The sequence below is a fragment of the Urtica dioica genome, chromosome 11, assembly GCF_054948205.1.
Source record: "Urtica dioica subsp. dioica isolate 48M chromosome 11, U.dioica_male_clone48M_v1_H2, whole genome shotgun sequence".
NCBI classification, from domain to species: Eukaryota; Viridiplantae; Streptophyta; class Magnoliopsida; order Rosales; family Urticaceae; genus Urtica; species Urtica dioica.
In genome coordinates, this window is record NC_142766.1 from 13,364,936 (window position 1) to 13,504,763 (window position 139,828).

General features: G+C 36.2%; 17 protein-coding genes, 1 non-coding gene and 1 pseudogene across 30 annotated transcripts in view; 11 read left to right on the top strand and 8 right to left on the bottom strand.

The window, feature by feature from the left end:
• Positions 1–7,351: 7,351 nt before the first annotated feature.
• LOC149381385 (rhodanese-like domain-containing protein 6) lies at positions 7,352–10,962 on the bottom strand. Of its 3 annotated transcripts, none has more exons than XM_089602162.1 (9): positions 10,677–10,962; positions 10,415–10,576; positions 10,223–10,329; positions 9,753–9,950; positions 9,322–9,403; positions 9,110–9,192; positions 8,861–8,993; positions 8,543–8,711; positions 7,352–8,313 (listed from the first exon to the last, which is right to left on the bottom strand). In XM_089602162.1, exons 1-9 carry the CDS (start codon positions 10,851–10,853, stop codon positions 7,562–7,564), a joined length of 1,863 nt encoding a protein of 620 aa, XP_089458288.1. In that variant the 5' UTR covers positions 10,854–10,962; the 3' UTR covers positions 7,352–7,561. The 3 variants fall into 3 exon arrangements, with proteins under 3 accessions (XP_089458288.1, XP_089458287.1, XP_089458290.1); XM_089602161.1 differs by having other exon boundaries at positions 7,352–8,316; XM_089602164.1 differs by having other exon boundaries at positions 8,067–8,316; positions 8,538–8,711.
• A 1,785-nt stretch (positions 10,963–12,747) lies between these two features.
• On the bottom strand, positions 12,748–16,990 carry LOC149381386 (importin subunit alpha-4). The gene is made up of 10 exons (XM_089630715.1): positions 16,593–16,990; positions 15,673–15,769; positions 15,490–15,581; positions 15,241–15,372; positions 14,656–14,841; positions 14,347–14,510; positions 14,142–14,220; positions 13,684–13,812; positions 13,480–13,607; positions 12,748–13,400 (listed from the first exon to the last, which is right to left on the bottom strand). Exons 1-10 carry the CDS (start codon positions 16,809–16,811, stop codon positions 13,019–13,021), a joined length of 1,608 nt encoding a protein of 535 aa, XP_089486841.1. The 5' UTR covers positions 16,812–16,990; the 3' UTR covers positions 12,748–13,018.
• A 3,808-nt stretch (positions 16,991–20,798) lies between these two features.
• Positions 20,799–25,813, top strand: LOC149381387 (Metallopeptidase M24 family protein). Its single transcript, XM_089629751.1, has 14 exons — positions 20,799–21,145; positions 22,105–22,179; positions 22,258–22,521; positions 22,601–22,693; positions 22,805–23,011; positions 23,120–23,223; positions 23,438–23,504; positions 23,597–23,704; positions 23,803–23,895; positions 24,687–24,777; positions 24,886–24,956; positions 25,112–25,167; positions 25,310–25,370; positions 25,478–25,813. Exons 1-14 carry the CDS (start codon positions 21,098–21,100, stop codon positions 25,592–25,594), a joined length of 1,455 nt encoding a protein of 484 aa, XP_089485877.1. The 5' UTR covers positions 20,799–21,097; the 3' UTR covers positions 25,595–25,813.
• Positions 25,814–31,274: 5,461 nt separating this feature from the next.
• On the top strand, positions 31,275–32,172 carry LOC149381388 (plant/protein (Protein of unknown function, DUF538)). Its single transcript, XM_089601738.1, has one exon. It carries the CDS (start codon positions 31,401–31,403, stop codon positions 31,965–31,967), a length of 567 nt encoding a protein of 188 aa, XP_089457864.1. The 5' UTR covers positions 31,275–31,400; the 3' UTR covers positions 31,968–32,172.
• Positions 32,173–35,222: 3,050 nt separating this feature from the next.
• LOC149381389 (agenet domain-containing protein) lies at positions 35,223–37,611 on the bottom strand. Of its 2 annotated transcripts, XM_089600901.1 has the most exons (3): positions 37,068–37,611; positions 36,197–36,619; positions 35,223–35,525 (listed from the first exon to the last, which is right to left on the bottom strand). In XM_089600901.1, the coding sequence occupies exons 1-3, from the start codon at positions 37,536–37,538 to the stop codon at positions 35,511–35,513; spliced, it is 909 nt and encodes a 302-aa protein (XP_089457027.1). In that variant the 5' UTR covers positions 37,539–37,611; the 3' UTR covers positions 35,223–35,510. The 2 variants fall into 2 exon arrangements, with proteins under 2 accessions (XP_089457027.1, XP_089457028.1); XM_089600902.1 differs by lacking the exon at positions 35,223–35,525 and having other exon boundaries at positions 36,185–36,619.
• Positions 37,612–40,465: 2,854 nt separating this feature from the next.
• Positions 40,466–44,810, top strand: LOC149381390 (pentatricopeptide repeat-containing protein At1g31430 pseudogene; annotated as a pseudogene). Of its 5 annotated transcripts, none has more exons than XR_016301957.1 (3): positions 40,466–40,571; positions 40,989–43,740; positions 43,945–44,810. The product of XR_016301957.1 is annotated as a pentatricopeptide repeat-containing protein At1g31430 pseudogene, transcript variant X2 (transcript). The 5 variants fall into 5 exon arrangements; XR_016301959.1 differs by lacking the exon at positions 40,466–40,571 and having other exon boundaries at positions 40,916–43,358; positions 43,563–43,740; XR_016301960.1 differs by lacking the exon at positions 40,466–40,571 and having other exon boundaries at positions 40,916–43,314; positions 43,563–43,740.
• On the top strand, positions 43,301–44,618 carry LOC149381391 (rhodanese-like domain protein). The gene is made up of 2 exons (XM_089601344.1): positions 43,301–43,314; positions 44,018–44,618. The coding sequence occupies exons 1-2, from the start codon at positions 43,301–43,303 to the stop codon at positions 44,616–44,618; spliced, it is 615 nt and encodes a 204-aa protein (XP_089457470.1).
• Positions 44,811–49,425: 4,615 nt separating the features above from the next.
• LOC149381392 (protein RTF1 homolog) lies at positions 49,426–52,064 on the top strand. 4 transcript variants are annotated; one of them, XM_089601175.1, is made up of 3 exons: positions 49,426–49,942; positions 50,098–50,164; positions 50,266–52,064. In XM_089601175.1, the coding sequence occupies exons 2-3, from the start codon at positions 50,104–50,106 to the stop codon at positions 51,909–51,911; spliced, it is 1,707 nt and encodes a 568-aa protein (XP_089457301.1). In that variant the 5' UTR covers positions 49,426–49,942; positions 50,098–50,103; the 3' UTR covers positions 51,912–52,064. The 4 variants fall into 4 exon arrangements, with proteins under 4 accessions (XP_089457301.1, XP_089457300.1, XP_089457302.1 ...); XM_089601174.1 differs by having other exon boundaries at positions 49,426–50,164; XM_089601176.1 differs by lacking the exon at positions 50,098–50,164 and having other exon boundaries at positions 50,224–52,064.
• Positions 52,065–52,205: 141 nt separating this feature from the next.
• On the bottom strand, positions 52,206–55,951 carry LOC149381393 (alkaline/neutral invertase A, mitochondrial-like). The gene is made up of 6 exons (XM_089601173.1): positions 54,942–55,951; positions 54,311–54,470; positions 53,949–54,160; positions 53,329–53,822; positions 53,194–53,242; positions 52,206–52,849 (listed from the first exon to the last, which is right to left on the bottom strand). Exons 1-6 carry the CDS (start codon positions 55,689–55,691, stop codon positions 52,523–52,525), a joined length of 1,992 nt encoding a protein of 663 aa, XP_089457299.1. The 5' UTR covers positions 55,692–55,951; the 3' UTR covers positions 52,206–52,522.
• A 6,508-nt stretch (positions 55,952–62,459) lies between these two features.
• On the bottom strand, positions 62,460–65,452 carry ZIP4 (Clathrin adaptor complexes medium subunit family protein). Its single transcript, XM_089630318.1, has 8 exons — positions 65,265–65,452; positions 65,039–65,126; positions 64,701–64,811; positions 64,512–64,601; positions 63,833–64,083; positions 63,344–63,553; positions 63,047–63,254; positions 62,460–62,954 (listed from the first exon to the last, which is right to left on the bottom strand). Exons 1-8 carry the CDS (start codon positions 65,297–65,299, stop codon positions 62,709–62,711), a joined length of 1,239 nt encoding a protein of 412 aa, XP_089486444.1. The 5' UTR covers positions 65,300–65,452; the 3' UTR covers positions 62,460–62,708.
• A 2,669-nt stretch (positions 65,453–68,121) lies between these two features.
• On the top strand, positions 68,122–73,344 carry LOC149381395 (histone acetyltransferase HAC1-like). 2 transcript variants are annotated; one of them, XM_089630316.1, is made up of 12 exons: positions 68,122–68,307; positions 68,860–69,140; positions 69,224–69,472; positions 69,672–69,800; positions 69,890–70,090; positions 70,169–70,311; positions 70,408–70,645; positions 70,772–70,911; positions 71,229–71,307; positions 71,421–71,810; positions 72,553–72,770; positions 72,859–73,344. In XM_089630316.1, exons 2-12 carry the CDS (start codon positions 68,874–68,876, stop codon positions 72,986–72,988), a joined length of 2,184 nt encoding a protein of 727 aa, XP_089486442.1. In that variant the 5' UTR covers positions 68,122–68,307; positions 68,860–68,873; the 3' UTR covers positions 72,989–73,344. The 2 variants fall into 2 exon arrangements, with proteins under 2 accessions (XP_089486442.1, XP_089486443.1); XM_089630317.1 differs by having other exon boundaries at positions 72,592–72,770.
• A 1,684-nt stretch (positions 73,345–75,028) lies between these two features.
• Positions 75,029–77,129, bottom strand: LOC149381396 (golgi apparatus membrane protein-like protein ECHIDNA protein). Its single transcript, XM_089629788.1, has 6 exons — positions 76,935–77,129; positions 76,235–76,291; positions 75,945–76,148; positions 75,789–75,848; positions 75,477–75,603; positions 75,029–75,365 (listed from the first exon to the last, which is right to left on the bottom strand). Exons 1-6 carry the CDS (start codon positions 76,947–76,949, stop codon positions 75,277–75,279), a joined length of 552 nt encoding a protein of 183 aa, XP_089485914.1. The 5' UTR covers positions 76,950–77,129; the 3' UTR covers positions 75,029–75,276.
• A 527-nt stretch (positions 77,130–77,656) lies between these two features.
• On the top strand, positions 77,657–80,380 carry CRB (chloroplast RNA binding protein). The gene is made up of 10 exons (XM_089601690.1): positions 77,657–77,961; positions 78,075–78,209; positions 78,283–78,369; positions 78,444–78,534; positions 78,651–78,705; positions 78,791–78,851; positions 78,940–79,161; positions 79,646–79,762; positions 79,841–79,930; positions 80,040–80,380. Exons 1-10 carry the CDS (start codon positions 77,836–77,838, stop codon positions 80,214–80,216), a joined length of 1,161 nt encoding a protein of 386 aa, XP_089457816.1. The 5' UTR covers positions 77,657–77,835; the 3' UTR covers positions 80,217–80,380.
• Positions 80,381–98,595: 18,215 nt separating this feature from the next.
• On the top strand, positions 98,596–101,250 carry LOC149381398 (galactinol synthase 2-like). Its single transcript, XM_089630277.1, has 4 exons — positions 98,596–99,042; positions 99,755–100,075; positions 100,165–100,299; positions 100,753–101,250. Exons 1-4 carry the CDS (start codon positions 98,725–98,727, stop codon positions 100,990–100,992), a joined length of 1,014 nt encoding a protein of 337 aa, XP_089486403.1. The 5' UTR covers positions 98,596–98,724; the 3' UTR covers positions 100,993–101,250.
• A 1,507-nt stretch (positions 101,251–102,757) lies between these two features.
• TRNAI-AAU (transfer RNA isoleucine (anticodon AAU)) lies at positions 102,758–102,831 on the top strand. Its single transcript has one exon. It is a non-coding gene; the product is annotated as a tRNA-Ile (tRNA).
• Positions 102,832–102,874: 43 nt separating this feature from the next.
• Positions 102,875–105,247, top strand: ABCI20 (non-intrinsic ABC protein 9). The gene is made up of 7 exons (XM_089601674.1): positions 102,875–103,238; positions 103,325–103,458; positions 103,578–103,697; positions 103,870–103,965; positions 104,041–104,193; positions 104,278–104,355; positions 104,452–105,247. Exons 1-7 carry the CDS (start codon positions 103,058–103,060, stop codon positions 104,677–104,679), a joined length of 990 nt encoding a protein of 329 aa, XP_089457800.1. The 5' UTR covers positions 102,875–103,057; the 3' UTR covers positions 104,680–105,247.
• Positions 105,248–105,668: 421 nt separating this feature from the next.
• On the bottom strand, positions 105,669–110,134 carry LOC149381401 (ADP-ribosylation factor 2-like). The gene is made up of 9 exons (XM_089601345.1): positions 110,083–110,134; positions 109,906–109,994; positions 108,603–108,703; positions 108,429–108,508; positions 108,244–108,314; positions 106,458–106,577; positions 106,254–106,372; positions 106,090–106,171; positions 105,669–106,007 (listed from the first exon to the last, which is right to left on the bottom strand). The coding sequence occupies exons 1-9, from the start codon at positions 110,132–110,134 to the stop codon at positions 106,002–106,004; spliced, it is 720 nt and encodes a 239-aa protein (XP_089457471.1). The 3' UTR covers positions 105,669–106,001.
• A 24,914-nt stretch (positions 110,135–135,048) lies between these two features.
• Positions 135,049–137,546, top strand: LOC149381402 (uncharacterized). Its single transcript, XM_089601625.1, has 4 exons — positions 135,049–135,198; positions 135,274–135,340; positions 136,161–136,283; positions 136,390–137,546. Exon 4 carries the CDS (start codon positions 136,464–136,466, stop codon positions 137,217–137,219), a length of 756 nt encoding a protein of 251 aa, XP_089457751.1. The 5' UTR covers positions 135,049–135,198; positions 135,274–135,340; positions 136,161–136,283; positions 136,390–136,463; the 3' UTR covers positions 137,220–137,546.
• A 100-nt stretch (positions 137,547–137,646) lies between these two features.
• UMAMIT25 (nodulin MtN21 /EamA-like transporter family protein) overlaps positions 137,647–139,828 on the bottom strand; it is a 6,117-nt gene continuing 3,935 nt past the window's right edge. Inside the window, exons 5-7 of the mRNA XM_089601624.1 lie at positions 139,349–139,507; positions 138,555–138,706; positions 137,647–138,139 (exon numbers count right to left, since the gene is read on the bottom strand). Of these exons, the coding sequence (XP_089457750.1) occupies positions 137,962–138,139; positions 138,555–138,706; positions 139,349–139,507 (489 nt within the window). The 3' untranslated portion in view covers positions 137,647–137,961. The remainder of the gene's footprint in view (positions 138,140–138,554; positions 138,707–139,348; positions 139,508–139,828) is intronic.

The following is a 139,828-nucleotide window of genomic DNA, read 5'->3' on the forward strand; positions in this document are numbered from 1 at the left end:
GAATAAGTTAAACTCTGATGGTACACTAGCTAGAAGAAAAGCAAGATTGGTTGCCAAGGGGTTCACACAAAAAGAGGGAGTTGACTTTTTACATACCTTTTCTCCTGTTGCAAAACTTGCCTCAGTTAAATTGTTGTTAAGTATTGCTTCTTCTCAAAAGTGGTTTTTATCACAATTAGACATAAGTAATGCTTTCTTAAATGGAGATTTATTTGAGGAAGTGTACATGGAGTTGCCTTTGGGTTATAATGTGCAGGGGGTGCAAAGCAATTCACATGGAAAGTTGGTATGTAGATTACACAAATCCATTTATGGATTGAAACAAGCTTCAAGGCAATGGAACTTGAAGTTCACAGAGGCAGTTCAGAAAAATGGGTTTGTCCAATCCAAATCTGATTACTCAGTTTATACAAAAGGACATGGTTCTACATTTGTGGTCATTTTATTATATGTTGATGACATTATCATTTCTGGTCCTAATCAGTCTGTTATTTCTGATGTTAAGAGTTTTCTTAGCTCGGTTTTTAGATTGAAAGATTTAGGCACTCTAAAATATTTTTTGGGATTAGAAGTTGCTCGGTCGGATGCAGGGATTGGTTTCATATTCAAGAATTCAAGAACTTGAGAACGCGAGCCGCAAGAGATGAATGATTCGAGATGATACATGACACATTTTTAGCTAGCATACCTTGATTGAACCTTTTCAATATCTTAAAATTTGTTTCCCATTCACCCTTTACTTTACACAAGTCAACACACAAACGTCAGTGAATTTATGGGTTCAAGTTTAACTAGGTTCCATTTTGCAACCATATTTTAGTTATTTACAAAAATAATATAGATATATTACTGCAATCTTCACAGGATCTAATGCCCTATTATAATTCTGTAAAAAAAATGTGCTATTATAACAAATAAATAAAATTCAGGAACAAATAATTCAAATAGATAGCATACTACCGAAATAATTTAAATAAATAACATACTACCTAAATTTATGTAAGTGAACCTGAATGGCAATACTGCTACCATGGGTCCATGACCGTACTCCATGTTTCGCAATCTGACTGGGTCAGTACCAAATCATGTGGTAGAGAGGTATGGTTCACAATCACAATTAATTCCACTACCAAGTTATATGGGTCGAGCGTAAGGACTTTCAAAGGAAAATAAGGATTCACTGAAGTCTACATTATTTCTATAACATAGATAATAAAAAGAATTTTTCTCAAACTTTCATCCAGAGATCGTCACGTGACTTCGTCAGGCGACGACACGTGGCTGTCTTTAATTTTTTTTTTTTTTTCGGTTTTTAATTTTTTTTCTCTCCCATCAATATATTTTGTATAATTTTTTTATGTATATTATAATCATAATTACTAATACTATATCAATAATATGCATTGTTTTGAGTATATATTACTATATATATATTCTTGAAAAAATATGTGGTATTAATATTACACGTAGATTTTATATGTTATTGTTTGATATATAATACACTTTTGCAATTTAATATAACAATATATATTATTAATATAAATATAAGAAACATTTCTTACTTTCTATTTCTCTATATCTTTTTCTTTTAAATTCTTTTATCAAAATTTAACTTCAAATTTTATTTACCTAAAATTTTTTTTGTCCATAATACTTCTAAAAAATCTGACAGATAGGAAAACATACAATATTTTGAAAAACTTTGAATCATAAAAGAGTTTTTTCTCTACTTTTTGTTACTTTTTAAAAATCATTGACAACGAGTTTGCTAAATTTAATTTAATAAAATTAAAAGTCTTCAATTTACTCTATTTTTCTTATTTTTATTTTTTATTTCTTATTTAAAAACAATAATAATTTTGTTGACTCCGTCGTTGAAACTAGTAACATTAGAAATTACATTGGCCAACTCATCTTGCTACTTTTAATGCATCCATGTGCCTCTAAATTTAAATTCTAATTCTAATTCTAATATTTTAATACTTTTTAAATAGTTATCTAATGCGTCAAAAGTGTAACATTTTGACGGAGGAAAAATTGCTCAACGTTACATATGAATTTAAGTGAAATAATACATTTCTATCTTCGGTTTTTCAAAATATCAAGTTTATTTCCGCGGTTTACTATTTATAATATAATTTTACCTTAAAATTCATTTGTGTGATAAATATGTTCTTTAATTTGAATTTTTCTCGACCGTGACTCTTAACATTTAGAAAATATATATATATATAATTTAACCCTCACTTAACATTTTTTTTTAAATAGAAAAACTCACTTATAACAATTTGATTAAAAAAATTATAATAATAAAAAAATATCTCTCTCATCCAAATGACGTTTCCAATTCATTTTCGGAAGTTGTGGATTATCCACATTTTATTTTTCTCGATTATTTCTTCTATGCAAATTCGATAGGTTAAAAAAATGCACATAAATTAAACATTAATGATAATTATCAGTAATATCGGCGCGATCAGCAGCGGTGACGTGACAGCTTGTTATTGATCTTCAAAAAAGTGAGTACCACTCCCTGTGTCACACCGATGACCGCACGGACAATTATCAATGCTCTAAAACAAATGAGTACTATCACATTGACATCAGAAAATAAAGATCACAATAATAATAATAATAATAAAATTGCATAACAGAGAGTTGATTCAAAGATGGGACTTTATCACAAGTTTCATTGATCCGGCAACTCCAATGAAATGAACCAAACTACTTCTCCGTTGTAATAAAAAGATGAAAATCAGCACCAAAAGTTATTCGTTTTTTTTTCTTTTATAGACTGATTAGAAATGAAATCATTGTTAATCCTCACGTATGCATTTGAAATGCAACTGAGACATGTACGTTTCCAAATTTTCCGTGAGTTAAGAACATTTGGTGAGCGATTAAAATGTTAAATAAACGAGACTAAAATTGAGTTTTCGAAAAAAAATTTAGAAATCGAAATTAAGAAAAAGCCAATATATATAGCATATAAATAAATTTGAAAATATACATTTGTTATAAATACCAAATGCGACATTTTAAAAGCAAAAAATACAAACCTAGCCAAGGATTTAAATCCCGCAGGAATCATCCGGTTCTCATCTGGGAACCGGGTTCCGGACACTATTCGGCACGGTTCAATACAAAACCGTGTAATTCACTGGTAACCGTTGGGAACCGGATGGGATTCGGCCTTGATCTCGGTTCGTGAAAACCGGCCCGGTCTAGTATATTTTTTTCCTAAAAATCGGAATATAAAAGGAGATCCCGGACCAAACATAACCATTCACGCCGAGAATAAAGTTTAAGCTTCTAGTCTTCGCGCAAGAGAAATCTCACACCAACTCGCCACTTCCCGCCGACAACTTGAAGATTCATGCAGCCAGACGAGCAAATCTCCTTCATTCCCGGTGAGACATGCGAGAACTTCTGGGATCCCAATCAATTTCTGACACATTTCACTGTAAAAGTACATCTGAATTTTTTTTTTTTTAAATTTCTTATGGATTTTTGAGTTTTTGTTAGTTTTTGTTTTTTCATGTTTAGTAACATCAATATGATTTTGATTTCGAATTCTTGATATTTGTAATCTGAAATTAGGTTTTTGAATTGTGTGGTTGATTTTGTTGAAATTAATTATGGATTTGTCATGGTTAAACTTAATTTATTTGTTTTAAACATGATTATGAGCTAATGTTATTCAAATTCGAATGTGTGCGTATGTTTATGTGATATATATTTTTGAAATTTTATATGAATTTTTAATAGGTGATATGGATTGTTGAAATTAAATTTAGAATATGTGTATGTTTATGTGACATGGAATTTTGAATTTTCATATGAATTTTGAATATATGATATAGATTGTGGAAATTAAATTTAGAATATGTGTATATTTATGTGATATGGAATTTTGAAATTTCATATGAATTTTGAATATGTTATATGGATTGTAGAAATTTGTTATGGATTGTTGAAATTAAATTTAGAATATATGTATACGAATTTGTTGAAATTTTTTATGGATTATTTTAAATCTTATGAATATTTATGTTTGTGACTAGTTTGTAGAGTAGACTTGAAGAATGGCGGCACCCGACCCAGCAATGAAGTATTGCACGCCTGTTCCGGGAAAAGTAAGTGCAAACACGTGCAACTTTTGCAGTCATATAATGGGAGGAGGGGGGATCACGAGAGTAAAAAATCATCTTCCAGATTTGGACTCTCAGAAGTACGTTAAAATATGTGATAAAGTTCCTCTTGAGGTGATGGAGGAGATGTGAGATTTAATCCTCGGTAATGTTGAGAAGAATAAGCATAAACATACATTGGACGAAACCCTTCGTAGGACCTTCAACAAAAAACCCTTTCACATTGACTCTGATGAAATGGATCCTAAATACGAAGCAGGACTCCTAGCAACGATGAAGAGGTCGCGGCAAGATGCAGCTCGGTCAGAGTAGGAATCTCGGTTCCAATCGGGTCCGGGGGAGGGGGGGGGGGGGGGATCTTCACCCGCGGCTCCCTCGTTATGTAAGTCTCTCAGTGTGAGGCAACCGAGAATGGAAGAGATGGTGGACCCAAAGAAGAAGACGTGGCTCGGAAGAGCTATTACCAAATTCATTGTTCACTAGCACGTGCCAGCGAGGGTCAACAGTCATGAATTCAAAAACATGATTGTGATGGCTATTACCAAATTCATCGTTCACCAGCATGTACCGCAACAATATTTGATACGACATCGGTAACGATATTTGATTCCTTGAACTTAATCTTTCAATTAAATTCATTATATGTGTATATATATACATATATCATTTTCCCCCTATTAAACCACATATTGGCTAAAGACAAAGTAACAAAATCAATAAATTAAAATAAGAACGTCACGATAGGTTGTCAAATCTGTGATCTAATCGAATTTAAATATTTTCAAACATTTACTTTATGAGCGATACTCTGACACCCTTTACAAACAAATCACAAACACAATCGAGTGACCAAGAAATTCAATCACTTTTTTTCCTTCAAATTGAGTTGATAAAAATTAACACGTACAAAATAACTTCAAGAGCAAAGATATTTAAATTAAACCATCATTTCATGCAAAAAGCTACGAACATCAAATTATTATTCACAAGAAAGAAAGAAAGAAAAAAATTAAAAAAAAAAAAGATCTTCTAGCAAACAAACAGCTAAAGTTGGCAAGACAGTGACTAGAAAGAAACCCCACTTCACGATCCCCCGCTAAATCAATTTAACATATTAAATAAATGAACAGAACACAATAACGAATCGAAACAAAGATCCACTCCACGCGCGCGAGCCACGCGCTCGATTCATTGGCGACTCGCATCGGATTCTCCACTAGCGAAGAACTCTAACAAAATCAGAGACGTATGATCAGTGAGTTTCAGACGGTACATCCGCAGAAGAGGAAGAAGAAGCAGAACATGGACACCAAAGCGACGGACTCAACGGCCGTGATTAGCTTCCAAACGACGTCGTCGACGATCGACACTGTCAGAGTTTCCCAATCCCGGAGAATCGATTGCCGGTCCCAACTAGATCTTCCTCCGCCGAGGATGTACGATCCCACCGCTTCCGGCCACCGGAATATCGCCGTCGATCTCGTCCACCACCACCCAGCCATCTCTCTCTCACTCTTCGTTGCTAGTTGGTCTGTTGTTTAGCTGGTAAGAGCCTATGAGCAAGGGCTTTGTTTTGTATATATATTATATATAATGACGATTTTTTGCTCGGCTAAGGATTGTGAAGTTATAGAGTGCGACCGAGTCTATGTTTATACTGTTTTTTTTTTAATTTATGGGAGTGATCTTGAGCGTTGGTTAGTTAAGCTGTTTCTTAGTGTACGGTTGAGAATGAGGGGAGTGACAGCTGGTTATCATTCGAGACTTTTTTTAGCGGCCTATGCCTAAAATTTAGGAGCTCTTTAGTTTCGAATGAGACAAAGCTGGTTTAATTGAACAAGGAAAATAATAACGACAAACTTCGGGGTATTTGAAATTTATAATTTTTGGAGGGAGATTTATAATGGACTACTATTATAACCAAAGATTAAAATACCGATATCGCTATCGATACCATACCGATATCGCTATCGATATCGAAATTCTGATTTTATTGATACATCGATTATCGATGAATATCTAATAATAATTTCAATACCGACTACCGATGATATCGATTACCGATCAATATATCGATAAATATCTTATAACAAAATATAATTTAAAAAAATAATATATATATATTCAAAAGCTTCGTTTTTTATTTTACATATAAATATATACAAATAAGTATTGTCATATATATTATAATATATAAATAAGAAAATATTGATAATACTGAGTAAAATCAATAAGTAAAAGATATAAAGAATAAGAAATAATAAATAAATAAATAAAATAATGAATTGTTTATTTTTTTTATTAAAAAAATTCAAATTCAGATGATATTTTGTCGATATTTTGAATTTTTTAACTACTAAAAGATATCATCAATATTTTAACGATATTTATACAACGATATAATTGATATTTTACTAATATTCTTCAAAAAACGATATATCATCGAGATATATGACATATTTTGAACCACTGAGATGTGATATTTAATTGAATCAGAAACAAAATACTTTCCACTAAAATGCCTAAACAGCAAACAGAAGAGGAGAAAATAGGAGACAATTTCCCTTGTTCTCCTCGAACCTCAAAATTCAAATTCATTGACTCACACCTGTCGAGCAAGTATAAGTCAATTATGTGTCTAGTGACTCTATAGTATATTATAATTTGAAAGTCTCTACTTTTTCACCAATTATTAAATATCACGATTATGTCCAGAAAAACAGTTAAATGTCGCAGGGACCTTCAGCCAAATATGAAATTATGAATGAACCCTATAAAACTCTGGTGCATTATCATGCACATAAATATAATAATTTTAAAATGTTACACAGCAAGAATTAACTCTTGAGGTTTATTACACAGAAGCATAGATTTGCCTATCACATGTGTTAAGCTTCGTATTAGACTAAAAACAAACAGTTCGTAAGATTTATAAATGTGACAAAGAACTTTAAATAGAAACGCCTCATGGAAGAAAACAAGGACTTGAAGTAATTTCCAACATTATGCAAATTCCATCATTAATATTTGTTAATTCGTTACCTTGCTGGTTAATTATCAGGGGATATCATATGGTTTTCATTTACCAGTCTATAATTAAAATCTCGATTCAAGATAGCTTATTCCAAATAAATAACGCACTCGTGCGTTTATAACAAATAAAAAATTAATAATAAAACAAGACAAAATTAAGTGCTGATATAGAAAGAGAAAGAAAAAAAAAATCGAAACTAAAACAATTCTATTCTGTTTCTAGTCTTTTTACTCCATTCATAGGACGTTACACTTCCTATAACTAAATCCAATGGATGACAAAATTTGTCATAAATTATGAAAAGGAGATTTGGTGTCTAATGAACTCAACCTTTACGATTTGAGAAAATTCATAAACTAAGGTTCACAGGCTCTCTCTAATAAAGAAAATGGTGAAGAAATTCTCTTATCTGGTCAATGTACGGAGACCGGGTCGGGATTATATGGCCACAGTCATGTTGTATTTGAACTGAGCAACCATCATCGAACAGCGAAGCCAGTTCGATACTCTCTCGGTTCACAATCTGCCTGTCGTTACCATGCTCGCTGCCAAATATGTGTAGCGACGGGCATCCGATCAAACCGTCACGGAGCTCCGGTAATTCCAGAGCGAACCCGGAACACAAAATAGCAAATCTGAAATCCACTTGACCCTTCAGAGTCCCTAATCGAGCACACACCGCGGAAGCCATTGCAGCTCCCTGTGAGAATCCCAAGACTCCGTCGAACGGACCTTGTTGAGAAAACACACCTTTCAAGTACGCCAGAGATTCTTCAAACCCGTCAGTCTGGGTACGGTACTGAGAGGCGTCGAAGGGACGGTCGGCGATTTTCCAGTCCGTTTCACTGTTTGGGCCGAGATTCGAGCCCACTAACCACGCAAACTTTTTCTTGCATTGCTGAGGTGGCGGAGGAGGAGGTCCTTCTTGTGATGAAGGCGATGTATGATCCGTCGGACTCGGGTGGTAAATGAAGGATAGTTCATGCGGTGCGTCAACGAAGATAAATTCGGCTATGTTCTTGAGTTTCTTGGCCAACGATGCGGTTCTACCTTTGAAACTAGACGCGTTCTGTCGAAACCCGTGCAAGCACAAGATTTTGAGTTTCTTCTGATGTCCGATTCCTACAGCTACTACAAGGCCAGTGGATATTGAAAAATGAGAAACTCTAGAAATTTCAATATATCTCCAACTCTTAAAGCGCAGTATGATTGGCACGTAGTTTTGTTTTTCTGATTTTGTGGCAAAAGTTTAAGGAGAACTAAACACAAGCTGTTTAAGAACTTACAACAGACCGTCAAGAACAAATGCGTATGTGTATGTAAATTTAATTTTGTTAAATATAGATACAGACCTTACCCTGTCTCTCAGGTATTTGAGGTATGAGTTTTGTATCTGGGGTGATATTTGTGACATCCCTTTGAGCTGAACTTTCATCTGATCTGCTGTTTTTTACTGTTTTTATCGACCCCTCATCTTTGCCGTGTTTCTTGCATAACTCACAGACAACACATGCTGAGCTCTTCTCCTGCGGGCCGATGTGAAAAAGAATCCATGCAAGACCATATCATAAATCGAGGCAAACTAAATCATTAAGACGATAGAGCTAAGAAGACAGAGGCGCACAAAAGATATGTCAAACTATTAAACCTGACTAGCGACACCAGTGTGACATACCTGGCAACTATAGCAAACCAAAACCAGCATTCTACAATGAGTACAGCGGAGACGCGGAGAATAATCGTCAAAGGGCAAGCTACAAGTAAGACAGGTACCCAATACATCCGTTCCCGAACTCCCAACTGATATCCTACAATCATATTACCGTGAGCAGTTTAAAGTGCATCAATTCAATGGTTCACAATTCGGGACGATGTGTGGTTCTTCTCCATCAACAAAACTGATGACCTAACAAAATAACCATACCTGTGATCGAAAACAAAGTTCTTTCCTTTGAAAAAACCACCATCGGGAAACTGCTCCATGTAACGCTGTATTCCGCCAAATAACTGAAACGAGCCAATAATAACACTCTGAGCATAGGCACTCATTATATTATCCTTGGGAGATGTTTCGATAGTAGAGTTGAAATTGACAACGAGTGGACTGAGAAAGTAGCTTCTAGAAAGCAGTAACACCTGAAACACATTTTCAAAACCAGACCCTTTCGACCTGATGTACGCTGATGCCATCTCGCACCTGATTCCTCCAGTGCAATACCTTCAACACAACTCAATAAACAGCTTTTAATGAGCAGGTCCAATAAGGAACTATTACATAATCAGCTTATTTAATTATTTGAGGTGTAGTCAGCAAACTGAAGTAGCATGATTTTGGAAGAGCTTGTGCATTGTAATTTTAAAATGGCACTACAAGTTTACTCTTAAGCACTGGATTTCTTTATGAATTCAGAATTGGAACACTTTTAAAGTTGATACACAAGAAACGACAAATTCCTTACAGCGCTGCAGATAAATTCTCAATAGTATTTGGAAAGCATGCTTCACAATGTTGACATAAAACAACAAAACTACATAAATGAGAGTGTCTATAACAATTTACAACTTACATCAGTACATTCTTCCCCTGCAACTCATCGGCATTATCATCAATCCACGACGGAAGATCACTGTACTGTCTGACACACGGATCTAAAGTTGGCACATTTGGCACATCAAACTTTCCAATTCTCGTCTCATACAAATTCCTTGCATCCAACAAAACAAGTGGCTTGTCATCCGTAGATGTCTCCCCATCCGAACTTTTTTCCTGGGAAAAGACACAATTACTCTATACAATCATAATCCCTACTATTTATTTAAAATTATTGGAGTACTTGTTCTAACAAGCGCAACTAAAAGATCAACTTCTTAGTGTTTTTTAAGCCGGACAAAGCTGCTTACAGCCTTGAACAAAAGCCAGTATAAGCTCTACTATATACCATCATTTCTTCGAAGCAAATTACCATTTTCATCTCATTAAGCTCAATATTTCTATTTTTTTTTTCTTCTTAAATAAAGATAAGGACTAGTTTTCCAACCTGCTTTCTGAAGAACAGAGTGAAACTCCAAAGCAGAAAGATGCTTCCCTGCATCTGAAATCTCCGGTGGCTCGAGCAGAGGATTGGAATGCAAGGTAACCAATTCCTGAGAAGCAAAAACCACGATGAAGTTTTCGAGACACCTCAAACTATACCAACCAACCAATTAAGCACTGGAAATCAAACTATACCTTGACGATGCGAATGGAGAGCGAAGTGAAGCCGCATTCTGTGGCGACCTTGTTGTCCGACGGAGGAGAACAAGTCGCGAGCTTGAAATCGGTGCCGTCGAACAAGCTGTTGGTCGCGACCTCCGCAATGTGCTTCTTCAACGAGCTCAGCTTCCCTCCAACCTGACCAAAGCGATTCCTAACACGATCAGAAACCTAGAAATCCTCAAACCATAATTATACACACATATATATAGAGAGATAGAGAGAGAGAGAGAGATACAGTGACGTTGACGCCGAGAGGAGAGAGTCGAACACGGCCGAGAAGGTGGAGTGAGTTGCAGTTGGAGTGGTAGAATGAGAAGAGGTCGTCGAGATCGGGGATTTGGGCGTATTTGTAGTATAGCAAAACTCCGTCTTCTTCTTCTTCATCGTTTCTTTGGTTTGGTTCAACCTCCATTGTTGAGAGACTTGAGACTTCTCTGTATTCTTCTTCCTCTTCGAGTGAATTCAAAGCCCTAAACGCTCGACGTTTTGCTTACTCCATTTCATAAACTTAGCTTATTTTTGTTTGCTTAAATTTAAGGGTAAATTAGGAAAATATCAATTTAAACGTTTAATATCGCTAAATAATCAATATTTGATAAATTTTAGTTAAATAGTCATTTTTATGTATTTACAGACATAAATGTTAGATAAATAACCACGTCACGTCATTTTTACGACTATTTATCTTAGATTTACCAAACGTCGACTATTTAGCAATGTCAAACATTCAACTTGGCTATTTTTCTAATTTTTTGTAAATTTAAACATCATATTTTCCAATCTAAAATAAGCATATCTCTTTTCGTCAGAAAATAAAATACCAAAAATTATAATTTTTTTGACAACTAACAAAAATGAAGAAGCATGATTCAGATTTCGAAGGTCAACCGGAAGAACAAGACTTTGAAAGATGCCTTAAAAAAAAAAGCTATGTAATATATACGATACATATGTACGTATTACATTGAAACCTCGAACTGAACTCTTGATCAAACTTCGAATGTAACGGTGATGTTAAAAAGAATAATAATCCTATTTGCTCCAATTTTTTCGTTAATAGAATTGCGCTAATCAAGTGACATTTTTCATGCTCTAATTTGGAATGTATTTATAAATGCGCCTCTCGAAAGAGATGTGGTCGGTAGTTAAAAATTGCTCATCCAAATCTCGTCAAACATCTTTACGGTCCAGCCCAATTAAAAAAGTGCGTAAGCATATATGATATTCATGCAGTAATATTGTCGTTTATTAAAAAAAAAAAAATAACAGGCATATCTTATTTGAGAATTATTTATAACTGTGCCACTCAAATGAGATGGGACAGATAATTATAATTGCCTCACTTGTACGACACTTATGAAGACAAAGTTTATAACATCTTTACATATGCGCCGAACGGACGGGATAAGGAGAGGTTATTACAACTGTGCCACCCATATTACATTTTTATTGAACTTGTTTGACTCGTACTTGCAACTTAAATTTATGGGATAAGATATGTCATAAGTTGTTTCTTTAACAAATGACAACTGAAACGTGCGGGAGTGACGTGCTTAGTTGTTTGTGAACTATTTACATATACATCACATGAATGAGATATGCTTGAACTCCTCTCTAACATGGTCAATGCATGGCCCTTTGTACATGCCCGTACCTATACACATACCCATGTAACTCATAATGGCCCTACGTCGGTCCACAGATATAATTTTCATGGGAAATTTGAGAAAGGCTATTAGATAGGATGTTTGAAAACCATTCTAGGTTTTATCCATACAAGGAAAACCATATTTTTTACAATAAAGTAAGACAAAAGTACCTTTGTTATATGGAGTGATATAAGCCTCGAGTGTTAGTCTCTATGAGAAGTTAAAGTTGTTTTCAAGATCTCTAGTCTTGTTAAGAGTGTTTGGGTAAGTTCAAGAAAGACCAAAACTGTTGAAGAAATTACATATAAAGAAAATTGTTAAAGAAAGACCAATATAATTCTACAAATACTCCTGAGTCGTCTTAAAACGTGGCTTTTGGACTTAACTAACATCCTATGCCTTTCTCAAGTTTCCCGTGGTCATACTAGTATGCCACATCTCAAATCATCATTATACATAAAAAAAAAAAAATAAAAAAAAAAAAATAAAAAAAAATCATCATTATACATGATTGCTGTCGAAACCTCAGCAATGGCAATACCCTAATTTTTTTTTTTTTTTTTTTTTTTTCTCAAGATGTTGAGATTGCGACGTTTATAGAAAGATAAGACAGATAAGGAATGCAGAAATATATATCACACATATATAAACCGTAGCTTTGACGCAAAAAGCGAATAGGGTATTTTCCTATTTCAATATATGTTCTGAGAAGAGAGAATCAGCAAAAGTAAATAATATGAGCAAAAATAAAAATGATAATTGCAGACTTTATAATAATTAAAAAAAATAAAAATAAATAAAAATAAAAAAACAAATTCCATAGACCAGCAGCAGCCTATGTGCCATTAACAAAAACCCTGGCCCCTGACAACAGAACATGTGAAGAAAAGAAAAGTTTGGTATAAAAGAAATAAAAATAAAGAAGTCTTCACCCGAAATTGAAACCACCAGGTGGAAGGGTGGTATTGGTTCCAAAGAGATAGTCTTGTTGTTGCTGGTTGGGTTCGGCGGCCTGAACGGTCTCTTCTTCTTCATCTTCTTCAGCCCAATATCGCTCCAAGATCCTGACAGCCTTCTCGTAGATCTCATGGTTATCGTGGGTCTGAAGAGACTCGATCTTATCCAAACCCTCGCATTCCTCGACTTGCTGGGCGTAGATATTGACTCCTCCGTTCAGTCCCATTTCTTTGTCGGCTTCGCCCACTTTCAGGATATTCTCGAGTCCCTCCAGGCACACCGTTATGATCCTCGGGTCAGGGCAGGACAGAAGATCACACAGCGGAACGATGCTTCCTTGGGCAACCAAGAATCTGCATAAAGGATGTGGAATCATATGCGATTTCAATCGATCTAGAGGAGAGACTAATTAAGGGGACGTTCAAATCGTACTGTAGTTGTTCGTGAGAGCCTCCGGAAGTGGCGTTTGAGATTGCCCAAGCGGCCTCTTTTTTTATGTCAAACTCTGCGTTCTTGAGAAGCTGTACGAGCGGTAGAATGAGGTTTGCTTCGATTACCGCCTGCCAACCAGAATCCAAGAGATCGATAAACAAAATTGGTTTAGTTTTATGCAAACTTATGTAGAGGATTAATTACCTGTATCTGAGCTTTGTTTCCGGCGGTAATGTTTGAGATTGTCCAACAAGCTTCCTTCTTTATGCTCTTCTTGTGATTTTGTGTGAGGAGTTGATAGAGGCATGGCAGCACTTTGTTATCAATCACAAACTGCCCAAGTAAAGAGCGGTTATCAAACTGCCAATTATACATGCAAGGTGCAAAGAGAGGGACGAGGAGTGTACCTATTGGTACCCTCACTCTAAATACAACAAGATCAAGGAACAAACTCCAATCCGATTTCATTTTCCGAAAAGGAGCTCCAATTAGATATCATTTTGTTTCTTAACTTCACACCCCAACTTAACCAAAACATCATGGAATATGTGCTTATTCTTTAATCATTGGCATTGGTCATCTCAGACAAAGTACAAGTATCATCACTAATAACAGGACACTACTATAAATCTGTGAAAATTAGATTAGAGAGTAATTGGTACCTGAGTCTGAGCATCGTCACCAGTGACAATGTTCCCCACTGTCCGAAGAGCAGGAACAAGAACCGTAGCTGATTGATGCCTTGTAAACCAAAAGATAAGATTCTTCAATAGAAAATAGACAGCAATAACCCACAACTATATTGGTAGAGTTCATCTTCCAATTCAATGACGTGGAATAGGAAGTTCATGCTTTAAGGAAACTTACATCAGAAGTTCCACGAGGCGTGGACAAACACCTGAGTCAAGCACAGCCTGAATTTTTTCATTTGGGCCGTCTGAAAGGTATGAGAGGGCCCAGCAAGCATCCGTCAGAACTTCTTCATCATTCAGATGAGCGAGCTGCCGCAGAACTGGCAAGGCAGGTTTCACCTACGTGAAACAGGAAGAAAAATAACATGACTGGCCGGTTTAATTTAAATGATCAATTACAGAATGCTTGCACGTGATACAAGCCAATGCCACCACATTCTTCAGCTTCAAGGTTCCAAACTAAAAAAAGAATATAGGATCTAACCTGTTCGAATGCAGTTGGAGGCTTGCCTCGACAGAAGTTAGATAAAGTCCATGTAGCATTCCTCAGCATGGATAACTTTGAAAGCTCATTCAACTGAGCTAGTAAAGGCACAAGAGCTCCGTGACTGAGAACAAAATCCCTACAATTAGGCGAATCACCAGCAACATTACCCAAAGCCCATACAGCCTGTTCAACATGATAATAAAGAGAACAGTCAGAAATTCTTACTATTTTTAGTAGACTTTTCATGACTCGAATTCACAAACTATTTAGGTGAGAGAGAAGGTGCTCACTACTGAGCTAAGCTAAACTCTTTTGTCAGTAAAGGGATCGGGAATCATATCAAGAATTACAAATACAAGCAGGATAGTTAAGCCCAAGGCCAGACAAGGCTTCCAGTTAAGTGAGACGAGGAGCACAATGATCAAAGGAAAATCAGAACTTGTAACACTTGAGACTACAGGGACTAAACAAGATAAATGACAACAGTATTCCGAAGTAAGACGTGATAATCTTTAACTAATGCATGATCAGCAATAGAAGATAGCTCTTCATCAGAGACTAGTGTAAGAGTCGAATCCAAACCTGTTCTCTGACATCATCACTACCGGCGCTAAGGAGTTGAACAAACATGGGAACAGCACCCTGGTCAATCACAGTTCGGGTATGCTCCGACGTTCCAGATGCCACATTGGTTAGAGCCCAAGCAGCCTCAAACTGCAGAAATGAAAGTTACACCTTAAATACAAAGAGACTTGGTGATTGATAGGAGGGAAATAAAAATAAAAATAAAATAAAAAAAGGTTCAAGAAAAAAAAAAGTGAAACCCTGCACCTGAAGTTGTGGAAATTCCTGTTTCCCTAGAAACTCGACAAAACGAGGCACGACACCAGCTTTAATAACCTCATCAATGGGAGGGCTGCGCTCTAAACAGAACAGAAACGAAATTCAATATAAAAGAGTTATGTTTTTTTTTTATTATTCTTTAGACGCAGAAATTAGAAACTAATTCTGTACCAATTGATAATAGCTTCCTAAACTGAGTAGTTGCCTCCAACTGTGCAGCGGAATCCTCAGACCATACTCCTTGAACCATTGCAGGAATACTTTCCAGCTGTAGAATTTGATGTAAAGAAAAAAGTGACCCGGGGTAATTAAATATTTCAAGTTTCTATAAATAAATAAGTAATAATATATAAAATAAAATAAAATAAACGCTCAGTGTGTATTTTTGCTATGCGGTTAACAGATCGACAAAATGATATATCAAGCCTGAAACCGACATTATGACCCAAAAAGAAGCATCTGAAATTATTATCAAACTAGCATTTGGACTTGGGAATATTAAAAAGTTTTTAAGGAGTTTTCAAAAATGACATCCAGAGCATGTGTAACTTCAATTAAGCATGCAATTAATTCCAGAAAGTTGCAAGCACTAAGGATCCTTGAATTAAACCAAAAGGTAAAAGTACAATCAGGAACAGAGCACACAAACTTGCAGATCCAGAGTCATCAACCTTCATGCGTCGCTATAAATCGTAGATCAATCATACCGCCATAAATTCTTAATCAATACACAAAATTTAAAAGTAACAGTTATTTTTTATTCTAGCCACACTCAGATCCTTAAACCAGTTGTCTCTTAACTCGTATCCACAAGTAAATCCAAACTTGACAAAAATAATTCACCGCGTAAATTCCATTTCAAATGGATATATTATGAGGTATAGCCCTATATTTCCTCTCCTAAAATCATGGATGTACCATTTATCTGAACAAAAATTCATAACATAAATAAAACAATTAAAAATGATAAAGTATTTCAACGCCCTAAACATCAACGAATTCATGTATAGAGACCAAATCATCAAATAGACACCGAGATTCGAAACCCTAATTGAACAATCGAAGAGCACAGAAAAGATGAAGAAACGTACTCTCTTCTCCAAAACCGCAGCGTTCTGAGCTCCATCGAGCATTTGTTGCTGAGGGAGAGTGAGACCTTCTCTTCTCTTCTTCTGAAGATTATCTTCGCGCTTGTTCTTTCTGATCTCGAACAGATTGTCTTCTCTCCGACGCCGAGCCTCATCGCCGTCAACGCCAGTCTTGTACGACTTCTTCCGCGCCTCCGTACGAGTGCTCGGTCGCAGAGACATTTTCGCTCTTGTCTGCTCTGTCTCTTCTTCCTCTTATCTTGGATTCGCCCTCTAAAGTGTTCGACGAAATGACTGAATTGAAAAAGGAAGAGAAAAATGGTGAGAGAGAAGAGAAATGTGCAAAAGGCGGGTTTGGGATCTTTTTTTGCCTCAGCTCATCTGCTAATTAGGTCATCTTTTCTTAAAGTAATATTAGTTTATTACATATTCCATGAAGAATATTATTAGTTTGTTACTATTATCTTTTTTTTAATCAAATATTATTAGTTTATCACTTACTATCTTTTTAGTTTTTATTTTATTTTGTTTTACTCAAAATAAATTGTATTAAAATATATTATTCTTTCTATTCCATTTTTAACCAATGATATATGGATGGTGAGTGTGTTGAAAATCGTCACTTTTAAATGCATGTGTTTTTAAAAAATGGATTAAAATACAAATATAAATATGTGTTTAATTCGTTAGTTAACGTGGATAAGTTTAATTGTCATTCTAATTCTAAAATTGACAAGTTCTAATTTTGTTCTATATTCTTGATTAGGTGAGATATGTGTCTTTTGTTTTGTTCCTATTAAGACTGAGTTGAAATAAGAAAATAATGGTCATTTGGTGGAACGTCGGTTTTAATAAGGAACATGGCAATACTGTCATTGCACGATAGGAGGGGAATATAAATGACTTTCTCATGAAGGAAAAAAAAATCGAAAATATATATACACGAATCCCCTAAATTTTAGTTAAATATTATATTTATACTCTGTATTTCAAATATATCACAATTATACCTTTAGTCATGTAGAGACAGAGTCAGTCAAAGAAGCTAATTAGAGAGGGCTAGTTAAAAAAATAAAAATTATATATTCTAAAAATGCTAAAATTAAAACTTCTTATGTGAACCATATTTGAGGTGGGACTTAAGCTCCTCCCAGGCCCTAAAGGGTTCGATCTTGGTAATACGAGATAAGTCCGATCATATAATACGATACGCGATTACCCATCAATTATTCTGTCTAAACTGGTCGGATAATAGATCTATCGGATAACACCCACTCAAAATAAATTAACGAGTAAAAAATAAATACATGTCAACATTTAAACGGACGTGTGTAAGTGTTACATGACCCATTAATCAGGTAACCTATTAGAATAAAATAAAAATCTTAACTTAGATACATGTCTATTGTTTAAATATTTTTGTTCTTGTAATTAATGAATTTCAAGTTGTTTTAGTATTCTCACTTCAAATTGTAGTATCACTTTGAATTTGTACTTTTTTAATTGATATTAGAATTATTGAGTGATTAGATTTGTGGTAGCGTGTACATGATTTTCACACTCACTACTTAAGACTTAAGATGTTTATGAAAATGGGTTAATATGTACGGATTTAAGGACAATTTTCTCTATGGTCATCAAATCGCGATTGATCGGATTTTTTCATCAATCATAATGGGTTTTTTGAAAAAACTTTATGTGCGTTGGATTTATTATGGGTTATATATCCTTCTCTTTGTCGAAAGAATGTACAAAATGAACCATCAATTGTACTTAGGATTAGATTCGTTTCGAACTAAGTCCGATGTACACCCCATTTTTTTTTTTGAAGAAAAGTGGGCGGCACCACGAGAAAATAACATAAACACCTTCACGTATGACGGATGAAAACCGTGGTTACAATGAGACAACATCATTAAGAACACCACGGATGGCACGAGGCAGGACACACCCCGACCAACGAGCCTCCGTATTAACAAGAAGAGCATATTTAGCCAAGTTATGAGCAACCATGTTACAAGAGCGGGGAAGAAAAGTAAAAGTAGCATCCAAGAAAGTATACGAGCTAACCTTGATGTCTTCCACTATAGTGCCAAGCTCCGTATGAGGGATGTCTCTTCCCTTAATCGCATTAACCACCCGGAGGCAATCGGAGTGCACCACCACCCGTCCGAGCCCGAGAACGGTTGAGTCCCCCCGGGTAGTTTTTTTGAACGAGAAACCCAACCGGAGAGAGGGATGACACCTCTAAACATGGAGCTGTTATCGCTGCTTCTTCAGAAAGATTATGACGTCTTTAGCAAGATCTAGCCCTCTAAGTATGGCCGTCGCCTCCGCAAGCTCCGGTGAAAGCCCGAGAGATTTAGCCGCGATCTCCGAAGCCAAAACCATCCCCCAGTGGTCTCGAATCACACACCCGGAGCCATAGCGCCCGCCCGTCGCATCAACCGCCGCGTCCACACTAATAGCCCACACCCCGGGGTTCGGGGGAGGCCATACCGAGACCGACCCCTTGCTGCCATCCCTTTTCCGGGGCTTGTTCGCCTCTCTATAGGCCTCAAGAAAGCCTCCGACCCATCCCACGAGAGCCTCGGGAGACCACTTAGTGGTACCGGAAAGAACCTTGTTTCTATGGTTTCATATCTCCCACATCAAGACAATAAAAAATTCAAAGTTACTAACCTCGATGGCTTCCGAAATTTTAATGAAGATTCCCACCACATCCTCCCCTTGGTTGTCTTTAATGACCTCGTCGAGACTCGTGAGCGCCCATACTTTTTTCACCCATCTACAATCCCACATAGCATGGTGAACCATTTTCGGTCCTCCATGACATAATGGGCATCGGGCATTGTTGGCTACTTTGCGCCGATGAAGGAGAGACATCACCGGGATCCATCATTTGCAAACTCTCCAAATAAAGAGTTTAACCTTCGGGGGGGCCGAGAGCTTCCAAAGTCCGTTCCACCACGTCGCCGAAGACGAGGGGTTAGACGGACCCGATCTCGCCAAAGAAATACACGCTCGCCAATAGCCACTCCTCACTAAATATTCGCCATCATCGGAAAAGTGCCAACAGAGAACATCGCCCGTCCCTCCTCTACTTTCCGGAATCGCATCCGCATCCTCTCTCCCGAACATGTCTCGGACCAAGGCTTCATTCAACTTCCCGTCGTGGTTTTTGAGCTCCGACACGCGCATATCATTGGGGATAAAGGGGGGGGGGGGGGTCAATGAGCGAGAAGTTAGAAGATCGGGGGATCCACTTATCCTTCGCAACAAACACCGATTCACCATCTCCCACTCTCCATCTCGATCCCTCAAGAATCACTTATTTACCCCACACTAGGCCGCGTCATAGGTTAGAGCCATACGAGGGACACGAGGCCTCAAGAAGGTTGCCATTCGGGTAGTAGCTCTCTCGTAAAACCCTATCAATGAGGCTGCTCCGCCGACGGATAAGACGCCACACACACTTGGCGACAAGGGCTTGATTAAATTTCTCCAAGTCGCGGAAACCAAGCCCCCCTCGCTCTTATGTCTAGTGAGCTCCTCCCATTTGCACCAATGGATTTTCCGTTCCTCCCCGCTATTGCCCCACCAAAATTTGGCCACCGCTTTGTGGATAGCGGAGATAAGAGTTCTGGGGAGCCGGAAGCAACTCGCCGCGTAGCTCGGAATCGCTTGAAGAACCGACTTTATAAGCACCTCGCGCCCCGCTTGCGAGAACCAAATCCCTCTCCACGCTTGAAGTTTGGCCCAAACTTGCTCTCGGATAAACGTGAAGACCTCCACTCTCCTCTTGCCGGTGAGCGTGGGTAGACCAAGGTAGCGAATGTGGCAATCCGTGATAGACACCCCGAGATTCGAAGCGATATCGAGCTTAGTCTCTTCCGTCACGTCCTTCCCGAAACTAATATCGGATTTAGAGAAATTAACAAGTTGTCCGGAGGCCGCATCATAGGTTTCAAGGCAGCCCCTAATAACCTCACTCTCCTCCACACAAGCACGGCAGTGAAGAGTAAATGAGAGACCCGAAAATCCCTTCGGCCGAACCGAACTCCGGTGATGTCACCCCTTCCTTCCCCATCTTTGAGATGTACACCTCATTCTAAGATGCTATTCTCATGTAATCATGGGTGTTTCGCCCTTAATCTAATGGATTGCTCGTAGCAATTTTCAAAATAAATAAATAAATAAATAAAATACGTCAAAATTCCTAATTCACTCTCCTTATACATTGGGTTTTCGCGGTTATACACCATTTCCGGTCTAAACTCGTCAGCTTATAACAATACGAACAAAGATTCAAGAGCACCGACCGGTTATAATCTTTAAAATACAAATCTAACTCGAAATTCTTGAGGCTCAAGGAACAAGGGACGATTCAGTCATTTCAAACTCACTGTTCTATCAAGTCATAAACCCTAAAACCCATTGATAAATCATCTGGGTCCTTGCGTGGAACGACCTTCTGGAGTAATTGCGCCTTTGACTAGACGCCAAAAATGCAGATTCTTCTTAGAAAGCTTTCGCAGAGAGCTTGTCTCAGGCAGGTACGTATGCGAATCAAGTTTGAACGAATACTCGGTCTGTACTGACGTGGTTTTGGTTTGATTGGTTTCAGCACGAGTTATGAAGTGATTACGTATCTCTCAGTTGTTCTAAAGAGTATAGCTTGTTTGTGATTAATTTTTTTTAAAAAAATTCATGTGAAGCGTATTTTATGTTCTTGAGTTTAATCTATCTGATACTTATTTTTTTTAGCTTTTTTGGTAATTGTGTGGTCGTATTCACATGACTGAAATTCGGTTATTGGTACTAGAGATCTGACTAATTCAGGCAAAGACTGTCTCACACAATCCCGTACTGGTTTCATCAATATCATATCTGTCACAATCAGGCTTTTTGAGCTCTCAACCAATTTTCATTTCCTTCACGTCGATTACTCGTTCCATGTTTTTAGTCTCATCAAGAACCCAGATGGGTTCATTTTGAACGTGATGATGAGAGATTATGTGCAAAGAAAATGACTTGAAAAAAGATCGAGCTTGTGCTGTGTTGGAGGTAGAATTTGTCCTGATATAGTTGCCTGTAACAAGTTTTACTTCCACATTGTGCCTTATGATTACTCAAGAGGAATAATTGTCCCTTTGGGATAGATTTTTTTGTTTGTTCAATCGTTATTGGCTAGAAAATTTAGTCAATGGGTTTACAGACCACTATCGCTCAGAAGTCAGAAAATTTCGAAATATTCGGGATGACTGATTATTTATTTGTACGTTTATACAAAAGAAGAAGAAAAAAGGAAGCCTATGTCTCAGTCTCAGATGTGCAGTTCCTTATCTCCATTTCTAAAAGTCTAAGTGCTTCAATATAGGAAATGGTTACAGCCGTGGCTCTACAATGTGTTACTTTCTCCATATTTTAACAATGTGAATATGCTATAATTAGATCGTACAAAATTCTCATAGCCACTCATAAACTAAATATTATTTTGGATTTAACTGTACAGGCTACTGGACGTTGTACATATTCTACCAAGAAGATCATCGATATCGGCCAACCAAGTCCCACATCTCACCCAGAGGTTGTGCAATTTTCAACCAATTTCTTGTACAATATTAATTATATATATTTAATAACAGTGGTTCTAATTCCTTTCCAGTTACTGAGAGAAGGCGAGATCACACCGGGTATAAGCTCGGAAGAATATGCGTTGAGAAGGAAAAAATTTCTGGAGCTTCTCCCGGAGAAGAGCTTGGCCATCCTCGCGGCCGCTCCCGTGAAAATGATGACCGACGTTGTGCCTTACACGTTCCGTCAAGATGCCGATTATTCGTACATCACCGGCTGCCAACAGCCCGGCGGCGTGGCGGTTCTCAGCCACGACTTTGGTCTATGCATGTTCATGCCTGAACCAAGTACCAATGTACACACGCCGTTTGACTTGACTTTGGCTTTTCTCGTGTAAATATACATTTTTTTTTTTTTTTTTTGTTCTTGTTTAGGACATTACTTGGCAAGGGAAAACTGCCGGAGTTGATGAGGCGTCGGAGATATTCGCTGCTGATAGAGCATACCCGATTCGTAAGTTAAAAGAGGTGAGTGGAATCTAGAAAGTATCATCAACTTGAATAAAGAAAGGAAGAAACTATTGGAGTGGGATTTGTTGTGTATTGTGTTTATTTCGTGTTCAACGTCACTGACTGCAGATTTTGCCTGAAATGATAAGGAGCTCGTTCTCGTTGTTCCACAATATGCAAACAGCCTCGCCATTGTACATGAGTTTGGAGCCCTTTGAAACAGCCTCTTCTGACGGAAGAGTCAAAGACGTCGCAAGTATTACCCACGAGTTAAGGTTGATAAAGTCACCCGCCGAACTCAAATTAATGAGGGAATCTGCGTCGATCGGTTGTCAGGTGTTCTCAACTATCCGAACTTTTGCATCTCATCGCATTTATTTTTGTTGCGTTATGAAGTTATTCTCATTAATTGGCTTTGAATTTATACGTTTGGTTTTGCTGTAGGCTGTTTTGCACACAATGCTACACTCCAATATGCATCCTCATGAGAATATTCTGTCAGCCAAAGTTGAATATGAATGCAGAATAAGAGGTGCCAAGAGAATGGCGTAAGTTTTTCGATTTATTTATTTATTTAATCAATGAAATGGATTTTTTGAAATGACTATCAATTCCATCTCAGTTCTTCCGTTCATAATTCGAACAATGTTGTGGAATTAGAAATGGACTAATATACAATGAAACTCCTTTCACAGAGTACAGTTATCGGCCTTTTTTTTTCTTCCTCTTTTTAATTCTAATTTATTTTATTTCCCGTTCCAGGTTTAACCCAGTGGTCGGTGGTGGGTCTAATGGGAGCGTCATACACTACTCTCGAAATGACCAGAAAGTGAGCTCATACAATGCAGTCTTTATTTAAATAAATGACTGAAAGTTTTGATTGTTGGCTTGTTTGACGCGTAAATTAAATAAAATGCTCAGATCGAGGACGGAAATCTTGTTTTGATGGATGTTGGGTGTGAGTTACATGGATATGTCAGCGATCTTACTCGTACTTGGCCTCCGTGCGGTAGCTTTTCTTCTCCTCAAGTATGGACATTTGGTTGCTTTCGAGGAATATCATCAAGGTTCCATTATCGTCACTTCTCTGTTTATCGATCGGCACATATCTCATCTCTATATTTCAGGAGGAACTTTATGAACTTATTCTTGAGACAAACAAGGAGTGTCTGAAGCTGTGCAAGCCCGGAGCTAGTTTGCGACAAATACACAACTATTCGGTATGTTATAGATTTTTTATATATCTTTTTTGAAGCTTGTAAAATAAAATAAAAAAATAAAAAAAAATCGGAGACATGTGAAGGTGTTTATTTCCGTGGTGGAGAACCACCAGACTTTCAGATCTTTTTTATATGGAACTTGAAACTTCAAATTATAATATAAATAAATATATTAATCTGTCTGAAACACCCTTGACAAGAATGAATTGATAAACCGGAACTCAATTAAAGAAATGAAAGCGACAGCTAACATTATAGAATTCCTGGAAAGCATCAACACGTTAAAAGGAACAACGTACCTATGGTGATATAGAGCATGGATTCCCATTATAATAAACAACCTTAGTTAATACGATGAACAACCCGAGGAAAGGTACCATAGGGACCCATTATCAATTCCCATTCCCTTTTATTTGACATACCTCTCTTTCAATGGAATCTTAAAGCATTGATATAACTCCCCTACGGTCCTAAGATGAACGCAACATACCAAGTTGGGTAGTTTAGAAGTTTGCTTGGGATATATGTATTTGGATTCCACTCTAAGTTGGACTTAATATGATAAAAATAACCCTTGAAATGGAAATTTCAAGAAAACAATCATTATTGCCATTGGATATCAACAACGTAGTACAGGCTTTGGTTTTGGCTGCTTATCATAATTAACTCTTCATTTTTCATGGACCAAATAAGACTCATCGTTTTATCATCCATCGAACGATATATTGTAGCCTCAAACACCATCATCCCAAGAGATTGTTCAGATTTTGACCTCTTGTATGCCTGTGCAGGTTGAAATGCTGTGCAAAGGACTCAAAGAGATGGGAATCTTGAAAAGTAGATCAAACAGTACTTATCATCGGCTGAACCCAACTTCTATAGGTTCTGTCTCTGCATATTCTTCTTGAGATAGCTTCGACTCTTTGTTGTGTTACTTATAATCACCGAATCGTTTTTGTGCTTGGTCGCAATTTCTTAATTTCCATGCAGGTCATTACCTAGGAATGGATGTACACGATTGTTCCACCATCAGTTACGACCGCCCTTTGAAGCCGGGAGTTGTATGTTCTTTTTTCTTTGATCAGCTTTTTCCATGAATGTTCAAGATTCTCTATCCCGGAGATGACAAAAGCAAGCATTATTACCACACGGCGTGCCAAAATTCTGGCTCCTCTTTGCTTTCTAATTTCTTACAAGATTTATTTGTTTCATGCAGGTTATAACAATTGAACCTGGAATCTATATCCCATCTTGTTTTGATGTTCCAGAGAGGTCTGTTGGCTTATAAATACTTCTTCTCCGTCAAATTCAACTGGGTTTCTTATAAAAGCAAAATATTTCTCCGAAACAATATTATCACCATACCTGCACTGTCAATCTCATCATTTATTACATATGTTAATGCAAAATACAGGTATCAAGGCATTGGGATAAGGATCGAGGATGAGGTCCTCATAACCGAAACAGGATACGAGGTAAACCCGAATTTCATGCCCATGAGTAATATATTATTATATTCTTCTCGACCAAATGGGATTTAGTACTCACGAGAAACGTGATGTCTTTGTGTTCTGGATTCCAGGTACTAACCGGGTCGCTTCCGAAAGAGGTCAAACAGATCGAATCCTTGCTAAATAACTTTGGCCTCGGAATTGGAATCGGGTCGGAGAACCATAGCAACATGAGAGTTGCTTCTTAGTGCTTTGTTTGAATGTTTAAGACGGAGAAAACTGGTACTATACTTCTTCGAGAATCGGCCTACCGTTTTGGCGAAGCAATGTTCCATTCCCTTAATTTTTTTTCTTACATTTGGCTCATTTATTGTCATAAAATTTTGGCTACATTGAATAAGCCATTTGGGTGGTTAGACAATTTGCTCAAAGAATTCTCAATAATAAATTGCTCATAGATTTTGCTTTCTTCAAATTGCAACTTTGCTTTAATGCACAATTAGTAGGTTTTGATGCCGGTAATATTCTGAAAAAGTGTATAAGATATACCTTTTTTTCCCACCGTTGATGGCAGCCATGTGAAAAGAGATTTCTTGCCCGTTTCCTGTATCAGCGAATCAGCTCAACAAAGTCAACCATAATTAATTTTCGGTTATCTTTTTATGCCAATTTGGAATATCCGACTTAAAAAGAAATTACTTATTGTCTTCACACTATTTCCCCCACAAATATCTCAATTTTCACGCCGTTCTCAGTTTCTCATTCTTACGTTATCAATTCCCACAACTCTATAATCTAATTCTCAATCTCCTTATAACTAATAAGAAATTAATACACGAATGTTCACATTCATTGCCCATATATATCATATAAAGAAGAAAAGAAATCAACTGTTGATAGACAAAATGTTACAATACTTTCTTAAAGGTGTGGGGTTCCATCTAAAACCAAGCTTGGTAATTAGAGGAGTAACCCACAAGTCTTATAAAGAGTCCAGGATCGTAATACCCAGTCGATGTGAGACTATCCTTGATATACTTATCCATAAACCTTTGAGAAATTTATGAAATACGCATGAAATTGTTCGAAACTTAATGTGTACTGTCATTTTTTTGTCCGTTGGAAGCTTACACATGCTGCTGCTGTGTTATTATTCGATTATAGTTTTGAACGGAAAATAAGTCACATTGCCTAAAAAAAAATATAGTTTAATCATGATTTAAAAAAGGGCTAAAAAGGAAAATAAGTTAAAGGTTACACATTTGTAGCAACATAACAAACTCAAATTTCTAGTTGATGCATGCTTGAGATTTTTTTTTTAATAAACCGGTCACAGACCACTCAAGCTTCATTAGGCATATCTGTCAAGGCTTCCCTTTGAAATTCAAGGGGGAAAAATTATTAGGGTAATTAAGCTAAGTAGCCTCCTGAAAATAGTCAATTTATTTTTAACCAACGTTCTGTAAATAAGTGGTAAATAGCCCGGATGATTTATTAACAGCCAAAATTTGACTAGACTACCCTTTTCTTTTTCCCGCCCAGTTTCGTTATTAATCAGCTCAAATATTTCGTTATTAATGCTCTAGAAAATCTAGGAAGTAATTAAAACCGTGTAGATGCGTTCACACACAACCGCCCACATTAATTTCCATAAAAAAAACAAAGAAGAAGAACCCCAAACGATAATATCCTCTCACGAATCTGTTGGAGCGATTTCTGCAGACCTCGAAGACGAGTCCATCGCAGATGGAGGCTGGTGCTCGAGCCGCGCCTGAGAAGGAGATCCTCGACCGGGTCAAGCTGGAGTGGCTGGCGACGCACGCGAGGGAAGCCGCGACCGACGATGGCGGAGATCGAGTCGCGTCGGACCGTCGGAGAGCGCGCGCGAAGGAGATCGCGACCGGCGATGGCTGGGAAGCGCAGATCCGAGCGTCCACGAGCGTTGTTGAACGACCACGGGCCGATCCAAGATCCAAGCCGCGAGCGAGCGAGGATGAGGCGTGCGACAACCTAGGGCGTGACCTAGGTTCTAGGTCGGGATTTCGCGGCGACCTAGGGCACGGCGGCGGAGGAGCGTGGCGACTTGGAGGCCCGCCGGCCGGAGGAGATCCAAGGCATGAAGTCTTGAAGAAGTCTCCAGCCCGAGTCCATCGACTATCCGATCTTTGCCGTGATCTCGTTGAGGCCGTGCGATCTAAGCAGTGACGATCTTCTTCTCTGGCGCCGAAAGGATAATCGACAATTGGAGGACGGTCATGTTTGAGCATCAAGCCGATTTTGGAGATTCACGCCGCCATTTTGATGGCGGTTAAGTCACCATCGCTGCCGGTGACCTCCGAGGTCCGCGTAGGAAGAGACAGACATATAATTAAATAAGAAGAACAGTTTTTTTTTTGGTTGCTGTTCATAGAAAACATATTTACAGTATATTCGTGTAAATAAGAAGCATATTTACAGTATATTCATTGTAAATACAAAACATATTTACAGTATATTCATTGTAAATAAGAAGCTTATTTACAGTATATTTATAGTATATTTGAACTGAAAAAATAATTCTGGAAATATTTTGAGCACGAAAATTCTGAAAATTATGAATATATGGAAGACAAAATAATATCAATAAATGAAGAATATATTTACAGAGTTTAACCACGAAAATAGATACTAATTACCTAAAGTCAACGCTAGAAACTTCCAAAAACATAACAATAAATGGGCTATTAATTTTCAAAATCTGCAGGAAATTTCAAATTTCAAATTTCAAATTTGAAAACTTCCCTATTCGGTTTCTGCGAGTTAAATAAGAGCAAAAGTGTAAAACTAATTTAATTAATAAGTTGCCACGTAAGCAACGCACCAACAAAATCTAGTAAAAGAAGCGATAATGTCCCCACTTCGGTAGTAGGAACCGTTTTGGCTCCACAAATAGCATGTTTTAGTTTTAGTGAGAAGAATAAAGCGGCCTATACACTCACCCTCAAATCTTTTAGATTTCACAACGATGTTTCTTGTTTATCAAAGTGGATACATTGTGTATCAAACTATTACAGCAGCTGAACTTAAATGAACTATTACCCAAAAAAAAAACCCTTTATATATTAAAAACAAAAAAACTGAATTTAAATGGCTTAATATTTGTATTTTTTGCTACATATATGTGTGTTATTTTCGCTATATTTAACAAGAAATGCGTCATGGAATGCGTGTCTACTCTATTCCAATGTCCCTCTAGAGTTATATTATTTATAATCATGGCACATTATAATAAAAATAAATAAAAAATGTGATAATATAATTGAAGAAATAAAATATGAAAAGAAAAAAAAATTCAAAATAAAGCTGCGATTCTAATTAACTAATATATAGATTAGACTCCAAGTATATGGACACTTTTTAAAGTCAATTTTTGGAATGCGAATGTGCAAACCCATTAAATAGGTTTAGTTGTGGCGGTTTCAGTTGTGAACCGCTTTGAACGCTCAACGATGTGATTTTCGACCATCAGCCATCATCTTCCATTGTTTCATGAATGCAGGTCAGTTCATGTGATTAGGTCATAAATTCATAATGATAAAAATATACTTATTTGTTTAAAGCAAATGTTTAATATTTGCTTCTTTTTATTCTAGAGTCCTGCCTTGGATTCATGACCCAAAATCATCCAACTAAAACATGAAATTCGGTGTGATAATAATTTACCTTTATAAAAATAAAAGGGTTAGTTTATCTATTTATTTTTAATTTTTGGATAATAAAAATCAAGTAATACGCGTTTGGCCCGTACACTTATGGCATCTACCTTATTTCTTCAACGAAAATGAAAATCAATTAATAAATTATTTTTATTTATTTCACATTTAACTTCTTTAACCGCGTAGAACGATCACATTTATGTCTCCAACCTTATTTCTTGAATGCAAAGTAACGTCTTTTCTACATTACACAGCTATATAATATGGCTAAGTTACTTTTACAAAGAAAGGTACGAAGTTATTATATGATTTGATGATAATAAAACATGAATCCCGAATTGTCTTTGTACGGGATGCGAGAGAAATTGAATATCATAGGGCTCTAACTATTTGTAGATAGGTAATAGTTGGGGAGTGACAAAAACAATTAGTTTGCCCACAATTAATAGAGGTTATATAGTTCCCAACTTACGCGCCACGTGGCGGATTTTCATAGGTCAAGGGCCGGCAGCCCCCACCGCTTTCCCTTGAATTTGACCATAAATTCTACACCTGTATTCATTAATACACTTTGGTACGACGATTAAGCCCATACCTACTTCATTAATTTACCACTTTGCCAAGCGTTTTGTTACGGTTACACACCCACCCTACTCCATGCTGTATTTGATATTACGTGGCATTTTTCTGACACGTGGATGGAAAGCGTTAAGTAACTGTAATAATTGAACTTAATTATTCTAAGGATTAATTTAATTTTTGTTCCTTGAACTTTTTGACGATCTACAAGCATTATCCCATTTTGTTTTTCGTTATAATCGTTTACCATCAATTTATTAGTTTTTTTTAAAATTCATGCTTCCGTCAAATATTTAACGGATTTATCCAAAAATTAAGGATAAAATCGTAAAAATAATATTTTTTTTAATATAATATATTTAACAACAAAGTATTATATTAATTGTAAAACCATAAAATTCGTAAAATCGTAAAACTGGTAATATTTAATATAATATAAATAATATAATATATAATATATAATATATATTTAGTATATATAATATATTTAATTGTAAATATATTTAATATAATATAAAACTTATATAATATATAATCGCAAAATCGAAGCGAAAAGAAATCGAAGTCTATGGATGTCGAACCGGGAAAAACAAAGTAGAATCCTCTTTGGAAAAAAAAAATTAAAATGAAAAAAAATACAATACTAGGGTTTTAATATTTTGTTTTCTGGAGAGAGAGAGAGAGAGAGAGAGAGAGAGAGAGAGAGAGAGAGAGAGAGAGAGAGAGAGAGATATTGATTAACTATTAAAATTAACATATATTATTAAATTTATTTTCAAACCCATTTACATGTTGACATGTGTCAAATTCTGTTAAAAATTTGACGGAATGATGAGTTATGAAAAACTAACAAGTTGATGGTAAACGTTTTTAACGAAAAATAAAGTGGGATAAAGTCTATGGTTCGTCAAAAAGTTCAGAGGGCAAAAATGAAATTAATCCTTATTCTATCCATTAATTATATATTTTTTCCTTCGCGCGATTAATTTTATAAATCTGATTTTGTAATTTTATATGTCAACAAATATAATTATTCTGTAAATTTTCAGATAGCAAGAGTTAAATCGTTAATTGCGTCAAAGTTAAAGAGAAGAAAAATGTAATTAATCAGTAAAAAAAAAACGTAATAGAAAAATAAAATAAAAAAGATAAAACCCGAATTAATAACACATCTATTAAATTAAGCAAAAGAGAGTTTGTTGAGCAGAAGATAATTCCTAACAAAAGAAGCTCACATCAATTTCGGGGGTCTCTTTTGCACACCTACACACTTGTCTCGACACTTAATGATAGCATTTCATTACAAGTGGCTTCATTGTCACTAAATCTTAAGAATGTCAACAACAATCCGTTAAATACCACATAAATCCATTTCTTTATTCAGATTCAATCATTAATAAATAAACCTACATGTTGATCTTCTGTTTAACCAGTTAAACCCCGCGAATATTAATTTCCTATTATTAGATTTAAGAAAAACAAAATAATAAACTCAATTAAAAAAAAAAAAAAAAAAAACTACGTAAATTGTGTAACATCAAAAGTGAAGAAGTCATTTAAATTTATATGAGCTAGCGTGTGTCTTTCATTTTCATTGCGATGGCGATTCGGTAATTATCAGGAAGTGCCATGGGCGAGACTGAAAATCCATTTGTATAAAAACGGATCCAAAGTCTCATTCCCTCTCACCAAAACCAAAAACAAATACAAAAACTCTCATTCCGATTCCAAATTCCAAATTCCAAATTCCAAATCCAAAAGCATCGAATTCTCAGAGAAGATGTCGATAGTGACGGAGGAGCTGAAGGCAAAGGCTGAGGTGTACTACGGTCACGAGAAGTGCAAAGAGAAGTCTCAGGAGCTTCTGAGGGAAGTCGGACTCCCCAACGGTCTCCTTCCGATGAGGGAGATCGAGGAGTGCGGGATCGTGAGGGAGACCGGTTTCGTGTGGCTCAAGCAAAAGAAGGCCATAACTCACAAGTTCGAGAAGATCTCCAAGAACGTGTCGTACGCCACGGAGGTCACGGCCATCGCGGAGCCCAACAGGATCAAGAAGCTCACAGGTGTCAAGGCGAAGGAGCTCCTCATTTGGATCACGCTCAACGAGATCTCCGTCGACGCGCCGCCCTCCGACGCCGCCGCGAAGATCACCTTCAAGACTCCGACCGGGCTTTCCCGGCAGTTTCCGGTGTCCGCTTTTATCGTTGAAGAGGAAGCCCAGCCCAACAAGAAAGAAGAAGCCCAAGCCCAGCCCGTTAAGGAGGAGGAAGAGCCCAAGGACACCGCGGCGAAAGGGAAAGAGGCTGTGAATGGGACTACTAATGTGGTCGAGGTTAAGGAAGTTTAGATTCTCTCTCTGTTTTTTTTTTTTCTTTTTTTTTTTTGAAGAAGAAATGAGGAAAGAAAGAAGAGAAAGCGTGTTGTTGTCATGATCTATGTGTTTTTTTTTTTTTTTTTATAATGAAAAAAAATGTTCTGTGAGTCTTTTTTTTTTTTTATTACTGGTGTTTTACTTATGATAAAATAAAATAAAAAGAAATTAGAGTTTCTCACGTGAACAACTTCCACATTAGTTACATTTTACTTTATTTAAAGATTGATTTTTTTTTTAAATGATCTTAGCTGAAAATTTAGGATTAATGTTTTTTTTAATAGAATAAATTTAGGTTAAGTGCAAAAGTAAACTATTGCTAGAAGTGTGATAATTTGCTTAGATTCGTTGACCATCATTTAATTGCTAAATACTATCCATTTTTAGGCTGATAAGATTAGTCATTATAGTGGCGTAGTCTAGGATCATCAAGTAGCAGCTGAATCTTGAAATGTGAAACCCAAAAATGTTTATCTGTCTGTCTCTGGTTATGAGATATTGATATTTTAAATCTTGGAGTAATGGCTTAACTACCAAAATTTAATGCAACACCGACAACCGATCCGACACTGTACTTGAAACAAAAAAAAGAAAGCCTAAACAAGGATAATGCACCAAAAATATCTCCTTTTTATTTACCTTTAAAATAAAACTGAGTTTTGTTCTGTGATGAATCTTCTGGCTGATTATTTGACGACGTGTAAAAATATGGTATTCAATCTATTGGTGGTAGGTCACCCATTTAACATAAGAGATCTGAAAAGAGGTGTTCATTTCATACTATACACAAAATCCAAGATCATTGATCATCATTTTATGTTTAGGTGAACAAGCAAAGCTATAACTTTTAATAAATGCAATGCAATCGACTGTTCACAACAAGATTTGCCGTTTAAGTAACTAGAGGTTTTTTTTTTTTTGTAAGGATAGAGGAAAAAAGTTAATACTACATAGTTCACACATACAAAGCAAAGTTTGGTGATGAAGTTAAAGCAATCTATAGGTACTTTTAGTTTCATTTAATCGAATCTAGGGAATCTATAAGGACTTGATCTGAAAAGTTCATGTAAAATTATGTATTACTGTTTTAATCAATCTTTAAGAATATTTGTAAGAAGAATGGGCGATACTTATGTGTACATTTGAGGATTGGATTTACGACTACATTTCTAAGCATGCTTTACTAGTTATTTTGACATTTTCTTTTTAACTGCTTGTTAGTTGTCATTTCTAAGCATGCTTTACTAATCGACATCTATGTAATGTTGACATCTAATAGTGAAGGACAAAAATAGATGTCAACATGTTAGCATTTTGAGTCAAATTAGTCTTTTGGAGGTAAATAAAAAAATATTATAAAATTGGTGGTAAATTGAGCAATTTCTCAATAACTTTTATTAATGTAATTCTATATATATGAGGAAATATAATTAGAACCGATTATGGATTATTTGATAATAAATTACCCTACTACAATCTCATATAATTAATGCTAGAAATATATATAAAAAATAGGCGGCTTTTTCTGACACCATTTTTAATCTTTCGTTACCTGATTTGTTAATTTACATTTTTATACTTTTTTTTGTTGTTGCTAAGATTACATTTTTATACTTTTTTTGTTGTAGCTAAGATTTACATTTTTATACTAGATTTATATTTGATATAATGTAACACAAATATACAGATAAACATGGATTGACTGATGTAAGAGGTTAAGTGCGTAAAAGTTTAACGTGAGGGTTTTAATAAAGAACAGAGACAAATTTTAAAAATTAAATAAATGACTAGTTTCTTTATCTTTTAAAATTCACATGCAGTTGAATTTTTATATTAAAAATAGTTTTTTTTATTTATTTTAAATATACCACGTCGAAAATTTAAGTCTTCGCCCGGTGTCACAGTAATTGTTTTATCGACATATTTCATATTTGTATTTTGGTACCAAATTTGTTAAAAATAGAGGTCTAGATCACTAGTTATACATTTTTTTAGATTTTATGAGGAGATAGATCAGAGATTTGTTTAATTTATAAAGTATATGGTTATCCTCTTTAGTTTAATAGACGAGCATTGAACTTGTATTTCTTGTAATATAAATCATGTTTCAAGGACAATAAGCCGCTATGATGTGACTGGCATTTTGATCCTTAAATTAAACTTTTGGGCAAAGTGATCCTTGATTTGTATCATTTTAATAATTTAAAATGATAACTTAAGAAACTTTATATATTTGCTAACGTAAATAGCTTGTTTAAAATAAATAAAAAAAATAAACCTAATCTCCCCTCGTTCGAGATAAAAGGTAAAGAACTTTATATATTTGCTAACGTAAATAGCTTGTTTAAAAAATAAAAAAAAAATAAAAAAAATCAAAACTGCAGCAAAGCTGCCTTAAAAAAAAAATAAAAAAAGGGAAAATAACACATTTATACCCTGTGTTTTAGTGAAATGTCGAGTTTAACCCTCGGTTTTCAAAAATGTCGAGTTCATACCTTCTGTTTAACTAAAATGATGAAATTTTACCCTCTGTTTAACTAAAATGACGAAATTATACCCTGAAATGAATAACAGCGTCACAAATCTCCATTTCATTGATATTAACTCTTATATAAGAAAAATCAAATCAAATCTAAATCAGTGCCCTAACTTCCAAATTCTCAATTTTGAAATAAAAATAGCCTTAAATTGAAATTAAATAATAAAACTCATACCTCCTAAGAAATGACTTCATTCCGTGTTCGAATGGTAACTCTAAATCCTGGATTCTCTGTTCGAATATGCGATTTTGATGACTATCAACTATCGATGTTTACCTCTTTGCCTCTTTCTGTGTTCTTCACGATTAAGAGATTGTTGTTTATTTTTTTAGTTTTTAAGTAAATTACATATATGGCGCGAATGAATAAAGATAATTGGTCTTTATATATAAATATTATAGTCAACGTCAATGAAAAGTCAATAAAAAGAATATTCGTGACACTGTTGTCTATTTCAGGGTATAATTTCGTCATTTTAGTTAAACAGAGGGTATAATTTCGTCATTTGAGTTAAACAGAGGGTATGAACTCGACATTTTTGAAAACCGAGGGTTAAACTCGACATTTCACTAAAACACAGGGTATAAATGTGTTATTTTCCCAAAAAAAAATAAAAAACCTAACTAATTTATATTTTAGCCTTAAGAACACTACACAAATGTTTAAAAAAAAATTGATGTTTAAAGAAAAGTTTGACGAAAGAACCGCAGGTTCGCTAGTATTTTCTCATTACTGTTTGTTTAGCGAAAACTAGGTAAACCTAGGAATCAAGGAATAGAAATCCCTAATACATGTGACTTGTCTTTGATTTTGATTTTGATTTTTCTAGCTATTTTCAAACAAAAAAATGAAATCCACATTTCACCTTAATTTGTTCTCTCTTCCCAAAATGAACAATACAGGGCAAAAAATGCTCGACATATTCGTTTTTTCCCTCAGATTCGTGGGTTCCAAAATGTGAGGTTGCTTTGTCCGATATTCACATTTTCAAAGCCTGCAAAGGACACACGCAAGTTGTAAGTACGATCAAGATATTTATTGGAGCAATAGATTGCCCTAAACAATTAGTCTTTTGCTTTCATGATTTAAATGTATCTTGGAGCCAAAGTCAAGTTTTTGGATCAAACTTAAATGACAATATTTTTCTTCTCTCACTATACTTACCACCACACAAACACAAAGTATGATTATCAGTCCGCAGTATCAGCTTCAGTAAATCCTCACTCCACTACTCAACTTCTTAATTAAAAGAAATCCAATGAATAATCATTCTCTTATGTATTTCTAAACACTCATTCACACTTTGCCCCAGTTTTCCAATTATCGACTTCAGAGAAAACCTGTTTGTACAATGTTTTTGAGGACTTGAAAGTTTTTTAACACAAAACAAAAGAACGCTACTTGAAACTTAGAAACCTCCAGATAAAGGATATTGCTTTCTACATAAAACCAAAACTAATTGTCCAAAGACTCTAGGGTTTCGTACCCAAATCTGGGTTTTTTTAACAATGAAAATTCAGATGAAAATGTGAGTTAAAAAAAAAAAAAAAAAAACCTATGCTGTTTGAAGTCGAGGAAATTTTTAGTATCGAAATCCTCCGCATTTGCAAAGCTTGTTAGTTGCTTGGAATTTTATTTTCCACACATTTTCAGTTAAAACAATACCTGAGACGCGACAACCCATTCTCCGTCGATCAATTCCTGATGAAGCCTCATCTCCGACCGGCGAAACTCCATTTCCTCTTTGGAGCTCTTGAAGTAGACTTTGTATTTTGAGTCTCCGAGAACAGCAGAGACAACGCCGACCCACCAACCGTCGTTGTACAAACAATCCACCTCTTCGAGGAGCCCGAAATCTCCGGCGACGCTCTCCGGCGGGCAATGCCTTATGAGAGCCTCGTCGATCTCTTCTCTCAGGAAACTCTCATCGTCCTCCGTTCTCAGGGTTTGGTACTCCACCAGAAACTTTCCCTTCTTTCCCGCCACGGGTTCGAGTATGGTCGCCGAGAACCAAGCTCCTTCGAAGCCTTCTTCGTCGCTGCTCACCTCGACTGTCATTCCCTTCCGAAATGTCTTGTCTTGGAGTTTCTGCATCGGATCGGAGGAGCTTTTAAGCCGAGAAAACTAGATTCTCTTTGTAAAAGTTTCAAGGAACAAAAATGATCCTTGAGTGTATATTGCTTGCGAGATTCTAGTTTGGATTCTAAAGAAAATAGAACAAAATCGGAAGAAAACAGCTTGACCATTCTTACCGAAAAAGCCAATAAAATGTCGTCTCAAGTACAGATTATAGCATCAAGTTAAATGTATGGTTCCGAACTTACAGCTGTCCGTGGATTAATACGAAAGTGGTCATTTTTTTTTCTTACTTCAGCATTGCTATTGTGATACGAAAGGAAATGCAAACGTAGATTTCGGACTTTTGAGAGGTCCAACAATTTTCTCTTTTTTGCAGCTTTCATGACATTAGTATTTGTCACCCAACAATTCAAATTTTGCTATTACCAGATTCAATGAAATCTATAGAGACACAGACCTGAGAGATTCCTTGTTGTTCCTGTTCGGGCTCTTCGTCGTCTTCAAATGTCGGTACCCAAACTCCGTCGACCCAGTCTCTATGAAGCCTCAAATCTTTTTCTCCGAAGACGAGTTGTTCCTTGTAGCCCCTGAAGAAGAGCTCGAACTTTCCTCCGCCGAGGTCGGCCGTTACGACGGCGGACCACCAGCCGTCGTCGTTGTAGACGTCGACGTCGTCGCCCAAGGCGAAGCGAGTGGTCCTCCGACGCCGCGGAGGAAGAGGGCGGAGGAGGGCGGCGGAGACGACTTCGGTGAGGGGCTGAGAGGCGTCGGAGAGGAGAGTGTGGTATCGGACGAGGTACGACTCCGGCGGAGAGGAGAGAGCCTCCACCACTGTCGCTCTGTAGAAGGATCCCACAAAACCCGTCTCCTCTGGGCTTACCTCCACCGTCGACCCCGACTTGAATGTGCCTTTCGCTTTCGCCGCCATTTTGCTCCGCTCCGGTGACACTGCTGGTGGTGGGTTTTAGAGAGAGAGAGAGAGGGGCTAAAGGACAGTGACTGATGACTCACTTTATTTGGGTTTTTGGTTTTTTTTTTTTTGTTTATTTATTCATATATTATTGGAATTTTTTTTTATAATATATTATTGGAAATTACCGAGCTACTTTATTAATTTTATTATTTATTTATTTATTTTGTATATCTCACTTATTCTTATTTGAGATTTATGGGTGAGTAGTCATTTTATTAAGTGAAAATAAAAATTATGGATAACATTATTTAATTAAAAAATATGACCAAAATTTAAAACAAACCTAAACTATTCATGATATTTTGACTCACAACCACGTATATTTTTCATCTTCGAACAACGACATGAGAGCGAGGCTTCCCATTGATGAAATTCTAGATGGCAGTGAGACTGGTAAAACCCATTTTTTTTAACAAAGTTACTCACCGCCGAAGAGACTAGAATGATCGAAGATCATGTGGCGATTCTCTACAATGTGAAGCTTGATAGGATCGGAGAATTTCGCAATGATCGACATCCAGAGCTCGGAGATGGATTTTTGATCGAAGATCACATGTGTATTCTATATATAGTATGATGCTCTGCGCGATTGAAAAAATCAACGGGAATCGGCATCCGGAGATCAATGACATAGTTTGGATAGGATGCAATATGTCGATTCTTCACAACGGGATGCCTATCAAGACTAGAAGATCCAGCGATGATGAAAAAGTTATAATCAGAGACCACTTTTACGACAAAGAAACTACAACGATTGGCATCTAAAAATCGACGATGGAGTTATGCTGATACTTGTATTTTAGGTTATACAAATTGACAAAGAATAGGATATCAGAGAAAGTTTACTTTTGCTAAGGACGGGCATAACATATTATACTTGATTTAATCTTCTATGATAATTTTATTTCTTAAAAAACAAACGGAGACTTCATTAAAACTTCTCTGCCCCCAATACCGGTGTGACGAAGATGAAAAAGTGCCCCTATTCCTCATACAAACTCGCATCAGCCGAAATACTTGTATGATAACTAGAATAGATGTATGTACAAGAAGAACAACAACATAAAAACCTATAAAATGTGAAATTATAAAGAGTGCCATTTTTTTCAAGCAACATTGTAGTAAAAACGACATTGAGACAACAACGAATAATCTGTAGAAAATTTTCAGCAAGACCAGCAGAGCATTGTTGCTCGTGATTTCTCTGTGTGCCTCAATCCTTTTTCACGTCGTCGCGGCGTTTGGAATGCAACGAAATCTGTCTTAGGTCTTGGCCAAATAATCCACGGTCAACGACGCTCATGAAACTTGCCCGACTCAAACACTTTTCTGCTCCAGTCACAATCAAGTCCACACTCGCGTTGTTGAGGCTCGGAAATGACATTAACACCAAAAATCAAAATTCAAAGATCGGACCACGGTCAACGACGCTCATGAAACTTGCCCAACACAAATGTGTCACATTGGTCGTGTCGCCACAAAATTTCGCCGAAATGGTGTCATTTTGTCGTCAATAAATCAGTGTCGTTTCGTCCAGTCTTGTCATTTGATGAAGAACAGCGACACACCACTGTGATTTCGACAGATAATGTGCAAAATCAACGTTTTTGCGGTCATTTCGTCGTGAAGTCATCGCAAATTACCATCGTTTGCTTTGTTTTTGTGTCCGTCAGATATAATAATGTAAGTTTCGAATCTTCTTGTTGTTTGAGTGACTATCTATGGTTTCATCTTTAATTACGTTGAAGTGTGTCTCCGTTTTGAGACAGTGAGACTCTTCGACAAATTCCGAGTAAATTTTATCTTGTGCTTGTGTCTTGACCTTTCTTTGACAACTCCATTTTTAACTTGTCTAGTCAATTTAGTGATGCTAAGTGTCGTATGGAATTATAATTTATATATAATTTGGCTCATTAGTATATTTCTTTTTTTCTTGTAATTTATGGAGAACAAATTATTTAAAAAAGCATACAGACGTCAACCATCGAACCAATTGCTGAGACCCATTTGCATTAAGCTAGAAATGATTGCATTAGATTCTTAGAATTGAAACTTAATTAATTGGAGGGTAAAAAAAACTTAATCAATTATGTATAAACAAATTAATTGGAAGGTCGAAATTGTTTAGAATTGTTGACTAAGAATTAATTGAAACTTGTGAGGACTAAAGTTTCATAATTATCTTCCGTAAAAAAAATAAAAAAGTTAAATAATTATTTAGAATAAAATGCATAACTTAAAGTATTAAGTTTCACAAATCAAATAATACGAGGGTTCCTCAATTTTTTTTTTTTCAAATGGATATTCTCATTAACAGTTAGAATAGGCTAAAGCCATACAACGATCCTGGGCAGAAGCCGGACCGTCAAATAAGTAATAACTATCTTAAACTGTGAATGAGAAGAAGAAGACGGACAAAACAATCAAAAGAAATAAGAGTCTATTTTAACCGAAATTACAATCTCGACAACGAACTTTCTCAATTTTCTTCAACAAAAAATCTTTTGTAATTCCTTGAGCAAACAAAAACACTCTTCAAAATCATCGCCTACCTCGAGCTCTCGAAGCACAAACAAGAGACTAGACAGAGAATAACTCTACCACAAACTTTTATTTATTTTTATTTTTTTAAGAAAAACGAATTCCACATTGTCTAACTCAAAACTACCGAACTACCACGACTTGGAAAACTAAAAATCAGCCACATGGTGAAACTAATACCTGAACAAAATCAGAAACTAAACAAGTATCCAGACCACTAAAACAGCATAAACATCTAAACAAAAACAAAAACTAGCGAAAATTAAATCTAAAACTGAAAATTACTCCTCTCCCGTGCAGAAACAGAGCCGGACTCCACGTCAACGCGGACAACAAAGACCAAAGGAGCCACGTCAACGGTCTGACGAGTGGAGGTTCGCCGGAGTTGCGCGCGAGTGGAGTTAATTATCGTCGGAATTGCGCGGGAGTCTCGCTGGAGTTATCCAAGTTAATTCCCGAAATTATTCTCTCCTCTATTCTCTGAAATTATCGGAATTACTAGTGTTTGGCATTTAAATCAATTCCAAATTGGGGTTTATCGAATTGAATTGGATTTTCTTTTAAAAAAATTAGGAAAATAACCAATTTAAACATTTGACATTGCTAAATAGTCAACGTTTGATAAATCTTAGATAAATAACCGTAAATAATGATGTGGCCGAATATATGGAGGTGACTATATATATAAGGTTTATGTCTATATGAAAATGATTAAGATTTAATAAATATTGGTTATTTAGCTGTCAAAGACTATTTTCCCAATGGACATTTTAGTTTCGAAATCATGAACTCAGTATTTCTGCCCACCGTTCACGCGATTTAAACGACATTCGAAATCATGAACTCACAACGAGTCATCTGTAGGAAAATTTCAAACGAGACCAGACCATTGTTGCTCGTGATCCCTCTCACTTCATCGCGGCGTTTGGAACGCGACGAACTCCTGTTTTAGGTATTGGCCGAAGAATCCAGGGTCGACGACGCTCATGAAACTTGTCCGACTCAAACACTTTTCTTCTTCAGCTGCGATCAAGTCCACACTCGTCAGACCAACCATAACCATAAGCCTTCCGATCCTAGAGACCCACCTGAAGCGATGCCAAACCCTATTCCACTTCAACCAAATACTCTCTCACGCAATCCTCACGGGCTTCGTCAGAGACACATTCGCCGCCAGCAGAATTCTCAAATCCTCCACCGAATTTCGCTTCCTTGGCCTCGATTGCTCGTTTCGTGTGTTTTCTCTCATCGAAAACCCCAATGGCTTCATTTGGAACACTCTGATGAGGTCTTGTGTGCAGAGAAAATGCCCTCGAGAGGCTCTGGTTCTCTACAAGCTCATGTTGGAGGAAGGGTTTTGTCCTGATAACTACACTTACCCTGTTTTGGTTCAGTCTTGCGCTTTGCGGTCTTCTCAAACTGATGGGAAACAGGTTCATTGCCATGTTTTCAAGATGGGTTTCGATTCGGATGTTTATGTTCAGAACACATTGATCAACATGTACGCTGTGTGTGGGAACATGGTTTATGCACGGAAACTGTTTGATGTAAGTCCTTGCTTGGATGCGGTGACGTGGAACTCGATTTTAGCTGGCTACGTTCAGATGGAGGAAGTAGAGGAAGCAAAGGGAATTTACGATCGAATGCCGAGGAAGAATACGATTGCGTCGAATTCGATTATCGGGTTGTTTGGCAAGACAGGTCAGACAGCTGAGGCGTGTAAACTGTTCGACGAAATGCCCGAGAGAGACATGGTTTCATGGAGCGCTTTGATTTCGTGTTTTGAACAGAACGGGATGTACAATGAGGCTTTGTCGCTGTTTGTGAAAATGATGAATAACGGGATACAATTAGACGAAGTCGTGGTAATAACCATGCTCTCCGTTTGCGCTAGAATTCTAGCTTCTCAGACCGGAAAATCGGTCCATTGCTTGGTGTTGAAAATCGGAATCGAGAGTTATATAAACCTTCACAATGCTTTGATTCACGCTTACTCGAGCTTCGGGGAGCTAAGAGCCGCCGAGACCTTGTTCAGTTCCGCCCACAGTTTGAACCAAATAACTTGGAACTCGATGCTCTCGGCGTACTTGAGATCCGGATTGGTCAATGAAGCCAAGACGTTATTCGACTCCATGCCAGAGAAAGATCTCGTCTCGTGGAGCGCGATGATATCGGGCCACGCCCAGCAAAATCTCTTCTCCGAGACCCTTGAGCTATTCAACGAGATGCTTCGATTGCGAATAAGCCCCGACGAGACCACACTGGTGAGCGTGGTCTCGGCTTGCGCCCATTTAGCCGATCTCGACAAAGGCAAATGGGTCCACGCGTACATAAATAACAACCACCTAAAAGTCAACGCGATCCTCGGTACGACCCTGATAGACATGTACGCGAAATGCGGGTGCATAGAGAGCGCCTTGGAAGTATTCCACATGATGGAGGAGAAAGGCGTCTCTTCGTGGAACGCCCTCATCGTCGGACTTGCGACGAACGGGATGGTCGAAGAGTCGTTGGAGATCTTCTCGGAAATGAAATCTCATGGCGTGAAGCCGAACGAGGTCACTTTCGTGGCGGTCTTGGGGGCGTGCCGGCACATGGGTTTGGTGGAGGAGGGGCGGGCCCACTTCGAGTCGATGGGTCGGGATCATGGAATCGAGCCCAACGTCAGGCATTTCGGGTGCATGGTTGATCTTCTTGGGCGGGCCGGCTTGATGGGCGAAGCGGAGCGGCTCATCGAGGCCATGCCCGTGGCTCCAGACGCGGCCACCTGGGGAGCCCTTCTCGGGGCGTGCAAGAAGCACGGGGCCCACGAGATGGGGGAGCGAATCGGGAGGAGGCTCGTGGAGCTCAGCCCCGACCACGACGGCTTCCACGTTATGCTGTCCAATATCTACGCCTCGACGGGGAATTGGAGCGGCGCCGAGGGCGTCAGAGGAACGATGGTCGATCGTGGGGTCGTCAAGGTCCCGGGACGTAGCGCAATCCATTCCGGCGATCGATGACGAAGGTGACGGAGGCTTGTCATGACGATCTCGTGATTGTTTTCGGATCTTGTTACTTTGCCGTTGATTATTAACGCGAAAGCATGACAGTCACGCGTACGCACAATAACTCAGCAGACATTTTGGGTCGAGATCGTAAAGACACGCGTGAAAATCCAATCCGGTTTTTTAAAGATGGTTTCGCTAAGGTAATTGGCACAGAGAATTGCAACATAGAGCTCGTTAATTCATTGTAAGTACATCATTTTTATACTCAACTTGTGAAAAGGATGAGGGATTAACAAAATTATGAATGAGAAATCTTGTGGTGAGTCAGCGAGTTGATACTTGACTGTGAAGAGGTGTTTGGTGTTCAAAGGAATAGGCATATATTGATTTAGTTTGCTGGTATATGTGATATGGTCTTGCATGGATTGTTTTTCACATATGCCCGCAGGAGAAGAGCTAACCATTTGCTGTCTGTGAGTTATGCAAGAAACATTTCAAGGATGAAGGGTCTATAAAATCAGTAAAAAAAAACTGCAGTTCAAATGAAAATTCAGCTCAAAGGGATGTCACAAATATCACCCCAGATACAAAACTGGTATCTCAAATACGTCAGACTCAGAGACAGGGTAAGATCTGTATCTGCAAGTATTTGTTCTTTCTTGTAAGCTCTTAAGCAGCTTCTGTTTATTTATCCTTTTAGTACTATTTCTCAGTAATTTTGGTCACAATACCAGAAAAACAAAGAAATTACATACTCCACTTTAAGAGTTGGAGATTATATTTAAATTTCCCGAGTTTCTCATTTTTTTCAATGTACTCTGGCCTTGTAGCAGCCACAGGAATCGGACATCAGAAGAAACTCAGAATTTAGTGCTTGCACGGGTTTTGACAAAACACGTCTAGTTTCAAAGGCAGAACCGCATCGTTGGCCAAGAAACTCAAGAACATAGCTGAATTTATCTTCGTCGATGCACCGCATGAACTATCATTTATTTACCACCCGAGTCCAACCAATCATACATCACAAGAAGGACCTCCTCCTCCGCCACCTCAGCAATGCAAGAAAAAGTTTGCGTGGTTAGTGGGCTCGAATCTCGGCCCAAACAGTGAAACGGGCTGGAAAATCGCCGACCGTCCCTTCGACGCCTCTCAGTACTGGACCCAGACTGACGGGTTTGAAGAATCTCTGGCGTACTTGAAAGGTGTGTTTTCTCAACAAGGTCCGTTCGACGGAGTCTTGGGATTCTCACAGGGAGCTGCAATGGCTTCCGCGGTGTGTGCTCGATTAGGGACTCTGAAGGGTCAAGTGGATTTCAGATTTGCTATTTTGTGTTCCGGGTTCGCTCTGGAATTACCGGAGCTCCGTGACGGTTTGATTGGATGCCCGTCGCTACACATATTTGGCAGCGAGCATGGTAACGACAGGCAGATTGTGAACCGAGAGAGTATTGAACTGGCTTCGCTGTTCAACGATAATTGCTCGGTTCGAATACACGTACATTGACCAGATAAGAGATTTTCTTCACCGTTTTCTTTAATAGAGAGAGCCTGTGAACCTTAGTTTATAAATTTCTTAAATCGTAAAAGTTGAGTTCATTAGACACCAGGTCTCCTTTTCATAATTTAGAACAAATTTTGTCATTCCTTGGATTTAGTTATAAGAAGTGTAACGTCGTATGAATGGGGTAAAATTACTAGAAACAGAATAGAATTGTTTTAGTTTCGATTTTTTTTTTCTTCTCTTTCTATTAGCACTTAATTTTGTTTTGTTTTATTATTAATTTTTTATTTGTTATAAATGCACAAGTGCGTTATTTATTTGGAATAAGCTATCTTGAATCGAGATTTTATTTATAGACCGGTAAATGATAACCATATCTCTTGCAAATGTGAATCTGCGAAGGGATGATAGTTAACAAGCAAGGTAACGAATTAACAAATAACAATGATGGAATTTGCATAATGTTGGAAATTACTTCAAATCCTTGTATTCTTCCATGAAGCCTACTTTCTATTTAAAGTTCTTAATCACATTTATAAATCTTACGAACTGTTTATTTTTAGTCTAATACGAAGCTTAACACGTGATAGGCAAATCTATGCCTTTGTGTAATAAACCTCGAGTTAATTCTTGCTGTGTTACATTTTAAAATTATTATATTTATTATCATGCACCACAGTGTTATAAGGTTCAATTCAATCATATTTGGCTGAAGGTCCCTGCGATATTTAATCTGTTTTTCTGGACATCTATTATACAATCGTGAAATTTAATAACTGGTGAAAAAGTAGAAACTTTCAAATTATAATATATTATAGTCACGGACACATAGTTGACTTATACTTGCTGGACAGGTGTGAGTCAATGAATTTGAATATTGTGGTTCGAGGAGAACAAGGGAAATTGTCTCCTATTTTCTCCTATTCGCTTTGCTGCCTTTTTACTTTAAGGGCAAAGTAAATTATTATTTATTCTGGAATCATTTATAATATCAATTCTCAGGTATAAGTTCCCACTACAATTTTAAATGACACTCATTTCATGATTCAACGATATTCATTTCTAAAATAAATAAAATTAGAAACGAGTACAAATGGAAACAAGCTCTCCTTCAGGCATCCGAGCAAAAAAAAAAAAAAAAAAAAAAAAAAAAAAAAAAAAAAAAAGGCTCTCCGTCAGGCATAATTAACAAAACAGTCTCACGGAAATTTCAACTCTTATAATATACTCCAAATGAGGCAACTCAATATTCCACAATTTATATAATAAAAAAAAATAGTTACTCGTTTTGTTCAAGTTTCATGAAATTCAGGAAAAAAGAAACATATAATTATATTTTTTGATCTGTTGTTGCTTTTCTTAATTCTCATTTACATTCTGCACATTATATTCAGTTTTCTTAACAAAGCTAAGCTCTCACAAAAGACGTGCGCGTGAAGTTGACGGATTCAAGACAAATTTTATACGGTGTAAATTGGTCTTCAAAAGATATAATTAATATTATATGCATATATCACATAAAATTTCAACCTACCTAAGAAATAATTTCCTTGAAGATAGCAAGGAAGAAGGACCACGTTCAAACACATTCTATATATATATTTGAAGCCTAAGACAACTCTCTATTTGAATTCTTTGGGTTGCCGAAGAAACACTCTCTCATTCACGCTACTTCTATTGCGTTGTCAAATAAACTTTCTTTCTCTCTTACTCTCTATAAATTAATAGGCTTAATTATAATTATTACGGGCAGGAGCGGAGCTACATGGGGACCAGCGGGTGCACGGGTCCCCACTGGCTCGGGAGAAAAAAAAAATTAATAGGCTTGATTATAATTATTAAAAAATTAAATAATACATATTATTAAATATAATAGGTACACTAATACTGTCACAAAGTTGTTGCAGTTCAAATGGTCAAAGTTTAAGGGAATAGTTGGCAGTGTCCAAAGTTCGAATCCCAGGCTGGACGAAAATTTGTTTTTTATTTTTTCTAATACAAACAGCAGCGTTTTTAAGAGAAAACTCCAAAAAAATATTCATTAACAAGTCTTCTTTCATCTTCAACTATTCTCCTTTCTTGTTTATCATTAACAATGTAAATGTTTAATATATGATTCCATTGCTCATTTTGTATTTTTATTATTAGAGTTCTCTAATCTTTTAATGCATACTATGTGTTTGATGAAAGTCCCAAATGAATTTTTCTTTTTAAGCAATTTATTGTTTGCTCAGTTATTATGGAATTGACCTACTTGTTTATGTTCTTATTTAGCTGTGACTTTTATATATTTATTCGCTAAATTATTATTTTAATTAAATATATAATGAAGTAGTCTGCAATTAAATTATTTTATTCGTTATACATTTAGCATAGTTTACTCCATAAAAGTAGTAGTATATTGGTGATTTGATAATGCCTCTATGAAACTAAAACTCAATCCATGTTGCCATTTAAAAAAAAATACAATCTTATCTTATAACATTATTAAATTAGCCAATGAAATTGTTACATTATTTTATTTACTATTTAAAATGTTTGCCTTGGTTAAAAAAATCGGCATCAAGGATCACAAACCCTAATGAGAAGAAACGATTTTACCGATGAAGTGGCTTCAATTGCGGAGTTTGGTCGGAATTTCAGTATATTAAATCTACGCTAAATATATGACTTTTTTTTTTCTTTTTTTTTTTTTTTTTGTAAACCTATTTTTGAAGGATACTAAAGATCTTAATCTTACAACTTTGAGGACAACTTCAATCTTAGTAGTCGATTTAAATGCATTCATACTTTTGGTATATATGGCTTAAAACTCATTCCCAAAAAATGTTAGACCATATTACATAATTATTATAACCATTTATTTATTAAACTCAGATGGAATTGGAGATTGAGTACCTGGCTAAAGGTTTGCGACAGAATCTTTTCAGTGGGTTTGTCATATCACATTTATAAGTATTAATTTGTTAGGCTAGGTTTCTTCATAGCATGAATTAGCAACAGACACTTTTCACTCCACGACGTACTCCTTCAGAGAAAGCAACAAGATAATTTTCTCTCTTTATTATAACCCCCTCGGTAAAAAAAAAAATCTCTCTCACACACACACATACACTCAATTTAAATTCCCGAAGAAACACTCTCTCATTCACACTACTTCTATTGCGTTGCCAAAGAAACTCTCTTTCTCTCTTACTCTCTATACACTTTGGCGATGGGCTCTCGTGGTGGAGAAGAAGGTTTGAAATGGCTCCAAATCGATTCAGTTACCGGCAAGGGCGGAGCTACGTGGGGACCAGCGGGTGCACGGGTCCCCACTGGCTCGGGACAAAAAAAATTAATAGGCTTGATTATAATCATTAAAAAAATTAAATAATACATATTATTAAATATAATAGGTACACTAACATTGTCACAAAGTTGTTGCAGCTCAAATGGTCAAAGGTTAAGGAAATAGTTGGATGTCCCAAGTTCGAATCCCAGGCTGGACGAAAATTTGCTTTTTATTTTTTCTAATACAAACAGCAGCGTTTTAAGAGAAAAGTCCAAAAAATATTCATTAACAAGTCTTCATTTATCTTCAATGTTAAAAAAACTCCAAATAGCAACCATACACTTTTTTTTCTTCTAGTTTCTCATTTCAACTCTTCTCTTTTCTTGTTTATCATTAACAAGGTAAATCTTTAATATATGATTCCATTGCCCATTTTGTATTTTTATTATTAGAGTTCTCTAATCTTTTAATGCATACTATGTGTTTGATGAAAGTCTCAAATGAATTTTTCTTTTTAAGCAATTTATTGTTTGCTCAGTTATTATGGAATTGACCTACTTATTTATGTTCTTATTTAGCTGTGACTTTTATATTTATTCGCTAAATTATTATTTTAATTAAGTATACAATGAAGTAGTCTGCAATTAAATTATTTTATTCGCTATACATTTAGCATAGTTTACTCCATAAAAGTAGTAGTATATTGGTGATTTGATAATGCCTCTATGAAACTAAAACTCAATCCATGTTGCCATTTAAAAAAAAATACAATCTTATCTTATAACATTATTAAATTAGCCAATGAAATTGTTACATTATTTTATTTACTATTTAAAATGTTTGCCTTGGTTAAAAAAATCGGCATCAAGGATCACAAACCCTAATGAGAAGAAACGATTTTACCGAGAAGTGGCTTCAAATGCGGAGTTTGGTCGGAATTTCAGTATATTAAATCTACGCTAAATATATGACTTTTTTTTTTTGTTTTTTTTTTTTGTAACCTATTTTTGAAGGATACTAAAGATCTTAATCTTACAACTTTGAGGACAACTTCAATCTTAGTAGTCGATTTAAATGCATTCATACTTTTGGTATATATGGCTTAAAACTCATTCCCAAAAAAATGTTAGACCATATTACATAATTATTATAACCATTTATTTATTAAACTCGGATGGAATTGGAGATTGAGTACCTGGCTAAAAGTTTGCGACAGAATCTTTTCAGTGGGTTTTGTCATATCACATTTATAAGTATTAATTTGTTAGACTAGGTTTCTTCATAGCATGAATTAGCAACAGACATTTTTCACTCCACGACGTACTCCTTCAGAGAAAGCAACAAGGTAATTTTCTCTCTTTATTATCACCCCCTCGGTAAAAAAAAATCTCTCTCACACACACACATACACTCTATTTAAATTGTCGAAGAAACACTCGCATTCGCACTACTTCTATTACGTTGTCACAGAAACTCTATTTCTCTGTTACTCTCTATACACTTTGGCGATGAGCTCTCATGATGGATCGGTGGAGAAAAAGGTTCGAAATGGCTCCAAATCGATTAAGTTAAGGGTGTGATTATTTATAGTGTCACCTTTTGTTATTTGATTATGTAAGAGTTTATTTTTGTTTTCGAAATAAGAAAATATTTCGGTAAATTTCGAAAAAGTTTAACCTGCGCTTAATGATAAGTGTCGTGTGGATTTTTAATTTATTTATATTTTAGCTCATTAGTAGTTTATGCAATTTATGAGACCAACGAACCAATTGCAATAACCCATTTACCTTGAGCTAGAAATGATTGCATTAAATTCTTAGGATTGAAACTTAAATCAATTGTAACAAATTAATTCTTAAGAAGGTCGAAGCAGTTTGGAATTGTTGATTAGGAATTCATTGAAACTAATAAGAACTAAACTTTCATAAATCTCTGGAATAACTTGGGTTAACCTAAAGTATTAAGTCCCGTTTCACAAATTAAATAATACGAGGGTTCTTCAAGTATAACTTTCACGGTCGACATTTCTCTTTTCTCGGCCACCAAAACTCAGGTAACCTTACATTTCGCTTTCCTTACTCGCTCTCTTTTTCTCGCTGCTCCTTGAAGCTTTTTCTTAACAAGCTGAGACTTTTCACGTTCCAAAGTTTGTCTCTTTTTTTTTTTTTTTTTTTTTTTCATTTATGGGTTTCGCTGGACTCTTCCAAGTGTTTTATGGCTTACGAACGAATTTGGCTTTCCCGTGATTTCACAACTCCTAACCGTCATATCGAGGGTTCTATATTCTCTCCTTAACTTTGTTTCACACTCACGAGTTGCTCTTTGATATCTTAGTCAGTGCAACATCGATATTTGAAGGAACAATAGTGATATCAGGTACAGGGAGATTTGGAGGAAAAGAAAAAGAGGAAGAAATGGCAGAGTTAGAGAACTTGCTTCTGGAGGCCGCTGGAAGAACAAACGCGGGCAAGAAATCGTTGAGCAACTCTGATCACGAACATGGTGGTGCTTCAATGGAAGCTTCTTTTCAGATTCCTTTTAAAAAGCGGTACGAACTGACCGAGGTTGGAGAAGAAGAAGAAGAGGATGACTCTGATGTTGGAAGCGACCTCTACAAGGACGACGACGACAGAGAAATGCTTGCGGCCATGACCGAGCTCGAGAGAGAGATCATCTTATCCGACCGAGCGGCCAAGAGGGACGACAAAAGGCTGAGGGAGAAGATGAAACAGAAGCCAAATGACAAAAGGCCCGTGAATCCTCCGCCGCGGCGATCTTCGGCCAGGAACGCCGATCGGTGCAATGTGCTCGCTCGGTTGCGGCTCAAGCAGAGGGATTCGAAGAGCGGCTGGGAAAAAAAACATTCCGGTTCGGCGGCTTTGACAAGCTCGAGCGATGATGATGAAGCGGAGATCGAGAACGGCGTTGAGAAGAGAGTCGCTGGGTCGGACCCGGACCCGCCTTTCTTCGACGACGTAAAGGGCATCACGATCCGGAGATCGAAACTAGGGAAATGGTTTACGGAGCCGTTCTTCGAGGAGTTGATCGTCGGCTGCTTTGTGAGGATCGGGATCGGGATTTCGGCGAGCGGACCCGTGTACAGGCTATGCCAAGTGTCGAGCGTCGACGCTTCGGACCTCGGGTCGGAGTACGCGTTCGAGGGGAAGAGAACCCACAAATGTCTCGTCTGTTTCTGGGGCAGCGAGAGCTCGGCCGCCAAGTGGAAGATGGCCATGGTTTCGGACTCGGAGCCCACGGAAGAAGAGTTCCGGCAGTGGGGGAGAGAGGTGGAGCGGAGCGGAGGAAGAGCTCCGACGAGGCGAGGGGTTTTGGAAAAGACAGAGACCATAGAGAGGGCCGGGAAGTTCGTGTACTCTTCGAAAGCGGTGAAGCAGATTTTGGAGGAGAAGAAGAGGAATCGAGGGCCGGTGAACGTGGCGGTGGAGAAGGAGCGGCTTCGGAGGAAGTTGGAAGCGGCGGAGAGCCGGTCCGACGAAGCGGAGGCGGATCAGATCAGAGCGAGGCTTTCGGAGCTCGAAGAGGCTCGGCGAGCCGAAGAGAGGGACTCGAAAGCGGTGAAGCTTGCCGAGATGAACAAGAGAAACAGGGCCGAGAACCTCAAGAACGCTTCCTCGGAGAGATTGAGGGGTTCGAGAGTCGGGGAAGTGGGTTACGACCCATTTTCGAGGAGGTGGACGAGGTCGAGAAACTGCTACGGAGGCAAGGCGGGCGTTGAAAGAGGCAACGAGGCCGTTGCTGAGAAAGACAAGGGAACGAAACCAGAGGCTGATTCCGATGATGGAAAATCGGCAGAGAGTGGAGCGGCGATATGGAATGTTGAGGTTATGATATCGCTGGATAAGATTGATGGGTTTGGGCCGCAGGGTGTGAAAGTCGGATACTTGGCGAGGAAACAGAGGATTGAAGCGATGATCGGACGCCGAGTCTCGGAGAATCATTGGAAGAAAGGCTCGCAGATTTTGGCTGTCAGTGATTACAAGAAGAGGCGAGGGATGCTCTGAAAACATCTGACTCACTGCTTAGGATTTTGATGATAGGCTGTGTTTGTCTAAAAAAAGTTTGTTTTGAGGCTTCATCTTTTTTGGGCATCTAGTATCTTAACTTTGTGATTGTAAATGCTTTAGTTCAAGAAAATATTTCTTTAACCAAATCCATTTGAGGAATGCTATATGACTTTGTGTGTTCATGCGAAAAGCAAACCTTCAGTTTTCTGCTTGAAGCTTGTTTTATTAGCTTTACACGATAAAAACATAGAGGATACGATAATGATATGTAAAATTATAAACACAAAGATATGCTCGAAAGTATGAAGCTTTATTACTTGGCTATAATATTATACAGAGTCAGGCTCCGAAGTTATTACACTCTAATCAGCCAGTACAGATCAACTGAATTGATGGGATAGCTGAAAAGATTTAAGCTGTTACAGAACATGTAAAAGAGACGTCTGTAACAATACAACTTGTAAAAAGAAGTGTATAAAATGTGTTTTAGTAGTTTTAGAAGCTAAAACTCTGAAACTTGTGGTAACTGCTGTACAGTATGATGAATGAAGGTATTCTTCCCTTAAAAAGTAGTAGAACACCAAAAAAGAGACCGGTCTTTGTAAGAATTAAACAAGAATCTGAGACCTGGCAGCTCCTCGGGAACACTTTCGTCTTCCGGTCTTGTTGAGGGCACAGACACAGATCTCGAGAAGCTCATAATCCTCCTCCCAGAACAAAAGGGAGGCCGTCTCGGGATTCTCTATGAGCATCTTCGATGTGAGGAACCCGGCGATGGTCCATGTTTGGTATAGCCGAGATTGCTTCCCAATGAACTTGCCGGTTCGGGTGTCGTAATATTCAGGCCAGCCATCGCTCGCCAACCTCTTCTCGGCCGTGGCGACTGCTTTTCGAGCCAAGTCGAGCTTTCCCATCTTGATACACGCAAGCGTGAACTGAGAAATACAACATTAATGCTCGTTTAGAACTAAAGGTTACACAAACACCTGACTCAAACTGCCCTGTTATAGCATCTGATAAGCATATATCGGATTTGTAGCTTCTCGCCCCCCCTAACATTGTTTCTACGGATAAAAATGGAAACTATGCATAAATAGTTATATACAACTGTAAGAAATGGATAGCTACTCTCTCGGAGGTTAGAGTTATTTCTAGACCTAAACTCACTGATGATTTCTGGGGCACTAATACACCTAAAACTGATAATTGCATGTATGCTTTTGTTACACATATCAAAATCTTAGCCATAAGTAGATAGTAAACCTAAATCCAATCATACCTGCCACAGAAGTGTTGGCCAAGAACCACCATTGTGATACGACCAAGGGCTGTAAAAAGACAATAAGCATGTTTTAGAAGTGTTTGACAAAGGCATAGGGCTTGATGTGAACATGATTATCTACTGTACACTTACGTATTTTTTGGGTCGCTGCCAGTTATTATACGCCACTCCTCGGACTCCAATGCTGGATAACAAATCTTAAGTGGCATGTTGCCTATAAGATCGTCCCACTTGGCCTCTATCAGATTCAATATAGATTCATTCTGCCTCGGAGTACCCAAAGAAGAAACAATGGACCAAAGGTTTCCGAGTGTAAAAAACCTAAAATCCATGTGGGCCGGTTGCAGATTTCCGATCATGTACCCGCCTTCCTCCGGGATCCAATCCATCAACCACGAAGGAATTTGCTCCGGATAGATGTTGAACTTGTTAGTTGCATCCAGTGAGTACTCTTCGGTTTTGTATCGATATATCTCGTTGATCTTCTTCATGTCAACCCAATAGTACTCTCTGATGTGGAATGACAGAGCGCTGAGCCTGTTGTTGATAGCCTGAACCAAATGCTTGGACCCATCATTCACAGAAAGCATCTCACGGGAGCAGCGCAGAGCTGAGTAAAATAACGCCTGTGACAATTTATCATGAACAAAGTGACCAAGAGTTATCAACAAAAGTCGTACTCAAAAACCAATTCTTTGATTTTTAATAGATTCTCCATGCAGCAATAACATCGTCAAATAAACAAAACTCACTTGGATTTCAAGTGGGTGGCCATGAATGCCCATTCTCCGGTCTATCATGCATGAGCCATCAGTGACTAATAGAGAAGGAAACATGTCAAAACCATCGGTCAAACACAATTGCAGGATCATTTTTAATCCTGTTTGAACGTCAACCCTCTCTTGCAAACTATAGTCGCCAGTGATCTTTCCATAAGCCCTCAATAGAATTATCCACCACAACCCTGTCGAGAAAGGAAAAAATGCACAGATAAGACTTACAGTTCAATGGAAATTATATCAGTGGGAAAAATGAAAACTAACTTCAAATCATATTGAAGTCGCAAATAAAATATCTTCTCTGGCATATTGTAATGAAGTTGTGGTGCACGAACCTGAGTCTACAGGGGCAACACGGCCAATAGCAGATTCGCCAAAATCTGGATCGAGAACCTCTTCAAACTTATTCCCGTCGAGAGGTACACTTCTAACTTTAAAACTTGCGGGCATCAAGCCTTGTCCTGGGCTATAGCAGTCAACTGTTTTTTCCCAACTCTGCAGAGAGCAAGCAAAACTATTAGGACTTGAGGAATTAAAATAAATATGTATACATGATATATCAGGACCAGGTAAAATTGAAAATGACCAGAATTAGACCATAGCCCAGCATATAGGACCATTGTCCCTAAAACGCTACACAAGGTTCATTAAACCACTTTGCCTTGGTAATGATTTAACACCACCCGAGTCACTTTTCTATCCATTAGTCAACTTCATACCAACAACCTTCTTAGGAGCTGTACACTGCTTACGATTAAACTAACCCCTTTTGTAAGTAATTTAAGCAATCTCACTAAAGTAGAAAATATCACAGAAAATGGCTGCTTCATAATTGACAACTTATGGTAAGGAAAATAAAAAGGCATAAAAATTCCTTACCCTTCACATGCTCTCTTACAAGACACAAATTGTAATTTACCCCAAAGAAAATACAAAACAATATAACTAGAGATGCGAGCAATTTACCTGCAACTGCAACGTATGAAGAAGAAAGTTCCTGACAATCTCTCCCTCCCCCTTGAGCAAGAAAGCAAGCCCCGAGGGCACAAAATCTCGAATAAAGACCTGATCGTAGTTCAGAGGCGTACTGTCACCCGGATTATTGGCCGCCACGGTTCCCACGGGGCTCCCACAATAGTTCACCACCGCGCTCTCCAATAGCTTCCAAGCCTCGTTCTCAATATCCGAAAACTCTCTCTTCGGACTCTCTACGTTGGCTTCGCTCGGAGCCTCTTCTCGGCTCTCTAGAACCCCGTTTTCATCACCCAAAGCTTCACCTCCCTCGATACTCTTGTCTTCATCGATCCTTTCCACCACTAACGGCTTCACATTCATACCGCCTTGGACATAGATCCTCTCGAAATTGCTATCACTTACTCGGCTCTCCACCGAAGTAGAGAGGTTTTTTCTATAATTCGACGCCACATTTGTGATGACCGAAATGCCTCTACCTGTGGATCCAACCCTAATAGACCCAGATTGGCCTAGACTCGGATTCGGAACAGAAAAAGCTCTGTGTTTTTCGTCGTGTACACGGCAAAAACCCGAGGACGAACGACTAGGTTTCGTGTGGAATTGACACGCTTGGTAAAATATAAGGCATAATTTGGTTGGATTTCTCCGAGAGAAACCCAAAATGGCAGGGTTTCGACAGCTGAATAGGTTTTTACAACTAGGTTTCATTGTGGAATGTCCAAGAAAACAAACGGAATTCATTTCCACCAAGAAAAAACAGCAGCGATCGATTGAATTGATAAAGTCAACAAAATTCAAATTTGAAAAAAAAAAAAAAAGACGATCTAACTGTATAAACCTACACGTACAGCAGAGGCTTGTAATTAATGAGTAATACGATCGAGAAATGGTTGAACTTACAGAAGAAAGAAAGAGAGGCCGATCGAAATGACGAGGGACTTTAATGGCTAAACAGGTATTAGAAATAATTAGGAGAGGAGTGTCTGAAATTTAGGAATGCAAACAATAGCTCGACAAGTTCGGAGGTTCCCTTTTATAATGGCGGTGGTGGTGAAAAAAGAGGTCAAGGGCTTTTTTAGAATTTCAAATATCATGATTTCCTAATTTATTTTTATCAGCGTCGAAAATGAAGGTTTCAAGTGGTCAACAACACGTTACAAAATATCCGTTTGAAGATTGGACATGAGTTTGACGTGCAAGATATAATTTCAGTTATACAAATTTACAATTTTCTTTCTAGTTGCCAAATAGGAAAAAAAATTTTCAAATGTTACTTTCAAGCCTAAGATCAATTCCACCCGATTACACTATTTTTTTACTCTATTTTACAGTATATATCACATCAAACACTATCTCATCTTCAATCGAACTCTATTTTTTACACCAAATTAAAATATTAATTTTATATTCAAATTTCTCTTATTTACTTCTATACCCTTATATTTATGTAATATCTTTCAATTATACCACTTATTCATTATTTAATAATAAAATGTTACTCCATAAAATAATTCAAAATACAAATTAACACAAACTAAACTTAATATTTATAAAAAAAAAAAATACAATTCAAAACAAATAACATAAAATAAAATAAAAGTACAATTACACATCCGAATTAGAATATTCCTCCCACAAATGATCGAACAATGCATTTCGAAGCGCAATATGTGCATCTCTGTCTCTTATTTTTGTGTAGCGAGTGAAAAACTCTTGAAATCGTGTGTCACCATTCTCCGCTAATTATTCAACACCCAATGGTTGCGTTTCTCTGTTAATTTCAATGGGCACGCTAAGATCACACTCATCATCTATTATCATGTTATGCATAATTCATGTAGTCATTATATCTTTTAAGACATATTTTCTCCAAAATCTTGATGGTCCCCCCACAATTACAAACCGTTCTTGGAGACTCCAAATGCGCGTTTTACGTCTTTTCAATAGGATTCTTGTGTCATTGCAAAATACTGTTTTTTGGTAATTTTGCCGTCCAACAAAGCGTCGAGAGGCATCGCTATAATATGAAACTCGAGAAGAGTATCGGTGAGGAGCTCTTTGGTAGGGTATTTCTCAGTCTCCATCAAAATTGAGAACGAAGATTCATCATGATGGCTAACTGGGGTGTATGGTCCGTGTCACACTAGAGAAAAGGGCAACTTCTAAGACGAGTTGGTTGGATTGGGGGAGATATGCTGAGAGAATTGGTGTGTGGGAGGAGATTTCAACATAGTAAGATTCGTCGTAGAAAAGAATAAATTGGTGAAGGCTAGACGGAGCATGAAGATGTTCAATGAGCTAATTGCGGTGGGAAAATCACATGGTCAAATTTCTGGTAGGATCCCATGGTCAAACAGATGAGCTAATTGCGGAGTTCTCGTCCGAGTGGATGGGTTGTTTTGCCTTCTGCCATCAAGAGATGCTACTACGAGGGGTCTTGGACCACTTTCCAATAAGCATCTCCACGGATCCAATTAAGTGGGGGCCCGAGGCCGTTCAGATTGGATAATGATTGGCTGAAAAATTTGAAATTCAAGGCTCTAATGGAAATCTCGTGGGATGACCCTTCTACAAATCAAGCACAATGGGCATGTCACCGAATAATGAACAAACTACATGACCTTAAAAAGAAAAATAAGGTTTGGTTCGTTGGTGAGAGGTACAAGAGGCTCGGGCAGAAAATGGGAATCGAAAAAGACATTCTCAGGTTGGATAGAATCGAAGGCGGTCCCGAGTGGTCGAAGGAAAAAAGGTTCGAAAGAGCAACTAGATGGTTCAAAAGCAAGCTGGGTTAATTATGGCGATGGGGATACGAGGTTGTTCCATTCTTTACTTAGTTCAAGGAATGCTAAAAATTCTATATGGAAACCGGAAGAATCAAACAGGTTCGTCGTGTTTGATGAGGCACAAATCATGGAGGAAATAAACAAATTCTACGAGAGTCTATACCGAGCCAATCTGTCATCTAGAGGAGAATGAAACTAAATAGAGTGGAACGCTCTAGACCCCGAGAGTGCGGGGAGTCTCTCTCAGCATTTCAATTATGAGGAAATTCGATCAGCGATCTTTGTTGTGCTCGAAACAAATCGCCAGGGCTAGATGGATTTTCGCTCACTTTTTTTCAAGATTTTGTGGAAGTCTATTCGCCTTAATCTACCTGCACAGATTGAAAACTGACAGTTCAAAGATTCGATTATGGGAGGATATTTGTGCGGGGCTGAAAGCTTGGAGGAACTATTTCCCAGGCTCTTTCATCTATGCCCGTTGAAAAAGGCTCATATTGTATGTTTCGTATCTCCATATTCGATTCACTCGGAGTCACTAGATTGGGTTTTCAATTTTTCGAGGAATCTCCGACAGAGAGATAAGGGAACTTGGGTCACTTCTGGTATTCCTCGAGGACACCTCCTTAATGGATGGTTTGGAGGATCGTAGAGGATTGTTGGACGATACATAAGATTTTTCAATAAAGGCTATAACTGCATCGCTTGTTCCGACAACAACGTGTCCCATAGCCCATTTTTCAACAAAATCTAGGAGGCAGTTGTACCAAAAAAAGGCAGGTCTTTGGATGGAGGGTTGTTATTAGGCGGATCAACACGGCGGAACTTCTGCAAAAGCAAAACCCGTACTAGTCTATTTCCCCAATGTGTGCTCCCTATGTAAGAAAGCGGAAGAAGATTCTCATAACTTATTTGTGGATTGTCCAGCAGTGTCGAGCTTGTGGCATTGGTTCCTCTGGAAAGTAAGCATTCAACCATCTTTGGTTATTTTTTTGGAAGACTCTTTTCAAGTGCACTCGAGCCTCAAAAGGAACAGTAGATAAAGCGCGACAGTCATGACAGGGGTGTTTGCACGGCTGTGGACGATATGGCTCCAGAGGAACAAGTGTATTTTCGAAAACAAAGAATGAAACTCTCACTACAAGAAGCTTTCAACTATTCCATTGCGTTATGGCTTCACTATCTAAGCAAAGAATTCAAGTCCTACTCTTTGGCGGATTTATAGAGGGAATACATCACCATCTAATTAGAGGTGACTTTAAATCTTTTGGGGGCTGTATATATCTTCCGATGAAGGTATGGGAGTTTTTTTGTTTTTAGTTTTGTTTTTTCGCTTTCATGTTATTGTAATTCATGTGTAAAGGTCCCTCTGAAGGCTATTTTTGGTTAATGTTTCGAATTTTATTATGGATCTCCGTGTTCGCGTGCTATTAGGCGTAGGATCTGGGGGCAGGCTCTCTATCGTCTCATTCTTTTTTTTTTTTTTATAACCATGACTTATGCCGATATTAATAGAAAGTTTCCGTTTAAAAAAAATTATTTCCCTATTATATACTCAACACTCATTGTATTACACCTCTCACAGTCAAGAAAAACGAAGAAAAAAGAAAAATCGTCAGAGAGAGAGAAAAATATAGAAAAGAGCAGAGAAAGTAGGAAGTTCGTCAACTAGGAGAGAGGCCTTCCAGAATTGCACGTGCCGCTCGAAGGAGAAGAGTCGATCGAAAGAGAAATCATTTTAGTAGTTTCGTTCGCCTCAATCAGCTGTAAAAAAAATCCCTAAATCAGTTACGCCTCAATCCTTCGTTCCCCAACTCGCGGATCCCTAACAACCTCCGTGTCGATGTCGAGAAGCTACTCCTCAACCACAGCGCGAAGGTTTTTAGACACCCGGGAGTGAGGGAACGGAGGATTAAGGCGTAACTGATTTAAGAATTTTTTTACAGTTGATTTAGGTGAACGAAACAAACTCCGACGATTTTTTTTACCGACTATTTTCCTTCGAGCGGCGTGCAATTGTGGACGGCCACTTTCCTCGTCGGCAAACTTCTCACTTTCTCTGCTCGTCTCTCTCTAACGATTTTTCTTTTTTTTATGTGTTTTTTTTTACGGAGACGTGTAATACAATGAATGTTGAGTGTATAATAGGGAAAGAAGGTGAACGAAGGTATAATAGATTTTGCACATGTCCATTACTAATAGATTGTGTCAATTCTTTTTATTTTTGGTTGATTTTCCAAACTAGTATACTAGTATTGATGGTGTCAAAATCCTATTTTTCGGGTAATGCTTTGATCGAAGTAGTGCCAAAGAGTTATTAAGAAAATACTTTGTAGTATAAAAGTTTCTTTAAATAAACTTTGGAACATTCTTAAGCCTTGGACAAAATTTTAATACTATTGGTTTCTAAAAATACGCGTATCAAAAGCCTATATTAATGTTAGAACAAATAAATCATACATATTGTCAAAGTTTTACATGGTTCGTATGTTCATTGGCCGGGACTAAAGATGCAAAATTTAATGGCAATTCTCCTCTTCTTTTCTTTTTTCCCAAGAGAGTTTTTGTATTTTTCTGTAGCTAGCTGCCCTCTTTTTTTAAATTTATTATTATCTTGCGACGCGGAGGCGCTTTTACGTTTTTCGAGTGGAAATACGTTGCACGTGCAAATCATGTGAGGATAGACCAAAAATGAAGGATAGAACAATTTGACGTGTCTGGCATGGATGCACGCTGATTTATTCTATTTATTATTATAAATATTACGATTATCTACTACTTTTCGTATCCCCAGGGATTCCTTTTTATTTCCAAGCACTAACGTCGTTTGTCGTGTCACGATAGCGTTTAGCCAAGGAAAGCGATTTTTCCATGGATCCCATTTCAATACCATTAAAAAAAAAAAAAGATTATTTATGGAGTTGTTTTTTCGCACGTGGTATAAAAAAGGCAAATAATGACTAATTTTAGGGCCAATCAAATTCTAGCTCTTATCCGAGAAAAAATACGATGCTTTCGTGGCATAGGAAAGCGTTGGCTTGAAATCATATCCAAAAAGGGTAGTAATGATTTTTTGAATTTATATCTTCCGTTATTATCCTTCTCAAAATATGATAACCCCATAGAGTAAATGGTTTCAAAAATCTCATAAGTTTTAAGAAACATCTAACAAAATCTTTATTCTTTATTTTGAACGGCAATAATCCTTAATGTTGAAAATTACAATTTTCGTTGGTCCCTACTGCGATATTACGTTAAATTGTTAACAGATTCATCATTTAAACGTTTATTTTGTAAAATAAATAAAAAATAAATTATTAAAACATTTTAAAACAATGAAAATAAAAAAGGAAATACGAGCTCTTCGGATGGCAAACGATCGCCTCTGCTCTCCATCCCATCTTTGCCGAGTAGCTTGTCGACCTCCATAGCCTCCCCGAAGGCTGCCGGGAAAGCGTCATTGTCGGCGATCTCTCGCCATCTTCATCCTCCGACGACGAAGAAGAGCTATCCGAGAACAGAGCACCGAACTATTTCACGATCCCGCCGTGTTTTCTCTCCTCCATCCTCTGATTCACCGCCCTAACCAGATCTCCCGGCGGAGGACTACCGCCATCGACGAACGCCGTTAGATCTCTGGCGGAGAGCGTCGCGATCGCCGCCGCAGCGCTTTCATCGCAGCAAGACAAAGACACGGAACAAAAGAAAAAAAAAATCGCGAACAAGACCAGACCTCGCAAACCTCCTTGAACCCAGTCCTCACTCGAACCCAACACCTTCGTGCGAAACCCGACCACCGAACCCTTTCCACACGCGACCCAGACAAGCCGCGAACCAGGAAATTACAAGCAAACCCAGGAGTGAACCAGACCACGCGTGCGGACCATGTCTAAAACCCTAACCCTGGAATCGTCTTCGAGGTTCAGAGCGCTTTTAATATTGAATACGTCTTCATCTTCTTCAATGGCGTCGTTTCGAGAAGATGATGTTTTTTTACAGGTCTGAGGAAGAAGTTTTTTACAGGTCTGAGGAAGAAGAAGAAGGAAAAAAGCGGAGAGAGCCTAATTTATTTATTTTTTTTCGTTTTTTTTATTTAATTTCATTTAATTGTTTTATTTTCGATTTAATATGTGTTTTCAAACAAAACTAACGTTTTTTTTTTTGCTAACACCATTACATTTAACAGCATAATGGGGGTTAGGGGCCTACGGAATTAGGAAAACTAAACATTAAGGATTTCTACCGTTCAAAATAAAGAATAGAGATTATGTTAGCTGTTTCCTAAAACTTAAAGGACTTTTGCCGCCATTTCCTCCCCCATAATGTTGCAAATAGCCAAATACACAACTTGTGTGAAAAAAAAAAAAAAAAAAAAAAAAAAAAAAAACAACCTGTAATACAAGTAGGCTCATACATGCATCTGAAAAGCACTTCCTCTTTTAAAGAGACAATTATATAAATCTCATGGCATAACCAGATTGAGAGCGATCCAAGTCAATAATCTGATCTATAACTCTCAGCCGATTACATCCAGCCGGATAACCCCACCAATTGTTTCGATTCGAAGACTATTTTTCTTTACTCTGAACACAAGTGATTTTCAAGTGGTGTCAATTTGTTGGTGCAAATTTCCGGTTCTTGTATATTGTTGACCCTGGAAACAGTTTCTGTTTCTTTCTCAAGTTAATTACAAGATGAACTGCTTGTAATGAGACAAATTCCCAGCTGAAATGAATCCAATATTCAAGAGGATAATCATGGCATATCATCTTTGTTTGTATAAAAGATTGAGCTTCAATACAAAATATAAACTCGGGGCTTAAAGCTCACCAACAAAAAAATTAAAATAAATAATATGAAAATAGAAAAACTCTCATTTATGTTGGAGTGCAAAGCTCTAGCCGGGGACATCTCTCACTACAACAAACATCCATAACACATAATCTAGAAGCACAAAGTTCATCAATTTTGGATATTATGAGCGAACCTCGAATTCTCCGGCACGTGTGAGAGCTCGAAAGCCTTTGTAAGGCTTGTTAGACAGGTTCTTCAGGTCAAGCTTGTTTATCTTGACGCCGGAAAGAGCGATTCCCATGATTCTAAAACCAACTTGAAACGTCGGAAACACATGTAACCGCTCCAATCCCGTCTCCAACACTAATATCCCCGACATTGAAGGAGTTTTGTCCTTCGGAATCCTTCCGATGGACCAGCAACATTTCTGCATTATTTACCCAATAAAGTTTCTTAGCATTCAAGCAATCTTACCATCGATTGCTTGCCAAAAAATAAAATAAAAATAAAAAACCCTACCTTATTAGAGAGGATGTTGACCGTGCCGTGATTGGAGGAGAGATCGGCTGAAGAAATGCAAGGAGGCAATTGAAACTCAACAGTGATCGAGTCTATCGCTTTTCCCGGATCGTTTCGTATTCCCACCATAACACTGATACGGCACGTTCCACCATCTGAACTCAGCTGTGGCTTTACGTAAATTGGTGTGCTCTTCAGCTTTCTTACTCTGTATGGAACCACAAGATTATCAGATCACATAAACAATAATTCAGGATTTTCGTTTATAAAAGAAAAAAAGGGGTAAATATGACCCACCTATAACTCATCAGCTTAAACAGGCCGTCGGGAGGCACAAATGACAGAATTTGATCGGATTCCCAAGGACGAAATCGAACACAGGGATGGAATCTTACATCATCGAAGATCGAAGGATTCCCAAATGAGAGAGTCAGATCAGGAAGGCCCGAGAGATGAGAATTCACTTGAACTTCACCATATACCTCACACTTCACTAACGTCCCATCCCTGCAGCGATAAACATCAGAAAAAATAAACGGAAATAAATGACTAACCGCAAGCACTACAAGCATAATACAAACCGAATCCCACTTCATAAACTGCTATAGTGATTTTGTCCCTTTCATAATTATAATAAAAAAGAGTAAGAAAAAATAAGAACAAATAGCATTTTATGATAATAGAAGATCCCGTGTCGAGAAAAAGCCCAAATGGATAACGATTCACCTAGTCGGTGTCTTGTAAACAGAAATCCAAATTGCATATGAACGTCATTCTAACACGTACCTATTTACAATTGCATCGATCTCTTCAACGAGATCGACGTAAACATCGTTGTTGGAATATTTCGTGTCGGAGGCTCTCCAGGGAACACAAGAAGCTGTTGCACCGGGAAGCGTTTCACTCACGTTGGAGCTGCTACTTCCAGTCACAACACTCAAAACCTTGCTCACGATATTCGGCGGAGCTATCATCTCTCTCAGAATGTTGGGTTCTGTGGTGAGAGGGAAGCCATTGTCTATCATCTCATCTAGAAGCTAAACACAGAAACAAGAGAAAGAAAAAAAGCAAGGGGCGTGAGCATCGAATTTTCGGGACTAGAGGAATTGTGATTAGAAAATGGTTAAAGGGTGTAATCAGAGTAATTACAAATTTTATTACCAACTGAGTCTATAGATCCGAGGGATTATGGTGCACGAGAAAGATATGCAGATTGTGTAGCGGACCTCTAGAACGTCCTATCGGTATCCAATATTATACTAATTACAATGTTAGATATGAACCTTCTATTTCCTCGACTAGAAGCAAGACTATGCAAAGTTGCCGAATAAGCAAGATTAATTCGTTCCTGAACTCTTAATTGTGTAATATACAAAGATATAAACACTTTGACGATCACAAACCACAAAAGGATTAAGCACGCAAAACACGTTCTAGATTGAAAGAATGAGAATAGATTGAATACCTCGTAAACAATGACAAAGTTATCCTTTATCAAATCTTCGTTCAGTCCTCCGAGGTAGTCAGAGAGGACATCGGCTACTCTGCAGAGGAACTATAAGCCAAAAACAAGTCAAAATACAAGTATCTCAATAGGTAATAATAATATATTTTTTCTTTATTTCTTTAAATCATACTTTGATATGTATATCACCTCAATCGCCATTAGAGGCGGCATCTCAACTTGGCTACACGCCAAAAACGTGATTCCATCGCGAAGAATTTTGAAGATATAATGTGTTGGTGAAGCTATCACTGATTGTAACTATCACAAAAACATACAAACACAGAATTTGCAAATCTAGCTTAGCTTAATCTGAGCGATGAATTTCAGTGCATTTCCACATAGAGCAATGATCGCAAGGCAACAAATGGACTCAGATTAAAAGTTATACAAGTAAAAATCGGAGGGAGTTCAGATGTTAAAATTGGACATAGTTGTATTGAACTGAAGCCAAAGATTATTATTTTATTTACGAAAAAGTCGAATACCTTGGATGACTCGCCTTGGGACCAAAACCAATCGCATATCGAGCGCTCTACTCTGTGTCCTGTGAGCTGTTTCTCCAACATCACTTCTCTGTACAAATCCACAGATCAAAGAAAAAGGAAATCAAATTCGATTCGAGACAATCTTTGATTATATGTTAAATCCGCAATAGAAATTCAATTTTATTTTGTGAAGAGATCGTTTCTTTCTTTCTTATTTCAGGATTACCCAGAATCTGAGAGCAGAAAAATGCCCTGCAACATTGCGTTTCTCTCGGGAGAAACCAGTACGGCGAGATCGGAGTTGGGCTTTGAGTTTGAAAGAAGAAGAGTCGGAGAGTTAGATTGGACCAGCCTTCGAGCTATCAGAATTTTCTCTCCTCTCCCAAGTCCGAACAATGTTCTTCTCTGTTGAGGAAATTGGTGACATACACTTTGTCGTACATCTGTTTTCGTATGTCGTCTAGTCCGTGTTCCGTGTTTTCTGTCGTTTGACAAGAAACGACACATGTGGAATAGGGTAATTTGGAGGGCTTTGAACTTGATTGCGCCATTTTTTTTAGCGGACTTTATTCCAAGTTTGTTTTTACGGAATTGATTTTTGTCTCGATTCACGATTAGTGACGATCCACTCACGTGTTGACACGTGGCAGTATGCCACGTGTCAACACGTGAGTGGATCGTCACTAATCGTGAATCGAGACAAATAGCATTGCTCTTGTTTTTAAATCAATGTATTTTTCAAGGTAATTATATATATATATATATATATATATATATATATATATATATATAGCATATGTGATATATTATTTATCGAGGTTGTCCCATGGACAGAAGAAGAGAAAGCTAAGATTATGATCCATGTCTCTCTTCTTGACGGCGGCGACGAAATCAAAAACTTCATGGAAAGACTCTCTCTTGGGAAGAAAGATTCTGGTGACGAGATGTTGTTTACTCGGATTCATTGACCTAATAGTCTAAGAGCAATTTATTAACGGTGTATATCAAATCATGTTTACTTCATTCATTAACTAAAGCGGTGAAAAAAATAATATATTTCCTTTTGAATTCAAAAAAAAATTTAACCAATTCAAGAATTCAAGAAAAAATAGTATACTTAATGTGGAATTCAAAAAAAAATTTAACAAATACATGTGGAATTCAGGATACATATTGTGAAATTAAAAATAGTTTAATCGATTTGTGAAATGCAAATTTGAAAAAAAAATGCTTATTGGATTCATTAACCAAAAAAAATATGTTTGATCGCAGTTTGAAAGCACATAAATATTTATCGGATTCAATAACAACAAAAACTCAGGAGCGATCTACTTACTGTGACATTTATTTTAGAGGTTCACAGCCAATTGATCAACATATTAAAAGTTCACAGTTCTTAGATAACTAGAGAATAAATACGAAGAGAATCGGCGAAGAAGAAATATGAAGAGAATCAAGAATCGTAGAAGAAGAATTGGAGAATTACAATACTCAACGAAGCGAATAAGAGAATTAGCAGTCGCCGACCTGTTTAAAGTAAGAAAGTGATAAATTGGATAGAGGAGAGAAAGTGTTTTTGGGAAAAATGAGGAAAGATGCAAAGAAACGAAAGGGCAAAAAAGACACATAAGTGGAATTTTTTTGATAATCAAGCTTAAGTAATAACTTTGAAATTAGTTTGAAAAAAAGCTGAGTGATGGTGTAATTTCCACAAAATAATGCTGTTCACTACGCGGAAAATTTGTGAGAAATTGCCACAAATACTATACTACTTCATTAATTTTTTTTTCTCATTTTTCACTAAAATTATAATTTGGACAAAAATACTAATGGACTCAATGTACAAACACAATCTTACCATCTCTTTATTTTTTTTTTCCTTCTTTCTCTCATTTTCTCCTCTTAGTCGTTCCCACCCCCGCTTTCTCTGTGAAACCAAATCTCCAGCTCCTTCAAAATCCACTTCATTCCTCTCAATGACGTCCAATTTCTCCGCTCCTCCTCGGAGCTCCACCAATGGCGACCAAAATGTCAATCCTCCGTCGAACCCTAACCCAAACCGTAAAGCAAAAATAATCCTCCGCCAACACAATCAAGACAATCTCCACATTCCCTTCCCTCTCCAAGAGCTCCGCCGATCCATCGCCGACCGAATCCACCATCGCCGAAGAGCCTTAGATCTCTCCGCTAAAACTTATCTCCCGCTAAGTCCTTTCTACAAAGAATTGGCGAAGCTCCGTGATTTCGATCGGATTTCTGATCGAATCGTTGGGATCGGGAGTCCAAACCCTAGCTCAGACTGTGGACGCGACGGGACTCGATGGAGTGTTCGTAGACTAGACGGCGTTGCAGAACTGGATGGACATGAAACATCTAAGGGTAATTGTTGAAAACTATGTAAATAATTATCAATTGTAGATATAGTAATTATCAATTGTAGATATAGATGTCAACAATTGATATCAATTGTTGACATAATTGTCAACAATATCCGTCAATTATTGACATATGTGAGTAAATAGTTCTCTGTTTGTTGACAGTAGTTGTTGCCATCTAAAGTCAACAAATAATGAACTTCGTTAAGAATAAAAAAAACCTTTAAAGATACCCAGACCAAACCAAACCTTAAACAACTATAAAAATGACATAATTTTTTAAATCACGAAATTTTTTGAAAAGGTAATAACAATGAACTTTGAGCTTTAGTTTGGGCGAGGATCTGGCGTCGGACCTTGTACGCGGAGCTTGAGCGAGGGTTTCTGAGTTTGGATGAAGGAGACGAGATTTACAGCAGAGAGAGAGAAAGTGTTTCAGAGTTAAATGTCCATGTCATGTCATTTTTCTATTAAATCTCAATATTAAATCTTCATTAAAGGAGTTTGTGTGAGATTGTAAGAAAAATTGTGGTTGATGATAATAATTATTACAAAATAGTCTTTCGATAAGATTTATTAGTATATTTAGCTAAATTATGTTTTTAGTGGAAAATGAAAAAAATATATGATGAAATGATAATGAGACAATTTCTCAAAATTTGCAACATATATGGGCCCACAATTTGTTGAGCCCAAGAAACAGTAACTATAAATACGTAACCGATTACTCCTTGTTTCGCTCATCGCCTTCATGATCTGTGAATTCTTGCGCAAGTAAAGAGAGAAAATCGCTCAGAGGGATGTAGCGAGAAAGAGAGGTCGAGCAAGAAAGAAATAGAGAGAGAATCGAAGAGGAATAAGCTGTTCAAGATAAGGAAGAAGCTCATCTTTGAGGTAAGGAAACTTCAAAGTCCTTTTTCCTTTGTTGAATCCGAATTGATGTTTTAATTTGGGGCTTTTGGATTCCGAGTTTGGACCTTGAAATTTAGAGTTTGATTCTTGGATATTTTCCGTGATTTCATTGTTCTTTATGGTTGAATTATTGAAAGTCTTGATTAGGTACGAATTTCATAAATTGAACTGCACAGTCTGGGAAAACGAATGTTTACGGTCTACTATTGAATTAATTATGATTTTTTTAAAACAGTGATTCAAAGATGTAACTGGAAACGTTGTATTTGGATTTGTCTAGCTCGAGTTGTGATAAATTCTATAGGTGTTCGAATCTGCTGTTCTGAATTGAGCTGGTAGTTAAGATGTGAATAACTTTGTGTCGAAGTTTTGTGGCGGTCGCGGCTCTCGGGCGACTCGGGGGTCGTGACAGAACTCCTTTACTAATATTATCAAATGGATCACTTAATTTCGTTTCATATACTTATTTTGACGATCCTTGGCATCTCTGGACTAATCTTGCACTTTTTCTCGTATTGATTGATATTTTCTCAGAGAAAAATCAAGCTATGAAAGATTCAATGAGTGAGAACGCGTGCCGGTTGTGTGGAGTAGAGAAGCTCACCTTTGAACCCCCACCCATTTATTGCTCTCATTGTGGATCGCGTATCAAACGGAATGCTATGTATTATTCTATGGGAGCTGGTGATACACGGCACTGCTTTTGCATTCCTTGTTACGACGAAGCTCGCGGGGATACAATAGATGTCGATGGCATTATCATTCCTAAACACAGGCTAGAAAAGAAGAAAAATGACAATGAGACTGAGGAATGGGTGTGTATTTATTTATTTATTTATTATTATTATTATTATTGGGAATTATATTATAATTTTTCCCCTCAAATGTTGTATTTCAGTGGGTCCAGTGTGACAAATGTGAAGCTTGGCAGCATCAAATCTGTACTTTATTTAATGGCCGTGTTGAACAAAGTGTATACATGTGTCCTAATTGCCAGCTAAACGACCCCTTGCCACAGAAGGCTGTTCTTGGCGCTAGGGATTTGCCAAGAACTATCCTCAGTGACTTCTTAGAACAACGATTGTTCAAGAAATTAATGCAAGAGAGGGTGGAAAGGGCAAAAGAGCAATTAAAAAGCTATGATCAGGTACTTAGTCATTTCATTTGATGTTATACATACATGCTCGCTGGATTCGGGTTCGTTTGTTCGAAGATTTGTAAAGCTCTATGTCACACATGAATTTGCAACCACGTGAATAAAATCTCCAACAAAAAAACAACAGTAAACGGGAATGCTATTCAATATCAATTTGACGCTCATAGTTTTTTTCAATTACTTCTATCAGGTTCCTGGAGTAGAAGGGCTTGTAATAAGAGTTGTTTCATCGGCTGACAAAAAATTAGAAGTGAAGCAGAAATTTTTGGAAATATTTCAGGGTGAAAATTATCCGACTAACTTCCCTTATAAATCTAAGGTTAGGAAAATTTTTATTGTGATTTTGTTTATCTTGAATACTTGAATGTTTTGGGCAACTCTAACCTTAAAAAAAAAAAAAAAATCAAGGTCATAGTAGTGTTTCAGAAGATTGAAGGTGTAGAAGTATGCCTTTTTGGCATATACGCTCAAGAGTTCGGATCTGAAGCTCAATTTCCGAACCAGCGCCGTGTTTATCTTGCATATCTGGACTTTGTTCCGTATTTCAGTCCCAAAATTAAGACTGTGGATGGAGAGGATCTTAGTACGTTTGTGTATCATGAAATATTGGTAAGTGATTTCGCCACTCACAAATATCTGCATAATCTGAATTTTCTGCTGAAGCTCATGGCCATCACACATTTCCAGATTGGATATCTTGAATATTGCAAGAAGCGGGGTTTTACAAGTTGTTCAATATGGGCATGTCTTGCGCCTGAGGGCGAAGATTATATATTTTACCGTCCTCGAGGAATTCAGGACACACCAAAGTCCTACGATCTTCGTAAGTGGTAAGTCTTGACATTTCCAAGAGGATCTTTAATTAATGTTAGGGCATGAAATCATTTTCATTTTAATTCCTGGTATTGTGTTTACTCTAATTATAGGTACTTGACAATGCTTGGAAAAGCTGCAAAGGAGAACGTTGTGGTCAATGTCACCAATCTATATGATCAGTTCTTCGTGTCTGCTCTTGAATGCAATGCCAAAATTACGGCTGCTAGGTTGCCATATTTTGATGAGGACTATTTTCCTGGTGCTGCAGAGGATTTAATATACCAGAAAAAGAGACGATCTGGTCAGTCTGATCTTCCTCTGGACCCAGATGATCTGTTGATGCAGAACGTAAATCTCAATCTCCATTGTTACACTAAGAGTATTTATACTTTTCTTAAAAGGCAATATATTTCCTAGGTTGTGATTCTTTTGTTGAACCCGTGTGGCACTAAATGCTTGGTTCTTCTTCTACAGCTTGGTGAAACCATCAAACCCGTGAAGGAGGATTACATAATGGTTCATCTGCAACATGCATGTAGTCACTGCTGTACTCTTATGGTGTCTGGAAATCGTTGGGTTTGCGACCATTGCCAAAATTTTCAGCTTTGTGATACGTAAGGACTCATCCTCTAGTTTGTACGGGTTTCAGCTAGCTAGAGTAATTAACATTTTTCTTTTTTCTTAAAAATGTGGCTCATCTTGGTCCGTGCCTACATCTGGCCAAGGCTTTTATAAATCATTAGAACAGAAGTTTTATTTGCCAATTTTATTTTATCTATTCTACAGCTGCTACTACAAACTTTCAAGTTGTATAAATAGTTTCATAATTTCTAACCGAATAGAATTATTCACGTCTCTCGTATATTTGAAGTTGCATTTCGGTTCCTTTTATGCTTTGTTCTGCTAATAAAAAATGCTATGGTGATGGCAGGTGCTATGAGATAGAGCTGAAACGGGAAGGAGGAGAAAAACACCCTGTCAATCAGAGGGATGAACACACATTTCATCAAGTACACTTTTTGCACCCTTTAAGTCTTCTTCACCACAGTTCCTTAATTTCTTATGGGCAGTTTTTAGTAGTAAAAAAAGAGCCCGTTCATAATTTCATAAAACTTTACTGCAGGTGGCAATTAGCGACGTGCCAGTTGACACAAAGGACAAAGACGAGATTATAGAGAGCGAATTTTTCGACTCCAGATATTCATTTTTGTCTCTTTGCCAGGGGAATCACTATCAGTTTGATACCCTAAGGCGAGCCAAACATTCATCGATGATGATCATTTACCATCTTCACAATCCTACAGCTCCTGCATATGTGACGACTTGCAATATTTGCAATCTGGATATTGAAAATGGCCAAGAATGGCATTGTGTTGTTTGCCCCGCCTATGATGTGTGCAACACTTGTCATCAGAAAGACGGGACCGATGAGCATCCCCATGAGTTGACAAATCAACCAATCACGGATTCCAATGCACAAACTCAAGAGGGCAGGCAAATGCGAATTCAGCAGGTGCTTTAACTTGTGCTTTGATTCGTATAGTTTATTCCCAGATATGATTGCTTCTTCTGCTTGCCTAGAATATTAAAATGAACCCGGGATCTCGATCTCGTGATTCTTCCTTTGTAGAACCCACTCGATATCGCTGCCTTGTTTAGGGTCGTTTTGACCTATTTATGAAGTAGGTCAAATTACAAGCGGGCCGGGGCCAATAATTAAAAGCTAGACATTACAGATAAATAAAATGTAACTACCCACGGCCCATCCTCGAGACCGACGTTACGGATCTGTCGATGGTAGATTTTTCCATTAGTAGCATCTGTAACAAATAGATGTCACATCTTGTTTGCTTATTTTATATGTTCCTTCACTTCTGCAGATTGAAATCTCGTAAATGATATTTCCAAATTTGAAAGAAAAAGAAATACTATTCATCTTTTAATTTTAGGAAGAAAAGAAGGAAAAAAAAAAACCATTCTTCCCTTATGTGAAGAAAATAAATTTCACGGTGTTTATCGTTAAGAAATCAAGTAAACTCCGGGCGTGCAAAAACTTATTCTCGCCAGTTCATTGCCTTGTTTTCCTCTACTCTCAATTTATCATATTACTACTTTGCGTGGTTGACTTTTGGATCTGACAATCATTGGTTGTATACCTCTGTTTCTTTTGTGGTGAAATGTTGGAATTCATTCATAAGTCTCCAAATTCGTGTGTCCCTGAATTAAACGTGTCAAAATGTGATTCAACGATGCAGCTGAGGAAAATGCTCAATGATTTAGTGCATGCATCGCAGTGTCGTTCTGCTGTGTGTCACTACCCTAAATGCCGCAAGGCCAAGGGACTTTACCGTCACGGCATCCAATGCAAAACACGTGCTTCCGGAGGCTGTATTCTCTGCAAGAGGATGTGGTATCTCCTCCAACTTCACGCCCGCTCTTGCCACCAATCACCATGCCATGTCCCGCGTTGCAGGTTCTCTCTCTCTCTCTCTCTCTCTCTCTCTCTTGATGGGCGTGCCATGTAGCAAAATCTTTTTTTATTTTTATTCGTTCATGTGCAGGGATCTTTGTGAGCATATGGGGAAGCTGAAGGAGGAGCATAACTCACGGAGAAGAGCTGCGGCTATGCAGCGCAGAGCTTCGAGGCTTATCGAAACCATTCGTGGGGACGCCATTGTTTCACACGTGTGAATATGGATGACGGCTTTGACTCGTTTTTTTTTTTTTTTTTTTTTTTAAAGGTTTTAATTAGACTAGAGTAGAGAGGTGAAGAGAATAAATGATTCACATTAAGTTTAGGTAAGTAAATTTTTAACAAAACTCTACAGAGATTTAGAGAAACTGTACTACTACATAGAGCTACATAGTAGTTTTTATATAATTTATTCTCCTTTTTATGGTATTTAGTATAATTAAAAAGAAATTACAAATTTATATGTCAAAATTATATTTTTCTCTTTGAAAGTAAGTAATAAATGGCTCTACTAGAGAGTAGATGTGAGAGTAAAGTGTATATAGCTCTACAAAACAAATACGATCATTAGAGTCGCTTTCAGCTCTCGTATGTGTCACTATTTTGTGTGATATTTGTTTGATTCAGGTGAGAAGAAAAAACCTCTTCACGTTGATAAACCTAACGGAGACCTGGTTGTTAATTCGTACGACAATATGGAGGACTATTTATTTCCTCCCACTTTGAGCTTTGGACACCATTTTCATACTAAATCGACTAACTTGATCTCTCGTTTTTAACGAGGATTAATATGCATTATTATTCTTGCTAAACCATTGATGTGAACCTTTTAATTTATTCCTTCTACTTTCCATCATTGTAAACAATTATTTTTCTCCATAATTACCTACCATATGATAATTGAAAGCAAGTACACTGATGCTCAATGGATAAAATATATAATATAATATAAATTTGACAATTATCTAAGAGTCACTTAATTATTAGGAAGGTCACACACACACTACACTTGTACCATGTTCATACTATCATGCCCTTGACACTCCGCCTCATTGCCTTGTCTCCCCTTTATGGTGGCCGGAAATCCGTTGACGGCTTCAGAAACTCCTCATTGTCTTGCGCTCTTCACCGCCGCCACGATCGACTCTGCCGCTCCTCTTCGAAGACTGCTTCAAATTTTGTGTCCGATTCCTCGAGGATGGAAGATGAGAATGCTATGATTATGATCCTCGTCCCTCTCCTCGGCAGCGGCGACGAGGTCCAAGGCCTCATGGAAAAAGTCTCTCCGGGAAAGAATGACTATGGCGATGAGATGTTGTTACTCAGATTCATTGACCTAATAGTCCAAGAGCAGTACTAACATTGTAAATCAACTAATATTTACTCCATTCATTACCCAAACCGTTGCAGAAATAGTCTACTTTTGTTATCCAAAAAATCGTTTAACCAATTCATGATACTGTGGAATTCATGAAAAAAGACGGTATACTTGATGTGGAATTTAAGAAAACTTTTAACTGATACATGTGGAATTCAGTATACTTCATGTGAAATTCCGAAAATTGCTTAATCAATTCGTTAACCGCAAAATTGAAAGGAAAAAAAAAAGTCTATTTATTTTGGAATTCAGATTAACGTTTATTCAATTCATTAACAAATAAAAAAAATGTTTACTAAAGAGTTTGAAAGCAGATAAATGTTTATCGAGTCCAATAACCAAAAAAATCCAGAAGAAATGACCGGAGAAGAAATACAAAGAGAATCGAAGAAGAAGAAATTCAAAGAGAATCATGAATCGAAGAATAAGAAGTACGAAGAGAATTTAAGAATTACAAATCCTTGACGAAGCGAATCAGAGTATTGGAGAATTAGGAATCGACGACATGCATTGGAGTGTGAAAATTATCGATTGATAGAGGAGAGAGAAAGTGTTTTGGGGAAAATGGGGAAGACTCAAGAGGATAAAAAAGATACACAAGTGACAATAGTTCTTAGATAACCAAACTCAAGTGACAATTTTGAGATTGGTTTAAAAAAAAGCGACTGTGCTTATTACGCCACCATAAAAGTTAGTTTTATACAGAAAAACACTACCTTAATTCTCGCCTTTGCTGCATTTCATTTACTATATTTTGTTGGACTTTAATTTAAATTTTAGGAAAAAGAAAGGGAAAAAAGACACTCATTTGTGCCAAATCTTTTAAGTATATGCTAAAAATCGAGTCTGATAGCATTTTACTTGGGCTAATAGACCTCCATTCACAAACAAAATGTACAAGTAGCTTGAATTGAGCTCGTCACGTTCATAAAAAAAAATGAAGTTTCATAAAGGAATACCAAAAATATTATCTGTGATCTTAAAACTCTTATATCCTAAACAAGTTCAGAAAGATACTCGTTAATTCCGACCAATATAGTGATGCCATTTACAATACACTGTAACTGGGTTATATCTCTTACAAAAGTGTAATAGCCTCTTTCCATGTCATTCATTCTGTTCAGTGGGTCAGACCACTGTGAAAGCCGACTGCAAGGTGGACGTAAACCGAGACGCGATCGTCTGGGTCGCAAATTGTTGGATCTGCTTCTTAGCATCTGAGACAGAAGAAACATTTGGGTCAAATAATGCAATACTGAATCATAAACAGAATAAACACTGATGAAGGAAATTATGTATCGAGAAATTCAAATAAATTAGTGGCAGACCTTTGCGGCATTTGGTGAAGCCCACGATATTTGCGACACTGAGGGTCAAACAAACACCGACGACGAGGAGGTAATCTGCTTGGAACCTTATGAGAGAAAATATTCCAAGAACAAGCCATGCAACAGCCTATATCGAGCATGAGGAAAAACGACCTCAGATTATTAACAGCCAAATAATTAGGTCATAATACTGTATCACTTAGACTCGAGAATGTTTTTACTATTTATTCGATGTCTTGTTTTGTTTCCATGAACAAAGTGTACAATTCCATAGGCACTATTTTATTTATATATCTCCCACATTTCACTTACCGTGATGTAAAGCGTCCACCAAAATAGCCATGAATCTTTCTTGTTCATCCGGGCCAGCGACTATATCAAAACCAAGGTTCAGTTTGCGTGAAACTCGAATGGTAAAAATATTTAGAAAATTAAGCACAGCCCTTTCGAATTTCAGGCAATACGAACCTCTTGGTCGAGACATTCGAATTTCCACACACTCTCACCGAGGTCATTTATTTCATTCCACCACCTCAGCCCAACCAAAATACGACCACTCACATTCTTCACAACCCAAAAGTCAAGGGCAGCGAGAAGCACAGTCACCACAAAAATGATAACAAAGCTATCGAAAAAAAGAGCAGAAAGTATGTAAAAAGCCAGCGCCGTGGCCTGCAGAGAAACAAGCAACACAATTTAATGAAAAGACCCCGAAATCAGAAAATGGACAAAAAAAAAGTTATAAAGACATATTATACCTTGAAAATAACATGAAAGAAGCATGTTCTTGGATTGGCATAGTTCTCCGGTGCAGGCTGCACAGAAGATTTACTCACTATAAGAACCCAAATCGAAAATCCTCATGTTCAAGAATCACGATCGAACAAGAATCGACAATTACCAGAACCCAAATCGGAAATCCTCATGTTCAAGAACAAGACCATTTCATTTCCTCATTTTTTTCCCCAGCAACTAACAAACGGACATTATATAACTAAATACACAAATTTTATCAATCCAGATCCCAACTGAACCTATGAATTTAAGCTTATTTGAGCTTTGTTTGTCTTATATTTTCAAAACCATACACCCATAGAAATCCCTAAACCTAGGCAAACGATTCAGCTGAAACAAAACATCACACCATAGAAACCAGTAAATCGAAAAATGCAAATAGCACAGCACATCAATGCAAATAACTAGCATTGCATCTGAAATCTTTCGCACAATTATGCACAAGATTCAACATGATTTCTTTCATTCTTTTTCCACCAACCAAGCAAACAGTCGACTAAGCGTATCTTTGAACAATCAAATTGCAAAATCTCCAGATCCATTATACAAAAAATTCCGCGTCAAATATCTTAAACCCTAAGCGATCACAAAGATAAAGCGTTGGAACTTGAAAGGACAAGTCTCGGGCAAAACCGCGAAGATGGCGGGACCGAGTCGACTCACCTGGTTGAGATCCATAGCCGAGATGAGAGAGCTGAGACTTGGTGATCAGAGAGATCCGAGAGCTTCGTGGGTGAAATCAATGACTCGGTTATGGAGAAATAGCATTTACCTCTCTCTATCTCTGTCTGAAGATGAATTGGCTAAACGACCTGTTTATTATGTTCTCTTCTTCCCATAGTTGTCGTCGTCGTCGATCCAAAGAACTATTTAGATATTGCAAAAAACACCCTTAATTTTGTACAAGGGTGTGGCATAAATCGAAAAATCATAAATTATATGTTTTTTAGACCGGTACTCTAGTATTTTACTCCAATTCAGACGCAGTATGTTTCTTAAACCGGTCTTAAGTGATCCATAATTATAAAGAAATAGATAATTATAAGACATTTAAAGTAAATCATTTGGGTTGAATGTATCGATAAATAGAAATTTTACTATAATATTAAAATAATTTTTTTTCAGCCATTCGGTTGTTAAGTTTGTACAAAAAAAAAAAAAAAAATATTCAGAACGGTTTAAATTGGACCGGAATAACTCAAAAACAATTTGGTCTAGTGTGATTTAATTTCTTAAATATCTGATCCGGTCTTAAATTTTCTAACCGATTAACACAATTTGGTCCGACTTATGCGATGCGGGTAAGTAAGTGTTGGAGTTGGAGTGTAGTGTATACCATAATTACAAAAGCGTAAGGTATATATAAGAGTTGATAATTGATTATAGCCAAGCGAAAGAGAGGTGAGAAGCGAGCGTTGTGAACTGTGTGTGGGGTCATCGTCTTATCCGCATATGAATGAACGAAATATAGGCATTGGAATCCAAACACTTTCCAAGTCCCAAGTCCCAACCCAGAAAAAGCTTTAGTCTTAGAATTAACAAGGAAGGCTAAGAAGAGAGAGATATGGCAAAGTTGGTGGTCTTGCCTCAGCAGCAACACATTCGCAACAAACAACCCTCTCTTTCTCTCTCTCTCTTCCCTTCTTCTCTCTCCGACTTCAATGGCACCAGACTTCACTCCCAGCTCCACGTAACTCATAAACACATTCTCTGCTTCTTCTTTTTTGTTGGTTTATGAAAAGAACTCGTATGATAAACACGTTCTCTGTTTTTTTTTTTTTTTTTTTTTTTTTGGTTGTGTAGTTCAAGAGAAGAGTGTCACAGGCAAAAGCAGGGCTGCAAATTGAAGCTTCAAGTGCAAAGAAGGTCCTCATAATGGGCGGTACTAGATTCATTGGTATCTTCTTGTCAAGACTTCTCGTCAAAGAAGGCCATCAGGTATATTTTTTTCACATTTATATCTTCATTTTCATGTCAATCTCTTAGCATTTTTTACTTTTTTTTTTTTAAGGTGACTTTGTTTACTAGAGGAAAAGCACCGATCAGCCAGCAACTTCCGGGCGAATCAGAATCTGATTACAACGAATTCGCTTCCAAGGTTTGCATTACATTGCTTTGATCATCTAATTTTCGCTCCTCTCAACACTCTTTTCTTGATTTTTTTTTGTGCAGATATTGCATCTGAAAGGAGACAGGAAAGACTTCGATTTCGTGAAATCAAGCCTCTCCGCCGAAGGCTTCGACGTTGTTTACGACATTAACGGTCTGTTATTTTTTTTTTCTTTTGCAAACCCTAGAACATTACTCATGAACATGAACATCGATTTCGCCGAACCGAAACGAACGTAACGCACTTTGATTTTCCGGCGAGTAATTCAGGTCGCGAGGCCGATGAAGTTTCTCCGATACTAGAAGCCCTTCCCAACCTAGAACAGTAAGCAAAATCTCCAACCATAAGGAAAACAATTTCAACAGAGTAAATTCGAGTAACAGAATATTCATCACACTTTCTCTCTCAGGTACATTTACTGTTCTTCAGCCGGAGTGTATCTGAAATCCGATCTACTTCCTCACTGCGAGGTCAGTCATAGTCTCGCCGGAAAAAAAAAGAGCTATTTATTTACATGATCTCGGTGTTGATGATTTGGACGGTTGTGATTGAAAACAGGTTGACGCGGTGGACCCGAAGAGCAGGCACAAGGGAAAGCTTGAGACGGAGAGCCTTCTTGCGTCGAGCGGAGTGAACTGGACTTCACTGAGGCCCGTTTACATTTACGGCCCGTTAAACTACAACCCCGTCGAAGAGTGGTTCTTCCACAGGCTCAAAGCCGGCCGACCCATTCCCGTCCCCAACTCCGGCGTTCAAATTACTCAGCTCGGTCACGTTAAGGTTAATTTCGTTTTACCAACCTATTTTAATCATGGCTGTCATCGTTCGATTTTTGCGGGAATGTAGGGTTGTCGATGGAAATACCGTACCGTCGCGAATTCTAGAGAAATTTTCAAATGCCGATTTGAAATTTTGAGCAAATAAAATGAGCTATTTGTTAATTGATGAAATTGAAAAGATGGGCTTCATAGTCAATCATACTATGTTCATACCCTTCGAAGCATTGCAAGTTTTTTGCGAGCTAATCGCTTACCAAGAGTTGAGGTTAGTTGGTATAACGACTGTTGTCGATAGAAATACCGTACCGTAGGGAATTTTAGAAAGAAAAAAAAAATCAAATGCCGATTTGAAATTTTCGTAGTTCTGTTTTCACCGAATTTCACTATAAATTTTGGACACCGGCAAATAAAATTTTGACCGCGTATTGGCGAAAATCGATTGCATTTTGTAAAACTTAGACAAAATTTACGTTTGGCGTTTGCAGGATTTGGCGACGGCGTTCATTCGGGTTCTCGGCAACGAAAAGGCGAGCAAGCAAGTGTTCAACATCTCCGGGGAGAGATATGTGACATTTGATGGCTTAGCGAGAGCTTGCGCCAAGGTAAATATAAATAAATAAATAAAACTATAAATGTTTATTACTAGTTTATTTGTTGAACTACCTTGTTTATTTTGTTAGGCCGGAGGATTTCCCGAGCCTGAGATCGTTCACTACAACCCGAAAGAATACGATTTCGGCAAAAAGAAGGCATTTCCTTTCCGTGACCAGGTACCGCATTAATTATTGTCACATTAAAACTTGTTGCATCAACAGTGATATCATACTTCATTTTTTTTTCGAAAATTTCTAATATGGACAAATTTGCGACATTTCGTAGCATTTCTTCACGTCGATCGAAAAGGCGAAGAGCGTTCTCGGATTAAAACCGGATTTCGACCTCGTGGAAGGTTTGACCGACTCCTACAACCTTGACTTTGGCAGAGGCACATTCAGGAAAGAGGCCGATTTCTCGACGGACGACATTATCCTCGGAAAGAGCCTTGTCAATGCCTAATTACTTTTTTTTTTAGTGTTAATTTATGTTGCATCTTCTTCTCTCATTTTTTTACCAGTTTTCCTCGTCATGGTTACCGTATTATTATTTTTCAGATTAAATAATTCATATATGCAAGCAAGCAATAAATCATGTTAGTCTGATACGTTTATAAAATAATAATAATAATAATAATAAAAATGTTATTTCTATGTGGTCCTCGTTAAGACTGAATTGACAAGGGAGTTTAATTTATCCTTATATCTTTTCCTAAGGTCCACAAGTATAAATTCATAGGAAGCTTCATATGTCTTCAAAATAGTAACATCATAAGGTCTGATCAAGCAGGTATTACCGGTACTAAACTAATTTAATTTGTTCACGCCGTACTTGCCATGAATTTGCTCTTTTGATTTTTCGTTTGGTTGAATTACAAGTCACTAAGGGTCAGATTTCCATGATATATTACCAGGAAAATGACAGACGACAGAATATCATAGTTGATATTCCTTTGCTCGAGTAGATTGTATTTGTATTTTTAAGTACTCTTTTAGAGATGATCCTGAAGAGTATGAATGACTTGGTCGTTTCTCCTCAATAAAAGTCTTCTAAGGCATGTGGTTAATTTGGGCCCAAAATATCGCCTAACTCCGGCCCATATACATATAGGGGATATAACATAGCTAACTCAAATGAGGCACAGACTTCCCTAAACGACTCACATTGTGAAATATTTTTTCGAATCCTCACGAGCTAAATATCCTGAAAAAAAATGTCCTTAAGATTATAATTAATATCTACATAAACCCTTCCTCGTTTCCTCTATCATTGCCGGAAGATAAGAATGAGACGAAGTTAAGTTTGAAGTAAGGACATAACTACACATGCACACAAAAATTGAGAATTGTCAATAGAACTGAGAAGCGAATTATTATAAAAACAAATTTGAAAACGAAACAACCCTAGTAAATTTCAATGTGCATATATCGGAGAAGAAATCATTTTTATAGGGTCGATTTTGAACATTAATTAGAATAACACTCTTATCATCAATTAAATTAATATAAATTTTTTGTAAAATTACTCTCCTATCCATGTTGTGAATTTGACTAATTTCCATTTCATATAAGTCTTTGTTGGAGCTTTTCAAATTTACTTCGTCGGAGCATGTTCATAGGGTTTGTCTAGTAACAAACAATATGTTCTAGAGATCGGTAAAGTTTTCAACGGTTTGTAGGTCGGAAAACCATTGAAAGTAAAGTTGTCCAAATTTTCATTAAAAAAAGTGGTTTTAGAATATCGATAGTTATGCGGTATATTTGGAATTCCTACCCTTAAAACCAAAAAGATCAGAGGAATAGTGACTGTAGTTAAAATGAGACTCGCCTAAATTTCACAAATAATTAAGAAAATTAGATAACAATTTTCATTTTAAGCATTTTTATCACTATATTTATGCCAATATCATCATAAATTTGAATATACCATTATCATATCATCTGACGATATAATCATCATAGGTTTAAATATTTTCATGACTCCAAATGAAATTAAATGGTAGTTTTTGTTTATATCTTATTTATTGGTTATATGTTGATCCAATTCCAAGTTAAATGATTGAAAAAGGAAGATTGAAGTTCCACATAATTTTATTAGCAATATATTATAGTAACATTATTTCAATATATGTATATATATATATATATATATATATATACATATATTGAAATAATGTTAGTATAATTATTTGACGAAATATCAGTTTATGCTTACTAGATAGGTGACATGCATAACATGGCCGGCCTGTCCTATAGGCAACATAGGCGACCGTATAAGGCCTCAGCATTTTGAAAGAAAAAAAAAGGCCTCGTAAAAAGTCTCAAATTTCTAGCTAAGTTCTTTTTAATCGTCTTCATTTGGTTATACATTCAAATGTGTCAGTATAAAATACCAAATTACAGGACATGAGCTGATTCTTTTAATATTATATACATAGGCAATACCGATTATGATTTTTACGATGGGTTTGTATTACATTGTGTGGTAGTGAGTTTATAAGTATGGGTATATTTTTTTTTTAAATTTATTAAGAGTAAATTATTATTATTGTTTTATGAGAAATGATGATTGACGATTATATTTTTTCTGTTTTTATTTATATGGGTTGTAAATTTTTTCTTTTACATAAAGAGGTCTCACTTTAATTATTGCTTAAAGCCACAATTAATGTCGGCCTCCATGCATAGTGAAGATTTTATATGAAGTTGTATCTACACATCAAATAAAAGGGGAAAACGTAAGTTTGCGAGAATGTGCGTAAGCCTAGTTGCGATGGGCGATAGGCTATTAACGGATTTATCCTCAAGAAAATCTATCATAGAGAGAAAAATAAACTAATGTGTATAGATGAGACACAGAGATTTTCAAATTTGCATAATGTGTATAGATGAGACACATAGATTTTCAAATATATCATCTTTCCGTTTATATAATAGTAGCCATCAAATTTGTTACTTCGAAACGATCCTTTGACGGTAACTATCGTGTGCGTACACTTATTTTCTTTCATACTACATTTTTTATTTATTTATAAATTTACTAAATTTTTTCGTCAACTTCTCTGATATTTAAGATTTTACTCGGCTATGAGCTCGACAATTCTCATTTGCCTAGTTATTGTCATTGAAATGTCTGCTGAAACCTTCTGGTCATTGTGATCAGATATTTTTTTTTAAATATCAATATATATATATATATATATTTATACTCAAATATTTGATGCCCTTAATTGACGGGAAATTTCTATGAATCTTCGGTCCGATAAGGAAAGAAAAAGCTACCAAATCCCAAAATTTAAATAGTACAAGATTTCCGAGACAAAAGAGAGTACGCCAGAACATACTCAAATCTTATTATCTTGTCTAAATTTGGATTCATGTGCCCAAGTTGCAATAGAAAATGTAGGTTCACAGTTCACTATCACTACTGAAAGATAAATTCCAAACACTAATCTTAGTTTAAAGGCAAAATATCAACAGTATCCTTATGTTTCATCGAAATCCACGATTTATATTTTTAGTTTCCAGAAATATCATACAAATTCCCTCAGTTTAATACAATTGACATATATCTCTCTTACAAATATGTTATATTATAAATATCACAATTTTCGCTTATTTTTTACCAAAACAAAAAATTTGAACTCTCCAAAATACCCTTAATGAAATAATTTTTTATTTTCTATTCTATATATAAAAATTTAAGTAAAAAATTTCTTTATAAAAAGTTAAGGATTTTTTTATAAATAGAGATTTTGATTTTTTTTTTTTTAATAAAAAGGTAAATAAATATTTATTCTATTAAGGGTATTTTGGGGAGTTCAAAATATTTTTTGTAAAAAATAAACGAAAATGGTGATATTTGTAATATAACATATTTTTAGGGGAGGTTATGTCATTTATATTAAACTCAAGAGATATGTCTGATATTTTTAAAAATCGAAAAGATAAATCTCGAATTGCGATTAAACATATTTTCCCTAGTTTAAATGGTCGGCTCTTTAGTCAAAAGTCAAAAGTATTATCTTTCATTTAATTAATGTTCCCGTATACACACTAAAATGACCCGTAATCTTACCAAATCAACCAACATTTAATAAACAAACAAAGAAATTCATCGTGGGAAATGACGTTTTTATACGGAGCCAACGAAAATAACTATATTAGCTCCCCCGCGGGAAAAACAAACAACAAGTTGGAAGAAATACAACTATGCCACGTGATTTCTTCAGATAATGACACTTGGCTCCCGAAGAATCGACACGCAATACTGTGGGACCCACATGTGACCACAGTGCTGCTACGTATCTCCTTTGCGTGGGTTCAATCGGTGGGTCCCACTTCATATCTTGTAAATTAATGTGATAATAATTACTGACACGCCACGTGTACCAAGCAATGGAGTACGTGACCCCAATCCGTGTGGGTTTCGTGTCTCTTGTTTTAATTTTGGGATTGGGCTTTCGTCAAATCTGGTAGTAGGCCCAGGTCGGTGTGGATTTGGCGGTGGTAGTTAAATTGTGACCGAGATTTTACTTTATTTTTTCTAATCTAAAATAAAGGGACATTTATTTATCAAAACTTTTAACTTTATTAAAAAAAAAATCGCAGCTCTTATTTCTTTATTATCACTTATAAATTTGATATCGTTCTTACGTTTTTCTTTAGTATTTTTAATGCTGTCGTGGTGGTGATCAAGATCGTTGGATCCATAAGCTCAATCAATTCGACACATGGATTTTTCCTTGAGTAGATATTGTGTCTCTTTCGTAAAAAAATAAAAATAAATCAGGCATACATATTTCATTTTTAAATTTTATTCATTTATGTATTCATTTTTGTGTGCTGTATATAACATTAAAAATTTTAGATGGTAATACCGCCATTTCCTATAAAAAAAAAAAAAAAAAAAAAGTCTAACTCAATTTTAACCAAATCTTTCGTAAATGTTCTTAAATATATGTTAAACTCGATTTTTGAAAATAGAAGCTTTATTTCATAAAATAAAATAAAAAACTCAGATTCTAAGTATAATCCAAACATCCATGAAAAAAATATTAATTTGGCCAATACCTCCGTCGAGACCTAATAAAGTTTTTTTTTTTTTTTCTTTCTTCTTACAAAAAACGTTGTTGAAGAAATTATTATCTTCTAACCTTGAATTTTGGGACGTATTAATTTTTTTTAGTGCATCACTTCCCGTTTGAAAATTAGTCTCAATAAAACTAAATCTAACAATGAAGATTTTTCGTTGTCCAATTACAATGGTAGCTATCAAAATACTCATAATAACAAAAAATATCTCTTAGTGTAAAATTATAAAATAATTTTTTTTTGTTAAACCGGAGTCAAATTTATTTGTTTGAGTAATTGGAAGCATAATGTTTTCGAGCTTATACACTTACATACTCATTCTTTTTCGGCAGCTATCACGTGTCTTTCCGTCTAAATTTAACAGTTTGATAATATAGTGCAACGACAAGTTATTAGGTATTTATATCCCCATTTTATTAATATATATATATATATATATATATATATATGTGTGTGTGTGTGTGTGTGTGTGTGTGTGTGACTATATGTCATCTGAATATCTTGACTTTATAATGCTAGCCAAATGACTTATTTAACTGATCGGATGCGAGAATCAAAACCATAACAACGTACAAAAAATGGAGAGATATTTTGGAAAATTTCAAGTAGGCTTAGTCCTACATTGATGTCTTGGTAGTTCTCATGCGACACTTTTGGTTGGTCTAGTCGGTCAATTAAGTTATTGTGTGTGTGTGTGTGTTTTTTTTTTTTGTATTTTGTATTTTGCTCAGTAGTAACATGGAATGAAAAAAAAAACAATACACCTAGACTACACATAGACTTATCCTATCACTCCCCTCAATTTGAGCGTCTCTAAGCTCTTCACTCCGAGTTTCGATCACCAGTCAAGGAATTGACCACTTATAACAGTCTTAGTTAGCACATCAGCAACTTGAGCAGTGGCAGGGATGTGTCTGACATCGACCTCTTTCTTGGCTATTTTCTCACGAAAAAAGAATAAATCAACTTCAATGTGCTTCGACCTCGAGTGCAAAATAAGATTAGCAGAAAGTAACACCGGGCTCAAGTTGTCACACCAAATAACTGGCGTTCGAGTGAGTGGAAATTTGAGCTCAGAGATAAGATACTTTAGCCAAGTCAATTCAGCGAAGGGTGAAATCGGTTCGATTCGATTCGGTTCGGTTCGGTTTTGGACTGATTTGAAAATCGAAACAGAATTTTTGGTTTTGAATATTTTGGACCAATGACCAAACCGAATTGGTCCAAAACAAAAAATCGGTTAACCGAAAATTCGGTTAACCAGTATTGTAAAACTGATAACCAGTTCTATAACCGTTTTAAAACTGGTTAACCAGTTCTGAAACCGGTTAACCGAAAAATCAGTTAACCAATTTCATAATTGGATGACCAAATTTTGAATTTCATTTTTTCTACCTGTTTAGCAGTTTAAATCTCTTCAAAATCAACAAATTCGGTTATCTGGTTCAAATCAGTTATCCGGTTTTAAAACTGGTTATCCGTTTTATAAAAAAAAATTGTTAAATAACCGATAACCGAATTTTCGGATACTCAAAACCGATAACTGATCACGTTTTATAAATCGGATCGGTTAACCGAACCGAATTTTCGGTTTGATGACGTGGCACCGAATATTGTTCCGGATCGGTTCGGTTATCGGTTTACATTATGTTGCTTTTTCGATTGACAGGTGATGAGATTATCACCTAAGAAGATACACAGCCTAACGTTGACCTTCTATAATCATGGTCATCTCTCTAATCAACATCGCAAAAAGCTGTAAGATTGAGATCCTTGCTGTTGTCAATGGTGCCCACAAGAAGAGTAGTAGTGTATATTTATGTACATTTGATGTCATATAGTCTTACGAAGACTCTTACTTGTAATTGCTTATTCTTTAATAATAAAGTTGAAATGTTCATTCATTCTTTCTTTGTTTGAAGCTTTATGATAAAACCTTAGTCTTTTAATCCATAAACATGTTGTCAATGGTGCCCACAAGAAGAGTAGTAGTGTCTATTTATGTACATTTGATGTCATATAGTCTTACGAAGACTCTTGCTTGAAATTGCTTATTCATTAATAAAAAGTTGAAACGTTCATTCAATCTTCCTTGTCTGAAGCTTTATGATAAAACCATAGTCTTTTAGTCCATAAACAAACTTAACAACTTACGAAGAGACAAATGTAGATTTGCATGAACAAACTCTTCGTAGTTTGCTTAAAACGATATATTCGCAATCTTAGGGTCAAAGGACTATTGACCTCAGTATGATTGTTAGAAGAATCTATGATGTCTGGTTATGAGGCATTGAGAGTTGGAGACTCTATAGTTCTTCTAGGTATCTTCCGAAGGTACTGAATTGACCAGTGCACTTCTAGAGACAATATAAGAACAAACCATTTAACCTCTTATGTCTCGAAGTCACTATGTATGAATTGCATCATGCTTACCTTAATCCTGAAATGAGACATGCCATTTCACACCTTAGTATTCTCATTTGAGAAAGTCAGAGTTCGGACTCACTATGTCATTCCGAACAGGGCCTATTGGTGAAATACTAAGTTGTGAGTATGTCATGAGTAACTTTGTGAAGTTCTCATAGATATGGAATTCATGTACAAGATTGCTGAAATGCAATGTATGTCACCTCATGCTTTGTTCCTTGGAGTGTGAATAAATGAACTGGCCAGTGTCCAAATTGAGTCCTGACTCTTTTGGATGAAACAATGTGACTTGTTAGCTCCTCGTCAATACATTGTTTCTAACTTATTCACAAGCGACAAAAGGAGTTGAGGAAATAACAGCTAGAAGGGTAAAATGGTAATTTAGTAAATCCCGACTAGCTGATGACATTCATGAAGGGTAAACATAGATAATATTCAGTGGATCCGCTCATCATAATTAGGTCGAATTCTTGAGTAGAAAATAAATTCATTTGAACCGAGAGATTTTCAGTGTCAGCTCTTTAGTGGAGTCAGTTGGCATTAAGCTAAACTTGGAAAAGGTTTGTGAACTTTTGAGTCCAAGTGTTTAGCTAAAGCTTTGTTCATTTGGGTCCATGAGGTCACTGTCACGAATCACATCGATAGAAATAGTTAAACTGGAAGCTAAGCCAAAACAAGAACGAAAATAGTTAAAAGGATATTTTTGTCTTTTGAGACAAACGATGAAATGAATGTCAATAAATTTTTGACAAGGTCATTTTGTGACATGTTTCACTCGGCCATGACTTGATCATTGGGCCTTGTGAATTAATTTCGTTTCATGAGAATTTTATTGAAAATTCTTAATGGGCCTTTCTCATGTTGTCATGAACAAATGGAAAAGCTTCTAGAAGCCTTTTCTAGAAGGCCTTGGGCGCCCAACATACCCAACCAAGAGAGAATATTTTGTGCATAAATGTATTTAGATACTTGCCAAAAGAAAAAGAGGAAACAAATTGCATAAGGATGCATATAGAATTTCGGCCATAAGAGTAAAAGGCAAGCCAAGGAACAAAAAAGGAAACAAATCCTAGCCTTCTAGAAGGCTGCCTTGGGCGCCTAAGAGGAATGGGAAATAAGGGTTATTTTGCTCATGAATATGTGATATTCTATAGAAGAGGAAACTACCTTATTGAAGGTGAGATCTCTCCTATAAATAGGAGCCTCATTTCCTCACAATTCATTCATCCAAGTTTAAGAGATTTGAGAGACTCTCTCTCTAGAACTTGTGGCCGAAATCCTCTCTCTCTCTCTCTAGTTTATTTACGATTTTTTTTCTTGTCTTGGCACCTAGGTCCTCACTCGACCTAGTGTTTAGCTCTGCGACTTCGAGACTCGTTCTTAAGTCGTAGTGTTTAAAAGTGCCCACTCACTGATTCCTTCTTTTCGAGTGATTTAGTGATAGAAACTATCGTGGTTGCCCGAGTTCCCGAGGAAAGAAAGAGAGACGTGCTGCGAGGGGAGACGAGCGTTGCAACTTTCCAAAAGCTTCTACAAGGTTCAAGCTTCAAGAAAGGTTAGTAACTTTAATAGCTCATATTAGTTTTTATTTACATGTACATGCTCTTGTCTAGGTTAGTAAAAACTAGTTTTACTTAAAAAGAAAATTTTTAAAATTCCGCCGCTTAACGAAGCGTTAAACTTTTTCTCAAACCCTAGATCGATTCCAACAAAACAAACTTAACAACTTACGAAGAGACAAATGTAGATTTGCATGAACAAACTCTTCGTAGTTTGGTTAAAACGATATATTCGCAATCTAAGGGTCAAAGGACTATTGACCTCAGTATGATTGTTAGAAGAATCTATGATGTCTGGTTATGAGGCATTGAGAGTTGGAGACTCTATAGTTCTTCTAGGTATCTTCCGAAGGTACTGAATTGACCAGTGCACTTCTAGAGATAAGATAAGAACAAACCATTTAACCTCTTATGTCTCGAAGTCACTACGTATGAATTGCATCATGCTTACCTTAATCCTGAAATGAGACATGCCATTTCACACCTTAGTATTCTCATTTGAGAAAGTCAGAGTTCGGACTCACTATGTCATTCCGAACAGGGCCTATTGGTGAAGTACTAAGTTGTGAGTATGTCATGAGTAACTTTGTGAAGTTCTCATAGATATGGAATTCATGTACAAGATTGCTGAAATGCAATGTATGTCACATCATGCTTTGTTCCTTGAAGTGTGAATAAATGAACTGGCCAGTGTCCAAATTGAGTCCTGACTCTTTTGGATGAAACAATGTGACTTGTTAGCTCCTCGTCAATACATTGTTTCTAACTTATTCACAAGCGACAAAGGAGTTGAGGAAATAACAGCTAGAAGGGTAAAATGGTAATTTAGTAAATCCCGACTAGCTGATGACATTCATGAAGGGTAAACATAGATAATATTTAGTGGATCCGCTCATTATAATTAGGTGAATTCTTGAGTAGAAAATTAATTAATTTGAACCGAGAGATTTTCAGTGTCAACTCTTTAGTGGAGTCAGTTGGCACTAAGCTAAACTTGGAAAAGGTTTGTGAACTTTTGAGTCCAAGTGTTTAGCTCAAACTTTGTTCATTTGGGTCCATGAGGTCACTGTCACGAATCACATCGATAGGAATAGTTAAACTGGAAGCTAAGTCAAAACAAGAACGAAAATTGTCAAAAGGGTATTTTTGTCTTTTGAGACATAGGATGAAATGGATGTCAATAAATTTTGACAAGTTCATTTGATGACTTAATGTCACTCGGCCATATTGAAATAATTGGGCCTGGTGAATTAATTTCATTTCATAAGAATTTTATTGAAAATTCTTAATGGACATTTTTCATGTTGTCATGAACAAATGGAAAAGCTTCTAGAAGCCTTTTCTAGAAGGCTATAGGCGCCCAACATACCCAAAAGATAGAGAGAATATTTTGTGCATAAATGTATGAAGATACTTGCCAAAAGAAAAAGATGAAATAAATTTCCTCTAAGGGAAATAAGAGGTAGACGCCCAAGTTGAGAAAAAAGCAAGGCAAGGAACAAAAAAGGAAACAAATCCAAGGCTTAATGAAGCCTACCTTGGCCGAGTATGTCTTAGAGGAAAATAGGAAATTGGCTCATGAATATGTGATATTCTATAGAAGAGGAAACTACCTTATTGAAGGTAAGACATCTCCTATAAATAGGAGCCTCATTCTTCTCATTTTTCTCATTCCACATAAGTTAGAGATTGAGAGCTTCTCTCTCTAGAACTTGTGGTTGCCGCCCCTCTTCTCTCTCTCTCTAGTTTATTTTCGATTTTTCTTGTTTTGGCACCTAGGTCCTCACTCGACCTAGTGTTTAGCTCTGCGACTTCAAGACTCGTTTTTAAGTCGTAGTGTTTAAAAGTGTCCACCCACTAATTCCTTTATTTCGAGTGATTTAGTGATAGAAACTTTCGTGGTTGCTCGAGGTGTCGAGGAAAGAAAGAGAGACGTGCTGCGAGGGGAGACGAGCGTTGCAAACTTTCCAAAAGCTTCTTCAAAGTTCAAGCTTCAAGAAAGGTTAGTAAACTTCTATACTCATAATAGTTTTAATTACATGTACTTGCTCTTTTGTCTAGGTTAGTAAAAAACCGTTTTTACTTGTAAAAGAAAATTTTTAAAATTCCGCCGCTTACCGAAGCGTTAATTATTTTCTTAAACCCTAGATCGATTCCAACACTTGCACCTTCTGAGATGAAGATCACTCTTGATTATGCCCTTGAGGTATCTAAGAATTCTTTTAACCATCTTCCAATGTTCTTCAGTCGGAGCTTGCATAAACTGGCATCCCTTGTTGATCGAGTAAGAGATCTCAGGTCTTGTTATGGTAACATATTGTAATTTCCCACTGTACTTCGATAAACCTGAGGATTCTCAAGTAAACGTCCACCAAGCTTTGACAAGTTGTGATTGTTAATCATAGTCGTGTGCATGCTCTTGGCTGTGACTTGAATATCAAGAAAGAAATCCAGTTCACTTAGATCTTTCAGTGCAAAAGACCTATTTAGAGCTTGAATAAGTTGATGAATCTCCTTGTTACTAGTGATGGGACTAGAATGTCATCGACATACACTAAGACATAGATACAGTAGTGTTTGTTTGTTTGATGAATAAGGATTTGTCAAATTTGGAACTTTCAAAACCAAGAGAGTGTAGAGCTGGTCAGTAAAGAGTGTCGAACCACGCTCGGGGTGCTTGTTTCAAGCCATACAAAACTTTATGGAGTTTACACACCTTTTGCTCAAAACCCGCAATTTAAAAGCCATGTGGATGATGCATATACACTTCTTCAGTTAAAGTTCCATTAAGAAAGGAATTATTTACGTCAAGTTGTGCAATACGCCAGTCTTTTGATAGAGCAAGAGTAAGAACAATTCTGATTGTAGCTGGTTTAATGACTGGACTAAAGATTTCATTGAAATCAAAACCTGTTGTTTGACTAAATCATTTAGCCACAAGCTGAATATTGAGTTTGTTGAGTGAACCATCAACATTCTCTTTAACCTGTGACACCCATTTGGAACCAATAACACGTCTTTCAGAAGGAGTGTATACCAACAACCGGGTCTTGTTGAGCAGTAGAGCATTGTATTCCTCTTCCATAGCTTTTGTCCAACCTGGATAAGCTAGAGCATCGTCAACAGTGACCAGAAAAGACACTGGCTCGTGGATTCCCGCTTTTTCTCTGGTGCACATTGTTGGAATTGATCTAGGGTTTAAGAAAAAGTTTAACGCTTCGTTAAGCGGCGGAATTTTAAAAATTTTCTTTTACAAGTAAAACAGTTTTTACTAACCTAGACAAAGAGCAAACACATGTAAATAAAAACTAATATGAGCATAGAAGTTTACTAACCTTTTTAGACGCTTGAACGTTGAGAAGCTTTTGAAAAAAGGTTGCAACGTTCGTCTCCCCTCGCAGCACGTCTCTCTTCCTTCCTCGGCAACTCGAGCAACCACAAAAGTTTCTATCACTAAATCACTCGAGAGAAAATGAATTAGTGTGTGGGCACTTTTAAACACTACGACTTAAGAACGAGTCTTGAAATCGCAGAGCTAAACACTAGGTCAACTGAGGACCTAGGTGCCAAAACAAAAACAAAAAGAACTTAGAGAGAGAGAGAGAGGAGATGGGCGGCCACAAGGTCTAGAGAGAGAAGCTCTCAATCTCTAACTTATGTGGGATGGAAAACAATGAGAATGAGGGCCCTATTTATATGAGAAGGGTTAGCATTAGAAATGAGAGTTTCCTCTTTTTTCCAAGCATTCATGAGCAATCTCTTATTGCCTATTTTCTCCATATGCGCCCAACATGTCTATTCCCTTAAGGGATTTGTTTCCTCTTATTTGCTTGTCTTGGCCGCCCAAATAGTTTCCCTCCTTGGGAAATTTGTTTCCTCTTTTTCTTTTGGCCAGTATCTACATACACTAATGCACAAAATATTATCTCTTTCCCTTGGGTATTTGGGCGCCTAAACCATCTAGAAAAGGCTTCTAGAAGCTTTTCCATTTGTTCATGACAACATGAAAAATGCCCATTCATAATTCTCAATAAAATTCTTATGAAATGAAATTAATCCACAAGGCCCAATAAGACTAATATTGGCCGAGTGAAACATGTCATGAAATGACCTTGTCAAAAAATTTATTGACATTCATTTCATCCTATGTCTCAAAAGACAAAAATACCATTTTGACAATTTTCGTTCTTGTTTTGACTTAGCTTCCAGTTTAACTATTCCTACTCGATGTGATTCGTGATAGTGACCTCATGGATCCAAATGAACAAAGCTTGAGCTAAACACTTGGGCTCAAAAGTTCACAAAACTTTTTTCAAGTTTAGTTAATGTCAACTAACTCCACTAAAGAGTTGACACTGAAAACCTCTTGGTTCAAATGAATTTATTTTCTACTCAAGAATTCAACCTAATTTTAATGAGTGGATCCACAGAATATTATCATTGTTTACCCTTCATGAATATCATCAGCTAGTCGGAATTTACAAAATTACCATTTTACCCTTCTAGCTGTTATTTCCTCAACTCATTTGTCGCTTGTGAATAAGTTAGAAACAATGTATTGACGAGGAGCTAACAAGTCACATTGTTTCATCCAAAAGAGTCAAGACTCAATTTGGACACTGACGAATTCATTTATTCACACTCCAAGGAACAAAGCATGAGGTGATATAAATTGCATTTCTGCAATCTTGTACATGAATTCCATATCTATGAGAACTTCACAAAGTTACTCATGACATTCTCACAACTTAGTACTTCACCAATAGGCCTTGTTCGGAATCACATAGTGAGTCCGAACTCTGACTTTCTCAAATGAGAATACGTAAGGTGTGAAATGGCATGTCTCATTTCAGGATTAAGGTAAGCACGATGCAATTCATACGTAGTGACTTCGAGACATAAGAGGTTAAATGGTTTGTTCTTATCTTGTCTCTAGAAGTGCACTGGTCGATTCAGTACCTTCGGAAGATACCTAAAAGAACTATAGAGTCTCTAACTCTCAATGCCTCATAACCAGACATCATAAATTCTTCTAACAATCATACTGAGGTCAATAGTCCTTTGACCCTTAGATTGCGAATATATCGTTTTAAGCAAACTACGAAGAGTTTGTTCATGCAAATCTACATTTGTCTCTTCGTAAGTTGTTTAGTTTGTTTATGGACTAAAGACTGTTTTATCATAAAGCTTCAAACAGACACGGAAGAATGAATGAACGTTTCAACTTTTTATTAATGAATAAGCAATTACAAGCAAGAGTCTCCATGAGACTTTATTACATCAAATGTACAATATAAAGATTACAACTCTTCTTGTGGGCACCATTGACAACACACATAGAGTAAGCGTTGGCTCCTGTAGCAGTAGGCACTTGAAGTCAAAGAACGATTTCCAATTTGATCGCATGTGGTAACGAAGACTTGACTCTAAATCTAGTATGGATGGTGAAGTAGTGAAAGGTAGTTCATCTTGGACATGCAGATTTTGAGCTTGACTTGGACTAATGGCACTGCTTGTGGGAGACAAAGGCTGTTGAAGACGAGTTGTAGGTTAAGTTGAGGGAATGCACGCAGAAACTAGAGCACTGGCTTGTGGCTCAGATTGAGAGCTATGCAACTAAGAGAATAAATGAGCATATGGGAAAATATTTTCATCAAATAACACATTCCTTGAGATCAAAATTTTCCCAACTGGGTCAAGACATTTATAGCCCTTGTGGTTGTAACTATAACCCATAAAAACACACATCTTGGATCTAAAAATCCAACGTGTGTTGTTGAAGGCTCTCAAGTTTGGAAAACAAGCGCATTATAAAACTTCTCAATGACTGATAATCTGGTTTTGCTTTAATTAGAACCTCAAGTGGAGATTTGAGTTGTAAGATAGGTGTTGGTAACCTGTTAATCAGATGAACTGATGTTCTGAACGCCTTATACCCGTAATCAAGTGACATGTTCGACCGTGCAAGCAAAGTTAGACCAGTTTCAACAATGTATTGATTCTTCCTCTTAGCCAAACCATTTTGTTGATGAGAGTGAAGACAAGAAACCTATGCTTAATGCAATGCTCAGTTAGAAAGCCTTGAAAAGCTCTGAGTTCACCATCCTAGTCTGATTGGATGTCTTTGATCTTGGTTCCCAACTGCAATTCCACACCCGCTTTGAATTGGACAATAGTGTTGAGAGATTCACTCTTGTTGGCAGCATATAAATGCAAGTAACAGTATGGAAGCATTAGAGACCATCGTTGACTTGTCCTTTAAGCAGAATGGCATGTGTTTTTTGATGCTTGACATAACACACATTAGAATGAAACCCATCGAACACTTGATTATCCAATGTGAACTTAATTACACTAAGCAAGTTCTTAGTCATAGTTGGCACATGTAAAGTATCTTTCAAATTAGTAGTTTGCCTTTGTCTAGAGACATGAAAACTGAATTGCTAGTGATAGAGATAGGTATAGTATTAATTTTTTTTACAAACACCTTGTCTGAGCCAGTGTAGGGACTCTGATTGATCACATTGGAAGCACTTGGCGTGATGTGAGAGTGGCACCGGAAGTCGGGAACTACGTTGGATATCATACATCATCTCAATTGTGGCCAGGTAAGTCTGAGGCACAGAGAAAGAGGAGTTAGAGTCATCTTCATTACTTGAGAAGGGTTGAGTTTGACCATAGCACACCAGAGGTGCTTGAGTTTGACCAAAGTGCGCCTGCGGTGCTTGAACTTGGCCAAAGTACGCCCGAGGTGAGTTTCCATGTCCGCCACCATGGTTTGTGAAATTTCCTATGTATTGTCAGTGAAATTTTGATCACATAAATACCAATAACGATTGGGTAGATGATCACCTAGACGACCATAAATTTAGCTTTGTGGACGATTGGTATTGTTGTTGTAGCCACGTATGTGACCACGTGACTGGCCTTGACCACCTTTGTAACCACCACGATTGTTGGTGTTGAACGACTGAGACTGAGTGGAGTGATTCTAAGCATTCTAGTAAGAGATTGATTCATCGCAATATTCGCTGAGTGTTTGTTGTTTTTGGAGTCAAGATTATTGTTGTGTTTGTCAACTCGACATTCTTGAGCTAGTAGAAGAGCTTCAACTTCTTAAAATAGAGTAAGGTTCCATTCGCGTCTCAACTGATGTGACGAATGAGTCATATTCTGAATATTTAAGACCTTTTAAAATTGCCTCGATGTGAACGGAAGCAGAGATTTCCTCGCCGATTGAGCCAAGTAGGTCAGCAATAATCTTGATCTTCAACATATAATCGTTCATGGAGAGATTCACCTTGGTTGTTGCAGACAATTGACCACGGAGGTTCATGATTAGTGCTTTCGTTGTGACCGTGAAGCATTGCTCCAATTTCAACCAAATCTTGTTAGACTCATCACATCCAATTATCCTCGTGAGAAGACTTTTAGACATTGACGAGAGAAGCCAATAAAGGAGAAATTGATCTTGTTGCTCCCATATGGAAAAATTTGGATTGATTCTTCCATTGATCTTGTCTACTTCAAAAAGAAATTCTGATGGTTTCAACGAACCTTTGATGAAATGCATTAGACGTTGACCTTTGATTGGTGTCAGGACTTGGTGACTACATAGAAGGAAATTTTCGTTGGTGAGCTTCACAGATAAAGAATGCGTGAAGATCACATAACCAGATCTTGTGTTTGAGGATGATGCTCCGATCGTCGCCGGTGAGGAATTTTCCATTCTCGATGTATCGTGCTCTAATACCATATTAGATACAAAGAAGAGAATGAAATTTGCATAAAATAGCATAATTTCTCATTGACCAACTATGAACTGAATCTCAGAGTTTATATCAGTCTTTACAACTGATTCAACAAACTTCAGTTTTACATTACAAGTGTCTAAACGCGATTGAATATATTTAAATAAACAATATACATAGACTACACGTAGACTTATTCTATAACTCTCATCTCCATTTCAACTATATTTTCAGCAACATCATTTGCGCGCATTCATTTCCTACCACTCCTTGTATTGTGATTCTTCAATTAATATAAGAACAATACGGCCTAGATTATCGTTGTATCGATCGAGTCTAATCGACATATATACACTAGTCTACACCAAGACATTTGTTGTACTTATTTTTTGAGATCAACGGTATCTTCATATTTTAAAAAAAAGTTTATACACGTAAACATACGGTTTATTGGGTTTTAATATATTGTGACACTATATGGAAGATTCAAACATTTTTAGTTTTTAAATTAGGCTTACAATAGTGTTTATGGAGAGTTAGTCATATGATATGATGTATTTTGATCACACATCTTAAATTTTTTTATGATTTTAATTTTAAAAAAATAGTGTGATTAAGACAATACATACGCAACATGTAAAAATTAACTCAAAATTAGATTAAAAAGCGACTCTAAATTAGATTATATCTTTAAGGGTATTATAGATGTATAGCCTTCTTAAATATTAGCGATTGAAAAATAGTCACTCTTTTATCAAACAAATTACCACATAATGAAATATATTAATTTCCAACTATTAATAAAATATAATTAATTATACTTTTGTATTGAAAATATTTATATATTTAGACTATAATTCTAATTATAAATATAAAACAGTTTTTTCTTGAAGAAGACATATATTGAAGTCCAAGGAAACTAAAGCCCCGGCTGAATGTGGGCTTCATTTACTTCTCTCTCTCTCTCTCGATATATATATATATATATATATATATATATATATATATATATATATATATATATAAAATTAGTGTTCAGCAGCCATGTGGGACTTTCTTATTAATTTAATTACGCGTGGTTCATAATTTTTTAATTTGTTTTTTGAAATTTCTCATGTTACTCGCGATTATTTGATTATAAAATCAAAGTTAAAAAAAAAATCTGGATATTATAAATTATTATTTCTTATCCACAGTCACTCACACGTGTGAAATTGATTTTGGACTCTCTCTCTCTCTCTCTCTCTCTCTCTCTCTCTCTCTCTCGTGTGAGAGCTTTAAGCATGAAGCGTTGTAGTCTCATCAAACTGAGGTTGGAGGTGTAATTCAACTACTAAAATAATCGAGTAGTCGGTCAAAATAAACATTTGATGGGAACATACTATGGCCTACGTGCATGCAAATATATATAACTTCCAGTTTACTTCTTCAAATATATGATTTTCATTTCATTTCTTCTTTTTTCCCGAAAGATGTGGAAGCTGTGAAATGGTCAAATCTTTTATAAAGATGAGCAGATAATTAGCGTGACAGAAAAGTTATAGGTCGTTTAGTTTATATATATATACATATATATATATATATATATATATATATAAAAGAGACCGAAATAAAGGGAAAAAAACATTTCTCTATAAAGGGTATGGCCTACTTGATCTCATAAAAAACAACCGTCATTAAATTATATCATATTAAATGGTATTTATAAATTATATACGAATTGATATGTGGGCAAAACAAATCGAACCAACGAGACTCACATGAGTCACAACTCAAAAAATAAGCAAGTAATAATATACGATCACCATCACTCTTTATATTGGTTTTCATGCTAACACTAGAACAATATTATGTATATATATTTAGAAGAAAAAAATAATTAGTGGATTAATTAACTGCCCTCATTAAAAATACCTTAGCTCGCACTTTGGAAAAACCTGTAATTAAATTAATCTTTTTCTCCCTCACATACCCTTTTAAAAACCCCTATATAAACACCCTCAAAACCCATCCAATTTCCATTCACCTCAAACAAAAAAACATTACAAACATCACAACAAAACAAAAACAAACAAAAAACCCTCAAAACAAACTCACTTAACCACCCTCTCACTCGCTCACTCAAAACCCTGAACTAATTATGGCACCAGACATCGCCGCCGCGATCGCCGGACCCAAAGCGAAGTCTCCGGCGAGGAGAGCCTACGTGACGTTTTTGGCGGGAACTGGGGACTACGTGAAGGGCGTGGTGGGGCTAGCCAAGGGGCTCAGAAAAGCCGGAACGAAGTACCCGCTCGTGGTCGCCGTGTTGCCGGACGTTCCGCCGGAGCACCGCCGTGAGCTGACGGAGCAGGGATGTGTCGTCAGGGAGATTGAGCCGGTTCACCCGCCGGAGAATCAGACCAGGTTTGCTATGCCCTATTACGTCATCAACTACTCCAAGCTTAGGATATGGGAGGTACTAGCTACTATATATTACTGTTTACGTACGCAAATCTTAATTTGTTATTACTTACTTACTGCATGGTCATGTTTTTATTTTTTTATTTTTTTTTACTTTTTTAAACCACACGATCAATTAATTAGTAAGGTTTTTTTTTCTTCTTCTTCTTTTCTTGTGAGTTATAAATGATGAATTATAAAGCATATGGTGTTTAAAGTTATTTATATAGGCGTCAGCTTCGTTTTGTCATGTTCAAGAGATGATCTTATATAATATACCTCTATGCCTATGTTGTCAAAATAATTAATTTCTTGCTATATTAGGGTTTTCAAATATATATTTCATAGTTTTATTTTTCAAGTATAAATAATAACACGGAAAGTGAAAGGATAAATGCGAAATGGATTAATTGTCGGTTTGGATGTGGATATGAATTACATTTATGCAAGAAATTACGAAATAAGAATATAGCCACAGATATTAAGTGCATCCAATTATATATTTGAAGTCCGTACAAAATTACCATGAAGTGACACGTCACGCATATACAGTGGTTGGATATTATGTTTTCTAATACTCCACCATTTTCCCTATTTGACTGTATTTAATATACAGAGAGTAATTTTTATATAAAAGGAAGAAGCCAATCGGTAGTAGATTAGATATATTTTTATTTTTTTATTTTGTAGAAGTAATTCATGACATGGACACGCGTGTGTGTGTGTAGTTTGTGGAGTACAAGAAGATGATATATTTGGACGGAGATATCCAAGTGTTTGAGAACATAGACCACTTGTTCGACAACCCAGACTCTTACTTGTACGCCGTGATGGACTGTTTCTGCGAGAAGACTTGGAGCAATAGCCCACAGTACAAGATCGGGTACTGCCAGCAGTGTCCGGGTCGGGTCGATTGGGCCGCTGAATTGGGCCCGAAACCGCCTCTCTACTTCAACGCTGGCATGTTTGTCTTCGAACCCAGCTTGCACACTTACAATGACCTCCTTGACACCTGTCGTCTCACCACTCCAACTCTCTTTGCCGAACAGGTAAAAAAAAAAAAAAAAAAAAAAAAAAAAAACTTAATGTTTTAATAGAGGTGTTGTGTTGACTTTTGTGGTGCGTTGGATTGGGACAGGACTTTTTGAACATGTTTTTCAGGGACAAGTATAAGCCAATTCCATCCACATACAACCTCGTCATGGCCATGCTCTGGCGTCACCCTGAAAATATCGACCTGGAACAAGTCAAAGTAGTCCACTACTGTGCTGACGTAAGCAAGTTTTTTTTACAAATATCTCAGCTTCTCACTAGATTTTTATTATCCTTTTTCTGATTTGTTTTTTTTTTTTTTTTTTTTGGTAAGATCTCGGTCCCCTTCGAAATATGCTTTAGGTTTTGAATTTCGTAGATTTTTTCTAAAAACAGACGAAAAAGCAAAAAAAAAAAAAAAAATAGTAGACCATCAAGGTAAAATTAAAAATAAAATTTTTATTAACCTCAAAAAAATATTAATTCTCTTTTTAGGGGGCTATAAAAATGGCTAAATTTGTATAATAATTGGCTGTAAATTCTTTTTATCAATTTTTAGGGGGATATAAATTTTTATAATAAAATATTAATTCTTTTTTTTAGGGGGCTATAAATTTTTATAAAAATATTAATCCGTCCGTGTTATGGTAACTTATGATTCTAATAATTGGCTAAATTTTTGGGGTGTAATTAGGGTTCAAAGCCTTGGAGGTACACTGGGAAAGAAGAGAACATGGAAAGGGAAGATATCAAAATGCTTGTCAAGAAATGGTGGGACATCTACAACGACGAGTCGTTGGACTACAACAATTTCATCGCCGCCGCCGCCGACGAAGAAGCTCCGGCGGCGGAGCCGGTGAGCTTGCAGTCGTTTCTGGACGCCATGTCCGAAGCCGGCGTCGTCCGCCACGTCAGAGCTCCCTCAGCGGCTTAGAGCTAATTGCTGCCACGGACAATATATATATATAAAATATATAATATACATAGTTGTTATTGAAGATAATATTGATTTTTTTTTCTTTCCTTTTGCCTTCCTGATATTATTTGGACTTGGAAGGCTGTTTTCTTTTACAAGTTGAAACTGATCTTGGTTAAGAGCTCAAGTGTGTGAAAGGGCCTTTTCTTGGATCCTTGTTGTATTTTATTGTACTATATGCGTATACTTGTGTGATGATATAAAATATATATATATATTGAAATCGGTGTATTTTTTTGTTAATATATATTTGTGAACTGTTGTACAATTGAGTGACTTTTGTGATATGAAAATTTATGTGGTTCACGTTCAACACAAAACCCGTATAATATAATAATAGTGTTCGCTTCTCTCATCACTTCCCCAACATTAAGAAAGACGTACAATGTTGATTAAAAAAAAAGAAAAAAAAGACGTACGATATCATCCTAGCTAAAAAAAATTATATCTTATTAATCATCGGGTTCATACCTTTTATTTTTTTTGAAAAATTAATGCGGTTCAATCTGTACCTTGTCATGATAATTTGATTTTTCGATTGACAAATAAGTAAAGTTTTTGTTTATTTTATTTGATTTACTATGAAATTTGAAAATTATAGATATATCCGCTACATTGAAACTTAACAATAAAGAAATGTATCAATTGATATCTGCTAAACGGCAAAAGTCAATTTCTGAATTTTTTTTTTTTTCCTCATACGCGATGTTTTTAATATTCTTATGCGCGTTGTAATCATCAATTTTGGCTCATTAAGTTGCCGTGTGACACATTTGTCTTTTCTTTCACCAACCGATTGATTTAAATAAAATATATGTAGTAGACTGTCACTGTAGAACAAGCTAGAAGGGTCTAGCCCAAACAAGAAATCCAAGAACACCTATACTCATCATGGCATAAACCATGCCTAGATACCCGAAGACCGGTTTTCCCAAAAAAATCGAAACAATTACGTGGTAGGGGCTGTAATTTTCCATGAATTTCCCTTTTCTCACTCAAAAATTGAGCTTTGTTTATTTCTTTTTTTTAGGATCTGCGACTCAAATGATATTTATGTTCTAATTTTCCCCTTTTCTTCTCCCTCTTAATCAAACCGATATAGAACACTCATGTCGATAAAAAACGGATTCGAGCCTTTTATTTGGTTCGAAAAATACCTTAGTGTATTTCAACTTTCCACTTTTTTATTTTACGCTAAATTGATGACCTATGCATAAAGTAAAAGTTATTCTTTGGGTTTTAATAAAAAAAAAACAAAAAAACAACTTTGTTGACAATTATTTGGTTGGTCAGCATGCTACTTTCTCCTAAGAACATTAAAAAATATAAATAAATTTAATTCTAAAGATTAACGATAAAGTAGAAAATAACTAAAAATAAATAATCAAATCGCACCTCTCTAGGGGTATTTTAGTGATAGGTTCTATAGGAACTGGACGATCCTATTTGGTCAAATACTTAGCGACAAACTCTTATGTTCCTTTCATTACAGTATTTCTGAACAAGTTCCTGGATAACAAGCCTAAAGGTTTTCTTATTGATGATAGTGACGATATTGATGATAGTGACGATATCGACCGGGACCTTGATACGAAGCTGGAGCTTCTAACTATGATGAATGCGCTAACTATGGATATGATGCCGGGGCTCTTCTATTTCCCATGAATCTGATCTTAATCAACTTAATAAATATTTGTATAATATAGAATCATTTAAACATATTGGCCTATTAGCTCAGCTGGTTAGAGCGTCGTGCTAATAACGCGAAGGTCACAGGTTCGAGACCTGTATGGGCCAATTATCTTTTTATTTCTTTTTGTCAATTTGGATGACGTGGCGTGTTTTAAATGAGCGAGTCTGGTGAATTCCGTGGACGCGTCTGGACCAAGTACAGATCGTTCCCTCGTTTCAGAGCCACAAACACGCCACGTCACACCGATTCGACTGAGTCAACAACCTGCCGAGTCAAATCTCGCGCCTTCATGTCTACCATCTCTTCCCACCTCTCTGAAACACAGCAACAATGGCAGATTCTACAAAGATCAGTAATCAAAAGCCGCCGACGATCGAGATTAACGGCCTGAGATTCACATACCCTGGAATCGACGGCCATCCTCCGCCAGGCTCGAAGCCCCTAATAGAAGACTTCAACCTCTCTCTCTCCGCCGGAGAGCGATGCCTTCTCGTCGGATCAAACGGTGCCGGTAAGTACACTGAAATCCTCCATTGTCGCGAAACCTCGTCGAAGTCTCTCTCGATTGACGTCGTTTATTCGACCTTATTTTGGCAGGGAAAACGACGATACTGAAGATACTGGGAGGGAAGCACATGGTGGATCCGCACATGGTTCGAGTCCTTGGAAGGTCGGCGTTTCACGACACCGGTCTCACTTCCTCCGGCGACCTCTCCTATCTCGGCGGCGAGGTTCGCCAATTATTAATGTTTTTTATTATTTATTTCTTGGTCCAAATTTCGCTTCTTAGGCTTTGAGTTTTTTTTTTTTTTTTTTTTTTTTTTTTTTTTTTTGCGTTCTCTCTTTTCAGTGGAGAAGAGACGTTGCATTCGCAGGATTCGATGTTCCGATCCAAATGGATGTTTCAGCTGAGAAAATGATATTTGGAGTGGCGGGAATCGAGCCTCAAAGAAGAACCGATCTAATCAAGGTCTTGAGCTCAACACCGCACTGTTTAATTGTTTAAGGATGCTGAAAGATAACTAAATTGAACTCTATGATCTGTAAATCCATGAACGTGTCATTTGATACGCTGAGTGCTGCGATTATTGTATCATTAGGGTATTTGAATGAAGGTGAGTTAATTTTTCTGATGGTTTCAGGTGCTAGATATCGATCTCTCGTGGAGGTTGCACAAGGTCTCCGACGGCCAGCGAAGAAGGGTTCAGATCTGCATGGGTCTCCTCAGGCCTTTCAAGGTATATCTTCTTCGCTACTCATACACTCTCGATCCGATCGCATTTTCGTTGAAACTAAACGTTGATAATCTGCAGGTTCTTCTTCTAGACGAGATCACGGTGGATCTCGACGTGCTGGCCAGAGCCGATCTTCTGATGTTTCTGAGGAAAGAATGCGAGGAACGAGGCGCGACGATCATCTACGCGACCCACATCTTCGATGGCCTCGAGGGATGGCCGTCCCACATCGTAAATCTCTAACCTTTTTTTTCTTTCTTTATATAACCAAATTCACAAAGGCCAACCCCAAAACCGTACCCGGGCTTTTCACAGGTTTACGTGGCGAACGGGAAACTGAAGTTAGCAATGCCGATGGATAAAGTCAAGGAGACGAGCAAGTTGTCCTTAATGGTGAGCGACGCTTGTTTAATTTGATTCATTTACGGGTTCAGAAAGTTGTGAAAAAAAAAATAGTTCTGTATTGATTTTCCGGTGATTGATTTGCAGAGGACGGTGGAGAGGTGGCTGAGAGATGAACGAGAGGAGGATCGGAAGCGGAGGAGAGAGAGAAAGGCGTTGGGTCTATCGGAATTCGAAGAGCGGATTGAGGGCAGCCGGGCAGCGGGCGGGCCTGCCCGGCCCCTCAACAACGGGTGGGCCGGAGGGAGGCTCAACTCCACCGTCGCCGGCGAGGAAAATTTCGTCTACAGCTCTAACAGAGTCTTGAGACAGTAGAGATTTTTATTCGCTTTCTGAGGCAAGTTCAAAATCGAAGTTCCTACCTTTGCTCTTATGATTTACTATTATTATTATTATTATTATTATTATTATTCATTTTTGGAAATTTTTTATGGTAATTATATATCCACACACACGGTAGAGTCTGGTATAGGCCTGAAGAAGTATTCCATTCTTGTACGAGTTGTGAGGCAAATAAGAATGATGTTTGTATGGTGAGTTGAGTTTATTGAAGTAAATAAATTTTGACGTCTGTTGCTCAGTGAAAAGCTATTATATGATTATAGTTTTGTGTTCAGTTTGTATGAAGATCTGTATTTGTCTTGAGCATAATTCCTTCAGCTATGGCTTTCTTGGGTCCTGGAGAAGCCAATGATCAAACCTGTCTAAGCTCTTCTAGATTCTGTTATGAAAAACAGATAAATCATTGCGTACATGACAAACCTTGTACTAAGTACATGTATGGTAATGAACTATGGTGGAAACAAATTCCAGGCAGGTTTGATTAATAGGATATCAATTTTGGTACGGTCACATTGCGGTATTTTTTTAAAAAATTAGTGAGATGATATATCTAGAGACATTATCAGAAATGTTGAGATGTAGATAATTTCGGTTACGAAAACGGGCGTTCTATCGGCTCAACAAACCTGTCACCGTCGCCGTGGATTCTTCAGTTACGGGAGTTACTGATATTGAGAGGTTTTGTTTTTCTGATAAGAATATACCTATTCGTCACATTGTTCAAGTCCATAAGCAAATAATCGGAAGGAGTAAGAACCGCAAAATTAATATAACTTCTGAATGTTGATTGTGATCATTCACTAGCTACCACTGGCACGTTTTGACAGACGTGAACACAGTTGATTGCCTATTCTTTCATTTTCATTCAAGTGAGAGAAAAAGTCTCCAAAGCTTTTATACTTGTGGATTCGTTAAGCTTGACCTGCCATAATCTTTAAACTCCGATTAGACTACGATAGGGAGCCGAGTTTGGAGCCGAGTTTGAAAATAGACGATTACAGATATCCATTACAGCGTAAAACGTTGCAATGCAATATAATTTTTGTATATATATATAATCCAAGGAGAGAAGAATCGAGTCGTGATACAGGTACATGGACAGTATAATCTGAGAAACGAATTATATTTAGAATCTACAGCATAAAATGGCGATACTTCCATCTTGAAAGTCTAGTTCTGAACATCAACACGTTGAGCAGCGTACAAAGAACACATCAACACCAAATATTAAATCAGCACTCCAAGATAATATCGACCTCAAAAAGAACTTGACCGGAACAACTCGAGATTCCACTCTAGGCCTGCAAAACATAATAATCAACAACATTAAATACAGTCATGGCCGAAAACGAAAACTGGGAATGACGTCGATGCTTGCTTTACCTTGTTAGCAATATTGTTGGAGAGCCAGTCGAGACCCTCGTAGAGCCCTTCTCCGGACGTGGCACAAGTGCTCTGGATGTACCTGAAATCAACAAATTTGGTCACGATTACACCAGTAATTCTGAGCCACAAAAGGACAAAAAAAAATGAGCGGGGAATAGTACCAGTGGCGTTGGCGGAGCGAGTGGAGTCCGAGTTCGTCTGTGATCTCCGCGGCATTCATGGCATTTGGAAGATCCTGTTTGTTTGCAAATACAAGCAGCACCGCTTCCCTCAGCTCATCCTGAAATCAGTGCAACAAATATCGTTAACAAAAAAAGAAAAAGACATGATGATAATAAGAAATTCACACGAGTAGTGAGTGATACCTCGTTCAGCATTCTGTGCAACTCATCTCTGGCCTCAACAACACGGTCACGATCATTGCTGTCCACCACGAATATCAGCCCTTGAGTGTTCTGGAAGTAGTGTCTCCATAGGGGACGGATCTTCACGGTTCCCAAACAAATAGCATGATAAATATCAGTTTACGTTTAATACTTGTGAATAAAACACGCAGAGATAGCTCTATACATGCATATTAAAGGATGTACGCCACTGCTTAAATGTTTACCCTTTTATATGCAGTAAAAGGGGAAAAACTATATACGCAGTAGCATTAACAATGTAGCTTATGATTATGTTATGTGCTGATGGAGATGAACTTATCAGAACAAGACCGTCAATAAGCACGTGCATCACTACAATCCATTACCATTTAATGTTCATAAAAGCAATATGACTTCATGAATTGGAACAAATCATGAATATACACACAATATGCTGTAATAGAAAGAAATAAAAAATGTCCGCTGCATTATAAATCATAGCCTGATATAACCAGGACAGATTAATAATAGGTATAATGTGGCTTTAAAGAATGTAGCTTATGATTATGTTGTGTGCGAATGGTAAAAATATCTAATCAGCACAAGACCGTCAATAAGCACACCAAACTAAACAAATGAAAAAAAATTCGAATTTCTAAATTTATAGAAATGTTAGTCACCTGTTAATTACCATCTCACAAACGATAAGAAATGGTCAAACGAAATTACAAGGTGGCTCTGAAGAATATAGCTTATGATTATGTTGTGTGCTAATGGTAAAAAAATATCTAATCAGCACAAGACCGTCAATAAGCACAGCAGACTAAATAAAAGACAATTTATACATTATCATGCATAAACATAATAGAATAACATATTGGGAGAAATGTTTGTCACCTCGTGAATTACAATCTCACAAACAATAAGAGAAGGACAAATTTAAATAGAATGTGGCTATAATGGATATAGCTTATGACTATGTTGTGTGCTAATGGTAAAAAAATATCTAATCAGCACCAGACCGTCAATAAGCACAGCAAACTAAATAAAAGAAAAACACATATTAGTACATATAAATTCGAAGAAATGTTTGTCACCTCATGAAATACCATCTCACAAACAATAAGAAAAGGTCAACATGAATACAAGGTGGCTCATAAGAATATAGCTTATGATTAAGTTATGTGCTAATGGTAAAAAAAATCTAATCAGCACAAGACCGTCAATAAGCACACAAACTAAATTAACGCACACACATAGCGAATTTCAGAAAATATATATATTCGGGGAATGTTTGGAGCCTCGTGAAATACCATCTCACAAAAAATGAGAAGGTCAAAATAAATACAAGGTGACTCAAAAGAATATAGCTTATGATTATGTTACGTGCTAATGGTAAAAAATTATCTAATGAGCACAAGACCGTCAATAAGCACAATAATCAAAATGATATAAATAAACATATGCGACAAGATTAAAATGTCTTCTACAACATGGATAGCTTTAACCCGTGTTGAGAAATGGAAAACTGAAAGACAGGTAGCTACAGAAATTACTATAGCTTATGAAATTGTTGTGTGCTGGTAACCGATTTTAAACCAGCACAAGACCGTCCATAAGCACGTTCATCAAAATCAGAGCTGATTCATTATCACACTAATCCAAGTTTACAATGGAAAAAAGGCATGATATCACAAGTTGATTAATTCAGCAACATGCACTACTTATATTCTTATAAACCAGATCATACCACAAAATAATTTGCATAAATTGAAATCTAACAAACCTTGTCCTGACCCCCGACATCCCAAACAGTGAAGCTAATGTTCTTGTACTCAACAGTCTCTACATTGAACCCTACAAAAAAAAGGAAGACAGACTTAGTGTGATGGTGAATAAAACATAAAATCTGAAAAAATGAAATAACAAAACTATATAACAATATCATAAACAGCTGATAGATCCACTTACCAATAGTAGGAATTGTTGTCACGAACTTAACTTTTTTGGCGACATCATTAGCACAGCCTTTTCTGCTTAGACCTCTTTGCCTAAAAGAATAAGAAAAAAAAATTATTTTAATAACACATTGGCCGCGACTTTCAAATATGATGATTATGAGAAAAGCACAAAGAAAAACGAAACCTTCTCGCTTCTTCTTCGCGTATTTTGACATCCAACTCTTTGCTGGGAGGATATTCAGGCAAACTTGATGGATCACAAGGATGAGGCTCCGTGGTAAAGAACTGAATCCACGGTCAATGAGAAAAAGTTATGACCGAAATCACTCGATAAAACAATGTAATCGGCGAAGGAAGGAAGAAGAATTGAAATCATTACCAAGTCCGAAAACCCTAAAATTCATTTTTTGTTCTTCGTTTCGTTGCTCTCTCTCTCTCTCCTCTCTCTCTCTCTCTCTCTCTCTCTCTCTCTACCGCTCTATTTCTCTCTTATTTCTGAAAGCGGCTGTGTACATAAATGAAACCCTAAAGTGGCTGTACATCTTATGTATAGGAAGGACTGGGTTGGGCGCTGATACTTGATGAAGTCCAATAAAAAAGACATCCCAAAAGACATTTACTCTATTAATTTTTAATATTTTTACTTATAAAATTAAATCAAATAAAATTTATAAAAGACTATTCGTAAATAAAAAAAAAGTTGAATATTAGCTTATATAATTTTAAGTATTCGAGATATTTTATATGGAAATTATTTAATTTGTTTGCATATTGTATTTAATATAATTCCTTTAAATTTACAATCATGCTATTGTTTTATTTCATATATATATGCTTAGTACTAAATATTTTATTTGTTCATCTTTATGGATGCAGGTAAGCACAAGGGAGTTTATTTTCATTTCTTAGGAAATTAAGTAAGTTATACATTCACTAAAATTAAAATTTGATATTCAAAATTAAGTTTTTTTTTTATAATCACTATGCCTGATTTATTTTAGTGTCTTAATTCCAACCTTTTTTATTTCATTAATTCCTTTTAACTATTTCCATTCATATGTCTTCAATTTATTTATACATATAACCTAAAACAAAACATCATTAAATCAAATTGTCTCTCCAGCAACATGACAAAACAAAAACGGAAAACATTAGCAAATTGTTCGGAGACTACCGTTCAAGATAATAATTCATCAACTTCAACGAAAGTTAGAGGAAATGTTCGTGTTAAACCACAAGCATTGCAAGCACATGTCGAATCAATTGATAATTATGGTAAATATTGCACAAAGTATTTCAAATATAAATTTCTTTTAATAATGAAAATTTTAATACATTTCAATTCATAATTGTTTCCTATAAACAGATTTTGAACAGTCCAATCATCAATATTCAGATCTTGGTGATAGCTCATATTCATGCCACCATTGTGGAGCTCTATTTTGGAGAGTTGAGTCGGTGGGAAACGGTAACATTCTAAAATTTACTATGTGCTGCAAAGAAGGCAAGATCAAAATTCCTTTACAAAAGGATCCTCCAGCATTATTGGAGGAATTGATGCTATATGGTGAAGGATCTAAAAGTACAATTTTTCGCAAAAACATAAGAATGTTCAATTCTATGTTTGCATTTACATCATTTGGAGTAAATATAGACAATAAAACCATAAACTCTGATGGGCCTTATGTTTTCAAAATCAGTGGTCAAGTACATCATCTAATTGGATCTTTATTACCAATGGATAATAAATCATCCAAATTTACTCAGTTGTACATATACGATACTGAAAATGAATTACAAAATTGAATATCTTTGTTTAAACAAGAAAATGACTCTAAAAATATGGTATCATTGCTTACAGAAGAAGTAATACAAATGTTTGACGAAAATAACAAATTAGTGCAATTATTCAAATCAATAAGAGATAGATATAAAATCGATGATATTTCAACAATGAAATTAAGACTTATTGGAAGACGAATGAATGATGGTCCTGAATATGAGCTACCAACATCTAGAGACATTGGTGGTCTAATCGTCGGAGATATTGATGATGGTGAAAGAAGTCGTGATATTATTATTGATTGTAAAACTAATGGTCTTCAAAGAGTATCTAAGTTGCATCCATCTTATATGGCTTTACAGTATCCGACTATTTTTCCTTATGGAGAAGATGAACACATAACCCATCGACGTCTATGTGATCATAACAACAAAAAAGGATCAAAACCACGGATTAAAATCTCGCGCGAGATCTCATCTCGCATAGGAGTGCGGTAGCGAGAAGTTCTTAACTCGCATTTTGTATAAATTCCGCAAATACCGCACCGAATTAACTATATACCGCAAATACCCAAAAAATTGGGCCAAAATTCATATTTTTAAACTGTATTTGATCAGGCCCATTAATAAGATAGGCCCGTACAAGTTAATTCAGGCAAAAATAATAGATCTCTTTATATAGTTTTTTTGTATTACAAAACTCTTGTACATAACCAATGTGGGATTTTTTCTATTCTCAATTGGCAAAAACTTGTTATACTTCTTTCTCTCTTTTATTTATTCTGATTAATTAATAATAGATCTTTTTAGAGTTGCTATATCCTTTCTCTCTTTTACGTTATATATAACTAAGTAGTATAGTTAAAAAGTAGATATACTATATATATATATATATATATATATATATATATTAACATTTAAAACAAAATATACTTATTGACATATTTAAGTTTTATTAAAAAATGAAACCTATTATTAATTTTATTTTTTCAGCTGAATATGAATTTATAATAACTTCTACAAAATTTATTGCATTTTAATATATATATATATATTTAAAAATTTATTTTTTGTTTAAATATCTCGCGGAATACTCTTTTTTATGCGGTACATCCCGCGAAAAGTGATTTACCAAGCGGTATGAAATACCCTAATCGTTCATCAAATACCGCGGAATACCATGGTACGGGACGAGATACCCTCAAAATCAAAGATGCGGTACGAGCGCGAGATGCGAGATTTTAATCCTTGATCAAAACGGACAAAAATTTCAATGAGAGAGTATTATTGTTATCAGCTACAAGAACAAGCAAATGAAACAAATTTAATACTAAGATCCGGAAGATTATTTCAACAATACATTGTCGATGCATATGCATGTGTTGAAGAAGAACGAATGGATTACACTAAACGAAATAAAAAAAAAATTAAGATCGAAAATATATCAAGGAACTGTTGATGCAATCACAAGAGGAGATACAAATACAGAAGGAATAGGCAAACAAATAATTTTACCTTCCAGTCATACTGGAAGTCCAAGATACATGATTCAAAACTATCAAGATGCAATGGCAATATGTAGACATTATGGAAATCCTGATTTATTTATAACATTCACGTGCAATCCAAAATGGCCTGAAATAAAACGACCACTCGAAAAAGTAAAAGGTCAACATTATGAAGATCGGTCTGATTTAATTAGTAGAATTTTTAAGATGAAATCAGAACAAATGCTAAGTTTTATTGAAGATGAGAAGATATTCGGCGTCGTTATAGCAAATAAGTATTTGTTATTTAATTTGTTGTTTGTCTTAATATTTAATTTCAAAATATGATATTTTTATTAATTTAATCTTTACTGCTGCAGATTTATACGTTGTTGAATTTCAAAAAGAGGCCTTCCATATGCCCATTTCTTATTTTGGTTAAATTCATCAAATAAATTTGCTGAACCATCTAAAATTGACGAATTAATTTCTGCTGAAATACCTGATCCAATACATGATCCAATGGAGTATAATGTTGTTGTAGAATTTATGATGCATGACCCATGTGGAATTGCTAAACCAAATGCTCAATGTATGAAAACAGCAAATTGTTCAAAACATTTTCCCAAACAATTTGGAGTTGAAACAATAATCGCGGAGAACGGTTTTGTTCAATATAAACGAAGAGATACCAATATTACCGTTGAAAGACATAGAGTCAAATTAGATAACAGGTTTGTAGTACCTTATACTAAAGACTTGTATCTTAAATTTCAAACTCATATAAATGTTTAGGTATGCTCTCAATCAATGCTAATTAAATATTTATTCAAATATTTAACTAAAGGTTCTGATAGAGTTCGAGTTGTAATCGAAGAAAATGTTGTTGATAATACTGGAATAATAAATTATCAAGAAGTTGATGAAGTAAGAGCATATTTAAATTGTCGATATATAACACCATATGAAGGTATTTGGAGATTATTCGAGTATCCAATTCATCATCGAAATCCAGCTGTCCAAAGATTAACTGTTCATTTACCGTCAATGCAAAATATTACATTCAAATCAAGCGATAAACTCGAAAATATTATGAATAGACCTGGAATTACGCAAACAGTGTTCACTGAATGGATGAAAATGAATAAACACGATCCAGATGCTAGAAAACTTAAATATTACGAATTTCCAAAAAAAAATATGTCTGGAAATCAGATTATAAAAATGGTATCCTCGGTGTAAAGGACACATTATTGGCCGGACTTTTTACATACATCCAAGTGCTGGAGAACTATATTACCTAAAGTTGTTATTGAATCATAAAAAAGGTGTTACTAGCTTCGAGGAATTACGTACAGTGAATAACATATTATATCCAACTAATCAAGCTGCATGTTATGCACTAGGAATATTAGGATATGATAAAGAATGGGAAGAATCTATAATCGAAACTTCAATTTTCTCTTCGTCCTCTCAAATTCGAAATTTATTTGTTATTCTACTATTATTTTGCAATGTCAGAGATCCAAATGCTTTGTTTGAAAAATGTTGGAAACTAATGACAGATGATGTGGTGTACAGAGCAAGAAAGTTGTTTCACAGTTCAAATTTTCAAATTCATGAAACAGACTTAAAAAATTTTGTTCTATACGAAGTAGAAAATCTTCTAAACGTGAATTCGTCGAGTCTATCACATTTCAATTTGCCTCTTCTGACTGGATCATTGGTTGATGATTTAAACAATAGACTTTTGAGAGAGGAATTAAACCACGATGTAAGTGCATTAAAAAAAGAAAATGAAGTGTTAGTAAAAAGTTTGAATCCTCAACAAAAATATATTTATGACGAAATTTTGAAAGCTTATCATGAAAAACTTAATAACACTTTTTTCATTTATGGACATGGGGGAACGAGGAAAACATATTTGTGGAATTCAATCATTACAAAAATAAGGTCAAAGAATGAAATTATTTTAGCGGTTGCGTCTTCAGGAATAGCTTCATTATTACTGCCTAAAGGAAGAACAGCTCATTCAAGATTTCGAATACTAGATAAATTTTCTACATGTCACATAAAAAAAAGGTACTCAATTATGTGCATTAATCGAAAAAACTTCAATTATTTTATGGGATGAAGCACCAATGACTAATAAATATTTTTTGAAGCATTGCACAAAACATTACAAGATCTAAAAAATAAGAATGAACCTTTTGGAGGCATGACAATCGTACTTGGTGGTGATTTTAGACAAATATTACCAATTATAACAAATGGATCAAAAGAAGATATTATTGATGCAACAATTACTAATTCCTACTTATGGTCACATTTTCGTGTATTACAATTATAAGAAAATATGAGATTAAAACGCAATAATATCACTGAAGTTGAAAAACAAAATATTTAATATTTTTCAAATTGGATATTGGATGTCGGAAAAGGAACAGTTGAAGGACTTAAAGATCATGAAAATGAAGATGCTACATGGACTAAAATACCAGATCAATTTATAATTCATTATGAATCAAATCCCATTTAATCTATTTCATCATTAATATATGATGATTTTTTAAATAATTACAATGATATAGCTTATTTTAAAGAAAGAGCTATCGTGTGTCCAACAAATAAAACAGTAGATAATATCAACAACCACATACTTTCTTTGGTTCCACAACAACTTAAGACTTATTATAGTTATGATAGCATATTATCATCTACTGATAATGTAGATGATCTAAATTTTTTGTATCCATCGGAATTTTTGAACACTCTTAATTTTAAAGGCATGCCACCTCACGAATTACATCTCAAAATTGGTACTCCTATTATGTTGTTAAGAAATTTAAATCAAGCTACATGTCTATGCAATGGAACCAGAATAATAATAACACAATTAACATATAAAATAATTGAAGGTCGAATAATAAATTCAGATAGTTATAATGAAAAAGTATATATATACCTATTGAAATGACTTCTCATGAACCAAAATGGCCTTTCACATTGAAAAGAAGACAATTTCCTGTGAAAACATGCTATGCAATGACAATAAATAAAAGTCAAGAACAATCTTTGAAAAAAGTTGGTTTATTCTTAGATTTTGATATTTTTACTCATGTATGTTGCATTGTCAAGAACAACATCACCATATGGATTACATGCGTAACTGAATCGATTTGGAGCCATTTCGAACCTTCTTCTCTACCACGAGAGCCCATCACCAAAGTGTATAGAGAGTAAGAGAGTTTCTTTGGCAACGCAATAGAAGTAGTGTGAATGAGAGAGTGTTTCTTCGGCAATTTAAATAGAGTGTATGTGCGTGTGTGAGAGAGATTTTTTTTACCGAGGGGTGATAATAAAGAGAGAAAATTACCTTGTTGCTTTCTCTGAAGGAGTACGTCGTGGAGTGAAAAGTGTCTGTTGCTAATTCATGCTATGAAGAAACCTAGTCTAACAAATTAATTGTGAAACCCCAAAAATCTACGTTCTAAAATTTTCATACTTAAAATTGAAAGTTTAATTTCGAGATGTGTAGAATATGTTAGCCACGTTCATATAGAGCTATCTCTAATTTTTTTCAATTGAATTTATGTCAAAAGAAGTTTATGCGGAGTTTATTGCTATATATATATAATTTTTTTTATGTAAATTTATATGTTATTATTATATAGGCTATGCGTAGATGTGTATATATCTTGGTTTTTTTTGTTTTTCAAGAAAACAAAATAATGTAGAGTTAATTTTCCAAAAATTAAAAGTTATAAACATATATATATATATATATATATATGTGTGCATAAGAGAATAAATATTTTTTTATATAGTGATATATACTATCGCAATAAGAATCTGTATAGTAATCCTATATTTAACAGGTATGTATTTGGTTTGTTTTTTTTTTATTTACTCGCATACAATAAAATCTCTATACATAATATTATATATTATAGTGTATATAAAGATGCTGCTTCACGTGAAAGAAAAAAAAATTAACAGCACATATAATTGGAAATATCTATGATGCAATTAGATATTATTTGTGTTACAACTAATTCTTTTGTGCGACTAATATAAAACTTTGACAGTTTTTATAAGCAGCATAGAAACCGCGTACGTACTTGTACGCTTCCAAAAAAAAAAAAAAGCCTCAGCCTTAGCAGAACCCTAGTTCTCCCAAAGCCCTATATATAGCCTAAGCTAATCTTGATTTTTTTTTTTTCACGTTTTATTTTCTTTCAACCTCATGCTCACCCTCTCTCCCAATTCTTCAAATCCAGCATCGTTCTTTGTGTCCTTTTGCTTCTGAAAGTCTTAAGAAAACAATCCTCTTCATCCCCAATCAAGGTAAATTCGTGTAGCTCTTTGGTTTATATGAAAATTTATGGTTTTCTTTAACATGTATATGAACAACTAAACGGTTTTTTTAAAAAAAAGGTTTCTAGTTCGGATTTAGTATTATTCCGATACCCAGGTGAGAATAATCTCACTACAACACGGATTAGTTAAAAAAAAAAGTATATTTAGTATTATGTGGTCTGAAGTATTTATGTGTTGTGTGAACTTTTGTGTGTGATTGTTCGGGATGTGTTTGATATGATATGATATGACGATATGCGACTTTATGTTATCCTATGCCGTGTTTTAGAATATCTATAACACGTCATATTTTTTCTAGCTCTGTATGTTTTATCTTATGTCGCTCATGCATTTAAGGTACTAAACATGATTAATAAGTTAAGTAAGCAAGAGAGTCGTACCACCTCGAACTACGGAGGTAACTAGAGGAATATCTCGAGCCGAACTACGGGCTCACATAGAGAGTTCCTCATATGTTTATGTATGTGACGGGGCGTTCTATGGGAGGTCGCAGCCCTATGGTTCGTTACCAAAGTGTACACTGAAATCGGTACGGCTACTCTAGGGGACCCCCGAACTAAAATACGATAGACTTTTAATAGAGTATCTCATGTCACGGTTAAATTTAAAGTACTAATAACCGGTTCATGCTTTTTATTTTATTGCTTATGTTTTGTGAGTTATAGTTGTTCTCGCTGAGCGTTAGCTCACTCTATGTATATACGTCCGTGTTGTAGGTAAACAATATATGAACAAGTGAGGAGGGTGGATCAGCGGCGGCGATAGCGAGAGGGTTAGGTTATGGTTTTTTCGAAAATAAAAGACTTCCGTTTTGCTTTCAGTTTTTCAATAATCCAAACCCAAGGTTTTATTTTTCATGGTTTAAGTTATGTTTCAATTCCGTTAAAGGTTACGACTTTATTTATGGTATTTATTTACAATGGTAGTTTTGGGTTTTAGTTTCCGGTTATGCAACTTCGACTTTTTGGTCGTTTTCGTTCATCAAGTATTAAATGAAAATTTATTTTTAGGTTATGAGTTTTCAAACTTTATATATTAAGTTATGTTTTAAAAAAAAAATTTACCTCAAACTTTCTTAAGTTTCAAAAAAATAAGATAAGTAAGATGGTCCGAAAAGTCGGGTTGTCACAGTTGGTATCAGAGCAACAAACCTACGACCCCCATTCGCTATCGATCGCACGGCTGCCCCCTACTCAAGTAAGTTAGTTTTGTTTTATTTTGTACGTTTAGTTCATTTTTTTTTCTTTCGTTAGATGGACGATGAAGTAGTAAAACACGTGATCGCGGAAACTCGAGAGCGCAATAATGATCGAGATGTCATGGTCGATTTCTTGAAGACGAACCTTCCAGTTCTTACAGGCGATTCGACATGAACTATTGGCACACGTGAGTGGTGTAATAATATGGATATGCGTTTTCGAATTTTGCGAGTCCGAGAACCTCTACAGGTGTCCTTCACGCAACTTCAAGTCCAAAGGCGAGCACTGCGTTACTGGGAAAGAAAGATAGAGGAGCACCCCGAAGCTGGCTGGGAGTATATGAAGGAAGGAATTATACGAAACTTCACTGCTGAAGGATGGCGTGCAAAAATGGACTGATTACATTTCTGTCACGTTTTGGATGCATGGAAGATGAACGCTGGAGAGACCGTAAAGGAATACCTACGATCGGTTCTTCAAAACGTTCGTCCACTATCCTTACAATTTCGATGAGGAAGATGAGATTAGTGTTTACTGGGACGGGCTCTCCGAGTTTGAAAAGCAACGAGGGAAGTGTCGCACCTACGAACATGCGCCTGGATTAACCTACGAAGATTTCTTGAGGCACATGAAGCACTACATGGAGCTGACCGACGACGACGACTTGCCACTAGGGAACGATACTAGTACGAATCCTATTGAGTCTGAATCAGAAGAAGATCCTAGTGAAGATGATCCAGAAGAAGACTAAGTCTTTGTATTGTTTTGGACCATCACTCTTTCTTTCCTCTTCTCCTCCCCAAAGTCTAAACCACTCGTTATTTATTTTTTTTTTTTCTTTTTGAGGTTTTGGTTTTGTTTTCTTTGGTTTTGAGTATCACTTTCGGATTTGGATTATATGTTTAAATTATTTAATATGGAAAACACTTTTATCTTAATGGTTTTATAAAGTTCCTCGTATGAGGGTGTTTTGCATGTTAAGTCTTTTCTATAATCGATCCTAATAGTCATAGTAGGCAAAAAACCCTAATCGCGAAAATGTCTTCGAAATCTTAGATGGAAAACGTTCAAGCTGCTCGTGGACAAGGCAGAGGTAGGCCATAAGGCCGAGGTAGGGGAATAGGCAGAGTTGCCGCTGATGTCCCAATGCAAGATGCTCATCATGCCGCTCCGTTTCTAGCACAGCAAGGAGCAGCAGTGAATCCCGACGGTCCAGCCCCCGCACCTCAGCCAGCGCCCCAACCAGATCTTGCGGTACTCGTTACTGCATTGCTGCAACGTATTGAAGCCCAAGAAGTGGAGATACAAGAGTTGAGGAACCATCTTCCCCAAGTCAATGGAAATGTGGAAGAGGATCAACAAGCACCACCAGCACCTCCTCAGAATGTACCTCAGATGGGCCAAGTTGTTGTGGCTGATGATCTTTTCGAAAGGTTCAGGAGGATGAGAGCTCCAGATTTTGAAGGTTCCACTGATCCTTTAGTGGCTGATGAGTGGATGTCAGAGATGAAGAAGATCTTCAACTTCATGAATATCTCGGAAATTGAGAAAGTCATATGCGCGTCGTTTGTTCTGAAGAAGGATGCACAATACTGGTGGGAGACAGTTGCTGCTAGAAGAGACACACGTGTTATGTCTTGGGAAGACTTCATTGAGGAGTTCAACAACAAGTATTTTAACATGCGAGCGATGAACACTCAGCAGAAGGAGTTTGCGGAGCTGAAGCAAGGGACGATGACTTGACTGAAGCTGTTAGTAAGTTCAATCAATTGGCCAGACTGTGTCCTCACTTGGTTCCAACAGAGACAGAAAGAGTTAGGAGGATGATGGGAATGTTCCGACCGGAATTGGCCTTAGCCATTGATAGTGGAAGTCAGCCACCTACCACAGTCGCCGACTGCCTCGAACGTGCCATGCGAGCTGAGTACCATTTGATCCAAGTAAAGGAGGAACGTGCCCAGTTTTACAAGGCTCGAAAAGAGGAGAAAGGTCAAAGCAGAGGACCCGACAACAGGAAGCCAAACCAATCAGGAAATCCCCAGCCTAACCATAACCGTCAAGGCTTCAAGGCACAACCCCAATGGAATGTGAATGGAAAGAAGAGGAACCATCCTGGAAATGGTGCCAACGCCAATAACAAGGTCAAGGTAGAGGGAACGACATTTCCAGTATGCAAGACTTGTGGGAAGATGCATCCTGGAGAGTGCCGGAAGGGAACCATGACTTGTTTCAAGTGTGGTCAGCCTGGTCACTTTCTCAAGGATTGTCCGAAATCATTTTCCTCTCAGAATGGACAATATCAGCAGCACAACCCGAATGGACGACTTAATTTCATGCAAGCTGCCATCGAAGGGCCACAGATTTCCCAAGGTCGTATACAAGCACCTCCAACTACCCAAATTCCACCACCACAACAAGCCCGCATCTACGCCTACACCAACGCCGATGCTCTAGCCAGCTCTTCGAATGTGGTAGCAGGTCAGCTTCTTATAGCTCATCTTGACGCTTTAGTATTGTTTGACTCTGGTGCTACGCATTACTTTATTTCGTTAGAACTGGCTATGAAATTAGGCGATAGTGTAGTAAAAACTAATAAGGTTTTTAGAACGGCATTACCGTCTGGTGATGAGTTGTTATCGGAGTACTGTCTGGAAGGAGTATCGATAATTATTGGTGGACAAGAGTTAAAGAGTGATTTCATTGTCTTAGAAATGAAAGACTTTGATGCTATCTTGGGTATGGACTTCTTAGGCGAGAATAATGCAATGATCGATTGTCGCCGAAAAAGAGTAATCTTCAAGCCGGTAACAGGAAGATGGTTTACCTTTGAAGGAAGGTCACTCAAGAAATCAAAGATGTTGGTGTCGGCATTACAAGCTAGAAGATTGATGAGTAAAGGGTGTTATGGATTCCTAGCGTCAATAGTGGACAAGACTAAGGATGTAGAAGCAACTCCAAACGACGTGCCCGTGGTGAGAGATTTTGTTGATGTTTTCCCCGAGGATTTACCAGGCCTAGCTCCAGAGCGTGAGATTTCTTTTGGGATTGAATTACTACCTGGTACGGGACCGATCTCTAAGTCACCCTATCGAATGGCGCCAGCCGAACTCAAGGAGCTACAAACACAACTTCAAGAGTTGTTGGATAAAGGATTCATTCGCCCAAGCCATTCACCATAGGGAGCACCGGTTTTATTCGTGAAGAAGAAGGATGGATCTTTCCGTATGTGCATCGACTACAGAGAGCTTAACAAGGTCACCGTCAAGAACAAGTATCCGCTTCCTAGGATTGATGACTTGTTTGACCAACTCAATGGAGCAAAAGTATTTTCGAAGATAGACTTGCGATCTGGGTATCATCAATTGCGAGTCAAGGAAGACGACATTCCAAAGACGGCATTCCGTACCCGCTACGGTCATTACGAGTTCACGGTCATGCCGTTTGGACTCACAAATGCACCTGCGGCATTCATGGACATGATGAATAGGATCTTTAGCAACGTCTTGGATACATTTGTAATTATCTTTATTGATGACATTCTGATTTACTCTAAGAGTGCCGAAGATCACGAAGAGTACCTGCGAGTTGCACTACATACGTTAAGACAACATCAGCTATATGCCAAGTTCTCGAAGTGTGAATTTTGGCTAGATAAAGTGCATTTTCTTGGTCATGTGGTTTCTAAGGATGGGATCTCTGTTGATCCTTCCAAGATAGAATCTGTGAATGATTGGAAACCCTTGAGAAGCGTGATGGAAATAAGGAGTTTTCTCGGTTTAGTAGGCTACTACAGAAGATTTGTTGAGGGGTTTTCTACATTAGCCGCTCCACTCACCGCCCTCACGAAGAAAGATAAGAAGTATGAGTGGACCGAGAAATGCGAAGAGAGTTTTCGCGAGTTAAAGAGAAGACTCACCACCGCGCCAATACTTATAGTCCCTGAAAGTGGAGAACCTCTGTCAATTTACAGCGATGCGTCAAAGACAGGTCTTGGTGCTGTGTTAATGCAAAACGGCAAAGTAGTGGCTTATGCGTCATGACAACTCAAAAATCACGAGAAGAATTATCCTACTCATGATTTAGAGTTAGCCGCAGTGGTTTTTTCCCTCAAGATTTGGAGACACTACCTGTATGGTGTTCGGTGTGAGATATTTACCGATCATAAGAGCTTAAAATATATTTTCACTCAAAAGGAGTTGAACATGAGACAAAGAAGGTGGCTAGAATTGGTTAAGGACTACGACTGTGGTATCCATTACCACCCCGGAAAGGCAAACGTGGTAGCAGATGCCTTAAGTAGGAAGGGTAAGGCTAGACTATGGATGATGCGAGCTTTATCTCATCAACTCACCGATGAAATCAACAATTTGGGAGTTGAAATTATCACACAAGGATTAGCCAATATGACCTTACAATCAGATCTTTTTTAGAGGATCAAGGAAGCGCAAATGCGTGATCCGGAGATATCAAAGTTGAAAGACGATGCATTGGAAAGCCAAGAGACAAAATTTTCCATTTCGGAGGATGATGTGCTCTTCTTCGATGGAAGGATTTGTGTACCCAACGAAGATGAATTACGAAAGGAGATTCTTACTGAAGCACATGAGACACCGTATTCAGTCCACCCAGGTTCCACCAAGATGTATCAAGGCCTCCGAGAACATTTCTGGTGGAACGGAATGAAGGGCGATGTTGCAAAATTTGTCAGTAAATGTCTTACTTGCCAGAAAGTGAAAGCTGAACATCAACGACCAGCTGGAGAATTACAGCCAATAGAAGTTCCTGAATGGAAGTGGGAGCAAATCACAATGGATTTTGTGGTTGGATTACCTAAAACGGTTGAGGGTTATGATGCTATCTGGGTAGTGGTGGACCGTTTGACCAAGTCTGCTAGGTTCATCCCGATGAAGGTCACGTACTCCGTGGAGAAGTTGGCTGAGTTATACGTGAATAACGTGGTGAGACTGCATGGCGTTCCTCTATCCATCATCTCAGATCGCGATGGTCGTTTCACTTCTAACTTCTGGAGGTGCGTGCAAAAGTCGCTGGGATTGCAACTAAAGTTTAGCACCGCCTTTCACCCCCAAACGGATGGCCAATCCGAGAGGACGATTCAGTCCCTAGAGGATATGCTAAGGGCATGTGTCATGGATTTTGGTGGGAGTTGGAGTAAGAGGCTGCCACTTATTGAATTCTCATACAACAACAGCTACCAAGCCTCAATCGGCGTTGCACCATATGAAGCTCTCTATGGGAGAAAGTTCCGATCTTCAATTCACTGGTTTGAAGCGGGAGAAAATAATGTCAAGAAAACAGATTTTATCCGAGACACAACAGAGGCTATCAGGAAAATTCATGATCGAATGGGAACTGCCCAAAGTCGATAAAAAAGTTACGCCGATAAGAGAAGGCGGCCACTGGAATTTCAAGTCGGAGATTTTGTGTTCTTGAAGGTAGCACCTCTCAAGGGTGTGATGAGGTTCGGCAAGAAGGGAAAATTGAGCCCGAGGTACATTGGTCCCTTCGAGATTATAGAAAAAATCGGAAAGGTAGCCTACCGTCTAGCCCTGAACCCTGAGTTAGCATCGGTGCACAATGTGTTTCATGTCTCGATGCTCAAGAAGTACCTACCCGACCCAACGCACGACTTAATCCAAGAGCCCATTGAAGTTCACGAAGACTTGACGTATGAAGATAAACCTGTCCAGATTCTCGATCGCGAAGAGAAAGTTTTGAGGAACAAGGTGATTCCTTTAGTAAAAGTGTTATGGCGGAATCACAAGATAGAAGAAGCTACTTGGGAACGAGAAAAATACATGAAAAAGCGATATCCCGATCTTTTCAGAGAACTTTAGTATGTCCAAGTAAGAATTCTTACGTTCTTCTCGACTTTTCTAATTTTCGGGACGAAAATTCCAATAAGTAAGGGAGATTGTGAAACCCCAAAAATCTATGTTCTAAAATTGTCATACTTAATATTGAAAGTTTAATTTCGAGATGTGTAGAATATGTTAGCCACGTTCATATAGAGCTTTCTCTAATTTTTTTCAATTGAATTTATGTCAAAAGAAGTTTATACGGAGTTTATTGCTATATATATATATATATATATATATATATATATATATATAAAACTTTTTTTTATGTAAATTTATATGTTATTATTATATAGGCTATGCGTAGATGTGTATATATCTTGGTTTTTTTTTGTTTTTCAAGAAAACAAAATAATGTAGAGTTAATTTTCCAAAAATTAAAAGTTATAAACATATATATATATATATATATATATATATATGTGCATAAGAGAATAAATATTTTTTTATATAGTGATATATACTATCGCAATAAGAATCTGTATAGTAATCCTATATTTAACAGGTATGTATTTGGTTTGTTTTTTTTATTTACTCGCATACAATAAAATCTCTATACATAATATTATATATTATAGTGTATATAAAGATGCTGCTTCACGTGAAAGAAAAAAAAAATTAACAGCACATATAATTGGAAATATCTATGATGCAATTAGATATTATTTGTGTTACAACTAATTCTTTTGTGCGACTAATATAAAACTTTGACAGTTTTTATAAGCAGCATAGAAACCGCGTACGTACTTGTACGCTTCCAAAAAAAAAAGCCTCAGCCTTAGCAGAACCCTAGTTCTCCCAAAGCCCTATATATAGCCTAAGCTAATCTTGATTCTTTTTTTTCACGTTTTATTTTCTTTCAACCTCATGCTCACCCTCTCTCCCAATTCTTCAAATCCAGCATCGTTCTTTGTGTCTTTTTGCTTCTGAAAGTCTTAAGAAAACAATCCTCTTCATCCCCAATCAAGGTAAATTCGTGTAGCTCTTTGGTTTATATGAAAATTTATGGTTTTCTTTAACATGTATATGAACAACTAAACGGTTTTTTTTAAAAAAGGGTTTCTAGTTCGGATTTAGTATTATTCCGATACCCAGGTGAGAATAATCTCACTACAACACGGATTAGTTAAAAAAAAAAGTATATTTAGTATTATGTGGTCTGAAGTATTTATGTGTTGTGTGAACTTTTGTGTGTGATTGTTCGGGATGTTCTTGATATGATATGATATGACGATATGCGACTTTATGTTATCCTATGCTGTGTTTTAGAATATCTATAACACGTCATATTTTTTCTAGCTATGTATGTTTTATCTTATGTCGCTCATGCATTTAAGGTACTAAACATGATTAATAAGTTAAGTAAGCAAGAGAGTCGTACCGCCTCGAACTACGGAGGTAACTAGAGGAATTTCTCGAGCCGAACTACGGGCTCACATAGAGAGTTCCTCATATGTTTATGTATGTGACGGGGTGTTCTATGGGAGGTCGTAGCCCCATGGTTCGTTACCAAAGTGTACACTGAAATCGGTACGGCTACTCTAGGGGACCCCCGAACTAAAATACGATAGACTTTTAATAGGGTATCTCATGTCACGGTTAAATTTAAAGTACTAATAACCGGTTCATGCCTTTTATTTTATTGCTTATGTTTTGTGAGTTATAGTTGTTCTCGTTGAGCGTTAGCTCACTCTATGTATATACGTCTGTGTTGTAGGTAAACAATATATGAACAAGTGAGGAGAGTGGATCAGCGGCGGCGATAGCGAGAGGGTTGGGTTATGGTTTCCATTTTCGAAAATAAAAGACTTCCGCTTTGCTTTCAGTTTTTCAATAATCCAAACCCAAGGTTTTATTTTTCATGGTTTAAGTTATGTTTCAATTCCGTTAAAGGTTACGACTTTATTTATGGTATTTATTTACAATGGTAGTTTTGGGTTTTAGTTTCCGGTTATGCAACTTCGACTTTTTGGTCGTTTTCGTTCATCAAGTATTAAATGAAAATTTATTTTTAGGTTATGAGTTTTCAAATTTTATATATTAAGTTATGTTTTAAAAAAAAAATTTACCTCAAACTTTCTTAAGTTTCAAAAAAATAAGATAAGTAAGATGGTCCGAAAAGTCGGGTCGTCACAGTTGGTATCAGAGCAACGAACCTACGACCCCCCTTCGCTATCGATCGAACGGCTGCCCCATACTCAAGTAAGTTAGTTTTGTTTTATTTTGTACGTTTAGTTCATTTTTTTTCTTTCGTTAGATGGACGATGAAGTAGTAAAACACGTGATCGCGGAAACTCGAGAGCGCAATAATGATCGAGATTGTTCATTGTTTGTATTAGAAAAAATAAAAAGCAAATTTTCGTCCAGCCTGGGATTCAAACTTGGGACTTTGCCAACTATTACCTTAAAATTTGACCATTTGAGCTGCAACAACTTTGTGACAGCTTTAGTGTACCTATTATATTTATTAATATGTATTATTTAATTTTTTTTAATAATTATAATCAAGCCTATTAATTTTTTTTTGTCCCGAGCCAGTGGGGACCCGTGCACCCGCTGGTCCCCACGTAGCTCCGCCCCTGCCCGTAACTGAATCGATTTGGAGCCATTCCAAACCTTCTTCTCCACCACGAGAGCCCATCGCCAAAGTGTATAGAGAGTAAGAGAGAAAGAGAGTTTCTTTGGCAATGCAATAGAAGTAGTGTGAATGAGAGAGTGTTTCTTCGTCAATTTAAATAGAGTGTATGTGTGTGTGAGAGAGAGATTTTTTTTTACCGAGGGGTGATAATAAAGAGAGAAAATTACCTTGTTGCTTTCTCTGAAGGAGTACGTCGTGGAGTGAAAAATGTTTATTGCTAATTCAAGCTATGAAGAAACTTAGTCTAACAAATTAATACTTATAAATGTGATATGACAAAACCCACTGAAAAGATTCTGTCGCAAACCTTTAGCTAGGTACTCAATCTCCAATTCCATCTGAGTTTAATAAATTAATGGTTATAATAATTATGTAATATGGTCTAACATTTTTTGGGAATGAGTTTTAAGCCATATATACCAAAAGTATGAATGCATTTAAATCGACTACAAAGATTGAAGTTGTCCTCAAAGTTGTAAGATTAAGATCTTTAGTATCCTTCAAAAAAAAAAAAGTCATATATTTAGAGTAGATTTAATATACTGAAATTCTGACCAAACTCCGCAATTGAAACCACTTCTCGGTACAATCGTTTCTTCTCATTAGGGTTTGTGATCCTTGATGCCGATTTTTTAACCAAGGCAAACATTGTAAATAGTAAATAAAATAATGTAACAATTTCATTGGCTAATTAATAATGTTATAAGATAAGATTGTATTTTTTTTAAATGGCAACATGGATTGAGTTTTAGTTTCATAGAGGCATATGTATAGCGAATAAAATAATTTAATTGCAGACTACTTCATTATATACTTATTTAAAATAATAATTTAGCGAATAAATATAAAAGTCACAACTAAATAAGAACATAAATAAGTAGGTCAATTCCATAATAACTGAGCAAACAATAAATTGCTTAAAAAAAAATTAATTTGGGACTTTCATCAAACACATTGTATGCATTAAAATATTAGAGAACTCTAATAATAAAAATACAAAATGAGCGATGCACATATGAATCATATATTAAACATTTACCTTGTTAATGATAAACAAGAAAGGAGAAGAGTTGAAATGAGAAACTAGAAGAAAAAAAAGTGTATGGTTGCTATTTTGTGTTTTTTTTACATTGAAGATGAAAGAAGACTTGTTAATGAATATTTTTTTTGACTTTTCTCTTAAAAACGCTGCTGTTTGTATTAGAAAAAGTAAAAAGCAAATATTCGTCCAGCCTGGGATTCAAACTTGGGACACTGCCAACTATTCCCTTAAACTTTAACCATTAAAGCTGCAACAACTTTGTGACAGTATTAGTGTACCTATTATATTTATTAATATGTATTATTTAAATTTTTTAATAATTATAATCAAGCCTATTAATTTTTTTTTTTGTCCCGAGCCAGTGGGGACCCGTGCACCCGCTGGTCCCCACGTAGCTCCGCCCCTGCCCGTAACTGAATCGATTTGGACCCATTTCGAACCTTCTTCTCCACCACGAGAGCTCATCGCCAAAGTGTATAGAGAGTAAGAGAGAAAGAGAGTTTCTTTGGCAACGAAGTAGTGTGAATGAGAGAGTGTTTCTTCGGCAATTTAAATAGAGTGTATGTGTGAGTGAGAGAGAGATTTTTTTTACCGAGGGGTGATAATAAAGAGAGAAAATTACCTTGTTGCTTTCTCTGAAGGAGTACGTCGTGAAGTAAAAAGTGTCTGTTGCTACTTCATGCTATGAAGAAACCTAGTCTAACAAATTAATACTTATAAATGTGATATGACAAAACCCATTGAAAAGATTCTGTCGCAAACCTTTTAGCCAAGTACTCAATCTCCAATTCCATCTGAGTTTAATAAATAAATGGTTATAATAATTATGTAATATGGTATAACATTTTTTGGGAATGAGTTTTAAGCCATACATACCAAAAGTATGAATGCATTTAAATCGACTACTAAGATTGAAGTTGTCCTCAAAGTTGTAAGATAAGATCTTTAGTATCCTTCAAAAATAGGTTTACAAAAAAAAAGTCATATATTTAGCGTATATTTAATATACTGAAATTCCGACCAAACTCCGCAATTGAAGCCACTTCTTGGTAAAATCGTTTATTCTCATTAGGGTTTGTGATCCTTGATGCCGATTTTTTTAACCAAGGCAAACATTTTAAATAGTAAATAAAATAATGTAACAATTTCATTGGTTAATTTAATAATGTTATAAGATAAGATTGTATTTTTTTTTAAATGGCAACATGGATTGAGTTTTAGTTTCATAGAGGCATATGTATAGCGATTAAAATAATTTAATTGGAGACTACTTCATTATATACTTAATTAAAATAATAATTTAGCGAATAAATATAAAAGTCACAGCTAAATAAGAACATAAATAAGTAGGTCAATTCCATAATAACTGAGCAAACAATAAATTGCTTAAAAAGAAAAATTAATTTGGGACTTTCATCAAACACATAGTATGCATTAAAAGATTAGAGAACTCTAATAATAAAAATACAAAATGAGCAATGCACATATGAATCATATATTAAACATTTACCTTGTTAATGATAAACAAGAAAAGAGAAGAGTTGAAATGAGAAACTAGAAGAAAAAAAAGTGTATGGTTGCTATTTTGTGTTTTTTTAACATTGAAGATGATAGAAGACTTGTTAATGAATATTTTTTTGGATTTTTCTCTTAAAAAAGCTGCTGTTTGTATTAGAAAAAATAGAAAGCAAATTTTTGTCCAGCCTGGGATTCGAACTTGGGACACTGCCAACTATTCCTTTAAACTTTGATCATTTGAGCTGCAAAAATTTGTGACAGTATTAGTGTACCTATTATATTTATTAACACGTATTATTTAATTTTTTTAATAATTATAATCAAGCCTATTAATTTTTTTTTTGTCCCGAGCCAGTGGGGACCCGTGCACCCGCTGGTCCCCACGTAGCTCCGCCCCTGCCCGTAACTGAATCGATTTGGAGCCATTTCGAACCTTCTTCTCTACCACGAGAGCCCATCGCCAAAGTGTATAGAGAGTAAGAGAGAAAGAGAGTTTCTTTGGCAACGCAATAGAAGTAGTGTGAATGAGAGAGTGTTTCTTCGGCAATTTAAATAGAGTGTATGTGCGTGTGTGAGAGAGATTTTTTTTTACCGAGGGGTGATAATAAAGAGAGAAAATTAACTTGTTGCTTTCTCTGAAGGAGTACGTCGTGGAGTGAAAAGTGTATGTTGCTAATTCATGCTATGAAGAAACCTAGTCTAACAAATTAATACTTATAAATGTGATATGACAAAACCCACTGAAAAGATTCTGTCACAAACCTTTAGCCAGGTACTCAATCTCCAATTCCATCTGAGTTTAATAAATAAATGGTTATAATAATTATGTAATATGGTCTAACATTTTTTGGGAATGAGTTTTAAGCCATATATACCAAAAGTATGAATGCATTTAAATCGACTACTAAGATTGAAGTTGTCCTCAAAGTTGTAAGATTAAGATCTTTAGTATCCTTCAAAAAAAAAAGTCATATATTTAGCGTAGATTTAATATACTGAAATTCCGACAAAACTCCGCAATTGAAGCCACTTCTCGGTACAATCGCTTCTTCTCATTAGGGTTTGTGATCCTTGATGCCGATTTTTTTAACCAAGGCAAACATTTTAAATAGTAAATAAAATAATGTAACAATTTCATTGGCTAATTTAATAATGTTATAAGATAAGATTGTATTTTTTTTTAAATGGCAACATGGATTGAGTTTTAGTTTCATAGAGGCATTATCAAATCACCAATATACTACTACTTTTATGGAGTAAACTATGCTAAATGTATAGCGAATAAAATAATTTAATTGCAGACTACTTCATTATATACTTAATTAAAATAATAATTTAGCGAATAAATATAAAAGTCACAACTAAATAAGAACATAAATAAGTAGGTCAATTCCATAGTAACTGAGCAAACAATAAATTGCTTAAAAAGAAAAATTCATTTGGGACTTTCATCAAACACATAGTATGCATTAAAAGATTAGAAAACTCTAATAATAAAAATACAAAATGAGCAATGCACATATGAATCATATATTAAACATTTACCTTGTTAATGATAAACAAGAAATGAGAAGAGTTGAAATGAGAAACTAAAAGAAAAAAAAGTGTATGGTTGCTATTTGGAGTTTTTTTTAACATTGAAGATGAAAGAAGATTTGTTAATGAATATTTTTTTGGACTTTTCTATTAAAAACGCTGCTGTTTGTATTAAAAAAAATAAAAAACAAATTTTCATCCAACTTGGGATTCGAACTTGGGACACTGCCAACTATTCCCTTAAACTTTGACCATTTGAGCTGCAACAACTTTGTGACAGCTTTAGTGTACCTATTATATTTATTAATATGTATTATTTAATTTTTTTAATAATTATAATCAAGCCTATTAATTTTTTTTTGTCCCGAGCCAGTGGGGACCCGTGCACCCGCTGGTCCCCACGTAGCTCCGCCCCTGCCCGTAACTGAATCGATTTGGAGCCATTCCAAACCTTCTTCTCCACCACGAGAGCCCATCGCCAAAGTGTATAGAGAGTAAGAGAGAAAGAGAGTTTCTTTGGCAACACAATAGAAGTAGTGTGAATGAGAGAGTGTTTCTTCGTCAATTTAAATAGAGTGTATGTGTGTGTGAGAGAGAGATTTTTTTTTTACCGAGTGGTGATAATAAAGAGAGAAAATTACCTTGTTGCTTTCTCTGAAGGAGTACGTCGTGGAGTGAAAAGTGTCTGTTGCTAATTCATGCTATGAAGAAACCTAGTCTAACAAATTAATACTTATAAATGTGATATGACAAAACCCACTGAAAAGATTTTGTGGCAAACCTTTAGCCAGGTACTCAATCTCCAATTCCATCTGAGTTTAATATATAAATGGTTATAATAATTATGTAATATGGTCTAACATTTTTGGGAATGAGTTTTAAGCCATATATACCAAACGTATGAATGATTTAAATCGACTACTAAGATTGAAGTTGTCCTCAAAGTTGTAAGACAAAATAAAAATAAAAATAAAATAAAAGTCATATATTTAGCGTAGATTTAATATACTGAAATTCCGATCAAACTCCGCAATTGAAGCCACTTCTCGGTAAAATTGGTAAAAAATGAAATAGACTTAATTTCGGCGCAATTCATGTGTATTTTAAAAGTGTAAAAGGTCCATATAAAACATGTATATTTTATTAATTCTATTATAGCTTTTGCATTGATTCTTACTCTATACCCTTTCATTCATCTTATTTTAATGGGTTGATTATTTTATATAATAAAAATTAGATTCTAAATTTATAATATTAAGAAATACCTTTAAACGAGGTAAAAAAACATCTCTAAAATCAAATTTCTCTCCATAATGACAAAATAAAAACAACGAACATGCTATTAATGTTTAAAAAAAGTAATTCATTTATTTATAAATATTTAGTATCATATTTATTTTCACAAAATATAATGAAATACTTCAAACAATCGTTTATCATCAATAACATCTCGCAGCAACGCGCGAGTATTCTGTTTGTTATTTTAATACAAGGGGAAAACATTGGCCAAAATAGCCATTCCAAACTTAATTTTTATTCGAAAAATAGGAAATGTTTAAAATTTTAAAATAGAGCACGAAATAATCTAAATTCGTTTTTTAATACAAAAAATATAAATTAGTTGAGTTGAAGCTTTCTTGCATTTTACTTTTAATATTGTTTAGTTCCTTTAAAAAATTATTCCATATAAATACATTTATTACCATTAAACCATACATTTGTTTACATAATTATTGGTCATGTTATGTAGAGTAGCCAACAACTGCAATTTAAAACTGAAACATTCATCTAAATAAATTAGGAATAGCAAGAGCGCCACAATGAGTAATTAAACAAAAAATTAGGTAATTAACAAACATTTTTGAAATTATTATATAACCAACGTTTCATAAATCTTAAATAATTAATCAAAACGATGATGTGACATTCCTGATTTACCATTTCATTGAAATAAAAAGGGGTATTTACGTTAATTTACACGTGTAAATATATGGACGTAGCTATTTACCTAAGATTTACGAAAATATCTTAGAAATGTCAAATTATAAATATGGTTATTTATATACTTAATGTACCATTAGTAGAATACTAACAATTAATCCATGTCTACAACTTATTTTAAATATCATATAAATCCAACTTCATCTAATTACAACTTCTAGTATTATCTCAGCTGAGATATCATTATCTCTTCTGCTCTCCTATGACTTCAAGGTTAGTTCATTTTTCCTCAAATTATAAGGTTCACAAAAACATTACACTCCTTTATTTCTCTAATTTTCCCCCAAACTTTAAGATTCACGAACAATATCTTATCAAATATAATAATATATAATACTGTGATGTTTAGTTAAAGTTTGTTCAATTAGTAGTCTGGAAACCTATATCCATTTTCTAATGAACTTTAGAATATATGGTTGTGGCATCATTAAAAAGTAAAAAAAAAAAATTTAATTAACTTTGTCTACCTTGTTTCATTCACTTTCATTGTTCGTTCTTTATGTGTATATGTGTAATTTTGGAGCTGCCTTTATACATGAAGTTGTTGGACATCAAAGATCAATATCGCTGCAAAGACAACCCCAGCTCTTCAACTTAAAGTCTTGCAAAATACCAATTGATGTTCCTAGTAGACCCACTGATTTTTTTCTTTCTTAACATTAGTAAATCATATAAAAATTTACTACATATGATTCATATCTATATCTATCATTACTTTTGATGTCTGTTATAGAAAAATAAAATACGCAAAACAAGTTCCAATTAACTAAAACTTATTTAATCTCCAATGCATATATTAAAAAAAATAATAAAGTTAGAGTATCAAGCATTTTTTTTAATAACTTGCCCTAAATTACAATTTTTTTACTATTATTATAGATATATAATGTAGGTTATTTATGAAGTTTTTGAAAGTTGTATTTTAAGAAACTATTTTACTTGTCTAGATTTGGCAAGTATTTACACAATATAGAAAAAAGTACCATCAGTAATAGTTGATTGTATTTGATCATAGGACGACTATATATTTATCTTTTGTAATTTTGCTAAGCATTACTTATAAATTTTTTATTCTCAATGTCAATTAACTTTTATTTTTCTCTATCTTACTCTCAATATTTAATTGATAACTAAATTCATACCTCATCAATTGAAACTACTAATTTTTAATAGAATTATACATAGATATAAATAAATATGTTGGTTATTTCATATTACTATTCCTTTTTTAATTAGACAGACCAAAGAATGTTTAATTATAAACAAATAACTAAAAGTGTCAATTTTGTCACTATTAGTTACATGTTTGTAACTACACTCATGCTGGCTAACAATACGAAACTTAATGGAAGGAAGACTTTCATTTGCTTTTTTGTGCCTCACGGAAGTATCAATTCCGTAGCTAACGGTATCGGAATAAACTCTTCCAATAGCGTTTTTGAAAGTGGAAGAAGGCTATCGGAAGACATTCCTTCTTTTAACTTCCATTAGTCAGTTGTATTTGTATTTTTTAATTAAAAAATTTATGAACCGTTGATAATTACACATCTAACGGCTGATATTATTTGTCTCTTATTAATTATTATTTTTAATAGAAAACCGGAAATTACCCCTTCCATTAGAGAAATTTCATTTTGTGGACCTAAAAGTTAACAAAATATCGAGACTAGACCTCATATTTTTAAAATATCTAAAAATGGACTTTTGTCCCTATTTCGGACACAAATGTCCTTCTAAACAAATAATCTCATTTCACTTTTACTCTCTATCTTCTCAATCACTCATTCGGTGTTTCACGCTCGATTCCAACAAGATACAACTAAATTCGATGAGATACGAGAGAATACGACTAGCTATAATGACCTACAATGGTAAAGTTTCACGTGAATTTGACCTTGTCGCTTAAAATGCCCAAAATTTTGAATTTTATCGTATCTTATCGTATAACATCGTACATTATCATACACTATCGTATATTATCGTACATTATAACACAATTTCATTTGTATGAAATTTATCGTACATTATAATTATAATGTATTTGTTATCTCATCATACTATATCATACATTATCGTACATTATATTGAGATATTATAATGTACATTATAATTATAACATATGATAATGTACAATACAATATAATGTGATATATTATAATGTACGATAATATACAATAACGTATGATAATCTACGATATAATATGATGGGATACAATACATTATAATTATAATGTTCGATAAAATTCATACAAATAAAATTGCGTTATAATGTACGATAATATATGATAGTGTACGATAATTTACGATGCTATACGATAAAATTCATATTTTTTTAGCATTTTAAGCGATGAAAGTTAAATTCACGTGACACTTTGCCATCCTAGGCCGTCATAGCTCGTCAGATTCTCTCGTATCTCGTCGAAATCGAGCGTGAAAGACCGAGTATTGAGAAGATAGATTAGCTTATTTGTTTAAAATGGTATTTGTGTCCGTAATATGGACAAAAGTCAATTTTTAGATTTTTTTTAAATATGAGGTCTAGCCTTGATATTTTGTTAATTTTTAGGTTTATAAAATGAAATTTCTCTTCCATTAAGTCAAAATATTGCTTAACGAAAATACCACTTTCGTTAACTTCCGGAAGACAAATCCGTTAAACAATGAAAGACTCGCTAATGAAAGTGGTATTTCCACTTATTTCCCATGTACAAGTTTAGACAAACACTTTTAGATCTTTCTAATTTGAAAATATAATAGTAATATAAAATCAACCACATATTTACTCCTATGGTGTCCAAAGTCCAAACGCTTTGGACCAGACCCCATTTTTTAATAATAAGAATTATTATCTTTTATCAATAACTTTAATAAAAGGAAGGGTTTATAAGTAATTTTTTAAACAAAAAATTGGTTACGTAAGCCACCTAAACTACATGAATCGTAAATTAGCCAACTTTTGGTAAATACTTAGTAAATAGCCAACTTGTATACGTGACAGCCTATTAACTACTTTTTTTTACATGTTTGGCTGAGTTAGATAAGTCTTTTATTAATCTGTTAATAAGTTAACTTAGCTATTTACAAGAAATTAATCAAAAGTGGGTTATATCCCAATTCAGTATAACCGTGGCGGTATAACTTAATAACCTTTTTTAAAAGAATTGTTTTAAGTGGTCTTTACCTTTCGTGGTTCGTTACTTCTGGCGCAGAGGGGAAAAATAAGAAAGAATCGCAGAGGCGATTTGAGAGAGAGAGAGAGAGAGAGAGAGAGAGAGAGAGAGAGAGAGAAGGAAAATGAGGTGGTCGGAGCTCGCGTGCGTGGTAGGTTCTTCTTCATCTCGTCTTCTTCCTCTTCCTTCTTGCGTTTGAATAGATTGGGGGTTTTTGTTCTCTGAGGGTTTCGACGGTGATTCAAGTCGGAAGGAAGGATTTTAAGCTCGTGATTGCTCATTTTCTTATTAAGGTAAAATAAAATCATTGATTTCTTTGTTTTGGTCCGATTTAGGATTTTAAACTGTGGCTTTTAGATTCCGAGTTGAAATCATGAAAATGGAGTCTGATTCTTGGATACTTGCCTTGAAATTCCTGATTCTTTGTTGTTGGTTTTTGTTTTTGAAACAATATGTTTATTATAAATGATCTGGGAAGGGAACCTCATTTTTTAATTATTTAAGTCTTATCCCCATACATTATTTTACCTAATCGCTTTTAGGCTCTTCTCTCAAGTTGAATCTGAATCGGAATCAAGTTGAGATATACTTTACCCTAATTTTCACTACTCGTTTAGTTCACAGTAAGGACTCTAATTATTTGTTGTGAGTTATTCACAGTTTATTTAAGATTTGATGTAGATATTATACCCACACTGTGTCATCCATCCAAGTCATCTAACGGAAATAGGTTTAAAATATTTGGGGCAGCAATGAATAAGTTTAAAATAAGGTGTATACCATGTCTGAAAGAAGCGTTCAATTCTATGCCTTAATTATCACCGTGACTCATTTCCAAAATCACTAATAGACTAGTCCAACAGACAGTAATCACTAATGGACTCAGTCACCTAACAGTTAAGCATCAATAATCTTGTTTATTTGGGTTTGAAAATGACATAGCTAGAAACCCATTTTTTTTTACAAACGGATGGAATATTCAAGCTGTGACGTATTTCTTTATTTTCACTGTAAAAAAAAGGTGTTGGATGGTTTCTTGTATGTTTATTTTCATCGAATTGCCTTAAATTCTGGCTTTGACATTGGATGTTTGATTACCTTCTGTTTTTTCAGGCTAATAATTCTGGAGATTAAGTCATTGGTTATTGAAAGTGGTGAAAGAGTGACGGGATCGTTGGCTTGTCAGCCTCATTTTTGGGCTTTCGGTTGCGTTTCTCAATCTCAACGGTTTTGAAGGTTAGTTGAATTTCAACAGTTTGCACCAAACTTTTAGTGATGAAAAAAGAGAGAGGGTAGGTAGAGCTGTATATATTCTTGTAACAATTGTGATATCAACCAACAGAATATACACCATTCATTGAAACGGGATTCGAGACTCGGATTCAAGCAATGTCGGCGTGATCATTTCACACGAGAATGAAAAGCAAAACGAGGAAACCGGTGGACGGGCCGAACTGGATTCTGATCGCCGGCGGCGCGTTGCTCAGCACTCTCTCGATCCGCCTTGGCTACAAGCTCAGGCAAGCCTCCGATGACAGCGACACCACGGCATCATCTCGCCGGAGCCGAAGCCGAAGCCACCGCCGCGGAGAAGAAGATCCGAAGGACGAGGAGGCGACCTCAGCGTTCGTCCCGGCCGAGAACGGGGTCATATGGGCGACCTCGCCGGACCGCCTCGAGCTTGCGCCGAACGGCCACCGGATTCCGGCGACAATGGGGTTCGGTTCCCCGTGCGCCTCGGACTCCGGCGGGTCCGCGGACCTCTTCACGAAGCGGGACGCGATCCTGAAGCTGAGGCAACAGCTGAGGCGGAGAGACGAGATGATATCGGAGATGCAGGACCGGATCGCGGAGCTTCAGGCCCAATTGGGTCGGTCGGCCCATCTCGAGGCCCAGCTCGAGGAGGCGAACAGAGACGCGTTCGAGTCGGAGAGGGAGGTCCAGAGGCTGAGGAAGGCCATCGCGGACCACTGCGTGGGCAGCTCCGAGGGAGAGAAGGTCGAGATGCTCAGAAGAGAGCTCGGGGAGTTGAAGGAGGTTCTTCAAGGGAAGGACTACTTGCTTCACAGCTACAAGGAACACAAAGCCGAGCTCTCTCTCAAGGTCGCCGAATTGCAGTCCCGTCTCGCCGACTCAGCTTCGTCCCATCACCCCCTCCTTAACGTCTCGTAGCACAAATCTCTCTCTCTCTCTCTCTATATATATATATATTAATTTTTTTTTATTTACTTCCATACATACATGTGTGTCTGTGCTCTGTTTGATTTCTTGACAAGTTTCCTAGGCTGATTTGGTTCAGTTTTGTGGATCATTTTTCATCTGTTAGCTTAGGAAGGAAAGAAAGAAAAAAGCCTTTGCTGAGTTTGGAAAAAGAATGAAGTGGAAAGTTGGTTATTAACATTGTGCTCACACACCAATTGTCTTAGTTTCATGTTTTAGATATTTGTAGTTATTATCTTGTGGGGAGGTTTATTGAATTTTGGTGGTCATTATTATGAATTTTGCATTCAGCTGTGACTTTCAAAATAGTGTCCAACTACCTTGCCTGATATTTCAGTATTATCTGAATATTGGAAGAGTCATTCATACTTTTTAAAAAAAATGAAAGCTGGATAATTTATACTAGAGATGTTTATACACCAAGTTAAGTATCCCATTGTCATACACCAAGTTGTAATTATCCTTTCAATTTAGAGCTAAATGGTGATATTAGACTCACACCCATATATGATCGGAGTTAAGAGAAGTTTACATACACACATAACAAACCCAAGCACAACAGGGCATTACAGCAAATAGCCCCAATTCACACAAAAAGAAACAGCCTCATAACATGCACATCGAGGTCTCAAATTTTAAGATATAGTTGTCATTTGCCATCTGAGTGCAAATCCCCTTATGACTTTTCATTATTTTAAGTTGTGATTTGCAATTCCAGATCATTATTCTTCAACCCATTTGCACCGTCTGTTTTCTTTGAGGGCATGATGATTTCAACGTTGGCTTTAATAAAGCTTTCACGTTTCATCTCAATGTTCTTACCCCACAGAACTGTGTAGAGCCCACCAATTATCAAGATGGACCCCAGAACACTGCATCAACATCAAGTCTCAGTGTTATACTCATATAGCTAGTGATAAATAAAATAAATTTGTGATAATTCATGGGTAAAATAGATTTTTTTTTTTTTTTTTTTAAACTCATGTAAAGGATATATTATGGGGCCACCTAGGTCAAAAAAGGATAAAAAGTCCCTCCATAGCCCATAGACACCATAGTAGTGATAGGATCATTGTTCTATTGATAAAAGTACAGGACAATATCTTTGTTAAAGTTTCATTATATTGACAGCTTAATTCCTTGCCCTATAGATTCGGGACAGTTTTTCACAAGCATATATATGTCTTTACCTAGAAGAAGAAGAAGAAAAAATTTCTTTTTTTCTTTCAAAATTTGCTGGCGAGTAAGATCAAACTAAAGTAGGTATGGTAATGATAATGAACTTACGTGCCAACATAAATTTTCTCAGAGAGAAGAGCCCAGCTAAGAATGGCGACAACAATGAGAAGAAGAGGGCTAAATACAGACGCGTACAGAGGACCTTTTCTCTGTATACTCCAAGAAGTAAGGAAAAATGCCACTGCCGAGCCCATTATTCCCTGATAATTTAGATAAAAGTAAAAGTTAAAGGACGAAATCATTAAAATACAAACATGTCGCAATTCTTAAAATTCCGACGATTTATTTCGGTTCTTCATTGTTTTAATCGCAAAAATCTAAAAGCCGGGTTCAAATTGCTTCCATAATCTATAAAAAAGGGTCTTGCAAAAGCATTAGTACACACTGGTCTACTCTAGGTTCAAATTCTACATTTTCATAGTGTAAATCTCTTAATATAAGAAAATTACAGGAATATTATTTTTAAAGTTTAATATTTCAAAATAGTAGTTATTTAAAACTATTATAAAAAATAACTTTTTTTTTTAATAAACAGTAAAAAAAAATCCAAAACAACAAACAATTTTTTTTAAACTAAAATCAGCTGTAAGCATCAAGATATATATATATATATATATTTATAATAACTTCATAACACTATTTTCGTGATAAAAACTTTACACACTATTATTGCGTACAAGTTTAAAAACACACTAATCACATCACATGCAATTTCAAGTTAATTATTTACTTGGTTAACAAAAGAACGTGCATGGTAAGCAGGAAAAGAGAAAACTATAGTTTTGGCCTAGCATTTGTCATATAAAAAAAAAAGGATATAAAGTTAGTAATTAGGGTAATACCGAATAGAGAGCAGCTACGAGGTTGATAGTGCTGCGCAACGACCAAGCTGACATCCGATGATCAACGACAAGAGCGATGGCTCCGCACTCGACGCTCGACATCATACACATCATTGCAGTGGTCGTGTATGGGGCCGGAAACTCCTCGCTCATCCCCGCCTAAACAAATTTCATCAATATTTCACTATCTGATAAATGATGGTATACTAAAATCACACCATGTTAATTGTATTTTCTTCTTATTATTTTTTTTTGCTCAAATAAAGCATCGGTGTGGAAAAAAAATATATGTATTTTAAAGTTTTTGATTGATGCTCTTGAAAATTGGAAATCTAGTTAGAAAATATATATATTTCGGAGTTTAAATTTATTTTAATTATTTTATGTAAGCCGATTTCTATTTTGTAGGTCGTCAACCTTACTAATTATTTATATATTTAATAAAAATACAATTTAATACTTGCATGTTGAATCCAATAA

What these genes read in the sequence shown, in the direction of transcription:
- LOC149381385 (XM_089602161.1), bottom strand. Translation starts at nt 10,853, where the DNA reads ATGGAGGTTGAACCAAACCAAAGAAACGATGAAGAAGAAGAAGACGGA. An exon ending in CTCTCGGCGTCAACGTCACT is followed by an intron (nt 10,577 to 10,676) that starts GTATCTCTCTCT and finishes CGCTTTGGTCAG; the next exon opens with GTTGGAGGGAAGCTGAGCTC. An exon ending in CAGGGGAAGAATGTACTGAT is followed by an intron (nt 9,404 to 9,752) that starts GTAAGTTGTAAA and finishes GTTGTGTTGAAG; the next exon opens with GTATTGCACTGGAGGAATCA.
- LOC149381386 (XM_089630715.1), bottom strand. Translation starts at nt 16,811, where the DNA reads ATGTCTCTGCGACCGAGCACTCGTACGGAGGCGCGGAAGAAGTCGTAC. An exon ending in AGGAATTTCCACAACTTCAG is followed by an intron (nt 15,373 to 15,489) that starts GTGCAGGGTTTC and finishes TCATTTCTGCAG; the next exon opens with TTTGAGGCTGCTTGGGCTCT. An exon ending in CTCCAACTGCATTCGAACAG is followed by an intron (nt 14,511 to 14,655) that starts GTTAGATCCTAT and finishes TGTTTCACGTAG; the next exon opens with GTGAAACCTGCCTTGCCAGT.
- LOC149381387 (XM_089629751.1), top strand. Translation starts at nt 21,098, where the DNA reads ATGCAGATTCTTCTTAGAAAGCTTTCGCAGAGAGCTTGTCTCAGGCAG. An exon ending in CTGCGTCGATCGGTTGTCAG is followed by an intron (nt 23,012 to 23,119) that starts GTGTTCTCAACT and finishes GTTTTGCTGTAG; the next exon opens with GCTGTTTTGCACACAATGCT. An exon ending in TGTTTTGATGTTCCAGAGAG is followed by an intron (nt 25,168 to 25,309) that starts GTCTGTTGGCTT and finishes TGCAAAATACAG; the next exon opens with GTATCAAGGCATTGGGATAA.
- LOC149381388 (XM_089601738.1), top strand. Translation starts at nt 31,401, where the DNA reads ATGTCGATAGTGACGGAGGAGCTGAAGGCAAAGGCTGAGGTGTACTAC.
- LOC149381389 (XM_089600901.1), bottom strand. Translation starts at nt 37,538, where the DNA reads ATGGCGGCGAAAGCGAAAGGCACATTCAAGTCGGGGTCGACGGTGGAG. An exon ending in AACAACAAGGAATCTCTCAG is followed by an intron (nt 36,620 to 37,067) that starts GTCTGTGTCTCT and finishes GATCCGATGCAG; the next exon opens with AAACTCCAAGACAAGACATT.
- LOC149381392 (XM_089601174.1), top strand. Translation starts at nt 50,104, where the DNA reads ATGGCTTACGAACGAATTTGGCTTTCCCGTGATTTCACAACTCCTAAC. An exon ending in TCCTAACCGTCATATCGAGG is followed by an intron (nt 50,165 to 50,265) that starts GTTCTATATTCT and finishes TAGTGATATCAG; the next exon opens with GTACAGGGAGATTTGGAGGA.
- LOC149381393 (XM_089601173.1), bottom strand. Translation starts at nt 55,691, where the DNA reads ATGAATTCCGTTTGTTTTCTTGGACATTCCACAATGAAACCTAGTTGT. An exon ending in TGTTGCCCCTGTAGACTCAG is followed by an intron (nt 54,161 to 54,310) that starts GTTCGTGCACCA and finishes CTTTCTCGACAG; the next exon opens with GGTTGTGGTGGATAATTCTA. An exon ending in GGCAGCGACCCAAAAAATAC is followed by an intron (nt 53,243 to 53,328) that starts GTAAGTGTACAG and finishes GTCTTTTTACAG; the next exon opens with CCCTTGGTCGTATCACAATG.
- ZIP4 (XM_089630318.1), bottom strand. Translation starts at nt 65,299, where the DNA reads ATGTTGCAGGGCATTTTTCTGCTCTCAGATTCTGG. An exon ending in CGCCTCTAATGGCGATTGAG is followed by an intron (nt 64,602 to 64,700) that starts GTGATATACATA and finishes TTTGGCTTATAG; the next exon opens with TTCCTCTGCAGAGTAGCCGA. An exon ending in ATCGATGCAATTGTAAATAG is followed by an intron (nt 63,554 to 63,832) that starts GTACGTGTTAGA and finishes TTATCGCTGCAG; the next exon opens with GGATGGGACGTTAGTGAAGT.
- LOC149381395 (XM_089630316.1), top strand. Translation starts at nt 68,874, where the DNA reads ATGAAAGATTCAATGAGTGAGAACGCGTGCCGGTTGTGTGGAGTAGAG. An exon ending in ACTTCCCTTATAAATCTAAG is followed by an intron (nt 69,801 to 69,889) that starts GTTAGGAAAATT and finishes AAAAAAATCAAG; the next exon opens with GTCATAGTAGTGTTTCAGAA. An exon ending in TCCTACGATCTTCGTAAGTG is followed by an intron (nt 70,312 to 70,407) that starts GTAAGTCTTGAC and finishes CTCTAATTATAG; the next exon opens with GTACTTGACAATGCTTGGAA.
- LOC149381396 (XM_089629788.1), bottom strand. An exon ending in TCGAATGTCTCGACCAAGAG is followed by an intron (nt 75,849 to 75,944) that starts GTTCGTATTGCC and finishes GTTTTGATATAG; the next exon opens with TCGCTGGCCCGGATGAACAA. An exon ending in CTTCACCAAATGCCGCAAAG is followed by an intron (nt 75,366 to 75,476) that starts GTCTGCCACTAA and finishes CTTCTGTCTCAG; the next exon opens with ATGCTAAGAAGCAGATCCAA.
- CRB (XM_089601690.1), top strand. Translation starts at nt 77,836, where the DNA reads ATGGCAAAGTTGGTGGTCTTGCCTCAGCAGCAACACATTCGCAACAAA. An exon ending in CGTTGTTTACGACATTAACG is followed by an intron (nt 78,535 to 78,650) that starts GTCTGTTATTTT and finishes CGAGTAATTCAG; the next exon opens with GTCGCGAGGCCGATGAAGTT. An exon ending in TAGCGAGAGCTTGCGCCAAG is followed by an intron (nt 79,763 to 79,840) that starts GTAAATATAAAT and finishes TTATTTTGTTAG; the next exon opens with GCCGGAGGATTTCCCGAGCC.
- LOC149381398 (XM_089630277.1), top strand. Translation starts at nt 98,725, where the DNA reads ATGGCACCAGACATCGCCGCCGCGATCGCCGGACCCAAAGCGAAGTCT. An exon ending in CCAAGCTTAGGATATGGGAG is followed by an intron (nt 99,043 to 99,754) that starts GTACTAGCTACT and finishes GTGTGTGTGTAG; the next exon opens with TTTGTGGAGTACAAGAAGAT. An exon ending in TAGTCCACTACTGTGCTGAC is followed by an intron (nt 100,300 to 100,752) that starts GTAAGCAAGTTT and finishes GGGTGTAATTAG; the next exon opens with GGTTCAAAGCCTTGGAGGTA.
- ABCI20 (XM_089601674.1), top strand. Translation starts at nt 103,058, where the DNA reads ATGGCAGATTCTACAAAGATCAGTAATCAAAAGCCGCCGACGATCGAG. An exon ending in TCTCCTATCTCGGCGGCGAG is followed by an intron (nt 103,459 to 103,577) that starts GTTCGCCAATTA and finishes CTCTCTTTTCAG; the next exon opens with TGGAGAAGAGACGTTGCATT. An exon ending in GTCTCCTCAGGCCTTTCAAG is followed by an intron (nt 103,966 to 104,040) that starts GTATATCTTCTT and finishes GATAATCTGCAG; the next exon opens with GTTCTTCTTCTAGACGAGAT.
- LOC149381401 (XM_089601345.1), bottom strand. Translation starts at nt 110,134, where the DNA reads ATGATGTACTTGACCACTGATTTTGAAAACATAAGGCCCATCAGAGTT. An exon ending in AAGGCCCATCAGAGTTTATG is followed by an intron (nt 109,995 to 110,082) that starts GTTTTATTGTCT and finishes TTGTACTTTTAG; the next exon opens with ATCCTTCACCATATAGCATC. An exon ending in CGCGAAGAAGAAGCGAGAAG is followed by an intron (nt 108,509 to 108,602) that starts GTTTCGTTTTTC and finishes TTATTCTTTTAG; the next exon opens with GCAAAGAGGTCTAAGCAGAA.
- LOC149381402 (XM_089601625.1), top strand. Translation starts at nt 136,464, where the DNA reads ATGAAAAGCAAAACGAGGAAACCGGTGGACGGGCCGAACTGGATTCTG.